The sequence below is a fragment of the Spermophilus citellus genome (genome assembly GCF_964194105.1).
Source record: "Spermophilus citellus genome assembly, chromosome: 12".
Classification (NCBI taxonomy): domain Eukaryota; kingdom Metazoa; phylum Chordata; class Mammalia; order Rodentia; family Sciuridae; genus Spermophilus; species Spermophilus citellus.
The window spans coordinates 107,565,580-107,709,758 of NC_138198.1; the positions used below are offsets into that span (position 1 = coordinate 107,565,580).

The window sequence follows — 144,179 nt, forward strand, 5'->3', positions numbered from 1 at the left end:
AGCCCTATTTTCCTGATTTTATAAAAAAAAAAAAAAAAAAAACAGAAGCTGGGGGTGGGGGGGTGCTGGGGTTGTGGCTCAGTGGTAGAGTGCTTGCCTCGCACATGTGAGGCACTGAGTTCCATCCTTAGTACCACATAAAAATAAATAAAAAAATAAATAAACAAACAAAATAAAGATATTGTGTCCATGTATAACTAAAAAAAATATATAAAACCCCCCCCAGAAACTCAAAAAGTTCAATGGCTACCTGATCAACCCAAAACAGAGGGATAAAATCAAGATTCCTGCTCTCTTTGACTCAAAAATTCATGTTGTTAAGCAATGAACAAAGACAAATGAAAAACTGGGAAACATATTTGCAAAGAGTTTTTATCCCTGACATGTAGAAAGTGAGAAACTAATGTGACTCCATTTTTGAGAAACCAGACTCTACCTCAGAGCAAAGCCTGTCCAAGGAAGGGGGCGTGACCCTTGTCCTTGGAAAAACCCACAGAGCACATACCCACTCAGCTGAGTTGTTTGTAAATAACAGGAGAGGTCTGAGGCTCCAGGTGTCCCTGACTCAGTTAGGCCAGGTGAGGACCCATAGCAACCCCTCTAGCAACCTCCAATCAGCATTAGACAGGGAAAATACCTGGGATGCCAGATGACCTCCCAGTAGTTTATGGTGGTTGATAACATGTTGGGAAACCATGTAGTTCAGCACGTACACCCCTCGTGGCCTAAACCAATCAGTTCAAAGGAACCCCCCCTCTTGTACTAGCCAATCACCCCTACCCAACTTGTTCCTGCCATTGAATGTGCTAATCGATGTTAAGAGTTGTTGTTTGACTTTCCCGCGGTATGGAATGATTTGCTGTGTGATGTTGTGACGCATAGAGTATCCCCCCAAAACCTATAAAATCTCACTGAACAAAGGACCTGGACTCACTCCCTGGGACCACTGCATTGGAACGGTTGTGAGTCCAGGCTCGAGCTTGCAATAAAGACTCTTGTGTGATTGCATTGCATTCGGCTCCTGGAGGTCTATTGGGGTCCTACATCTGACATAACAAAAGCACCTAAAAATTGAGAAGAACAAGCCCACAATGTAACAGAAAATTGACCAAAATATAAGCACAGCAGTTCACAGAACCGTTGATCCCTCTTATTCTGGAGCTTCAGCCTCTTGGACTGCACAGCTACTGGCTCTTCCAGCTCTTCAGCCTACAGGAGGCCATTGTGGATTATCCAGGTGCTGGTTGTATAAGCCAATCTAATAAATCCCCTTTTCATAATCATACTTCCTATTGATTCTGTTCCTCTAGAGAATCCTAATACAAAGCCCTATAAAACTTAAGAAAAGATTCTCAACATAGTTCATTTATCAAAAATAATTGCAAATTTATACTACACTAAGAGATTGTCAAAATCCAAAAGTTTGACCACATGACTGGTGATAAAGCATTGAGGGAAAAAGTGCTCTCATAAGTTGATAATAAAAGTCAAAGCCAAATTATAGTGCATGGCTATAACTCAGGAGGCTGAGGCAGGAAGATTGCAAATTTGAGGCCAGCCTCAGTAACTTAGGGAGGCCCCAAGCAACTTAGCAAGACTCTGTCTCAAAAAAATAAAATAAAAAGGGGTTTGGGGATGTAGCTCAGTGATAAATTGTCACTTGGTTCAATCTCCACTACCAAAAAAAAAAAAAATCAAAATTTTAGTAATGGCTAGCAGAATTGAGTGTGTGTGTGTGTGTGTGTGTGTGTGTGTGTGTGTGTTTACCTTCAGCCATCAATCCTACTTGTCCAGAATCAATGCCAAAGATATACTTGTAAAACATAATTTATGCACAAGGCCATTTGTCACCTCACTTTGACAAAAAAAAAAAAAAACTGGAACAACTCAAAGGACTGATTAAACTATGGTGTACAACCGCACAGAAAGTACTAGATAGCTATAAAAAGGAATGAGAAAGACCTTTGTATACTGATACTGCATTGCATCAGCCAAAGCTGTGTGTTATCTGGAACTTCCTTGCTGCAAGGAATGCACATTTATTGTTTTTTTTGTTTGTTTGTTTCTTTTATTGTGGGTTTTAATTACCATCTGGGGTTGCTCACTTTTAGGCTGAAGAGCTTTATTTAGTATTTCTTATAAAGCAGGTCTGCTAGCAGTAGATTTCCTCAGTTTTAACTTGGCTGCGAGAGTATTTTGCCTTCATTTTTGAAAGGTAGCTTTGCTTAATATAGGCTAATCATTGACAGATTTTTTTTCCTTTGGGCACTTGGAATGTGTCATCCCACCTGCCTCCTGGTTCCCATTGATGAGAAGTCAGTATGTTGATCTTCTGGTTCTCTTCTAAGTAGTGAGTGGTTTTCCACTTGCTGCTTTCAAGGTTTTCTCTTTGTCTTTTTACTGTGATATATCTGAGGGTCTCTTTGTGTTTATCCTGTTTGGAATTTGTGAGCTCCTGAAGAATGTAGAAAGTATTGCTTTTCAATAAACTGGGAAGTCTTTCACCCATTATTTCTTGGCTAGTGATCTCCCTTTTCCTTGTCTTTTGTTTTCGCGTGTGTGTTCCTACATGCTAGTGATGAGGGCTGAATCCAGAACCTCTCACATACTGGGCAAGTATTCTACCACTGAGTTACACCCAAGCCCATTCCCATATTCCGTCCCTCCCTCCCTTCCTTCTTTCTTTATTTCCTATACAGTGATTTAACCTTGGCTACATCCCCAGCCCTTTGTATTTTTTATTTTGAGACAGGGTCTCACTAAATTGCTGCAGGTGGCCTCTAATTTACTATCTTCCTGCCTCAGCCTCCCTAGTCTTTGGGTTTCCCACCCACATGCCACTTTCATATAAATTTAACCACTCCTTTGCTTTTTTATTTGTTCCTCATATTGTTATTGCTTGCCAAGGCATTTTAAAAATTCCCTCAGCACCAAAATTAATACAAACCACAGATTTGGAACTTCATTAATACATGAATAAATAAATCTTCCAAAAGTCCAAAAAGTAGACTGATCAATGTTTTGTTTGTTGGTATGGAAGATAGAATCCAGGGGCACTCAACCACAGAGCCACATCCCAGGTCCCCCTCCCCTCTTTTGTATGTTATTTAGAGACAGGATCTCACTGAGTTGCTGAAATTGGCTTTGAAATCCATCCTCTTGTCTCAGCCTCCCCAGCCACTGAGATTACAGGGGAGCTGGTTTCTGAATGAAGTGGGGATGGGGAAATGGGGGTTCTTGATGTCTCTCTTCTGGTAGTTTCCAAAAGCTCTACAATTTTTAAAAACCCCACTCCTATTACTTTTTTTTCTCTGTGGTTTGTAATCACTATGCAACCATTCTATACATTGCTGGACTCTGGCTTTTTACTCCCGCATGACGAAGAGAAATGTCTGCAAGGTGTGGGACAACTACACACAACCAGCTTCAGATTCTAAGCAAATGCTAAGGTTTAAAGTTGGAATAAAGGTACATGATCATTCCGATAATGAACTCTGGTTCAAAGGTCCCTGAGTTTTCTTGAGGTATTACAAGCTTAAACTTTCAGGTTTAGTGTTGAAAGATTTGTCCCAACCAAAGACAAAATTACACAAACACATGCTTGGGCAAAACATCAGGAAGCATATTCTTGTCTGAAAAACATGACACGGGAAACAAAAGAAAGCAAAAACCAGAATAAACATTTTCATTTTTGATTGCAGTCGTTTTGGCCTTCATGCGTCACGGCCACCATTTTATAGCGACCTAGACAGAAGGCGGGCACCTGCTGGCATTTGCCCGGCGACCCCGCCAGGAGCTAGGAAGCTCTAGGAGCTTGGCCCCGGGTGGGCGCCATCGAGTGCGGACCTCCCGCGCGCCCTAGAGCGGCCGCGTGGGACCCTGTCGGCGGCGCACTTCCGCCCGCACGCGTCGCTGCCCAGCGGACTGCTGGGCCTCGGAACGGGCCTGCACCTCCCTCGGCTCTTGCGCGGGCCTCGGGGAGAGGGTGAGTGTGGTAGGGTGCAATGGAGCAGGGCGGGCGCGCTTCCTCGGGACTCGCGGGCTCGGCTCGGCTCGGCCTGGCCCAGCCTGATGCGGAGGAGCCGGGCCCCGGTAGCGAGGACGCGCTTCGTCACTATCCCCGCCGGAGCCTCGGCTGCCTGGCGCTGCTACCTCCGCCCGGCCCGCCTTTTGCGAAACTGACGCGGTCTGGTAGGGGAGCCTGGGCTCGCTGGTGGCCGGAGGCCTGGCCTCTGCTTGGCTACTCACTCTCCCTCAGAGCCACCGTTCTCCAGCTTTAAGATGGAGGACGGCAGTATCTGCCCTACCTACACCACTCGGTGATTGCAGGGGTGACAGTGACTGTCTGGAAACTAGGGAGCGCTGGTTCTCCATTGGGCAGCCAGTAGAATCATTTGGGAAGCCTTCCCAGTCCGAGTGAGCCCCATCGTCTCCAGGGATTTTGATCTGCAGCCGGGACCGGGAAACGCGGGCCCAGAGTGACAACTGTGGTCACCACCAGAATGTACACTTCGTCGAAGGTGGATCACAGTCTTGACAAGGCCACATCTGTTTTTTGTTTTTGTTTTTGTTTTGTCCAAGAAGACGGGGACCTAATCTGGTTTGGCCGCTTTTAATACCTGGTACCTGGAATGGCGCATGTCGCAGAACATGCATCATTGATTACATGAATTTCTAATTGCTTTCTGACCTAGTGGGAGGGTTTTGATTATTTGGTTTGTTTTTAAACTTTTTGTTATGGAAACTTCCAAACATACATGAAAATAGAATAATATATTCAACTCCTAACTCATGATCAATCTTGTTTCATCTCTTACCTCCACTGTATTATTTAAAGCAAATCTGAAATGTATCATCCCATCGGTTAAATAATGAAACACAGTAACTCTGTTTTTAAACATAAAGCTATTATCAGTCATATTAGCATTTCATATTATCATCTATCCAGTGTTGACATTTCCCCAATTGTCTCTTCCCTGTCTCTCCCCTTACCAGTCTGTCCAAATTAGGATCCAGACAAACTACACACTTTACATTTGGTTGATGTCTCTAAGATCTCATTTAATCTTTTTTATTTTTTTCCTTGTTTTTCACTTGTTGAAAAAGACCAAGTCATTTGTCCTATAAAAAAAAAGCCTGCATGTTGCTTTTCCCATCTTGTGGTTTCCTTTAATAAACTGGTATTTAGACCTACAGGCTTTTTCAGGTTTTGATGCTATTTTTTGGCAAGAAAACCTCATGAAGGCTGCTGACAATATTTCATATTGCATCATCAGGGGTTAGATAATATCTTATTCTTTGTAGACCGTTTGTGTACAAATTACACTGCAGGATAACTAGTTAATTGACCAGGGATTTATAGAAGGATACCAGCTAATAACTGTAGAATGAATAAGAGAATAATAACACCTTTTGGCAACTCCTAATGAAATGATGGATCGGATGTTGATGTCAGAAAGACAGCCAAATGAAAGTACCTCATACCAATTATCAAGTGTTCTTGGAGCAGTGGGGGTAGGGTGGAGGAATAGATGAATCAAGATTGTCCATGAGTTGATAATCGCTGAGGCTCAGTGATGGAAATGTGGCAGTGCATTCATTATGCTGATATATTTCCATATGTGTTTGCATTTTTCTTTTCTCATTTTTAGTTCTGGGGATTGAATCCAGGGGCACTTTACCACTGAGCTACATCCATTTTATTTTATTTTTTTTATTTTAAGACAGGGTCTTGCTAAGTTGCTGAGGGTATTGCTAAGTTGTTGAGGTTGGCCTTGAGCTTGTGATTCTCCTGCCTCAGTCTTCCAAATTGCTGGGATAATTTTTCTTAATAAAATGTTTTTTTAAATTAAAGATTAACTAATGAGTTTAGGTCAGCATGATCAATTAATTATAGTTCTCCTTTGTCCTTATTTCTAAGTTTTAATAAATCTGATTCTGTTAGAATTACAGGGGAAGACTATCCCTGCCCCTTTTTAAAAATATCAAAACATATGTCTCACAGAATTTACTGTTAAATTGTTCTAAGATGGAGCCTAATCATTAATATGTTTTAAAAGCTCTCCAGGTGATTCTGATATGCTCTCAGTTTTACATACCACTGATCTAGGTGCATTGTTTGTTAGGGATTGCAAAGTGACTATATTCTGTTATTCCTTCTGCATTTTATTAACTGTAAAAAGTTTTAACTTTGTGTTTATTCTCACCTTTTACAATCTGCAGTTCAGTAGGGAAGCTGCTTAACTGTTAGATTGAGGCTTAATCTTGGAGGTGAAGACGTGGAACATACAGACAGCCACTAGCAAAAACCTCAAGGCTTTGGTCCAGGATAAAATGTGCTGCCTTGTGTGTAAAGGGTAAAGGGAGTAGAGAGCTGACTGTTTCCTAAAATGAAAGGAAAACGAGATGCTGTCTACTTAGAAAAGTATGTTTGGCTGTGTTACACATTTTAAAAATAGAATCACAATTAAATACAAAATAAAAATAAAATACTGTCAGTTGTAACTGAAAACAATCCAAAGATTTGAAAATTAATATCTCCTTTCTCTGCCCCAGCTTTCTAATCATCCTGGAGATAACCAGTATATGTGTATCCTTCCACACCAGACTTTCTGTCTTACATAAATATAAGGGTTTGGAGAATATATTACAAAAATGAGATTATACCATAACTTTAACTTTTATCATTCTTACCCTTCTAGGATGATAGTTACAGACCTGAGGTTTTATTATAAATAGTTAATCATATATTACTAGGAATATTAATAAAACCATTTCCATAATGGCATATATTTAGATTGCCTTCCTATTTTAGCCACCTAAAAGCACCACAGTAAATAAACATTTTTTTGTATGTAGATCCTTTATTTTTGTAGGGTAGAAATGAGATAACCAGGTTTGTTATCAACAGCAACATTATTATTGATAATATGTATTCTCCCATTGTTCTCCCAAGTCTTAATTGCAATTTACACCTCTACTGTCAGTAGCTTCTGAGAGCACCCATTTGTCCATCTCACTTCATCCTGGATAATGGATATCAAGGCCAGCATTGCTTCCTTGATATCTGCCAGCTTCTATGTGGAAAATGGTGTCTCTTTATTTCTTTAATTTGCATTCCTACTACCTACCTAGAGACTGAGCATTTTTCATGCTTATTGGCCATTTGAATTTCTTTTGGAATATGTCCTTTACCGTTTTTTCTTTTGTGTCAGTATTTTTTAAAAAAAATCCATTTGTATAAATTCTTTAAAGGGACATTAATCCCTTGTCATAAGATATGCAAACCAATTTTCCAGCCATTATTTTTCCTTTGACTTTTTGAGTCTTTTCGTATATATAAAGTTATAAAATGATATAAAAAGCAATGAAAGAGCTGGGGTTGTGGCTCAGTGGTAGAGCACTTGCCTAGCACATGTAAGGCCCTGGGTTAGATCCTCAGCACTACATAAAAATATATAGATAAAATAAAGATATTGTGTCCATCTACATCTAAAAAAATATTTTAAAAAATACAATGAAAATAACTTTCCTTAAATTTTTTGGCTTCTTGTGATAATAAAGGGCTTTCCCATCCCCAAAGTTATATATATATATATATATTCTCTTGTTTTGTTCTGGTTTTTTTTCTCCCCCAAGTGCTGGGGATCAAACCCAGGGCCTTATACACATGCTAGGCAAGTGCTCTACCATTGAGCTATACCCTCAGCCCTTTCCTAATTTAAAAAAATATATATTGCATTTTTAAAGGTTTGAATTGCTAACCCATGTGGAATGGAATTTTACATACAATGTAAAACAGGGACTTTGCTTTTTTCTGCAAGAACAGCCAATTTTGTTGTTGCCATTCAATAAGTAAACCACCCTTTTATGCCTTTGTTACATATTGATTCCTGTACATATTAATTTCTGGATTTCCATTTCCTTTTACCTGTGTTTTTATGCCAGTATTACTCTTATTATATCTGTTTAACATAATAAATGTCATTATCTGAAAAGGCAAGTCACTCCTCACTACTTTTTGCAATTTTGTTTCCCATCCTCAGACATTTATTCTTTTCCAAGTGATCTTTGGATTGTTTTTGTTCTAAGACAATCTCTTGGAAATCTGATAGAAATTACACTAAAGACATCCACATTAATTTTGAAAAAAATGAACATTTATGTAATATCAGGTCTTCCTATCAAGGCACATAGTGTGTTTCTCCATTTATTTGAATCATTTAGGTCCTGGTCCTGCTAACTATTTCTGGTGATTTATAAGGTTTGGGTTTTTTTATGCCCTTATGACTGGGATTTTCCCCCTCCCCTGTTTCTGATTTTGTCTGGTTATTCCTAGGAGCAAGAAAAGCTATCAATACTTTTGGTCATATTTTCTTACTGTAGTAGTTTTTCTTAAAATTATTTGTTTTCCTCTCCACCCAACAATGTGGATTAATGTGGATAATCTGTATTTGGTTATGTATAAGTGTCAATATTTATTCTATTTGACACACATCTTCCATAATAGAAATATATCAGAGATGGCAGTTATGCCCATAAATAGTGAAAGCAATAGTGCCAGGAGTTGGTAGAAATCTAAATATTCACAGGTTATTGATCACTTAAAAGATCAGAACCCCATAACCAATCACTTAGGGAAGTGAGACATTTGCTCAGCATTACAATGAAATATCAACATTACTATAGAGTAATATAGAACATTACTGTTCATAATAGTTCAGAGGAAGGGCTGATCACCATGGGCACCAGAAGCACTGCTTGTGAGTATATTAAATACCACCTCTTACCCAGAACCTCAACTAGATTATTATTGTTTAGTGTTTATTAGAACTTTAAAAAAATGAATGGAAATTACAGAATTCCTATAGGCCCTCTCGCTACTCACCCCTCAGTTTCTCTTGTATTAATATCTTGCATTACTATGACATGTTTGTTACCTTTGATAAATCAATATTGTCACACTATGATTAACTAAAGTTGGCTTTATTCTGTGTGGTACATTCTGTGTACAAGTGACCAATGTATAATGACATGTCTGTTCTTACTGCAGCATTCAGAATAGCTTTGTTGTCCTAAAAAAATCCCATGTGCTGTATTTATTGATCCTTCCCTCCTTATTCCATTGCTTTGGCAAGCACTGATCTTTTTACTGTGCCATAGTTTTTCTTTGGAAATGCTATGTAGTTGAAATTCAGCTGTGGTGTTTGATTGTTTTTCGTGCTAGGGATTGAACCCAGGGCCTCATACATGCTAGGCAAGCACTCTACTAGTAGGCTACACTTCCAGCCTCTTAGTTACAGTTTTGAATTGATTTACTTTAGCTAGGTTTAATTTTGTATATGTAAACAGTCAATATAAGGTTTGTTGACTTGTTTTAGTTCAATTAGGAGTTATAACCAGGGCTTGGGATGTAGCTTAGTGGTAGAGTGCTTACCAAACATGTATGAGGCTCTGAGTTCGATCCCCAGCACCACTCAGGGTAGGGAGGGCTCATAATCAAAAAACAAATAGGATTTGAGCATGTAGCTTAGAGAGCAGCTTTACCGATTGCAAGGCCCTGGGTTCAATCCCCAGCGCCCAAAATAAATAAATAATAGTAAATCACACGGAACAGTAATTTGAAATAATCAGGTGAACTTTCTGTTGCAGGGTGGAAGATGTCTATGGATGTGACGTTTCTTGGGACTGGTGCAGCATATCCATCCCCTACTCGGGGTGCTTCTGCTGTGGTCTTTCGGTGTGAAGGCGAATGCTGGCTCTTTGACTGTGGAGAGGGGACACAGACACAGCTTATGAAAAGCCAACTGAAGGCAGGTTAGTGTGCAGTCAGTATTTCATCAAGATTATTTTTTGTTCTCTGTCATTATCTTAGTTCTCATTGGGCCTGTTGTTCAGAAACAGCCCTACCAGTTGTGATCCTACTTCCTGCTAGAGCTCTGGCCAGACTTGGGAGGCCCCCAGGCACCCTGCCATTACCACTCCATGTACTTGTTTATTTGCTTTTCATTTAGTCTATAAATGTCAAGAGCAAGAATTTTATAGACTTGGGGGGTGCAAGATGGGAGAGCTACCTGAGACATATTAGATGGACACTGCCCTGGCAAGGAACAGTGGACATATTCAGTTCCATGAGGGGATAGTTGCCATGAGAAAATACAAAGGGCAGTAGGTGTTCAGAGGAGGAAGATGCTCTCAGAGGCTTTCTGGACCTTCTGGGTTAAGTATTCCCTCTCTTACCCCATTCTATTATTTCTTCCTCTTTTTATTAACTTCTTAGCATCATCATCAGTATCTGAAATTAAGTTATTGAGATAGTTTTTTTCTTTGTTCTTTATCTTCCTATATAATAAACTAAGTTCACTGATCACTTATGTACCTAGTAGATGCCCAATAAATATCTGTTGATTTTGTGAATGGATAAGACATTGAGCAACCTACATCTTATTTTTTAGGTCTTGATAAATAGTGCAGTAATTCCCACAACTCATCACAGGGTGTGGTAACTTGATGACAAAAGGAAAGATACTTCTAGTGTCCCAGGATCTCTTAGTGACAGAAGTGGAGTGGCAGAAATGGAGACGCAGATAGTCATCAACCTTGTAATTATAATAAGTAGAATAATGGAAGTATTTTTCAAGTACTAAATGTGGTAGAGCACATGCTTAGCATGCAGGAAGCCCTTTGTTCAATCCCTAGCACCACCAAAAAAACCCAACAGAATAAAATAAAATGATCATAAAATGATTATTCAAAAGTATTACAACTGGGCACACAGGTACATACCTGTAATTTCAGCAACTCGAGAAGCTGAGGCAAGAGTATCGCAAGTTTGAAGCCAGTCTTAGAAACTTAGCAAGACTGGGTCTCCAAAGAAAAAATAAAAAGAGCTGGGAATGTAGCTAAGCAGTAGAACACTCCTAATTTCATTCCTCAGTACTGGGGGAAAAAAGGATTACAAAAACATGCTTTTAACATGATCATAAAAATTTAAAAGGAGTTGTGGATATAGCTCAGAGGTGGAATACGTGTTTAGCATGTGTGAGGCCCTGGGTTCAATCCCCAGCACCAAAAAGTAAATAAATAAAATGATAATAATAAAACAATAATAAATGTATAAATATGCTTATTGTAGAAGTTTAAACAAAACAGTGTAAAGAAGAGAAACCCAAGTCCTCTTCCCATAGGTAAATTTTCTATACATACAGATATTGTAACAGTATGGGTATATTTGTATGTATGTATGTGTCGTTTTGCATAAATGGAATCACACTGTACTTTGCATAACCTGTTTTTTTTTTTAGCTGAGCAATAGATACATACAATCTGTTGCAGAACTTTTCCTGTGAAAATTAATGACTTTAATTGCTGTAAGAATAATTATTTCAGAGAGTGTTTATTATCATTATTTTCTGGGGATGTTTTGTATTCCACTACTGTTTTTGGCAGTATTTCTCCATCACTTCCTTGTTCTCAAATGAAAGGGAATGCATGTGTTCTTCATTTGATAGCTTCCTCATACCTCTGATAATTGTGGTTACTGTTACTTCTTCCTCTAAAATCAAGTTTCTTGAAAAATGAAATGTTTATCTTCCCTGAAATTGTGATAACCGTGGGAAGCAATTTTCCACTTACTTAATTTGTCTTGCTTGCTTTGGGTTCACAGGCTGTTTTGGTGTTCCACTCTGGCTTTGTTTTAGAGTAGATCAGGAGAGGACCCAGAAAGTCTGATGTTAACAGTTTTGAGGCCAGCGTGTGATCTGGGCTTAGCTGCTGCCATCCTTATGTCTGTGTAATCTTCGGGTCCCACTTGGAGGTGGCTTGGCAGCCTAGACAGGTAGTTGAAATGAAAGGATTCTCAAAGTCATAAACAGTGACAACAAGGACTAAAAAGAGAAAGGAGCATTTTGAGATTTCTAGTTAGAGAGTGCCTCCAGGGGGTTCTCAGGGTCCAAAATCAACTTCTGCCCAATCCATTGTTCTCTGCCACTGCAGCCTGGATTGGGCGGAGTCGTTCTAGGAAAACTCTAGAATGGAGAAACTGGAGACCATTTGCTGACGTAGCACAAATCACATTGCAATAAACAGTTCCTGTTCTTTTATGGTATCAATAAAGAGATCCTGTACTTTTATGGTATCAAATGTTTAAAATAGGTGGGTCTTGAAGTAGGCCCAAAAGCCTGTTATACTGGAAATGTGCTAGTTGTGATTATTACTTTCAAATGCCTGTGGTGCACCTCAGAAAATGGTGATGTGGCATCCTGCCACATACCAGCAGTAAATTCAGTTTACTATTGGCTAAATAAAGTTATAACCTAGCCAATAGTGCACTGAAAAAGCTATTGTATTAGTTCAGACTAAAAGCAAGAGATAGGTCCAAGATATAGGTCCAGAGGACCTCTCTCCAGTCTACATTGTGGCATCTATAGTTGCCCACCTTCTTCCCCTGTTTCTCACTCAGTTACTCTCTTCCTCCTTTTCTTCCCCTCCTGTACCCCCCACCTGCATCCTTTTTCTCCTTTTCCTACAAGCTCACCCGCATAGGCAGGCCCTGACTTGGTTGGCTAATCCCTGTCCAGAGTAGAGTCCTTAAAAGGCAGTTTTGGGTTCGGGCACTGGTCCAATCATTCAGAGTAGTTGGTGGAACATTTTGTTTTGTTGGAATACACATTCCCTGTTCCCAAAGGGGGCAGTAGGGGGCAATGTGACTGCCAAATGCTTTCAACACTTAGTCCCATCTAGTTAAGTGAATTATTTTGGTACACATTTATATTTCATTTCTTTCTTTCTTTCTTGTTTTTAAATGAGAGAACATATATAGGAAAATACTGTAAAACTTATGTAATTTGAAAATGTTTTGTGGAAAAAAAAGTTCATCTTATTTAAAACCATCCAGTGAAATAAAGACTGTCTTACTTCTGGAATCACGTTGCATAATGTAAAGGAATAAGTTTATGATGGTAAATAGAACTTGTAAATTCAACTTCCTGCTTTTATGTAAGTCGTTTGGTTTGTTTCGAATAGTTTTTATCTGAGGTTTTACTTCTAAAAATTTCCAAATATATTTCTTTGTCTTAATCAAAAGGGAGAATTACCAAGATTTTCATCACGCATCTTCATGGAGACCATTTCTTTGGCCTTCCCGGCCTCCTCTGCACAATCAGCCTGCAGAGTGGCTCTGTGGTCACCAAACAGCCAATTGAAATCTATGGCCCTGTAGGACTTCGAGACTTTATCTGGCGAACCATGGAGCTCTCTCACACAGAGTTGGTGTTCCCTTACGTGGTCCATGAGCTGGTGCCCACAGAAGATCAGTGTCCTACAGAAGTACTAAAAGAATCTTCACATGTTGATAAAGCAACAGAGAGCCCCCCCTCTCCCAAAGAGGGACAAGGAAGAACTATCCTATTAGATTCAGAAGAAAACTCATACCTTCTGGTTGATGATGAACAGTTTGTTGTAAAAGCATTTCGCCTCTTTCACAGAATTCCTTCCTTTGGGTTTTCAGTTGTAGAAAAGAAACGCCCAGGTAAACTCAATGCACAGAAGCTGAAAGACCTTGGTAAGTGGTTTGTTTTGCTTTGTTTTTTCTTTCCTTCTTTCTTTAGCTGTAGATGGACACAATCCCTTTTTTTTTCATATTTATTTTTTAGTTATTGGCGGACACAACATCTTTGTATGTGGTGCTGAGGATCGAACCTGGGCCGCACGCATGCCAGGCGAGCGCGCTACCGCTTGAGCCATATCCCCAGCCCTGGACACAATCCTTTATTTTGTTTATTTAGTTTTCTTATGTGGTGCTGGGGATCGAACCCAGTGCCTCACATGTGCTAGGCAAGCATTCTATTACTGAGCCACAACCCCAGCCCGTGTTTTTTCTTTTTTTATCAATTGAACTGTTTTTTACTGAAGCCATTAGAAGTATCATAGTAACTTCCTTTCCTGTGTTTCAGGCCTGAAACTTACATTTTCTGTACTCACTTCCTTTGCCCAAAGTTTATTTATTAAGGAAAATCCTTGGGGCCATAAGATTTTAGTCAGAATAAAAGTCATATATGTAGTATATTTGAATCCTTCTCTCTTTAACTTCCTGGATCCATACTCCTTTTTTTTTGTTTTGTTTTATTTTGATACTGAGGAATGAACCCAGAGTTGCTTTACCACTGAGCTACATTTCCAGTCCCTTTTATTTTTTATTTTGAGATGGAGTCTTTCTAAGTTGCCAAGGCTGGCCTTTAACTTGCGGTCCCCCTGCCTTAGCCTCCTGAGTTACTGGGATTATAGGGATCTGCTACCATACCTGGCTGGATCCACACTCTTAATCTGTCTTGTACTGTCTTGGTTGGTAAGATGGTTTAGGTGGTGATAATGGTGATGGTTTTAGGTCTCTTGTCTTCAGTTTTGCTTTTTTCTTTTCTTTCTTTTTTTTAGCACTGAGGGCCTCCCATATGGTAGGTAAATGCTGTACACTGTAGCACTAAGCTATTCCCTAACCCTCATGGCTTCCTTTTGAAGTATGTTTTCAGTGACATCTTTGATCTGAGAATTTTTTTCCTTGGTTCTTAACCTTACAACTTAAACTGCAACCAAGTACTTCCATGGTTTCCTGCTCAATCTACTTTGTCTACTCATTCAATCTTGATTAATTTGGTGTTTAGCACATTAACCTCAACCAGTTTTACATACCAGGGTTCATCACAGTGGGGAGGAAGTACACCAAGATGGTCTTAGGGCCATGGAAGGCTTCACACTTCCTCCACACTAGCCATCATGCATGAGGGGATCCTTAGTACCTCTTAGGGAGCAGAGGCCCAGTCCATTCTGCCTCCATCTCTACCTTCCTTAACATGGTGTGACTATGCCTATAAAAAGCATGATGATATTTTTTGTTTGTCTCTTTACATATGCAGTCTCTTCTCCACTCTAAACAAGATGCTAGATAATGAGGAAAAGTAACTTAGGTCAAAGGTATTTTTATTATCTAAAAGCCTATGGAAATACTGTTATATTTGGAAATTTTAAACATGATCAGTGTTGGAATTGGTTATCACTATCATTACACTTGTTTGTAAGCAGTTTTCCAGAATGATGATCAGATGTTATTCTAGACTGATGTGAGATTTAATTCCAAGTTGGTAAACATAGGACTTCATCAACTTATGAAGAAGATTGATTGTGTACAGTTGTCCAAATGCTCATTGATCTTGTGATCCAACAGTTCTAACACATTTTTATTATGTTAGTTTGTAGGTACCTGTCTTGACTAGCATTGATTATGTCATTATTTAGATGACTTTTCTAATTTTACCCAAAGATGACCTTATTATATTTAATATATAATATATTTAATTTATTTAATATCCTTAAAAGCTGTAATTCCTATGCACAGCAGAGAATCAAAACTTTTATCTTGACTATAACAAAATCTTAGAGGGACTTAGGAGTTTAAAAGTCATCTGGTACATGTGCATGAGAAATGTTTTAAATATAAAGACATTGTATTAGGAGTCAACACTGAACTTTTAAAATGTATAAATATTCGAGTTTCCACAGTAGTAAAACATTTATAATAATTATGAAAAGAATTTGATGCCTTTTCCATCTTCTATTTGCTATGCTATTAAAATAGACTCTTTTAAACAGTCATAAATTCCATATCCATGATGTAACATTGTCTGCCTTCATCATTAGGTGTTCCGCCAGGTCCTGCCTATGGGAAGCTGAAAAATGGAATCTCTGTTGTTCTGGAAAATGGGGTTACAATTTCTCCCCAGGATGTCTTAAAAAAGCCTATTGTTGGAAGAAAAATATGCATATTGGGTGATTGTTCTGGGGTTGTAGGAGATGGAGGAGTGAAACTATGCTTTGAAGCAGACCTGTTGATCCATGAGGCAACCCTGGATGACACCCAGATGGACAAAGCAAAGGAGCATGGCCATAGCACACCTCAGATGGCAGCAACGTTTGCAAAAATGTGCCAAGCAAAGAGGCTGGTTCTTACTCATTTCAGTCAGAGGTACAAACCAGTTGCCTTGGCCAGAGAAGGAGAAACAGATGGCATTGCGGAACTGAAAAAGCAAGCAGAATCAGTGTTAGATCTCCAAGAAGTGACTCTAGCAGAAGATTTTATGGTGATTGGCATTCCAATCAAGAAATGAAACAAGTGTTCTTATTGACATGTCTGTAAATGTTACTGAACCTACAGTCCAGATTTTTTTTTCTTTTGTTTTTGTTTTTGGTCTGAAATTATTTTGGCCCTGATAATCCTAAAAAGGATGGAGCTGCATTATTGATCTAACTCATTAGTGAGAGGGAGCAAGCTTTTTGATAATAACTCATTTTTAGAAGAAGAAAAAAAACCACCCAGCATCCTTCTTAAAGTGCATATTTGACAAAAAGATAGATTTTGCAGGTATTCTTCTCATTTTCTGACTACTGCCACAGATGTAAGCCATGCAGTCCTGGGCTTAGCTTCTGCCCAGCTTTATTGCAGTAATTGGCAAAGTACACTGGAATCGGCCTCTTGGCTAGAAATGGTATTTTGTCAGTTTGTGTTGAATCTGTTCATGTTATTAACAGAAGAAAAAGAGCGAGTCACAAGACTTTGTATATGTAATAGTAACAATAGCATGCAGTGGTTTTACTGGATTATTGAATTCAGGGCTGGGCTAAGTGATATGTTAGTGTTTTGCTGAAATTTTTGGTTTGCTCTTAGCCCACAATTCTCATCTGAGTACTGTCCAAGGAATTTGGAAATTGTGGGAATGTTTTCTTCTCACAATGACAAAGGGGTGTTAGTGATAATATTACTGGTTTTAATCTGCAGGGGTCAGGAATGCTAGATGCCCTGTAAAGTTTGGGTTAGTCCTGTAGAATAAAGAATAACCTCATCCCCAAATACATATTGCAGGCCTGTTGAGTTATACAGCAAAGTTAAAATTTATACTTCCAATGTGAATATGCTTTACCAAAATTAGTGACATAATTGAGTTGAATTACTAGGTAAGTTGATCCAACAACAGATCCTGAAGATTGAATATGTCAGAATTGGAATGCTCTATCTAATATTTTTTGAAAGAAATGAGTCATCAAGTGAAGCTTATGAATCTGGAGGTAAAAAGTGGTATTTATTACTGATATTTAATTTACATGTCCCCATTAATAATAGAAATATAGGATACCATAAAAATACCATATTTAAGAGTTATCAGGATAGAGGAAGGCATAGAGTTCCAAACCAAAGGAATGAACAATCTATTCAATGAAATAATATCATAAAATTTTCCAAACATGAAGAATGAATTGGAAAATCAAACTTAAGAGGCTTACAAGACACCAAATGTATAAAATCACAAGAGATCCACACCAAGGCACATTATAATGAAAATTCTTAACATACAGAATAAGGAGAGAATAATTCTTTGAGCACAAACTTAATAAATGTTCCTTGTAGAATAGCCTTTCCTTATGATCTTATGTTCTGTGGAAAATTAATATAGAATGCTGATTCATTCAAAAGGGCTCCCTAATTAAATCAGGTTGGGGAATGTTTTATGCTCTCTGTCCCCTCTGGGACTGGGCTTGTGCCCATCAATCTATTAAAAACAGTATTCTTTGGAATGATCACAAACCAGGTTGGGTGCAAGAAAGACCTGATTTTAGAGTCCCATTTTGTACTTTGTGTAGCACCTCTGTGTGGTCTAGAGCAGATTACTTATTCTCTCTTAACTTCTGGAGCTTGTTTATCTCCAAAATGGGGATGGAGAGACTTGCTTGACAGGATTGTTGTGACGATTACATGAGACAGTGCAGATAAGGAGCCCATTGGGTAAAGGCATTGAAGAGGCCTGCAGTAGAGGGCTGTCAGCTTTTTATGAACTCCTTTCTCAATGCTGTGTATTAACATCACAAGAACCTAAAGAGCTTTACACTACACAAATTTAGAAACATTGTCAGAGTGTGTTCTCTCAAAATTCTTTGGGTTCTGGGGTTTCTCTGGTCAAAAATTTTGACTCCTGGATGGTTATGGAGACGGCATACTAGTGATGATCAAGAAAGCTCTGCTTGGAACTGGGGATATAGCTCATTTGGGAGAGTGCTTGCCTCACATGCACAAGGGCCAAGTTCAATCCCAAGTACCAAAAAAAAAAAAAAAAACAAACAAAAAACTCTGCTTCAGTTTTCAGGCATCTCTCGAATGGTTGGATTCTGATTAGAATCCAAAGTGCCCAAATTTGATCAGCATAGTGTATCTTTGTTTCTAAACAAGCATTAATTAGATATCTACTATGATCCCAAACCTGTACATAGGGAAAGCCTAGGACTAGTATCTCCACTGCACGAAACCCTTACGGGTAGAGACTATGTCCTGGTCACCTCTATATTTTTAGAAATGCCTACCTACAGTGAGCACTCAGAAATGTTTTCTGAATGAATAAAGCCTTGATGTCATGAGAGTGCACAATATAGAACGTACTTATGTGCCAAGCTCATCTCATTACTGTACTTTTCAGGAACTTAAACCACCTGATAGGTGTGCCCGCTTCACTGAGTACCAAACAAGTGCTAAGATTTATTGTGTTGGGTGTACATAAAATGAGTAGACAAAAGGAGACACATTTCTAGCCCTGACCTCATAGTGTAAGGGTGGATAATAAACAAAAGTAAATATCTAGTAGCCTGGTGCTTAGTTTTGCTGCTTCTGGGCTTTATTTGGTAGCTAGCTTGAGCCATGCTCTTAGACTCAGGCTTTATAAATGTATGTGGGCTGAGCCCTCCAACACCAAGGAAAGGAATTGAGATGTTGGGGCAGTATCAGTCCATGGTGAGAATTCTTTCTAGACCCTCTTTTGGCCTTGAGTTTGTTTTTAATGCTAGGAGAATTCTAAGAATTTTTGGAGCTAGAATTAAGAATGAAGTGTATGTTCGACTTCTCAGAACCTGTAATTTACTCCTGGTGATATATTACTAGGAGGGAGGAGTGGTAATAATGTGCCATGTTCCTCCAAGCTTATTTGATCACTGAACCCTCTTTTTGCCAAGGAACATCTTGGGATATTGAGAAATACTATTCCTTATTACTTCTAAAATGATTATAGTTTTATGTTTTACCAGCTCAATTTATGGAGGTAATGATTTCCATATCTACACTTGGTATAGTGCTTTCTTTGTCCTACATTGACTTTCAGTTGCCAGGAATTCATAGATACCCTACTTATTTTAGGTTAAAAAAAATGCACTTTCTAGTTCTCAGAAGTTGTTTAGACTTGTCCAAATGGAACCTAAATCAACTGTTGCTAATACTCATGCCTCATTAATGTGCTTTGAATAAACTTTGAATCATAAAAGTGATGTTTGCTCAGTAAAGAATTATTTATTAAGATTCAAGAAAAGAAGGCAATTATTCATAATTCCACTGCTCAGAGAGAGCTAGTGTTTTGGGTCCAGGGGTCTCAAACTGAGGTGTGAGTTGGGTCTATAGGTAGACAGAGATCCTTAGGTTCTGCTTCCTAAGTCAATAGGGAATTTTCATTTTTAATAAGCCCCCCAGGTGATTCTGAAGTAAAAGGATGGTGGACCAGCCAGGAGAAAAAAGTTCTTTTTCCTATGAACTTAAGTTGGGGTGTGTATAGATATTTTATATATACTTATACATGTATTTGCATATGTGTATATATTATATATACATGCATATTTTTACATTTGGCTGACCTTCCTTAATTTTTTTTTCATGAGCATTTTCCCATAGCATTAAGTATTCTCTGAAAGCATGAATTTGGTGATTTCATATAATTGGATTCTACAGATCTAGTATCATTTAACAATTTTTCTGTTTTGGTACATAAAGATTGTTTTCCATGATTATAAATAATACTACTTGTGAATATTCTTGTCCATAAACCTTTGTATTTCTGAGTATTTCCTTCCTTGGAATTGATTTCTGTGAGGTTCAAAACATCTGGCTTAGGTTTTTAGGCCCTAAATAGAAATCACTTGCTTGTTTTCATGGTCATTCGCATTCCTAGAGACATATAGCTGAGGCCTGTTTTCCTTGCTCCATTGATAGATTACATGGATTATCGTTGACTCATAACTTCTCTGATACTTCCTTCCCAAGACATCAGTCCTACAAAGATTACTTTTGCCCTCAGAGCACAAATAACTTTGTTATGTCTTTTAACTAGGCACATATAATTCAATTGTGATTTCCTTAAATAGTCTTAAGCCAACTTAAGGTTTTGCTAGTTTTTACTCTACTGAAAGGATGAAAATCCTTTTATTGCTTCAGGTATATTGATGAAAAATGTACAATGATGGTACTTTTGTCCTCACAAAGGTATGAATTTTTAGTGAAATATACTAGGTCTATCTTTACTGATTGATGGATTTTTCAGGTAATGAACGAGTGAATGTTTTTATTAACGTGGACATACTAAAAAGGAAGAGCTGATCATGGCTTTATTGATAAGGTAAGAATAGATTTGGGGGGCTGGGGTAGTGGCTCAACAGTAGAGCGCTTGCCTCACATACGTGAGGCACTAGGTTCGATTCTCAGCACTGCATATAAAAATGAACAAAATAAAGAACCATCAACAACTAACTAACTAACTAAATAAATAAATAACCAAGAGTAGATTTGGGGATGGGAGTTGGATAATAGAGTGAAACTCTTTTCTTTTCTAATAGGAAGTAAATAGTGTCTGAAAAAAAAATAGCACTTTAAGCGTATTATGTTCTAAAAATCAAGGGGAGGGCTGGAAATGTAGCTTAGGATGCATAAGACCCTGGGTTTTGATTCCCAGCACTACCCCCTCCCCCCTCAAAAAATAAAAAATTTTAAAAAAGCAAGAGGAAGGGAAGAGAATACCAGTTTATCAGATAAATGGTTAAGAGTGGAGGGGGGCTTCCCCCCCCCCCCGGACTGAACTTAGGGGCTTGCAGGCAAAAATCCCCAACCCCTAAGAAAAAGGGCTTTTTAAAGGAAGGAGAGGCCATGCACAGTGACACATGCCTATATTCTTTGCAGCTCAGGAGACTGAGGCAAGAGGATTGCCAAGTTCAAGGTCAGCCTCAGCAACTTAGGCTCTAAGCAACTTAGCAAGACTTTGTCTCAAAATATAAAAAGTGCTGGAGATGTGATTCATTGGTAAGCACCCCTGGGTTCCATCCCTGGTACCAAAATAATAAATAAAAATGAGGGAGAAAGGGACTTGAGGAGGGCTGGACTGCTGTTTGGGGCAGGGGGAAGGGAGGATACTGGGGATTGAACTCAGAGGTACTTGACCACTGAACTATATCCCCAGCCCTATTTTGTATTTTATTTAGAGACAGGGTCTCACTGAGTTGCTTAGGGCCTTGCTATTGCTGAGGCTGGCTTCAAACTCACAATTCTCCTATCAGTCTCCCGAGCCGCTGGGATTACAGGTGTGCGCCACCATGCCCTGCTTGGACTGCTGTCTTTTATAAGGCTCACAGTACTAGTACTATTGGATAGTTTGAATTATTTGTATATATTCATTTACTGTAAAAATTACATTAAAACATATGTAAGATGCTGCTCTCAATAATCATCAATAATCATTCCTTTCTCCGTATGGGCGCTCTAGGCAGTTGACAGTTCCTCTCAAGTGTTTGTAACATTCCAATCCATTCATCCTGCAGCCAGAGGGATTTTGTGATTTTGTTTTTTTTTTTTTTTTTCAAAATGCAGATTTGAGCCACCTCACTTTCCCTGCTTGAAATTTGTTAATGGTCTTGCCTTACCCACCTTTCCAACTTACTCCACAGTGCTTCCCATGTTTGCAGCCCCAGCCACATGGGCCTTCTGTCAGTCTTTTGTCAGGGCTTGCTGTTGTCACAAAGCTTTGCATGGCCTGCTTCCTCAGCCTGGAATGCTCTTTCCCTTCTTCCTATGGTGACTTTCACTGGGTCTTCAGATCACCACTCTGCTGTCACAGTCTCACAGAAAGCTTGTCAGTTCCTTTACCAGGTAGCATATTACTCCCACAGCACCTGCACTTGACCTTCCTGGTGCTCATTGCACATAGCTTCATTTTGCTTCTGTGAGTATTTGACTGATGTTTTTCTTTCCCACCAGCTCTGTAATTCTCTCAAGAGCAGAACTATGTCTGTTTGTGTTTCCCTTGGTGCCTGGAACAAATTAGGCGATCAATAAATAGTGTTGACTGGCTCAAATTTCCTTGTCATTCTGTTATTCTATCAATATGCAACACCTAGGGATTTTTTTCCTGATTAATATTAAAAAAACAAAATCCACATCCCTAATCTATGAACTAAAACTGAGGAGAAGGAAAATGGTTGCCTGTGACTTTATGGGGCAGATCCTTATAGTTTTAAAACTCTAATTTAATGTCCTAAGATAAACAAGACAGAACTAGAGCTGGGGAGAGATTGGGAAAATGTTTTCCTGCCTAAAAAGTTGGATGTTGACTTTTGCTATGAATGGGAATATCAAAGCAAATGTAGGAAAGGAGTGGAAAGATTTGGGGCCTCAGTAGGAATTCGGAGCCCTAGGTGGGTAGGAGAATTGTGGGAGAGTCTTTATACAAATTAGATTTTATGCTGGTCCTATTGCCTGGAAGTAAGTCCCCATTCCTCATACTTTCTCCAAAGTCGGCTAGGCACATGATTTGGGGCGGGGGGGATACAACCCTGAACATCACCAAATGAGAATAACTTCTGAATTCCATGGCTGGGTTGATCTGAGGGCATGGACAGCAGGAGGGAAGAGTGGATAATTCCTAAAGGAATACAGTTCACAGAAGCTGAAGCCAGCGGTGACCAAGGAAACTCAAGACATTTTCAGGAAATTGATAGGAGGGCACTGAAATTTATATAGCCCATGGAATGAAGGGAAGTCGAGTTGAGCCAATTTTATGTACATCTTTTTTTTTTTTTTTTTTTTTGGTAATAGGGAGATTGACCCCAGGGGTGCTTTATTCTTTATCACTGAGCTACAACCCCAACCTTTTTTTTTTTTTTTTTAATTTTTGAGAGAGGTTCTCACTAAGTTGCTTAGGGCCTTGCTAAATTGCTAAAGCTGATCTTGAACTTGCAATCCTCCTATCCCTCCCAAGTGGCTGGGATTACAGACATGAGCCACCTTGCCCAGCTCATATTCATCCTAAAGGACAAAATAACTCCAATCAACACAGATCACAGATCTTCTGTTTCCTTGGCATATTCCAAGGGTTAAAATTCTGTCATATTCAGGACAATAAGGAAGTTGCAGGAGGGGTAACTAAGTTTATGCAAAGTAAAAAATATTTCCACCCCTAAATAAAGCTCACTGAGAAACATGCTGCTCAGATGTCAGCATGCTAATTATACACTCAGCAGACATGGCAGGTACAAAGATTAAATTCACCCATGAAAAAAGCAGAAAGGCGAGCGATTGAGTTTTTCAGCTATATAAATCCCCCCTTAATTGCCAGAAGCTTCAGGCAACCTCAGGCAGAGCTAAGCAACATTTAGTTCAATGTCACCAAATGAAAACGAGGTTATCTTGTCTAGGTTGTTTTCTACATTGTTGTGGCTTCCAGAGATGATAGGCTTGTCTGACCATATCTCTGTCACATGTTTTGAATTGAAGCTGACCTTGTAGAAATACCCAGGTCTGGGGATGCAACCTGAGTGCTGACGCTAAATGACTTGCCAAGCGGCAAACAGACTAGAACATGATCTGTTTCCTTCCCATACACCATCCTGATGGACAGTGCAGCCTAGTGCAGTGGGCTTCAAACTTGCATATGTGCTTCTAGCAATGTGCAAAGACTTTTTTCTAAGGATACACAGGAATACTGTCATATGGAAGATTTCCTAAAATTGATTTTCCTGAGAACTTGTGTAGTCAGTATCTTGCTGATACTATTGTGCAGCATTCTAGAGTAAAACACCTCCAGGATGTCAAAGAAAGGGATAATTGAAATACTGGTAATGAAGTTGAAAAAAAAACCGGAATGATTAGGTAACAAATTCTCATGCAAGTTAGACAGTTTTCAATTTGTTGTTGTTTTTTTAATAACTTTGTTTGTTTATTCTTTCTGTTTTGTGTGGTGCTGAGGATAGATCCCAGGTCCTCACACGTGCTAGGCAAGTGCTCCACCACTGAGTCATAATGCCAACACCAATTTGTTGTTTTGAACAAAACTGAGAGAGGAATGTATCCAACAATAGATGTTTTATTTTTTATTTTTATTTTTTTGTGGGGGGGAGAGGGTATTGGGAATTGAACCCATAATGATAGATTTTTAAAATAACTTTATTCAGCTACAATTCACATACCACAAAATTCACTGTTTTTTTTTCATATATTCACAGAGTTGTACAGCTATCACCACTACTAATTTTAGAATATTTTTATTATCCCCCACAGATATCCTCCATGCTCTTTGGCAGTCACTCCCATTCTCCACCTAGCCCTAGGCAACCACTAATCTGCTCTTTTGCCTCCATAGATCTATCTATTCTGGACATTTCATATTAATGGGATTGTACAACATACAAGCTTGTGGGAGGCCAACCTTATGGGTGACTGAGTTACACTCCCCAGCTGGGTGCTGAGGCGCTCAGTCACAGAAATGGGTGTGTCTTGCTACAGCCCCATGGGTGAAGCTAAGCTCACCTGTTCCTTTGTAATATAACCCCTTGCCCTGTTTAGGATAGAATCTTCCATGGAAGTACCTTGTGTGTGTCCCCTTCTCTTACTGTGCCCTTGGGTGTGGCCTACCCAGGTGTCAGTCAACCTGCTGACAGTGGACATCATGAAGATACTCAGCCCCCTGAAACCTGACCCCTTGCCTCATTTGAATAGCTTCTCCTCGATAAAAGGGGTCAGCGAGTGCTCTCACTCTCTCTCTTTCTGCAGACCCTTAAGGTCAGAGGAGCCGTCACAGCAACCCCAAAGAAAAAGGTATTTGTGTCTCTTGTGTGGTTATTTCCTGCAGCCCAGTTAGCCCAGTTTAACTAGAGTGACCCCTGAGCCTTTTAGTTGCGAGAACAGAAACCCGGCACAAGCTGCTCCTTTATAACTGATCTTTTTCATTTATTAGATTGTTTTCAAGATGTATCCATGTCGTATCAGTACTTTGTTTCCTTTTATGGCTAAATAATGTTTTATTGTGTGGATATACTATATCTATTCATCAGTTGGCATCAGTTGATCCATTGATAGATTATTAAAAATATTTTCTTTAAAATACCCATACTGGAGCTGGGCATGATGGCACACACCTGTAATCCCATCAACTCAGGATGCTGAGGCAGGAGGATCACAAATTCAAAGCCAGCCTCAGCAACTCAGCAAGGGCTAAGCAATTTAGCAAGACTCTGTCTTTAAATAAAATATAAAAAAGGGTTGGGGATGTGGTTAGCGGGTAAATAATCCCTAGGTTCAATCCCAGTACCCTAAACAAATAAAAAACCCCCAAAACAAAAAGCACAATTTAGCCAGGAACAGTAGTTTACAGCTATAATACAAGTAGCTTGGGAGGCTAAGGCAAGAGGATTTCTTGAGTCAGGAATTCAAAGCCAGCCTGGGTAACACAGTGAGACCCTATTTAAAAAAAAAGAAAACCAAAACACAGTTTGCCAGACTGTCACAAGAAGAAAAAATAGTATACAAATGTTCTACTTAATAATTGAATTTGTAATTAATAACTCTTTACACACAAAAAAAAGTCAGGAATGTTGCCACACACCTATAATACAAGCAACTCAGGAGGCTGAGGCAGGAGGATGGCAAATTCAAAGTTAGCGTCAGCAACTTAGTGAAACCTTGTCTCAAAATAAAAAACAAAAAGGTCTGGGAATTCAGCCCAGTCTTAAAGTTCCAAGTAGTGAATACATAAATAAATAAATTCTCCATCCCTTAATTAGTAAATCATTCTAAACAATTCAATTAAGGAAAAAAAGGATAGCATCTTCAACAAATGGTGCTGGGAAAACTGGAAATCCATATGCAACAAAATGAAACTGAATCCCTTTCTCTCGCCATGCACAAAAGTTAACTCAAAATGGATCAAGGAGCTTGATATCAAACCAGAGACAAGGCATCTGATACAAGAAAAAGTTGGCTATGAACTACACACTGTGGGGTGGGGTCGGGCTCCAAATTCCTCAATAGGACACCCATAGCACAAGAATTAATATCTAGAATCAACAAATGGGACTTGCTCAAACTAAAAAGTTTTTTCTCAGCAAAAGAAACAATAAGAGAGGTAAATAGGGAGCCTACATCATGGGAACAAATCTTTACTCCTCACACTTCAGATAGAGCCCTAATATCCAGAGTATATAAAGAACTCAAAAAATTAGACAATAAGATAACAAATAACCCAATCAACAAATGGGCCAAGGACCTAAACAGACACTTCTCAGAGGAGGACATACAATCAATCAACAAGTACATGAAAAAATGCTCACCATCGCTAGCAGTCAGAGAAATGCAAATCAAAACCACCCTAAGATATCATCTCACTCCAGTAAGATTGGCAGCCATTAGGAAGTCAAACAACAACAAGTGCTGGCGAGGATGTGGAGAAAAGGGTACACTTGTACATTGTTGGTGGGACTGCAAATTGGTGCAACCAATTTGGAAAGCAGTATGGAGATTTCTTGGAAAGCTGGGAATGGAACCACCATTTGATCCAGCTATTCCCCTTCTGGGTCTATTCCCTGAAGACCTAAAAAGAGCATGCTACAGGGACACTGCTACATCGATGTTCATAGCAGTACAATTCACAATAGCAAGACTGTGGAAGCAACCTAGATGCCCTTCAATAGACGAATGGATAAAAAAAATGTGGCATTTATACACAATGGAGTATTACTCTGCATTAAAAAATGACAAAATTATAGAATTTGGAGGGAAATGGATGGCATTAGAGCAGATTATGCTAAGTGAAGCTAGCCAATCCCTAAAAAACAAATGCCAAATGTCTTCTTTGATATAAGGAACGTAACTAAGAACAGAGTAGGGAAGAAGAGCATGAGAAGATGACTAACATTAAACAGGGATGAGAGGTGGGAGGGACATGGAGAGAGAAGGGAAATTGCTTGGAAATGGAAGGAGACCCTTAGGGTTATACAAAATTACATACAAGAGGAAGTGAGGGGAAAGGGAAAAATAATACAAGGGGGAGAAATGAATTACAGTAGAGGGGGTAGAGAGAGAAGAGGGGAGGGGAGGGGAGGGGAGGGGGGATAGTAGAGGATAGGAAAGGCAGCAAAATACAACAGACATGAGTATGTCAATATGTAAATCAGTGGAAGTGTAACTGATGTGACTCTGCAATCTGTATACGGGGTAAAAATGGGAGTTCATAACCCACTTGAATCAAAGTGTGAAATATGATATATCAAGAACTATGTAATGTTTTGAACAACCAATAATAAAAAAAAAAACACACACTCCTCCTACAGACACTTCTGGAAAGTAGAAAAAGAGGGAAAATGATCCAACTCATAAGGTCAGCATAACCTTAATGACAAAAGTTGAGGACATTAAAAGAAAGAAAAATTACATACAAATCTCTCATAAATCTCTAAAGAAAATAATTAGCTAACTGAATCCAGTGACATAAATATAAAAAGAAAATGTAAAACTTTTTATATTTTATAAATATAAAAGAATAAGACATTTTCATAAAATTTATTCCAGGAGTTTATTCCAAGAATGCAAAGTTAAATTTTAAAAATCAGTATTATTCACCACATTAATAAAAAAAGGGAAAAATGTGGTAGGATGATCTCCACAAATACAGAACATTTTTTGATAAATATGATACTCATTTATAATAAGAACTCTTACATTAAGAGTAAGGGGGATTCTTCAACTTATTCTGATATATATCTGCAAAAATAGAGTAAATGTTATACTTAGTAATATTGAAAGCTTTTCCTCTGAGCTAGGAAAGATAGGGATGCTCACTCAGCTCCACTTAGGTAGTATAGTCCTTTGAAGGTTTCAGTAAATGCAACAAAGCAAGAAAAATGAATGAAATATACAAGGATTGGAAGGGAAGAAATAAACTCACTATTAGCAGTAATATGACTATGTACATAGGAAATCCAAAAGAGCAATCATATCACCTGTCAGGATTTACAAAGGAATTTAGCAAGGCCACTCAATACATAGTCAATGTAAAGAAAATAAATGTTTTCAGACACCATGGCACATGCTTTTAATCCCAGCTACCTGGGAGACTGAGGCAGGAGGATTCCAAGTTTGAAACCAGCCTGCAACTTAGTGAGACCCTGTCTCAAAGTAGAATTAATGACTGGTGGTATAGCTCGGTGGTAGAGTCCTTTCTTTATATGCATAAGGTCCTGGGTTCAATCTCTGTACTTCAAAAATAAAATAAAATTTATTCCTATACCTCAATAATAAACATTCAAGAAATTGCATCTTTTGCAACAACTATGATTTATGATGAAAAGTATGGATCATCACCTTTAAGATGCCTGGGGGTGATCTATATTTAAAAAATTCCTTCTGAGGGCACATGCACAAAAAGTATAAGGGTCATTAGTGTAATAGATTAAAATACAGACCGAAATAAGACTGTAATGGGACCTTGGAAAAATCTCTGTTTTTTTTTTTGGGGGGGGGTGGGGGGGGTAACAGGGATTGAACTCAGGGGCACTCTACTGGGCCGAATCCCCAGCCCTATTTTTCATTTTATTTAGAGACACAGTCTAATTGAGTTGTTTAATGCCTTGATTTTGCTGAAGCTGGCTTTGAACTTGTGATCCTCCTACCTCAGCCTCCTCAGCCGCTGGGATCACAGGAGTGCACCACTGCACCCAGCTGCTTTCTCTCTTTTACTTTTGTGAGTGTGTGTGTGTGTGTGTGTGTGTGTTGCTGGGGATTGAATCCAGGGCCTTGTGCATGCAAGGCAAGCGCTCTACCAATTGAGCTATATCCCTAGCCCCTGCTTTCTCTCTCTTATGCTTCAATTTCTTCATCTGTAAATCTGGAGTAGTAATAGTATTTTATGAATAATTTATATGACAATCAAATGATATATATATAATGCACTTAGAACAGAAAGTGCTATATACAGATCGGACATTATCATTATTCAGTTTTGAATAGTTTTGGATAGCCTGGAGTATTCCTTCATCATTTAGATGAGTTTTAATTCATGGAGTTTTGGAAACTGCTCTTTTAATGTTCCACCAGCCCAAGTGTGGTAGGGAGTACCTATAACCCCCCAGCTCTGGGAGGCAGGACCAGGACACCTGCTTTCTATATGTGTTAAAGCCATTAACTACACCACATGTGGCTACTGAGCACTTAAAATAAGGCTGGTTCAAACCAAGATGTGCTATAAGTGTAAAATCGTCACTGGATTTCAAAGACAATATGAAAAAAATGAATGTAAGATAGTTTAATCATTTAAAAATATTTACTATGTATTAAAATGATAGCTTGGATACATTAAGTTAAATAAAAATACTTTATTAAAATTGATTTCACCTGTCAGTTTTTTTAAAATTTTTTTTGTTTTGTTTAAATTTTAACATTTTTTTTTTTTTTTTAGTTCTTGGGGGACACAACATCTTTGTTCGTATGTGGTGCTTAGGATCGAACCCGGGCCGCATGCATGCCAGGTGAGCGCGCTACCGCTTGAGCCACATCCCCAGCCCATCACCTGTCGGTTTTTAGGTTCTTCATATGATTACTAGAAAATTGACAATTACGTGCGTGGCTCACATTGTATTTCAACTGGACGGCGCTGCTTAAGATGGTCTGTCTCAATGCTAGCAGTCAGAGTGCTCCTCGAGAAATATAATTCAAATCATGTCACTACTCTGCTCAAAATCCTCTGCATCTTACTCACTGCATCTCACTAGTAAATCAAAATCCCCACCAAGTCTATTAGGTCCTACAGGATCAAACTTTGCCTCCCCTGCCTCATACCCCATCTGCCCACTCATGGTCAGATCCAGATTTTGGTGGACCTGAAGCTTATATCATGTGGGGAAAGAGGAGAATGATGTGGGTCCTTGCTAAGGAAAAGAGGGATTATGAATATAAAATTATAAATATAAAATTGGTGAATAATTGAATGTTAATTTAGGATGAGAAAATAAATCATGGTTTACTGGACTCTTTGAAGTTCAGGTCCCTTTCTTCTGATCACTCTACACAATTTACCAGACATGTTCACGGAGAAATGCTTCCAGGTTTCAACCTGATTCCCCAAACCCATCTAGAACCCTCCACAACCTCAGGAACCTTGGCCTGGACTGAGGGAGCTCCCAAAGCTCCTTTGGCTTTTATGTAAAATTCCTCCTTACTCCCCTACTCAGACCTCACTGCCTATTACTTCTCCCAAATCAGGGTGTTGTGCCTGGGTTCTACACAGAGCTGTACTCCCAGGCCCTCCCCAGTCTTTTCTTCCTCCTTGCTGTTCCACATAGCATCACATGGGTGCCCATCTTAGGGTGTTTCCATTTGCTCTTCTGGTCTTGACATATTCCATCCACACTTATCCAGAGAGCTCACTCTTTCATCTTCAGGTCTCTGTTCAAATGTTTCATCATCAGAGCAGCCTGGGCTGATATTCCTATAAAAAGCACTTATTCCTCCTGCACTTCCTGTTCTCTTTACTCTGTTTTAATTGTCTCCACAGCACTCACCATAATGAACTTATGTGTTGACACTTCTGTTTATTGATTGTTTGTCTCTCTTCTTTAGAATGGAAAATTCAGAAGGGACTTGTTTTGTTTCTGATAAATATACCTGGAACAAGGCCTGTCCCTTGATGGACACTCAAAATGTCCTGGTTGAATGAATGCGTGAATGAATATGTGTTGCATGAAAGCCTTATTATTTTTCAGTATGGAATAGATTCTTCAAGGAAATAATTCACATCCCTAGCCTGTATTCTCCAATTATCATTCTCAAGAACCCACTTGGTACATGGTAGTTATTGTTTTGGGCTGCTTGGTTGGCATTCTTCAGTGTCATCCTTTCACCTAATCCCACTTGGTAGGAGACTCTCCGCCCCCCAGGGGTGGGCACACACTCTAGGCAAGACCAACTGGAATTAGAATGCTTGGTCAGAGATGAGCTGTTGACCTACCCTTGGCCAATCCATGACTTCCTTTGGATCATTCTCATCGGAGCCCTGGTGGAGGGAAAGTAGTCCATTGACTTGTGAATTAAGGGTTCAGTGTGTGTGTGTGTGTGTGTGTGTGTGTGTGTGTGTGTGTTTATACACGCACTGCACACATGCACGCTGCCTACATACCTGTTTTTCCAGGCAGAGAAAATTATGGACTAATGGAAAGGCAGTTCCAGTAGCTTGGAACCCAATTTCCAGAGCACCACTGCTTCCCACAAGTCTTGCTCTTTCTTCAACCCACAAGCTCCACCAGCATTCTTCAACCCACTCCCTCTGCTTTACCAATTGCTAGCTGGGTTCCTGTCACAACGAAAACTCCTCACTAATAGGATGCATTAGTGCTGGGCTGGTGACTGAGGATGCAGTGATGACCTGGAAACTCCCCTTGTCCTCAAGAAGGGAAAATGACCATTCGGTACAGTATAAATACTTGTAACAAGTAGGGACTTGCCAGAATTCAGAGTTACGGTGCATCCCTCATGACTTTGGTCATCTTCCCTAAGTTTTTGTGGTGATTTTATATTCAAAGTAACCTAAGTATCCAAAATAATATCTCCATGATCAAATAGATATATACTGAGCATCTACCATGTGCAAGGCTCACCATAAGTGCTATGATACAGACCTGTAGAGCATTGTAACTGGAGTATGTTACACTTCTAAAAAATAATAAGGAATACATGATAAGTATAAAATGAAGTCATAAAACATTGCATTCCTTCCTAGCTCTGTTTCTTTTTAGAAGAGTAGCATTATGATTAGGAGGAGCATGGTCTTCAAAATCCCAACTCTGTTATGACCCATATGATTGGAGGGCAAAGACACTTAATATATGTACATGCACATTAAGAGAATTAATACTTTCTATATAAACTGGATAATATAACTATTTTACAGGGTTGTTGGGAAGCTTCAATGAATTGAGAAGTCCTTAATAAGTATTAGCAAGGACCTCAATAAGTATTAGTAAACACTATTATTTCTAAATTGTATACATTATAAATTCCTCAAAAGCAGGAATGCTTGCATTATTTGTAGCTGTGCTAACATGTACAGACCCCTTGAGGTTTTTCTACTTGCTTGGCTCAGCAGTATTAATTTATTAACAGATGCAAGCATTGTCTTGCTTGCTGGTTTCTCCATCTGCTCTAAATTTAGTACTAAGTAAAGACAGTTGTGGGGGTGGAGGGAATTTTAGAGATCTGTGGTCCAAATCTAATGTTTTTTTTTTCTGTTTTGTTCAAAAGCTGTAATTCAGAGAGATTTTTGAAGCATCTGCTGAAGAGCATTTTTAGTCATGTCTTGCAGAAATTTGTAGCATCTATTTAGATTGTTATGTGCTTCCCTACTTTGAATCTTCAACCGTTTGCATATAGTAGTATCCTAATGTTACAAATTTGCTGTTGCTGAATATGTAGGCTTGCACAATTCTTAACTTATAATGTATGGATATTGATTAACTGGTTTATAAGAAGCATTTCTTTCCTTCTTTCTTTTTGTGGGGATTGAATCCAGGGACATTCTATTACTGAGTCACATCCTCAGCCAGTTTTAAATTTTGTTTTGAGATAGGGTCTCACTAAGTTTGCCCAGGTTGGCCTTGAACTTGCCATCTTCCTGCTTCAGCCTCCCAAGTTGCTGGGATTACAGGTGTGAGTTTCCATGCCTGGCTCTACTTTTTCAATCTTGGTAAGTAGGAAAGACACAATACTATAGTCCCAGGCTTGAATAAAGATGTCTAGGACTAGGGCATTATAATTTTACCTTACATTCATATAGTATATAATAGCAATTTACATTTATGTACTTTGTTTAATTTTTACAACCACTCAGTCAGTTAAATAGGCAGGGGAATATCACAAATTCCATTTTAAAGATGAAGAAATTAGAAGCAATAGGTATTAACTGACCTGTGTACATTTACTAAATTGTGATAAATTGTAAATTGTGATAAATCATGATAAACCTGATATATTCATGTGTCCTGATTAGTCACCAAGTGTCCTTTCCATTTTATTTGCAGAGGGAAATAATAGGAATTTCCATTTACTTTTACCAAGTTTTACAGCCCAAATCAAGAAAGAACCTGATCGTACTTACAAATGGTGGTCTTAGCAAAGACCATCTTTAGTAAAGTCTATGGTAAATCCCACCTTGTATGTGCTGTAGGCCCATCTTCCTGGAAATGAGGATTTACACCAGGCAAATCTTTTAGATAATAGTGTATGATTACCTGCATCTTCTAGAGCTCAGAAACTTTAGAAATGAAAGACAGGCAAGAATCATCAATGAAGTAACTGGAAGTTACTAGAAGTAAGTGGGGGAGAATCTTCTAATTAATACTCAACCTTTTTAGTACTCACTTTAAGCTAAAGATGCCTATAACCCCCCACAAAATGTAAAACAGAAGGTATTTTGTAGAACAAAACCTTGAACAAAAGCAATCATATGGGTTTTGCAGCATTTGTTTTCACTGGAAGAGAATTTCAGAATTTCTTGTCATCAAATAGATGTAAAGGAGTAGAAATCAGAAGAAGAAAGAGGGGCTGGGAATGTAGCTCAGGGCTAGAGCATGAACCTAGCTGCACAAGGTCCCTGTTTTGATCCTCAGCAGCACAAAAGAAGGAGGAGTAGAAGGTAGTGAAGGAGGAAGGGAAGAAGTCAGCCTGAACATGCAGTTGCTGGAAAGTGTATGTGGTTGAGCCAGAAAGAGTTCTGTAAAGGCATTAGAATGAGTGGCAGACACCAAAGACTAAAATCTCCATGCAATTTGTATATAAATTCTGATAAGACTAGGGTACACTAGCACAGTCAAGGACGAAGTGGTTGATGTTGGACACAGAAGTAGGTGGAGAGAAAGGCAGACTAGGTGAAGTCTTTATATTTCAAGGAACTAAGAACCAGTTCAATGAACATGAATGATAGCAAGGTTTATTGATTTCTCATAGGTCAAAAGAATAGGGATAGTATTAGTAACACATGCATCTGGGTCCAGAGGCTCAAAGGACTAGGGTTTTTCCTCTCTCTCTCTCTCTCTCTCTAACATTCGACTCTGCTTTCCTCTGTTTATTATCTATCTTCTTTCCCACTGCAGATTTGCTTTCTCCATCTAGTCAGAGAAGATCACCGCCAGGCACAGCAGACAGTACTAGCATGGCATCTTTGAGTCTTCAACCAAATCCCAGCCCAAAGAAACAACACTCATCTCTTCTGACTTTCAGATATAAATTCTCAGAGAAGGCTTGTGATTGGCCAATGTGAGCCATAGGTTCATATGTTGACCAGGTTCAAGCTCCAGGGCAATGGAGTGCCAGGGTGGCCAATCACATCTCCACACTTGTAGCCAAAGCAGATGGAGGTCTGTTATCAGAAAAGCAGTGGTGCAGAATTTGGCTGGGGTTATAAAACAGATGACTGTACTCCCAACTCAGACCTATGGGTTCAGAATTTACAGGGGAGAGGGATGAAAATGCTTATATGCAATAATGAACCCCAGGTATATTAGTTTTCTATTGCTACCATCACAAATTACAACAAACTTAGTGACTTAAAACAACATGAAAGCCATGTATGGTAACACACGACTGTAATCCCAGTGGCTTGGGAGGTTGAGGCAAGAGGATCATGAGTTCAAAGCCAGCCTTAGCAGCTTAGTGAGGCCCTAAGCAACTCAGTGAGATCCTGTCTCCAATAAAATACAAAAAGGGGAAAAGGGGGGGGGGCGCTGGGAGCTAGGATTGTGGCTCAGTGGTAGAGTGCTTGCCTGTCACATGTGAGGCACTGGGTTCGATCCTTGGCACCATGTAAAAAATAAATAAATAGATAATAAAAAGGTACTGTGTTCATTAAAATTTTAAGGGGGGTGGACACTAGGCATGTGACTCAGTGGTTGAGTGCCCCTGTATTCAATTTCCAGTACCCCTCCAAATAAAACCCCAAACCCCCAAACCATGAATTTATTATCTTATTGTTCTGGAGGTCAGAAATCCAAAAGTAGTTTCACTCTCCTAAAGTCAACTTGCTAACAGGGCTGCTTTCCTCTTTAGAGGTACAATTTCTTTGTCTTTTTCAGCTTCCAGTGGCTGCCTGTATTCCTTGGCTTATGGTCCCTTCCTCCATCTTTGAAGTATATCAATCTCTGCTTTCATCACCATATCAAGTCCTTCTCTGACTCTGACTCATCCTGTGTCCTTTTTATAAGAAGTGTTTTAGAGCTACCCAGTTCCAGCATATAAGAACTGTTGCCAGGTACTGAGATCAAAGAAAGAGATAGATAGTTCCAGAATTGTACAGAGTGCAATATACTGGGGACTTACTGACAGAAGTGTGGTATCCAGTGGCAGCAAGATCAGTTAATTCCTATGCCTTGGGTCAAAAGGAGGGAGCTTCTAGAGACTGGGTATGGTAGCACACACCTCTAATCCTAGCAACTCAGGAGGCAGAGGTAGGAGGATAGTAAGTTTGAGGCCAGCCTGGGCAACTCATTGAGACCCTATTTAAAAAAAAGCTGGGAATGTAGTTCAGTAGTAGAGCATTCCTGGTTTCAGTACTGCATATAAATAAATAGATAGATAGATAGATAGATAGATAGATAGATAGATAGATAGATAAAAGGAGGGGGCTTCTAAAGTCATCAGGATAAAAGCACATTTAAGTCAGAATGTACTTGGTTTATTTCAAGCTAATATCAAAGATGTCAGGCACATTCCTGGCACTGATGGTGCCAGGGTACAAGTGTAAAGTTCCACTTGCCATTTTAGTGGTATGTTTTTTTTATAGTACTGGGGAACTGTGGGGAAATAGACTAAAGTTACACAGAGGCAATCATGGTGGTTAGGCATCAGGATGGCTGCAGTGGGTCAAGCTGAATCCCTATGTTCCATCCCTTGTATCTGACTCTTACAATCTCATGTGCTTCCTTTTCTGTGATGTGCCATGAGCCTGCAAGGGGTTTCAGCGTGAGGCCATTTGTCTAGCTTATAGGGTCCACATGGGAGTGAAAAGAGAGGACAGCTACACAAATGAAAATAGCAACCGGTTTTTCCCACCAGGAGATCCAGGAACTAAACAGGCCTCATATGTCCCCTATAGAAAGGACAGGATCAGATAAGGAGTTACTTTGAGTTTTTATATGTAACATAAATCAAATATATTAGCATTGGTCTCAAGTTTATGAATACAATATTCAGTTTTGATAAAAGCATAGGTTTCAGAGAAAATGGCAAAAACAGCAAAAAGGCTGCAGCTAGAGACGGAATAATAAATGTTTATTAGGGCCTTGTAAAGGTCCCTCTGCACCATCCAGCAAGATAAATCCTAATGTCATCGTCTCTGTTAGACCACATGGTGGCAGCAGCTGGGGGCTGATGTGGTGGAGCATATCTACATGTTGGTCAATGACATGGCCAGCATCCACAAGTGATTTCTAAAACTGTCAGCCAATGGCATGACAGACCAAGAGGCTGGCTGTAATGCCCTGAGGTATTTTCTTTAGCCCACAGGTGTGACCCTCCTACCGTGGTCCCCATTGATCCTGTTGGACCCTTGGTTAAGTTGTCCAGTCTGGACTCAAACTTGTGATCCTCTTGCCTTTCCTTTCTGAGTTGCTGGGATTACAGGCATATGCCATTATACCCATCTTTTCAAAAGCTTTGACAGTAGCAGTTTGGTTAGCGCTCTTGCTAGGAAAGGCTTGCATAAGGCCAGGAACTCCGCCTACATATGTCAAAGCATATTGATGTTCTTTACTGTTTGGCAAAGGGTCAATATAATCAATACAATCACTCTGGAGGAGTAAAAACACAGATGCCATCAACCAAGGCACTATGTTTTTGAGGCATTCCTGTCTCCTAAACTATGTTCCATCCTACTTTAGCGCTTTTATGTTTACTCTTTCCATATACCTATAGGGTTAGGTCCTCCGTCAGGGCATACAACTTAGTCAAAGCATCTGCCTCCATATTTCTAGGGGTGAGGTCTTAACATAAGCCAGTACATAATATTCTGTCAAATGTTCTTAATAAGGGATGGATCTGTAGCTCAGTGGTAGAGTGCTTGCCTAGCATGTGTGAGGCCCTGGGTTTGACACCTCAGCTCCACATAAAGATACATAAATAAAATAAAGGGGTTGTATTTATCTACAACTACAAATAAATATTTTTAAAAAATGTTCTCAGTAATGCCAATATAATTACTCATTGCTTTATTCTTTTCTACACACTAACACTCACTGAATAACAATATCAAAACTCTACCAATGATATTATAAAAAGTTTTATATACATATGTATATATATGTATACACACATATATATATATATATATATATATATGTATGTATACACACACATATATATATGAGACACATATATGTATATGTGTGTTACCATTCTTTTGTTCTTGGGCATGTCTCACTAGAATTGTAGAGTTGAATTATTTGTTTTAAAGTCATTTGGAATAGCACCTCTCTATGTACCGCCAATGTGATATGGAGTTTTCACTTATTTCATTTTGTTCTATTTATTTATTTAGTTAGTTGTTTTGATATTGGGTGTGGGAAGCCATTTCTGACACGTGATTGGGTGACTCCCGTTAAGGATCTGAGGCGCTTTGGCTGTGTCGGAGCTTTCCCGGCCCTTTCCTGATGAGAGAGCCCATCTGTGTGGGGGTGTGCCTGACCACTGACCCCGGGGGCCCAATCACTGACCCTGACCTTGGAGTGTGGTCCCCCTCAACCTTCATTGGATGGAATTCTCCCCTGAATCTCTTGTTCCCCAATAAAAGGCTACTCCCAGGCGTGTTCAAACTCTCTCTCTCCTGCTAGCCCTGTGTAATCCTTGGGGCCCTGCTGGGCGGTTAGTGGAGGGAACCAGAGAGGGGAGCCGTCTCGGACCTGGCAATATAAATAAGGTAACTGAGTCTGTGTGTTTTATTTCAATCTCTTCTAACTAACTTTATGCCTAGAACCTCATTAATGAAACCATTGCACAGGCCGCGTGGTGGAATTGGGGATTGAACTCAGGGCCTTTAGCATAATTTTCACTTTTTAGGGATTGCTTTTCAATTTCAGTTTAATTTTTGTGTGTGGGTGGGGTACTTAGGGGTACTCAACCACTCAGCCACATCCCCAGCTCTATTTTGTATTTTACTTAGAGACAGGGTCTCACTGAGTTGCTTAGCACCTTGCCATTGCTAAGGCTGGTTTTGAACTCACAATCCTCCTGTCTCAGCCTCCTGAGCCACTGGTATTACAGGTGTGAGCCACTGCGCCTAGCTCAATTTAATTTTAATTTATCATAATGTAAAATATTTATATAATGTAATACAAAATACATAATTACAAAATATTTACATAATGTAAAATCTATAAAACAAAGTATATTCAGAGAACTGTCCCTGTCCCATTCCTTTCCACAAGATTTTTTTTTTAATTTTATGGTTGAATCTCCCATTTTTGTTTAATGTTATGATTTTAAGTTACTTAATAGTTATTCTTCTCTTCAATATTTGTTTTTCCTTGTGCCATTTAGTTTTTTTTTAACTTTGTCAACTATGTATCCCTATTATCTAGTTTTTGAATACACAAGCATGCAGTAGTTTATAATTTTTTAAATGACAATTTTGTCTGTAAATTATTTCTTATTTTGCATTGTTTACTTGTATACATTTTCCTACTTTTTTTTTTTTTTTGGTTTGTTTTTGATCTGTCTTATCAGAGGCTGGTCTGATAGTAGTTTTAGTAGTCTTTGCAACAACCATCTTCTGTTTTTGTTTTTTTTTTAAACATGGTGTCATTTTTAAAAATACGTTTATTGTGTTTATTTATTTTTATGTGATGCTCGGGATCAAATCCAGTGTCTCATGCATGCTAGGCAAGCATTATACCACTGAGCCACAACCCCAGTACCCCATCTTCTGATTTTGTTTTTCCTTTTTATTTATTTATTTTTGAGATGGAGGTCTCACTATGTTGTTAGCTGGGCTCAAACTCAAGGTCCTCCTGCCTCAGTCTCCTGAGTAGCTGGGATTACAGGAGTGTGTTACCACTCTTGGCTGTACTTCTTTATTGCTTTTCTCTCCCCTGCCCTAGTACCTCATATCATTGATTTTTTTCCTTTTTTATTTTTTACTTCCCGTTTACTTCTTTGGGATGTTTGCACTGACTACTTGGCTCATTTGACTTGAGAGATTTTTATTTGATAAATAAACATATGCAATGCTATAAATCTCCTTTATATACAAACTTAAATACACTTTGACACATGAAGATTTCATTGTAAGAATGTATTTATTATAATTTCTTTATTTCAGTATTAAGTGGTAATTTTTTATATTTCCAAACGTTTTTGAATTTTAAGCTGTTCTTTTAAATTGTTTTTTACAGTTGCCTATTTGTTGTTTTTCAAAACAAAACAAAAGGAGAAAAACATTCAAAGTTTTTAATTTTTCTTTTTTTTCAAATTTATTGCATGTGGTCAGAAAATATGGGCTATATGATGCTAAGACTTTGGGATTTTTTGAGATAAATGACTAATATAAGACTGATCTTTGTGATTATTCCATGTGTTCTTAAAAAGGAGAAATATTCTTCATTTGAACCACCCTAGCAAACAGTATGGAAATTCCTCAGAAAACATGACCCATTTATCCCATTCCTCAGTTTATACCCAAAGGATTTAAAATCTGCACACTATAGTGACTAAGCCACATCCATGCTTATAGCAGTGCAATTTTCAACAGCTAAACTATGCAGCCAGCCTAGGTCCCCATCAACAGATAAATGGATAAAGAAAATGTGGTATATATACACAATGTAATATTACTCAGCCATAAAAAAGAATGAAATTATGGCATTTGCCGGTAAATGGGTGGAACTGGAGAATATCATGTTAAGTGAAATAACCCATCCCCTAAAACCAAAGACCAAAATGTTTTCTCTGATATATGGATACTAACTTTACAATAAGGGTGGGGTGGGGATGTTAGGAAAGAATAGAAGAACTTTGGATTAGACAAAAGAGAATGAAAGGAAGGGGAGGGAATGGAATAGAAAAGGTAGTAGAATGAAACAGACATTACTTTCCTATCTTCATGTATGAACACACAACCAAAATAATTCCACATCATGTACAACCAGAAGAATGAAAAGTTATACTCCATATATGTATAATATGTCAAAATACATTCTACTGTCATGTATAACTAATAAGAACAACAATAGCAACAAAACCAAAAGTCTTTTAAATTTAAAAATTACATTTTCTCAGAATGAAAAAAAAAAAAAAAAAACCTATTAGACTGAACTTACCAAAAGAGTCATTCAAAACCATTTTATCTTCACTTTTAAAAACTGATCTGTTAGTTTCTAATGGAGTTTATTAATTTCTCCAATTACACTTGTTGATTTTTCTATCGGTGCTTTATATGTTTTGAAGCTCTATTATTAGCTGGATATAATTCATAATCTGTAATGTATATAAAGTTTTCTTTGTCCCTTAGGATGTTTTCTACCTTAAGGTCTATTTTGCTCTCACCTCCTCCCCGGCTCCTTCTCTCTTGACCTGCCCTCACTGTGTTGTCCTTTTTCCTGGTTTGTGAATACACTGAGCTTATTTCTACTTCAGGATCTTTACATCTGCTCTTCCCAGATTTGTGCATAGCTCACTCCTTTACATCATCCAGGCTCTTGCTCAAATGTTACCTTAGAGAACCTCCCCTGATTGTCCTATATTAAATAGCACTCTACTCTTTCTCCAAATATAATAATCACTCTATGGTCTCAAAAGTGGCAATAGTAGATGATTATTTATATTTTTCATTTGGTTACATGCTTATCATATGTATCGCCCACTAGAATGGAAGCTCTTTATAGGTAGGGCATTTGCCTCATATGCACTGTCCCCATCTAGGGTAGTGTCTGGAAAACAGTAGACACTCAATACATTTTTGTTGGGAGTGTCATTTAACCCCTGGCAAAAATAAATTAACTCATGTTGCGATACCCACTTATACAGATGAAGTCACTGAATCTGAGCTAGGGTCAGTAACTTGCCCAGGAGTACACAGCAATGGAGCAAGGATTTGAGTGGCTTCGTCCATTCGACTTCAAAGCCTATGTGTAACCTTAGCCTCTGCACTACTGTCTTCTAATGAAGTAGAATACAAACAGATAAGACAGTGCAGAATCAAGGGCCTGAGGAGTGGTTATTTGGATGAGATCAGTGGAAGGAGTCATCGGTAGGAGGAGAGCTGGGCCTCAAGGATGAATGAGACTTGGACAGATGGAGGAGGGTGGAAAGGTAATTCTCCTCTCCTCCCAAGCTTGGGCCTGTGATTGTCCTCTGTGGCTTTGGCCTTAGCTGAAGATTCCCATCTGGATTTTCCCCTCAGGAGAGCAGTGAGGATGGAGAGTAGGCTGTAGGGGCAGGACTCCTAAACCCACATTCCCAGATCTTTGTGTCAAACCCTCCAACAAAGAATATTTTCCAAGGAGGCTGGACTGTGGTTCAGACTGGAGTCCAACCTTGCATTTTAACTGATATAGCCTCTGTTAAGTTCAGACCAATTTCACAACTCCTTGGTGATGTCAATTATCTGTGTGCTGGGAAAGGGGGCTTTTGACCAGGGCATTTCTCTTAAAGAGGTTCAGTGTTACTGTTAAACCAGGCTGGAGGTGACCTGGGAATCAGCCTCCCTGAAATGGAGAGGAAAATAGCCACAGTCAGTGGCCTTGGAGTGGAGGTGGGGACTGGGGGTATGTTGTTCTCATTTCTTCCCTAGGCCCCAGCTCTTCTCAGAACCTGGCTCCCTTGGATGGTGCAGGCGATGGCAGCACAGAGGGAAGGAAGTGTGGGGACAAGTTCAAAGGCAGCAGCTGGTGAAGCTGGTCAGAAGTGCCAGGGAAGTGAAAGTCAGCCACGGAGAGGAAAGGGGAAGAAGCAAAAGCAGATAGGCAGCAGCGGTGGAGAGAAAGGGACAGACGATTTCAGAGAGGTCAGTGTCCTGGGGGCTCAGGGAGGTGAGGGTTCTGCAAGCCACCTTTTCTTGAGGACTCTTAGAACCACCCATCACCCTTCCTGCAGTGCCTGCTGAGGAGGTGAGATGTAGAAGCCTGCTCGGATGCTCTCAGTATCCATCTCTCTTCAGTGCCTGTCTGCTGCGCCCAATTTCCACTGCTAAAGTGTGGCCCTGCATTATCCCTGGATCTTTAAAAAAATGTGATTGTGATTTTGGTCCTAAGTCAAGTTAATTATTTTCCTCAGGTTTATCTCCCAAGAATAACATTTTAAAAATATGAAAACAGCCTGGCAGGGTGACACACGCCTGTATTTCCAGCTACTTGGGAAGCTAAGGAAGGAGGGTCACAAGCTTCAGGCCAACCTCAGCAATTTAGCAAGAACCTACTTAAAATATAATTTAAGGGCTGGGGTTGTGGCTCAGTTGTACCGTGCTTGCCTAGCATGTGTGGAGGTACTGGGTTCGATTCTCAGCACTGCATATAAATAAATAAAAAATAAAGGTCCGTTGACAACTAAAAAAATATTTTAAAAGGAGCTGGGGGTGTAGCTCAGTGGTAGAGCTCCCCTGGGTTCAATACCCACTGCTGCCAAAAAAAAAAAAAAAAAAAGGAATTCAGCAGTGTTAGGATAGTTTCCCCCTGAAAGTTGAAAACAAAAGAGATGCAAGACAAATCCCCATTAGAAGAATCTTTTAATCACTAACATGATTCTGTTGCACAATTGCCAACTTTTAATTTTGTGTTGTTGTTCTTGATGAACTTGTCATTTCAGCACTCCCTGCGTGCAATGTTCTCTCTTGTGACTGCTAGTTGCCAGGTTCACTCATTGGGCTAAAAACTGCTTGGAGACTGATTTGGAGACTCCTGGGGGAAGGGAAAGACTGGCTGAATTATAACTGGTTCAATTAATGTTTGTCACCATCCGGTTCTGATTCTAAATTATGCACCTGGTGGGCTCACTCTGCATGTTTATAGAATGATAGAGCATATGAAAAAAGAAAGCTCAGGGCTGGGGTTGTAGCTTAATGGTAGAGCACTTGCCTAACACCTGTGAGGCCTTGGATTCAATTCTCAGCATCACATAATAGTAAATAAATAAAATAAACCATCTGTAACTAAAAAAAAAAAGAAAAAGAAAAAAGAAAGCTCAATTTATCATCAAAAAGCATCTTAAGTGGAGTGTCTCCTGTATCATTCAATTTCCTTTCCTTCATTTCCCTCCCCAATACATTTTGTATTTTAAGCCCTACAGGTGTAGGCCATAGTCTAGAACCTTGCCTCTGGAACCACACGGTCCAGGGACCAGCAACATTGTCCTCATTCAAGGAGCTTGTTAGGAATGTAGACTCTCCAGTCTTAATGACCTCCCATTCACTGCATCAGAACCCACCTTTCAACAAGATTCCCAAGCGATTTGTGTGCATGTTAAAGTTGGAGAAATGCTGCTCTGAGGCACCTGTCAGGAGGCCCTCTGAGGCCCTGGCTTCATGCTACAGTTATTTGGGGTACAGAGTAGAAGGCTGGAGCTGTGCAAAGTTCATTTCCAGCTCTGGGGCTGGGGATGTGGCTGAATGGAAGAGTGTGGGCTTTGTAGGAGTCCTTGGTTTGATTACCCCAAAAAGTGACCTAAATTTTTTTTTAAGTTGAAACTTAAAGTTTGCAAGAATAGTACAACTTCTGTATACCCTTAACCTTGATTCATCATTTATTAACATTTGCCACGTATGGTTTAACATTTTCTCTCTCCGCCTCCATCAATATTATTATTGGACTATTTGGAGAGCCAGTTGCTTACACTGGTATGACTTTACACTCAAAACCCCAGTGTGTACTAAGAACAGGACATTCTGTGACAACCACACCACCCAGTAAGAGCCAGAGGAGGCAAGGAAGGTCTCTATGGGGTGCTTGGATTCTGCACCTGAGGAGACTTTCTTGTCTCACTGCAGTCCTGGCACTGCCCACCACAGTTATCAAATTCATTCAATATTATAATTTAACCTATAGTCCATTTTCCAATTTTCTCAATTGTCCCAATAATGTCCTTTACAGCAAAAAAATGTTTTCCCTCAGACTTGCTGCAGAATTATACAGAGCATTTAATTGTCATATCTATTTAATCTTCCTCACTCTGGAACAGTTCCTTAGTCTGTCTTTATCTTTTATGGCACTGACATTTTTGAAAATTATAGACCAGTGATAGAATGTCCCCCAATGTGGAACAAGTTACTTTTTAATCTCTTCATCGTTCAGTTTCACCACCTGTCGATTGAGAATAGTCCCTGCTTCAGGCTGGATCAAATAAGACATGTGACAGGCCTGACATATGGCAGGTGTAGGTGGCTTAAGGAGTAGCTGCCACCGATTAGGCACTTGTCAGTACCATGTGGAGTTAGTTGCATGCATCCGTCCCATCATTCAGTCCTCACCACCCCCTGTGCGATGGGCTCTATTTTTACCATCATTTTTCCAGATGAAGAAATGGAGACTTAGAATTTTTGCCAGGTTCTCATGAAATACGGACCCCAACCATGTCAGTCTGCCTCCAAAGACTGTTTGCTCAGTAATCATGCTTGAATTTTTAAAAGATAAAGTCTATATCATAGAACCCACCCTTTTAGCCATTTCAAAAGTATATAATTCAGTGTCTGTTTATATATTCATAATGTTGCATAACCATCAGCACTAGCTAATTCCAGAACATTTTCATCAACCCAAAAAGAGACCATAGGGCTGGGGGTGTGGATCAGTGGTACAGCACTTGCCTAGCATATGTGAGGCACTGGGGTCAATCTCCAGCACCAGAGAAAGAAAGAAAGAGTGTCAGGGGGAGACTATATCTCCCATTTCCCTACTCCCATTCTCTGACAACAACCAAGCTGTGAATCTTTTTCTATGGTTTGTATACACATACAGTGGAACACTACTGAGCAATAAAAAGGAGCTGATAAACACAGCATTTTGGATCTCAGAACATGCTGAGTTAAAGAATCCAGATGCAAAAGACTGCATACTGTAAGACTGCATTTTTTTGTGGAATCCTAGAAAAACTCAAATCTTAGGAACAGGGAGCAAGATCAGATGATGGGGTTGGCACTGACTGCAAAGAGACATAAAAAGCTTTTTGGGGGTGATGAAGTGCTCTGAACTTGATTGTGGTGGTGGTTACATGGCATATTCATTTATTGAAATGCAATAAAATACTGAAAAAGTTTTAAATATGTAAACTATATCTCAATAAAACTCAAGATGCGCAAACATATCTGGCTCAAGTGGAGTTCAACTCATCATCATGTCTTCCCCCAAAGCTGTCTTCCTAGTCTCATCTCCCATTTCTCTGCTCCACACATTCATTCACTAAGCATTGTCTGACACTACTGCACACAAGCCTGGTGTTAGGACCTGGAGAAGGTGGAGAAGGAGGACCTGTCATTAGGGAGCCAGAGTCTGGAGCAGGAGGAAAGGTAGCCAACTCTCATAAACATCAGCCATTCCTGAGGCTCTCTGAGTCTTAACAAAGAGGAATAAGAATATGTGTTGCCCCAGGCCAGCCTCAGCAACTTACAGAGGCCCAAGCAACTTGTCTCCAAAATTAAAAAGGGCTGGAAGTGTGGCTCAGAGGTTAAGTCCTCCTGGGTTCAAGCATCAGTATCCCCCCTCCCCCAAGAAAGAATATGTATTGAAGACAGTCTGAAACTTTGAATTTCAAGTTTGAATCAAGTTTCCATCAATTGTTTAAAAAGGTAATGCACTTACATGGTTTAAAAAGAAATTATACAGTGAAAAAAATTTTCTCATCCCTTCCCCATCGGCCCAGTTCTTATTCCACTTTGTACAACTATAGTTGTTATAAATAAATATTATTTCTCCTCCTTTTAAATACAAAGATAGCATAATATCTGCATTATTCTTGGACTCTACTCTTTCAGTTGGTAGTAAAACCTTAAAGGTCCATCAACAACTAAAAAAAATATTTTTAAAAAAAGACTTTTCCATATGGTAACAGAGAACATCTTTATTTTATGTAGTTCTGTTTATAGATATGTCATATTCAAGTATAGTTCCCTTTTTTGATAAACAGTTGAGCTTTGTGTATCTGTTATGGCAAATAATACAATGTGTAACATTTTATAATTAGTTTTATTGTATATAAGGGCAAGTATATCCATGGCTACATATTAAAAATAATTTTTGTAACCATCCCTCAAACACACCAACCACGTCCATATCTCCAGGCTGTTTCTTTTGCCATGAAAGTTCCCACTCCATTCTCTTCTGCTGGTCAACTCCTATTTCACTTCAAGATCCAGCTGGAATGTTACTATCTCTGAAGACTTTTGAACCCCCTTAGGCCAGATTCCTTCTCTCTCTCCCCAGCCCCCTTTTTACTTCTGGAAATATTCCACTCCCACATCTTCAGAAATTTTTAATTTTTTTAAACATCCTTCTCTTCCCCAACTAGACTGGGAGCTGCCTAAGGACATATGCTGCAGGAGATTTTTCTCTGAATCCCTCAGAACTTGGCACTTGGTAGGCACTGATATTGCATGAATGGAGGGATTGGGGTCCACCCAGGGTGTGGAACTGCAGCATCCTTCACTGTCATTGGCTTCTCAGCCTCTGTGAACACTGAGGACTGATGCAGGACAAAGGTGGGCTGGGATTTTCCCTCCCCACCCACCTAATTCCTTCCTTCCTGGTCCACCCCTTTCCCCCCTTGGGATTCTGTCCACAGCTGCCTTGCAGCCTCTGCTGGATCTGGCATTGGACAGCGGCTCTTATAGCTTTTTTAAAAAAAGAATAAAAATAAAAATGGAGACCTAGCTCTACCCATGTTCTCTCTTCATCAGATCTGTGGCCTCTAAAGTTAAGAAGACAAATAGCTTTATGGTCAAATGTACATCAAAGTTATTCTCAGAGATCCAACATGGCAGCGGGCGCGGAGAGATCAAGTCTCTGACCTCTTCAGCTGTGCAGGCATAGGGAGTCGTAAACAACCTAAATCTGTTTGCTCAGGATCACTAGGCAATGCTGAGCTGACGTGGATCTGGGGCGAACAGTCTGGGCCTCTCAGAACACACACTGAGCCAGGATCGGCTGAATTCAAGCTCCCGTTCACCTGTTTCCCGCAGACAAACAGCTGTGACTCAGCACTAATCCATCCTGCTGAAACAACTGGTCAGCCCTTCTGATCCTACGGAGGTAAATGCCTACCGAGCCTTCATAGGTAGTGGCCACAGGTTTGAAACGGGGCTTGGGAGAGACAGTAAGGACCCACCCGTTGCATTGGTCGCCCGGCAAAGGGAAGCGAACTGTCGCCATTTGCAAGAGATAGCACCATGGCAGAGAACTGACGTCACCAGACTGCGGCGGAGGAGATAACTTCATTGAAACCTGCGGCTACAGGTGTGTAATTCCCTAGCCTTCCCTCTCCACACATCGGGGAAACCTTAAGGGCCCCTCCCAGCTCTCCCGTGAGCGCGATAGCCAGACCGAGGGAATCAGAGGTGGCGCGGGACCCTCGGCGCGGAACCCTCGGCGCGGAACTACCGCTCCCACCAGTGCTGACAGCTGAGGTCTCTTGCACCAGCTACCGGGGGCGTGGCTACCGGAGGGCAAGTAAAATTCGCTGAGGATTCTCAGCCCCAAGCTCTACCAACTTAGGGTCTCAGGGAATGGCAAACTGGGAGAGTGTGCCCAGTCGTTCATGAAAACAGGGCTCCCGGGAACAGCAGACCTGGCGTGTAGCCAGTATTGTGGTGAGCAGCACCCGTGAGAGGGGCCTGGCTAGAGGAAAAGTGGGAAGTGACTAGACACAAGAGGAGGCCCTAGGCACTCAGGATTGGAGACTCGCCCAGTCTGGGAGGAGCTGCTGCACAGTGATTGGTTCCCGCGTATTGACAGGAGAAACTTGGCCTGGTGGGCACAGCGCCACCTACTGGAAGAGAAATTAATCAAACTCTAAGACTGCATTTATTAGTTTTTTTTTTCTTTTTTCTTTTCTCTCTTTTTTTTTTTTTTGATTTGGGTTTTTCTTTCATTTTCATTTTTCTTTCTTGTTGTTTTTCCTGGGAATGCTGGGAATGGAACCACCATTTGACCCTGCTATTGCCCTTCTCGGACTATTCCCTGAAGACCTTAAAAGAGCATGCTACAGGGATACTGCCACATCGATGTTCATAGCAGCACAATTCACAATTGCTAGACTGTGGAACCAACCCAGATGCCCCTCAATAGATGAATGGATAAAAAAATGTGGCATCTATACACAATGGAGTACTATGCAGCAATAAAAAATGACAAAATCATAGAATTTGCAGGGAAATGGACGGCACTAGAGCAGATTATACTTAGTGAAGCTAGCCAATCCCTAAAAAACAAATACCAAATGTCTTCTTTGATATAATGAGAGCAACTATGAACAGAGCAGGGAGGAAGAGTAGGAAGAAAAGAGTAACATTAATCAGTGACATGAAATGGGAGGGAAAGGGAGAGAAGAGGAAAATTGCATGGAAATGAAGGGAGACCCTCATTGCTATACAAAATTACATATAAGAGGTTGTGAGGGGAATGGGAAAATAAACAAGGAGAGAAATGAATTACATTAGATGGGGTAGGGAGAGAAGAAGGGAGGGGAGGGGAGGGGGGATAGTAGGGGATAGGAAAGGTAGCAGAATACAACAATTACTAATAGGGCATTATGTAAAATTGTGGATGTGTAACCGACGTGATTCTGCAATCTGCATTTGGGGTAAAATTGGGGGTTCATAACCCACTTCAATCTAATGTATGAAATATGACATGTCAAGAGCTTTGTAATGTTGTGAACAATCAATAAAAAAAATTAAAAAAAAATTTTTTACAATTTTTTCTAAATTTTTTTTCTTCTAATTTTAATTTTAATTTTTTTATTATTTTTTAAATTTTTTTTTCTTTTTTATTTCCTATTTTTTTCTTCTTTTGTCTTTTCATTTCTTTTCAATTATCTAATCCCCCCTTCCTTGAATTCTACCTGCTTACTCTCATTCTCTTTAGTGACTTCTTCCCTTCCCTTCTAATACCTTTCCTCCCAACATCAAATAAATTTATAGGAGTAAACAGTAACTCAGCAGTCAAAGAGAACAAGAAGTAACATGAGCAGCTTCAAAAAGCAAGGAAGAAAAGGAGTACAAACAATGCAGGACAGCCTAAATATTCAGGAGGACCTAGAGTCAGCAGAAAAATGGTCATATAAAGAACTCAAGGAACACCATAGACAGATGGAATGGAACCTTAAAGAGGATATAAGACAGCAAATTCAAGCAGCGAAAGAACACATTGAGAATGAATTACATAAACAGATAAAAGAAGAAGTTAAGCATCTTTATCAGGAGATAGAGATTATAAAAAATAATCAATAATTCTAGAAATGAAGGAAATGATAAACTAAATTAAAAACTCAATTGAGAGTATCACTAACAGAGTGGAGCAAGTAGAAGCCAGAACGTCAGACAATGAAGACAAAATATATCATCTTGAAAAGAGTCTAGCCAACTCAGAAAGGCTGGTAAAAAATCACGAGAAAAACATCCAAGAGTTATGGGATAACATAAAAAAACCAAACTTACGAGTCATTGGGATAGAAGAAGGTACAGAGATTCAAACCAAGGGAATGAGTAACCTGCTGAATGAAATAATTACAGAAAACTTTCCAGAAATAAAAAAGGAAACAGATATACAAATTGAAGATGCATACAGGACACCGAGCACACAAAATCACAGTAGACCAACGCCAAGACACATTGTTATGAAGATATCCAATATACAGAACAAAGAGAAAATATTAAAAGCTACAAGAGAAAGGAGACAGATTACATTCAGGGGTAAACCAATAAGGTTAACAACGGATTTTTATCACAGACACTGAAAGCAAGAAAGTCAAGGAACAATGTATTTCAAACACTGAAAGACAATGGATGCCAACCAAGAATTCTGTATCCAGCAAAATTAAGCTTCAGGTATGACAACGAAATAAAAATCTTTCATGATAAACAAAAGTTAAAAGAATTTGCAGCCAGAAAACCAGCATTGCAAAGCATTTTGAGCAAAACACTACACGAGGAAGAAATGAAAAACAATAACCAAAACCATCAGTAGGAAGTGCCTTGGTAAAGACAGAGGGCGAGGGGAAAGATAATCATGGAGAAACAAACTAAATTTTTTTTTAAAAAAGGATAAATAATCAAACATGGATGGAAGTACAAACCATATATCAATAGTAACTCTGAATGTTAATGGCTTAAACTCTCCAATAAAGTGACATAGGCTGGTATCTTGGATTAAAAAAACAAATCCAACAATATGCTGCTTCCAGGAGACACATCTGAGTGGAAAAGACATACACAGGCTGAAGGTGAAAGGATGGGAAAAAATATACCATGCACACGGTCCTCGTAAGCAAGCAGGGGTGGCCATCCTCATATCGAATAAAATCGACTTCAAGACTAAGTTAATCAAAAGGGATAAAGAAGGACATTATATACTGTTAAAAGGAAACATTCACCAACAAGACATAACAATTATCAATATTTATGCACCAAACAATGGTGCTGCGACATTCATAAAACAAATTCTCCTCAAGTTCAAGAATCAAATAGACCACAACACAATAATTATGGGTGACTTCAACACACCTCTCTCACCATTGGACAGATCCTCCAAACAAAAGTTGAATAAAGAAACTATAGAACTCAATATCACAATCAATAACCTAGACTTAACTGACATATATAGAATATATCAACCATCATCAAATGGATATACTTTTTTCTCAGCAGCACATGGATCCTTCTCAAAAATAGACCATATATTATGCCATAGGGCAACCCTCAGTAAATATAAAGGGGTGGAGATAATACCATGCATTTTATCTGATCATAATGGAATGAAACTGGAAATCAATGATAAAAGAAGGAAGGAAAAATCCTACATCACATGGAAAATGAACAATATGCTACTGAATGATCAATGGGTTACAGAAGACATAAAGGAGGAAATCAAAAAATTCTTAGAGATAAATGAAAATACAGACACAACATATCGGAATCTATGGGACACAATGAAAGCAGTTTTAAGAGGAAAATTCATCGCCTGGGGGGTCATTCCTCAAAAAAAGAAAAAAACCAACAAATAAATGAGCTCACACTTCATCTCAAAGCCCTAGAAAAGGAAGAGCAAAACAACAGCAAATGTAGCAGAAGGCAAGAAATAATAAAAATCAGAGCGGAAATCAATGAAATTGAAACAAAAGAAACTATTGAAAAAATTAACAAAACTAAAAGTTGGTTCTTTGAAAAAATAAATAAGATCGACAGACCTTTAGCCATGCTAACGAAGAGAAGAGAGAGAACTCAAATTACTAACATAAGGGATGAAAAAGGCAATATCACAACAGATGCTACAGAAATACAGAAGACAATTAGAAATTATTTTGAAAACCTATATTCCAATAAAATAGAAGATAGTGAAGGCATCGATAAATTTCTTAAGTCATATGATTTTCCCAGACTGAGTCAGGAGGATACACACAATTTGAACAGACCAATATCAATGGATGAAATTGAAGAAGCCATCAAAAGACTACCAACCAAGAAAAGCCCAGGACCGGATGGGTATATAGCGGAGTTTTACAAAACCTTTAAAGAAGAATTAATACCAATACTTTTCAAGTTATTTCAGGAAATAGAAAAAGAGAGAGCTCTTCCAAATTCATTCTATGAGGCCAACATCACCCTGATTCTGAAACCAGACAAAGACACCTCAAAGAAAGAAAACTACAGACCAATATCTCTAATGAACCTAGATGCAAAAATCCTCAATAAAATTCTGGCGAATCGAATACAAAAACACATCAAAAAAATTGTACACCATGATCAAGTAGGATTCATCCCTGGGATGCAAGGATGGTTCAATATATGGAAATCAATAAATGTTATTCACCACATCAATAGACTTAAAGATAAGAACCATATGATCATCTCGATAGACGCAGAGAAAGCATTCGACAAAGTACAGCATCCCTTTATGTTCAAAACATTAGAAAAACTAGGGATAACAGGAACTTACCTTGACATTGTAAAAGCTATCTATGCTAAGCCTCAGGCTAGCATCATTCTGAATGGACAAAAGTTAAAGGCATTCCCTCTAAAATCTGGAACAAGACAGGGATGCCCTCTATCACCACTTCTATTCAATATAGTTCTCGAAACACTGGCCAGAGCAATTAGACGAAAGAAATTAAAGGCATAAAAATAGGAAAAGAAGAACTTAAATTATCACTATTTGCAGATGACATGATTCTATACCTAGAGGACCCAAAAGGGTCTACAAAGAAACTACTAGAACTAATAAATGAATTCAGCAAAGTGGCAGGATATAAAATCAACACGCATAAATCAAAGGCATTTCTGTATATCAGCAACAAAACTTCTGAAACGGAAATGAGGAAAAACACTCCATTCACAATATCCTCAAAAAAAATAAAATACTTGGGAATCAACCTAACAAAAGAGGTGAAAGACTTATACAATGAAAACTACAGAACCCTAAAGAGAGAAGTAGAAGAAGATCTTAGAAGATGGAAAAATATACCCCGTTCATGGATAGGCAGAACTAACATTATCAAAATGGCGATATTACCAAAAGTTCTCTATAGGTTTAATGCAATGCCAATCAAAATCCCAACGGCATTTCTTGTAGAAATAGATAAAGCAATCATGAAATTCATATGGAAAAATAAAAGACCCAGAATAGCAAAAGCAATTCTAAGCAGGAAGTGTGAATCAGGCGGTATAGCGATACCAGATTTCAAACTATATTACAGAGCAATAGTGACAAAAACAGCATGGTACTGGTACCAAAACAGGCGGGTGGACCAATGGTATAGAATAGAGGACAACACAGAGACTAATCCACAAAGTTACAACTATCTTATATTTGATAAAGGGGCTAAAAGCATGCAATGGAGGAAGGATAGCATCTTCAACAAATGGTGTTGGGAAAACTGGAAATCCATATGCAACAAAATGAAACTGAATCCCTTTCTCTCGCCATGCACAAAAGTTAATTCAAAATGGATCAAGGAGCTTGATATCAAATCAGAGACTCTGCGTCTGATAGAAGAAAAAGTTGGCTCCGATCTACATATTGTGGGGTCGGGCTCCAAATTCCTTAATAGGACACCCATAGCACAAGAGTTAATAACAAGAATCAACAAATGGGACTTCCTTAAACTGAAAATTTTTTTCTCAGCAAGAGAAACAATAAGAGAGGTAAATAGGGAGCCTACATCCTGGGAACAAATTTTTACTCCTCACACTTCAGATAGAGCCCTAATATCCAGAGTATACAAAGAACTCAAAAAATTAGACAATAAGATAACAAATAACCCAATCAACAAATGGGCCAAGGACCTGAACAGACACTTCTCAGAGGAGGATATACAATCAATCAACAAGTACATGAAAAAATGCTCACCATCTCTAGCAGTCAGAGAAATGCAAATCAAAACCACCCTAAGATACCATCTCACTCCAGTAAGATTGGCAGCCACTATGAAGTCAAACAACAACAAGTGCTGGCGAGGATGTGGAGAAAAGGGTACACCTGTACATTGCTGGTGGGACTGCAAATTGGTGCGGCCAATTTGGAAAGCAGTATGGAGATTCCTGGGAAAGCTGGCAATGGAACCACCATTTGACCCTGCTATTGCCCTTCTCGGACTATTCCCTGAAGACCTTAAAAGAGCATGCTACAGGGATACTGCCACATCGATGTTCATAGCAGCACAATTCACAATTGCTAGACTGTGGAACCAACCCAGATGCCCCTCAATAGATGAATGGATAAAAAAAAATGTGGCATCTATACACAATGGAGTACTATGCAGCAATAAAAAATGACAAAATCATAGAATTTGCAGGGAAATGGACGGCACTAGAGCAGATTATACTTAGTGAAGCTAGCCAATCCCTAAAAAACAAATACCAAATGTCTTCTTTGATATAATGAGAGCAACTATGAACAGAGCAGGGAGGAAGAGCAGGAAGAAATGATTAACATTAAACAGAGACATGAGATGGGAGGGAAAGGGAGAGAAAAGGGAAATTGCATGGAAATGAAGGGAGACCCTCATTGCTATACAAAATTACATATAAGAGGTTGTGAGGGGAATGGGAAAATAAACAAGGAGAGAAATGAATTATAGTAGATGGGGTAGAGAGAGAAGATGGGAGGGGAGGGGAGGGGGGATAGTAGGGGATAGGAAAGGTAGCAGAATACAACAATTACTAAGAGGGCATTATGTAAAATTGTGGATGTGTAACTGACGTGATTCTGCAATCTGCATTTGGGGTAAAATTGGGGGTTCATAACCCACTTCAATCTAATGTATGAAATATGATATGTCAAGAGCTTTGTAATGTTGTGAACAACCAATTAAAAAAAATAAAAAAAAATGAAATAAAATAAAATAAAACTACAAATGCCTAAAAAAAAAAAGTTATTCTCAAATATTACTTCTACATGTCAAGCCAAAGGTGATGATAGTTTATTACTTTGCTTTTAGGACTGTGGGAAAAACTCTGAAGCATTTAGTTAATCCGTGTTATGTGTTAACATTAAAATATCATGAGTGCCTGAAGCTGTCAATGGCTAGGTGGTTTCCACAGAATATTTCCTTTTTGTCCTGCCTAGATGGGCAGGGCTGGAGATGGGAACTCTTCAACCCTTGGGATGAAGAAGTTAATGCCAGGCATTCCCCTCACCCTGGGAAAGCAAGCTCCTACTCCTGGGAGGTGAAGCCTCTAAAGAAAACAAAGGAAATGAAAGCTTTTGAGCCTCTGCCTATCCAGGTCAGAGAGCATGTAGGAATCCAGATGTTCCATTTGGACAAGCCCCCGGACAGAAGGTAGTTTGAGGCTCACTTCCAGTGCTTTGGATTGTGGTCTGCAACGTTTCTTGCTTGCTTTCCTCCTAAAAGAAATCTGAAAAACTTTGTTTCTTCTTGGACCTTTAAAGGTTACATCTAAAATGTTTCATCATAGGTTTAAATAATGGCAAGCTATTGTTATTTCTGTCTTAATCTAAGTATTGGCATTTAAAAATAAGATTGTTACATCATTCTTTAAGTGTATCCAAGGGATTCTAAATATCCTAATGCATCTATCATCCACTTAAAAAAATACATGAACAAGCTGTTCTTTAAAAGAAATTTCATATCACTGTTTCATCCCTTATCTTGTATTTTCATTACACTTGTCCCTGAGTATGTTAGTATAATATTTTAGGCTGGAATGTCTTGTATTGATTAGCCTATTATATTTCTCCACAAAATTCTTTTTTAAAATGGAGTCTCTTAAGCTTAAGAAACCCATCTTAGTTGTATAATTAATATACAAATTCCTAACCGACCTAAATCATATAAAATATTAAAAATTTTGATATACTGTTAAAATTAAAAGTATAGAGTATCTTTGCCCAAGTGTAATAGTATCCAGTCAACTCTACTCCTAGTTTTAATTTTTATAGATAGAAGTATAAAAACAGTCTTCATTCATTCCACAGATATTTATTGAGGACCTCCTAGATGTCAATAGTTACTCTAGGCACTTGGGATACATTAGTAAATACTACAGATGAGTCCCTACCTTCCTGGAGCCTATATTCGAGCGTGCAGGGGTGGTAGGCAATAATAAACAAGTTCCATGGGAAAAGAGAGAGCTAGGTAAGGCAGATTTGTGGCACAGAGTGAGAGTTATGAGTTGTGATTTTCAGAAGGTCATGATGGATCGCATTGAAAGGTGCACTTTTTACCAAAGGAGGCAAGGAGTTAGCAGTGAAGGTTTCTGGGAGAAATGTGTATCAGAGGGCCATGGAAACATATGTGGCATCCTCCCATGTCAAAAAAGGAGGTCAGAAAGTCTGGAGCAGAGTGATTCAGGAAGAGGAGAATATAGGACTGGACAGGTAATGATCTGGGTAAGGTGGTGGTGCTGATCTTACAGAAACTTGAACTATAGTAAAGAAGTTGATTCCTACTCTGAATGAAATAAGCAGCATTTAATGCAGGGATGACTTGTATTTTCAGAGGGTCATTCAAGCTATTAGATTGAGAGGGGGCAAGCACAGAACAGGGAAAACTTTGAGAGGACTAATCCAGGTATGAGATGATAGTAGCTGAGACCAGGAGGTAGCAGGGAAGGGGTGAAGGATGCTCAGATTTGGAACAAAACGTGGAATGTAGGAGAAAGGGGGATGATTTTAGGGGTAAGATTTTAGGGGTCCTAGTTTGAGCCACATGAAGGATGGGGTTGTCATCAACTGAGATAGAAAAAAGCTGGTGGATTGAAAAGGTTTGAGAGAATATTATTCAGTTTGTGATATGTTAGGTAATGGAAACACAGTACACTGCTGGATATCAGAGTCTGGGGTGTGGGTAGGTTGGAGCTGGATATAAAAATTTGGGAGTTGTAATCATAATGATGATAATGTTACTGCTGTTGACCGGTGAGTCCTTACTTCCCCAGTGTTGAAGAATAACACCAGAGAAGCACGCCGAGGCAAGGTCAGAGTAGAAATTAGAAGTTTATTAAAGGACAGCAGAAAAGACTTCTCCCAGAGGAGGAAGAAGGGGACCCAAGAGGTGGAATCCGAGGAAGTGCGGTTGTCTCTCCATTTTATAATTTTCGGTGATGGAAGGTAGGTGGGAAGGCCAGAGGGGTGGGACACAGGTGGGCCAAAGAAGTAATCTGGGCAGGAAGGACTTCATTAACACTTCTTTGGGATTGGCTGTCTTCAAATCTGCTGGGGCTGTTTATTAACATTTCTTTGGGATGGTCTATCTTTAAATCTGTTGGGGGCTGTTTCCTGGACTTCATTAACATTCCAGGAGTTGCTCAACTTTTCCGGGAATTCATTCTCAGCATGGCCTCCATTTTAGATTTCACTCGATATTAGACCCGATTTACTACACTGACTACCTAATTTTAAATCTGGCTTCAATAACATATATCTTAGATGGCACTGGAAGTCAGGTGTCTAGAGGAGATCACTAAGGAAGTAAGTATAGATTAAAAAAGACAAGACCAAGGAATGAGTCTTGGGTCACTCACTATAAGACTAAGGGGTGTGAGAGAAGAGGAAAGGGAAGGATGTACCAGGGAGGAGGAAAACCAAGATGGTGGGGGAGGGGTGAATCAAGTGATTAGTTACTTCAACTGTTATCAGTTGAGATGAGAGTTGAGACCAGGTCATTGGATTTAGTCAATATGATTTTTGTTGTTGAGTAATATTCATAGAATAGTAAGGAGGAAACCATGATGGAATGGGTGAAGAGATAGTGGGAGACCTACCACTTCACCTGATAACTTATAATATGTTCCATATGTAACCTCATATGATTTTATTACATGTATGTGTGGTCTACATGTACAAATAGTGTATGACATGTTTTTGAACTTTATATAAACAGAATCATATTGTGTGTATGTTGCTTCAGAGTAGAAGAACTAGGACAAAATATTAGAATTCCTATAGAAATTTTGTTGCAAAGGAAGCAGAGAAATGGGTAGTAGCTGACAGTGGAAATGGGACAAAGAAATCTTTTAGGACTGGAGAAATAACATTTGCAAGGTTATGGGAATGACCCAGTAGATATGGAAACAGTGTGAAGGTGATGATCTGGATTAGACAAGAAGGATTTGAACATATTTTCTTAGTGGAGGGAATGACCTTAGGTAGCACCATGGAAATTCAACTATGTAATGGAGGGGGAGGCTGAGAAGAGGCTGACATCTGGGTATGGGTGGATGTGATTGTAGAATTGTGGTAGTTTTTGTATCATTGCTTCAATGCTGTCAATAAAACAGGAAGTAAGGTTATTCGTTGAGAATGAGATGGAGGGGAGGATGTGTAGGTTAGAGGAAAGAGAAAATATGAAATCTAGAAAGAATGGAGGATGGAAGTAAGATTGCTGGGTGGCACTAAGGTTTAAGGTTCATGGTGATGAAATTCAAGTGAAACAAGTTAGTATGATTGTCTTTCTCTAGCCATATTCAGATCCATGGGTGCTGGTGTGCAGTGAATCTGTGGAGAGCTGGCTTGAATCAGGATGGTGGTTCTGCCAAGCAATGAAGACACAGGGAGGAAGAAGGGGGGTTGAGGGTAGGTGTAAGAGTTTACAATGATTGGCCAGGGATTTGAGATGGATAAGAATGGCAGGCAGCAGAGGTGAAAGCTGAAGGATTATTGTACTACACAGAGTGACCCAGAAATAGGAGATGGTGATCAGAGTGTGTGATGTTTGGAACTATGGTTATGAAAAAGCTGCAGAGTTTGACAAGGCTCTCGTGGCTATGACCTAGGGAGTGAGTGGCTGAGTTAGGCTAGAGGGCAAGATCCTTGGAGAAGTCAAGGAATTGAGAGACCGAGGCATTAGGAATATCAATTAAGTATACTTTATTTTATTTATTTATTTAGAGTGAGTGTGTGTGTGTGTGTGTGTGTGTGTGTGTGTGTGAGAGAGAGAGAGAGAGAGAGAGAGAGAGAGAGAGAGAGAGAGAATTTTTTTTAAAATATTTATTTTCTAGTTTTCGGCAGACACAATATCTTTGTTTGTATGTGGTGCTGAGGATCGAACCCGGGCCGAACGCATGCCAGGCAAGCGCACCACTGCTTGAGCCACATCCCCAGCCCCTTAAGTATACTTTATAACTACCCTAGGATTAGGACAGAAGTGGCATCTAGTAACTGAAAGCAGCAGATGGTGAAAAAAGGAAGGGGAATGAGGGAGGGCACTGGTAGAGGTCTTGCATAACAAGATTGTTGAGGAGCAGAGACTTACCTGACCTCTAGGCATTGGCTAAGAGGCTTAGCTAATGGTTGAAAACATTTCAATGGCTGAAAACACAGTTGCCACTATATAAGCAGTGGAAGGGGCAGCAGCCATCTCAGGGGAAAATCCAGGTTCCCTTAAGTAAAAAGGTAAAGGGAACCTGAAACACAGTACACTGCTGGAGAAGAGGCTGAACTTCTAGGAAATATCATTTGCATAAATAAATAGATGATGTGGTAGACAGATTTTAACATAGACCCATATGATCCCTACTTTTAATGTTCATACCCTTGTGTGGTCCTGTCCCCTTGAGTGTAGATGAGACCCATGATTTGCTTTGGGCCTTGTGTGCTTATGTGTACATGATTATGTTACAAAAGACTGTAACCAACCCAGGCTTAGTGACACCTGTTTATAGTCCCAGTTCAGGGTTGAGGCAGAACTTCTTGAGTCAGGGCTGGCCTGGAGATACTGTCCCTTAAATTTTTTTTTTTTTTTTTTAAACAAGTAACCAGTGTCCTGATCAGACTATCCGGTTTACTGATTCTGAAGAAGCAAACTGCTATATTGTGAGCTTCCCTACAGAGAGGACAACATAGCAAGGAACTGAAGGGGCCTCCAAGTGACAGCTGTCAAGGAACTGAGGCCCTCAAACTTGCAACCTGCAAAGAACTAAATGCTGTCAACAACTACATGAGCTTCGGAACAGATTTTTTCCCCCAGTAGAGCCTTACTTTTCAGAGGGCCTACCTGAGCCTTGCCTGGACTCCACAGAAATTATGGGACAATAAATGTGTTCTTTCAAACTCTTCTATTCATGGTAATATTGTTATATGGCAGTAGATAATACAGATGGAACAGAAGACTTTCAGTGATAGCAATGTTATCCAATTTTAAAAACTCTTCTGAAGTATAATACTAAGGAATCACATACTGATGTCTTACCAAATCATTTTTAATGATCTGTCAGCTGACAGATCTTCCTTCAATTTTGTTGACAGCAAAGAATTGGAAACATTGGACTTGCAAAATAATTTAATGCCCATTCACTAAGGTGATTTGCTTTCTCAGCACAGACACCAATTTTTGAAATGTTCCTTTGGATTTCCCTGGAGGTTTTACAGTCTTGGGTCACTTTAGTAATTGGTGAGAATTTTGATTTTCTTTGCTAAGGTGTGAGGACAGTTTTGAAAGATGCAGTGTCCGCAGCTGCCTTCTCAAGTTGAGCAATTTTAGAAAATAGTACACATGATAGTGGACGATCCGGAAATGAATTCCCTTAGAGGGAACACTAGTTTGAAGATTATATGGTTTTCTGGTAAAAAAGGGAAAAGAATTCAGGCTGTGATGGAGAGGACAGAATGCGGCAGTGTGTGTGTATGTAGTTGTTTCTGGGCAACACAATCTAAGAAATGACTTAGAACTGTCTAAATTAATCTTGGAGGGACCCCGACAGAATTATTTATTGCCAGGTGAAAACAAAAGAAACAAATATCCTCCCACCCCCATATAATTCTCGTGTTTTCTGGAACTTTTAAAATATTTATTATTACTATTTTTTGCGTTGCTTAGGATGATCTCAGGCCCTTGAGCATGCTAGGCAAGCGCTCTACCACTGAGCGACACCCCCAATCCTGAAATACAAAAGAAATGCATTCATCTTATGAAATTGCCAATACAGAGAAGTGTAAGATCAAAAGTAGAGTTTATGGCCTTCCCCACCCAACAGCAACCTGATTAATAGGAAGTGTAGAGGTCCCCCAGGTCGCTCCCAACAACCATTTACATTTCGTGACACCTGGCAAGGTTTCTGAACGTGTAATTCCTTGACACTGTCCTGGGCACCTGTCGATTTTATATACCGTTGGAATTCGTGATTTGGGGCTGGTGGAAAGGGAAAGGGATGGAAGATACAGACGGTCGCCAATTTCTTCCCAAAATAAACCGCTACGACTACCCCGAGTTAGTGCTTGGCTGTTAACGTCTCTTAAGTCCTCGCAGGTCTTCGAAACAAAACCAAACCCCAAGAGGCCGTGCTGACCGCTCACCATAAGCAACTTACTGGACGCCGAGATCTCTCGAGCGGCTTGGGTACTCTTTTGCAAAGAGATGCCACGCTCTGATGACCAACCCCTAGAGCTGCCTCTCAGTCCACCCAAACAGCGCAGCGCGCTCGGCCAGGGCGGGTCCTGAACCGGACTCGCAACAGCTCGCGGACAGGCGCCGTCCCGCGGGCGCCTGCGCAGAGCAACTCTCCCCTCTCTCGGGGCGGGAGGCGGGGGCAGCCGGGAGAAAGGAGAGCTGCAGGGGAAAAGGGCCAAACCCTGAAATTACCCGGATGTGGTCTCCGCGCGCGCATGCTCAGTGTCTTCTCGACAAGTTGGCAGCAACAACACGGCCTTGATCGTCGTCGCCGCTGCGGTAACGGAGCGGCTCGGGTGACTGAGCCCGCGTCCACGCCCGCCCGCTCTCCTCAGGAGGGTCTTCCCACCCTCGGTTCGGCTTCGCTGCCTCCCAGGGGCAGGAGCGAGTGAGGGGAGTCGGGCGCCCCACGACAGAGAGGCCCCCCGCCGCGGGGCGGCTCGGGAGCTCGCGGCGGCCCGGCCCGCGCGGGCAGCGGCGCGGCGCCGAGGAGGGCGGCCTGCTCCGGACGCCTCGGGGCGGGGGTCGAGGAGCACTCCGGGCCGCCGGGGGAAGCGACGGGCGCGGCACGTCCGCTGACGAGCAGCGGCGGGAGAGTGAACTCTCCTCGCCAGCGCCCGAGCCCAGGTAACCGCGCCATGTCCCCTCCCCTTCCCCCGCCGGGCCCGCGCGCCCCGCCCGCGGCTTCCCCGCCCCGGGGCGGGCTCCGGGCGGCGGCGGGGAGCGCGCGGGCCCGGTGGGTCCACCGGGAGCGCGAGCGCTGCCACCGAGGTGGATCGCGGCGCCTCTAGTCCCTCGGGTTTCGAGGTGGGTCCTGCGGCCCCGAACTCCGCTCGCAGTTTGTCGGACTATCTATTTGCACTCGTACGGGGACTCCTGCAGCAGCCGCAGCTCCTCTTTGTTGTTCTTGAGTAGTTTCGCTGTCGCCCAGGCGCAGCACTTTAGGTCAGTTGGAGTGTTTGTTGCCCCAGGTCTAAATGAAAGTAGTAAATGGTTTATCTTTTAAATTTTCTTTTTCTCAAGCAGATTTTTGTTTTCTCTTTGTCCCTTACTTTCTCTTTCTGGTTGTGTCATTCCAGTTTACATTTCTAGCTTTGATTTGTTTACTTTTTGGGTATTGTGGGTGATGGCGGCTTGCAGGAAACATTCTTAGCACCTTAACCGAACCTCCTCCCGTCTCTAGTAAAACGTGTCTTCTAATAAATGACGCAGTTTATCTTATTGTTAGGACCACATGTACAGAGTGTAAAAGTGGTGTAGGATGGAGGGCGTTGGCTGTTAGGATTTCTCAGGCTAGATTTCAAAGATAGGAGTGTGTATAGTTAAGTTGAAAGGTTCCTTTGCAGGTGTAGAGAGGCTTCAAAAGCCCTGTCGTAGATTGATTACCCATCCACCCACCCACCCCACCTAGAAAACTTTTTTTTTTTAAAGACATTTAGTTTTAATTCATTTTGAAATCAGTTTCTTAGTGCCTTTAGTTTTTGACCATAGTTTAAGGTGGAATTGACAGGTTTTTTAAAAAAGCGACAATAACTATAATAAGATAAGAAAGGAATCATTTTAAGCATCCTGAATTCTACATGCTTGTAGTCTTGGCTAATTTTTAACAACCTTTGGCATTTGTCAGATTTAGCATCCTTTTGGTCTCAGTAGCAGCTTGATTATTCCTTGTTTTAAGAAGTAGGTTCAGTACTTTTTTCTGGCAGAAACGATGTAGTTATAATTGAAAAATGCAGGAATGCATAATTTCATAAAGTAATTGGAAGTTGAACACTGCTTTTGAATTATTTTTGTTGTAAATTTCACTAATTGTCTTTGCCATGCAGTACTAAGACTATATATTTCAGTTGATATGTAGTGTATGAAGTTCTAAAGTGTACCTTTTTCTTTTTTGCCCACCTGTAAGGACTTTATGGAAAGTTCTTTTTTTTTTTTTAAAGAGAGAGTGAGAGAGGGGAGAGAGAGAGAGAGAATTTTTAATATTTATTTATTTTTTTTAGTTATCGGCGGACACAACATCTTTGTTGGTATGTGGTGCTGAGGATTGAACCCGGCCGCACGCACGCCAAGCGAGCGCGCTACCGCTTGAGCCACATCCCCAGCCCCCTATGGAAAGTTCTGATACGATTAGTACATGATGCTACAAATTGTAATTAACATTTTAAAAATGTGGTTTCTACTTTTCTACTTACTGTTTCTTTCATAATGCTGTTATGATTTTGTTTCCTTGAATGTGTTTGTTACAGAACAAATGTAGTAGAGGCAGAAGATCAAGAATTTATGATTTGTTGTAGCATTAGGTGGTGATGAATTATGTAGGTTTAAGTTACTGGAATTAAAACTAAAAGCCTTTCTAGAAAAAATTGATGTAACATTTTGTGAATCTATTAATAAAGTGGCCTTTTTTTTTTTTTTTTTTTTTTTGCTTTCAAGGTTTTTGGGTTGAGTTTGCTTTAAAGAGGCATTACATCTTTCTAAAAAATTTTGCAGTCTACTTCTCTGTTTACCTAAGTACCCTCAATGTAAATCCTGAGGTTAGAAACAACTGCAAATCTGTTTTAGAATTAATGAAAATTTGTGCTGAGAAAGTCACCTTGAAATATTTTGCAATAAGTTTTATATGGACCATTGACCTTTTATGTTGCCTTTGCTACTTAAAGCAATTCTGGTTACACTAAAATGCATCAAGTCTTTTTGGAAGTCAGTGCTTCACTGAAGCTACATTTTAGTTGAGGTGTTTCTCTGTGTAATTTCTTTTTCTGCATTTCCCTTCAGACTCCCCCTGCACTCCCCCCCCCCAAAAAAAAAGTAAGTAGTAGACATTAAACTAATTTATGCACCTCAGCCACACTCCAGCTTTTCCATTTGAAAACCCCCCATCCCCCCATCCTCCCATCCCCCCATCCCCCCATTGAGCCAGTGTTAGTGACATTGTTAGACATTATTCTAATTGAACTGAATTTCTGGGCCCTGTAGTTGGGCTGTTAACTCTACAGAATTTTCAGGGTTCATTGTATTTAAAAGGCATATTTAGTTTTGCCAAAATATTTTGCCTAATTTGATGAGAACAAATGTTATTTTTCTGTTGTTTAAACTATCTATTTTTCACTTTTATTTTGTTCATGCCCCCCCCCCATTTTTAATGTAGTGATTTTAGACTTTTTTTTTTTTTTTTTGTATTGGAGATTGAACCTAGGGGTACTTTACCACTGAGCTTCATTACCTGTTTAGTTTTATTTTGAGAAAGTGTTTGCTAAATTGCTGAGGCTGGCCTTGAAGTTGTGGTCCTCCTGCTTCAGCCTCCTGAGTTGTGGGGATTATAGGCCTCTGGCAATACATCTGGCTCTTTAAGCATGTTGTAGTGGCCATTTCAGTACTTGTTGTACATATTTGGGTTTCTTTTTTCCTTAGAAGATTGTGTTGTTAGGTAGAGTTTTGTTTTTCTTAAAATGATGAGGAATGGTGACTGAAGTGACCCTTATCATGTATAAACTAGTTGGACAAAAATGGTTTTATTGATTTGTTTTCTATGCTAATGAAAGGTAAAGGAGCTAGGCCAGGATAGTGCAGCATTTTGTACAATTTTGTTAAATTACCAATTTTTAGGCTTTTTGCCCAACAGATATGTATAGATAGTTTATTTGAGCTACTTTGAGTATGATATTGTGTGTATCATGATAACGCAAACATGATAATTAGATTTAGAATTTTTGCATATTTTTTTTCTTATTTTAAAGATGTGTAATTTGATGATGACTGAATTCCAGTTTCTCAGGAACAAGATATTTTAGGTTGTGTCACCTTGATATTATTACATGGTGTAATTGGCATCTAGGAAATTTTATTTTAAACACAAAAGTTAAAATTAGGGTAGGCTTTCATATGTAAAACTAAGATGGTAGGTGGTCAGAGTCGTATAATTTAAGTCTTGGTGCAGCTTGGTAACTTGGTGCAACAAATTATAGGTTAGACAGGTAACTGGTTAAGATGGTCTATTATATCTTAATCAATTTAAAGTTGGTTATAACCCAATGTTAGAGATTGAACCCATGTCCTCATGATGCTATGCAAGTGCTCTACCACGGAGCTATAGCCCCAGCCCCCCCCCCCTTTTATTTAAAGAGGGAGAGAGAGAGAGAGAGAGAGAGAATTTTTAATATTTATTTTTTAGTTCTCGGCGGACACAACATCTTTGTTGGTATGTGGTGCTGAGGATCGAACCCGGGCCGCACGCATGCCAGGCGAGCGCACTGCCACTTGAGCCACATCCCCAGCCCCCCCCCCCTTTTTTAAACCCCAAGGCTTAGGGCAGTGGCTTTCAATCTTGGCTGCACTTTGAGATATTTTTGGAGAGCTTTACAAAACACTGGTATCTAAATTCATCTCTTAGAAATTTTGATTTGGTTGAACTTGGTTATTTTTGAGAAAGCTCCTGCTAAGTTGTTAGGGCCTTGCTGAGTTGCTGAGACTGACTTTGAATTTGGGGTCCTCCTGCCTTGGCCTCCCAAGCTGCTGACATTACAGGTGTGTGCCATCCTGCCTGGCCAATTCAGGTCTCTTTCAAGTAAAAATGTATTTTAAAATTTTAAATTGAATTAAGGATATTTAGCAGTGATATTTGCTAGTGAATTTTAAAGCATTTTATAACAATAGGTGGCTGGGTGATGTAACAATTGAGTCTTTTGACTGAAAGGATGACAGTAGTGCTTAATGAGCTAAACTAAGCAATGAATCATTGAACATAACCACACTAAATGCATCTGTGCCATAGATATCCCTTGCTAAAATTAGTTGATGGAATAATTATTTGTATATCGATGTTGAAATGAAGTGACTGACCAATTGTAAAGAAAAACGACACGATTTCTTTGTCATCATTTAAATTAGTTGTATATATTCATGATATTGTAATATGTTTCACTGTCTTTTTGGTAATTTGTAGAAGTGAAGTCTGTAGACCAGATAAGTGCCTTGTAAAACTATTAATATACTACTGTTGTTTCCAATTACATATCTGTGTGAGGCACATTTTCTTTATATACTTTAACCAAAATGCTATCACAGCGGATTGAATGCTGAAGCAGACAGGAGAATCCAGCTGTCTTCTCTTATGCTAGACACAAGAAATTTGAAAGATGTAAAACAGTGTCACTCTTATTACTAGTTTTTTATTTGTTTTGGAAATGATTTTTCATAAAATTTATTTGTATTAACATATAATGGGTTTATTATTTTAAGTAGACTATAAAATCAATACCTAAAATTTTGTTTTAATTTGTAATATGATAAATAGCAGTATAATTTACATAAACAATAACTAATTTGGATCCTTAATAATTATGAATGTAAACAAAGGGAACCTAGACTAGAGTTTGACAGGTGCTGTTTTAAAGTAACTTCTTTAAAAAAAAAGATAGTACTTCTGTGTTGTCAACTAAATTACTGATTAGGAATGTTAGTGATTCAAATTTTTTTGTTTAGTTATTGTGTATTAGGAAACATGTAGCAGTCAAACTTAAGTAAAAAGGGGACATTTGCTTGGCCTGGAAATAGAGCTAATTTCAGACTGCTAGATCCAGAGTCTGAATTAATATCAAGACTTGTCTGATGGCTTTGTTTTCCTCTCTGTAGTTTTAAATCTCAGGTAGTTCCCAGACTAACTACTCCCAGTTTCAAGTTCTGTATAAAGAGGTCTTCTTCCATCCCCTTCTGTAGTTCCATCAGAAGTTCTTGAGCTGTGTCATCTGACTTGGAGTTCTTTTCCATCTCTAGGACAACTGTGCCATCAAGGGTTGGCTCTGGAGAGTCAGATTGGGAATTGTCCCACCCGGCCAGATGGGGAGACTCTTGGAAAATTAGACTTTTGTTACAAAAGAGGAAATTATGCTGGCAGACAAAAATAGACACTAGCTTTAGAACTTTTAGCAACTTCTAATTTATTAATTTTTAAATAAGGTAAAGTGATAATTTTTAAATAAGGTTACTTAAAGTAAGCTTGTATAGTGACATTTAGATCTAAGACTCTTGGGTAAGGAAACGCATACCTCTCAATTTGTCCCTTGTAGTTTATCTTAAAAGTTACCACAGGGCATATAGCTCAGCTGGTAGAGTGCTTGCCTCACATGCACAAGGCCCTGGATTCAACCCCCAGCACCACCAAAAAAAAAGAAAAAAAAAAGTTACCACAGAAACATTCTTTTGATTGCTTTGCTTGTATTATTAATTTTTTGTGCCCTTGGAGGTTCTTGCCTGCCCTCCATTTGGTGAATCTCACTTGTCTAGAATCTACACTGTAACTTGTGCTTTTTTTTTTCCTCTGCTTGTAAAGCCTATGCTTAAAATTTTATCCTAGTGATATTTCACCAGGCAGCCTTTTTCCCCCTCCTTAAAAACTCTTTTAAGCACTTTTCTCAAATATTCCCATATTACATGGTTTCTTAATTACTGATTAAAATCCTTATGATTTCTAGAAAATAAAGTTTGACATAAATAATACAGTGAATTCAAGAGGAGACTAACATTTGAGAGATGTCATCATTCATTAACTAAAACTTAGGAATTTTCATGAGAGCCTCTCAGGCCTGTACTCTGCCTGTTTAATTTTATTGAGTGTCATAATGAGTTTGATTATCCAGCTTCATAGTCCATGAATTAGCTTTTATACCTGTGGTCAACAATTGACAGTTTACAATTAATACCACAGTGAGAGGAAGAACAAATGATAGGAAGATAAAAGAACAAACTTCTCTCTTTTGCTGTCTTGACTTTATTAATCCTTATCATGATTTTGTCTTTATTTTCTGTCTCATCTTTGTCAGTGGCTTTCAATTAGGCCTAACTTCTCTACTAAGCTCTTCAAAGTCAGCATATCTAAAACTGATTTTGTTATATACCTTCTTTAAAATTTATCTTTTCATTATCATTTATTTAGCCTATCTAGGAAATGGGTTGTCTTTTGAAAATCTCCCATTTTCACCTCATAGTCAATTTGTTAAAGAATCCAGTCTGTTCTACGTATAAGTGTATCACTTTGTTCCACTGCTCATGCCCTTGATCTAGGCCTTTATTACTTTTTTCATCATTGTCTCTTGTTTTTCTGATTCTTTTTCCAAAGCTATTTTCCATGTAGTCACTTGTTTCCTTTCTTCTATAAATCTGATGCTGTTATTCATCCTCTTTCCTAACATGAACCTACTCTTGACAAAATATTTGACTCTTTTTCCTCTATGCTTTTTTCTCTGTGATTTTCCTTTAGCGTGGCAAATTCTTATTCACATATGGTAGTCATTAGTACTCTTTGACCAATATTCTGATGGCTTTCTTCTGGCACGTGTTAGAATTGCACTTCTTTGTCTCCCTCACCAACCCTCCCACTTGAAATTAGTCATGGCCCCAAGTTTCTTATCTTGGCACTATTGACTTTGGGCTCCCAACTTTAGGCTGGATAATTTTTTTTTTTTTTTTTTTTTTTTTTTGGTGGGGAGCCGGGGGTGCCTGCTCTCTTGGTTATTCCCCATTAGGTGCCTAGTAGTACTCTTGCCTCTCACCTCTCCCTTCCAATTGTGATTCTCAGAGTGTCTACAGGTACTGCCAGATGTCCCTTGAGTGACTGAGTTGCCCCTAGTTGAGAATTACTGGCATGGCCATTTGACTAACCAGTCAAATTTGAGCATAACTAATAGTCTTTAAAAGATAGTGTATGAGCTGTCTTATTCCTTCCCTCCTATTTAAGGACATATGTAGAGTTGGAGCCTCTATCAGTGTAATCCCTAAAAGAGATGACAGTGAACAGTGCCACCAGGTGATCTGTGATGAACAAATAGCATAAGCAGAAAATAAAATCTTTGTTTTAAGCTATTGATGATTTTTTTTTCTCTTTTGCTATTGATGAATTGGGGGTTGGTTGTAACTAATAAAGCCTGCTCTATCCTGATATTATGACAAGACTTAGATTACCTATAACCCTTTCATGCTTTCTCATTTATAGTTGCAAATCACTTGAATTATACATCTCTTTTAGCTTTTTTTTTTTTTTTTTTGGTGATAATATGTTTAGATATTCTAGATAAGGTTTTCTTTCCTTTGGGTGTGAAGATTGAACACAAGTTCTTTGTTATTCAAAGGACACATTCTACCATTGATACCCCCATCCCCAATATCGGTAGCCTGCCTTTCTAAAAAAAAAAAAAAGGAATCTCATTGTGTTGTTCATACTGGCCTTAACTTCTGGGCTCCAGGAATGATTGTCCATCCTCAGCCTCTTGAGTCCCTGGGACTATATGCATACATCCATGCTGACCAGCATCAGTAATTCTTTTTTTTCTTTTTTAGTACTTGGGATTGAACTCGGGGGCGCTTAACTACTGAGCTACATCCACATTTCCTTTAAAATTTTTTTTAAATTTATTTTTTAAAAATTTGAGACAGGATCTTGCTGAGTTGCTGAGGCTGTCCTTGAACCTGTAATCTTCTGAGTTACTGGGATTACAGGTGTGAGCCATCATGCACAGCCAGGATCAGTAATTTTTAATGGAGTTGTAATTTGTCCTGAAGGGGCATTGTGGTCATTTGTGAGAGGAGCTTCATGGCTGGGGTCTGGGGGAGACAGTGAAGAATTATCTTGCATCCCACAAGCCTTTAAAATGTCCCAGAAATATGTGTAGGAGGAAATTAGTCTAGAACTCAATTCTGTCTTAATATATACCCAATTTTCTAGGAATTAAATTTTCTTAATTCATTTCCTTTTTTTATTTTTCATGGTGCTGGGGATTGAACCCAGGGCCTGTGCATGCAAGGCAAGCACTCTACCAACAGAGCTATATCCCCAGCCCTTTAACTCAGTTTCTTAATTAAAATTCTTTTCTTTGGAACTTTATCAGAAGTTCACTGTTTGGGACAGTCTGGGTCACCAACACATCATTATATATATAAGATAAATATATCTTAGAAGGTCTGAATTTGTAGCTGTCATATTTATGATTCTGTATTTAAATGCAAGCATTTAAACTTCCTGCTTTCTTTTTTCTTTTTTGGTGCTGGGGATTGAATCCAGGGCTTTGGGCATGCTAATCATGTACCCTACCACGGAGTTACATCACCAGTCTCTAATTTCTTTAGTATACATTGTAAGTTAGTTGATATGCCTGCATATTGAAATATACATTTTTATTGTATATTGATCTTTTCATCCTTGAACTTACAATCAGGACATTGCTAGATTTTTAAAAATAGGTGTAAGTTAGAATTTCTCATTTTTTGGGGGGATGGGGAAAGGTACCAGGGATTGAACTCAGGGGCACTAGACCACTGAGCCACATCTGTAGCCCTGTTTTGTATTTTATTTAATGACAGGGTCTCACTGAGTTGCTTAGCACTTTGCTTTTGCTGAGGCTGGCTTTGAACTTGTCATCCTCCTGCCTCAGCCTCCTGAGCTCTGGGATTATGGGCTACCACAAGAGAGCTACTGAGGTGGTATAAATAATTTGTTACAAAAATGGGATATGGTCTGATACAGTTAAGTACCACTCTCTGGTTTTGTTTGCCTATTTTTGTGGTGTTTTGCACATGATAGATACAGTGTTTGTTGAGTTGGTCAATTTATGGTTTCAAGATTGCTTTTATATTGTATTTGATTACAATATTAAGTCTTGTAAAGTGGGCAGGGCAGATTTTGTTCCCATTTTATAGAGGATATAATGACAATTGAGAGATAAGACATCTATTCATGGTGCTACAGCTTTAATTGGAACATATAATTTTGTTTATAACAGTATTGTGTTTATGTCTACCATAATTCAGAGCTATAATGGAGGGATACATCCTCACATCCCTGCTGGTATTATTTTTCTATATAAAGAAGTTTTAGGGCTGGGGATGTGGCTCAAGTGGTAGCGTGCTCGCCTGGCATGCGTGCGGCCCGGGTTCGATCCTCAGCACCACATACAAAGATGTTGTGTCCTCCAAAAACTAAAAAATAAATATTAAAATTCTCTCTCTCTTAAAAAAAAAAAGAAGTTTTAAAATATGTTTCAAGCACCAGAACTATAATGAAGTCACATGTGGAGACATCTGTATTTAAGAAAACAATGTCATTTTCATTAGTCTTGAAAGAAACTTGTAATTAAAGCACACCTTTGCAATATCATTAAGCCCCCAAATAGGATAAATTTTAGAGATGGTGACATTTGATGGTGAAGTGTTTATACTGAAACACTTTAATTGTGTTATAAATTGGTACAAATGTTTTGGGATATAATATGAATACAAAAAATAATATTTTAAATATTCAAAAATTATTTTCAGAAAATACCACAGAATAAAAATGATGTAGTCAATTTACAAACACTTGCCTTGTATATGTCAGGCAGGAACTATACCTGTGGCTAGGAATTTCTAAGATGAGAGAATGTTTTCTTGAGCTTCTAGATTTGTAGGATATAATCAAAAAATACATGTTAAACTGTAATAGGGTGTATTTAAAGTTGAGGATTAAATTACACAGCAAGAAACACATACATAATGAACATACTGGGGAAGCAAGTAATTTTGGGGGATTGAGAGGAAAGGAGACAACATGTAAGGAAAAACTTGGAGAAATTTAAACAAGCTGCACTTTGAAGGATGGCTAGGATTTTATTGAGTGGATAAAATGGGACTAGATATTTTAGGCAAAAGAAATAGCTGGCTGAGTGCGGTGTGGTGGTACATACTTTCCAGCTACTTGGAAGGCTGAGGCAGGGGAATCACGATTTTGAAGCCAGCCTGGGCAACTAATAAAGATCTTGTTTCAAAATAAAAAGGGTAGATCAGTAGTAGATGGTTTGCCTAGCTAGCATGTGGGAGGCCCTGGGTTCATTCACCAGTAACTTGTCAGTGCCCAAAAGCATGAGCAAGCATTTGAAAGCACATACAGAAATGGAATCATTTGACAACATAGAGCACTTACTTGTCCTAGGAATTGGGCATATAGTGGTGAAGACAAGTACAGTCCCTGTTCACTAGACTGCGATCTAGAAATAAAATTCTAGTGAGTTTGTCTTTCACATTTCAAACTGGTCATTCTGTTGGGTCAGATTTGAGTTGAAATTGTATTTTGTTTGGCATTCATGGCAGTTTCCTTGTGCTTCCTCCTCCTCCTTTTCCCTGTGATAAATTACTATTGCCTGAAAGTGAGATTTCATATACCTATGGGCAATTTTTTTTTTTTTTTTTTTGGTTTCTCTTTCAGTTGAAGATCTAGCAGCTGTGGGCTAACAGTATTAAATACTAATGTGTCACAATTGGCATACCCTTGTAATCCTCAATACTTTTTTTTGTTTTTTGGTACCAGGGATTGAATTCAGGGGCACTTGACCACTGAGCCATATCCCCAGCCCTATTTTTTGTAATTTATTTAGAGATAGGGTCTCACTGTGTTGCTTAGTGTCTCACAGTTGCTGAGGCTGGCTTTGAACTCGCAATTCTCCTGTCTGAGCCTCCCAAGCTGCTGGGTCAATACTTTTTCTTTACACCTGGCACATTTTGTTCATTTATATGATTTGCCTGGCTCCAATATGCCTTTGAGTTGTCTGGATCAGTGGTTTACTTCTGTCATTCCCATCCCACATTTTCTTTGACAAGTTTTAATAAGAAGAAAACATACTGTGTTTCAGGATAATCTTTTAAGACAATTAAATTATTGCTTATTAAATAAGCAATAGGTACTTTCTGCTGAGCACTATGTGCCGTACACTTTACATAGATTTTTTTTTTTTCCTCCTTGGAGCTTTGTATACTCCAGTTAAGAGAGTTTAAGTTGCTTCATCTGACTGACTGCTCTCAGTGTGAAAGCTGGGATTCTAATCCAGATCTCTGACTCCAAAACCCCCCATGCAAGTAATCTTTGATTAACTGGCAAGAGTGCCTTCAAAATTTATTTGTTGAATATGGTTAAGTGATAAGTATTCAAATACGGGGCTGGGGATGTGGCTCAAGCGGTAGCGCGCTCGCCTGGCATGCGTGCGGCCCGGGTTCAATCCTCAGCACCACATACCAACAAAGATGTTGTGTCCGCCTAGAACTAAAAAATAAATATTAAAAATTCTCTCTCTCTCTCTCTCTCTCCCCCCCCTCACTCTCTCTTTAAAAAATAAAAGTATTCAAATACATGAAAAGTTGCTTCTTATGAGTTGAAGAGGCAGGCATTTATTAAAAGAAGTAAGATTAGAGGGAAGCAAGTATTAAATACCAAGTGATAATAAAAATTCTAAGAAGACTTAAAACTAACAGTGACAGAATAGAAAGGAGACATAAATAAGTCACAATTTTACTTTAGGGGGTTGGGGGTGTAGTTCAGTGAAAGAGCATGTATCTAGCAGGTTCTGAAGACCTGAGTTTGATTCTCAGTACTCCCTCCCCCCCATAAAAAAGATTTTACAACTGACTAGTATGTGTGATAAGACTTGATTAAGCATGACTTTATACTAAGGAGAAGGCCTAACTTTAATATTTTGGAATGTCAAAAGCAGCAACATTGGGGCTGGGACTGTAGTTGGTAGAGCGCTTGCCTAGCATGGTGAGGCACTGGGTTCAATTCTCAGCACCACATATAAATAAATAAAATAAAGATCTATCAATAACTAAATAAAATAAAATAAAATAAAAAAGCAGCAACATTTTAATTAAGCTGTTTAAAACTCTTAGCATCAGTTTTTAATTATGTGCATTGTCTTTGACTTAACTACAGCAGTTTTGTCTTTTCCCAGATAACTGAATCTACCTTTGAGATGTGTTCTCATATCTCTCTATTTATTTTTTCAGGTTATCCTAAACACCAGATGTCTAACAATTTTCCTTGCAACGTTAGCCATTGTTTTTCACTGCCTCCAAAAGATCAAAATTGCTCCAGATATTGGAGAGAGATTTGATTTAAAAGAAAAACTTGAACAAATGGACAATATGTCTATTACAAATACACCAACAAGTAATGATGCCTGCCTGAGCATTGTACATAGTTTGATGTGCCATAGACAAGGTGGAGAAAGTGAAACATTTGCAAAAAGAGCAATTGAAAGTTTGGTAAAGAAGCTGAAGGAGAAGAAAGATGAGTTGGATTCTTTAATAACAGCTATAACTACAAATGGAGCTCATCCTAGTAAATGTGTTACAATACAGAGAACATTGGATGGAAGACTTCAGGTTAGTCTTAGAGTTTTTCTGTCTTCTGTGGTGGTGGATTAAAAACTTTCTTGTTTCCTCTTAGAGTTACTTAGGATATTTAATGTGAGGTCCATTTCTTTAGATACTTCACATTCTATACCAGTATGCATGCATTATGGGAATGTATGAAGGGTATATTTAAAAAGTTTTTAATTAATCTTACTCAAAAATAGTTCAGTGAAGGGCTGGGGATATAGCTCAGTTGGTAGAATGCTTGCCTCGCATGCACAAGGCCCTGGGTGTAATCCTCAGTACCACAAAACAAACAAACAAAAATAGTTCAATTTGGAATATACAAATAGAAGGCAGAGGAAGTCGCATACTCTGAGAGAACTGCCTTCAGCACTCTGATATTCATTCTTATAACCATTTTTGGTATTGTATACATATTTAAAATCTGAATTATACATTATCTTTTTACCATTTAGAGATCTCGTATCATGTTTTAGTGGTACCACATTATTTCATTGGACAGTTTTCATATGGAACTATATAATATATATTTTAAGATATTTACAGAAATCTTATTGTTAGATTTAAAAATTTTATTTGTAGATTTTGGTCATAGTTTCAATAACAAATTTTGTACTATTGTATTTCATTTTATTATTGGGGTACTGGGTATTGAACCCAGAGGTGCTCTACCAGTGAGCTACATCTCTAGCCCTTTTCATTTTTTTATTTTGGGACAGGGTCTTGCTAAGCTGCCAAGGCTGGCCTGAAACTTGTTATTCTCCTGTCTCAGCTTCCCAAATTGTTTGGATTTCAGGCATGTGCCATTGCACCCAGCATACTTTTTTTGCATTTTAAAAATCTGAATATAATTATATGTAGGATTAAATTCTAACTGATGTGTGACCATGACGGAGTTATTTTAAGCTGTGGTTTTCTCTTTTATGAAATGAGGGTTATGATATTCTGAATATAGGGGAAAAAACTGCTCAAACTCAGATTTTCTTGTTCTCTGCTCACAATACTTAATCACTTCTGTGACCCAAAATTGTGTAAAGGTTTCTTCACACCAGTAAGCAAACAAGCAATTAATTCTGCAGGGGACATCAGCTGGGTTTCCTTTAATTCAGTTTAATTCTTACATTCTCTTATCTGGAGATAGTGGCAGACCCACAGGTTGAGGATTCAGTTACCAAGACTTGCCACCCTTCTCTCCCGGCTTTAGATGCTATCACAAACCTCACGTTGTTTTACTTGTGCTTCTTACCCACCAGCTATAAATCAGGTTCCTATCCCCTTCCTGGGGTTTGATTAATTTGCTTTGAGTGGCTCACAGAACTTGGGGAAACACATTTACTGGTTTGTTGTGAAGGATGTGATGCATAAGGTGAGGTAAGCTTCTAAGCCCTCTCCAGGCCCACCACCTTTCAGGAACCTCCACATGTTCAGCTTTTCCAACCCTGTTCTTTTTTTTGTTTTAAATGGAGGCTCCATTACTAAGGTATGATTGATTAAAATCATTGGTCTATTGGTGATCAACTCTATTTATAGCTCTTTTCTCCTCTCAGAGGTTGGGGAATGGGGCTGAATTCCAACCCTCTTAGGCTGCCTTAGTCTTTCCAATAAACAGCCCCCATCCTGCAGCTACCTAGTCTTCCAGTCTTCAGCCAACTCATTAGCATATGAAACCCATCACTTTAAAGATTCTAAGATTTTAGGAATTGTCTGCCAGGAAATGGAACAAAACCAAATGTATATTTTACAGTGTTATAATGCTGACTTTGTTGGATTTTGAAAATTAAATGAAAACATCTGTAAAGTTCCTTGTATAACCTGGGGCATACAGCTGATTCTTAATATATAACCAATGCTTAATAAATGATTGTTTATTTTCCCCAGGTGGCTGGTCGGAAAGGATTTCCTCATGTAATCTATGCCCGTCTGTGGAGGTGGCCTGATCTTCACAAAAATGAATTAAAGCATGTTAAATATTGTCAGTATGCATTTGACTTAAAATGTGATAGTGTTTGTGTGAATCCATATCACTATGAACGAGTTGTATCACCTGGAATTGGTAAGTAGACTTTACTTCTATCCTTAAGTGCATAAAGGGAAAAGACCCCAAAAGGGTTTTAGTTCTTCTAATTTAAATTAAGTATTTAGGAGTTACCAAGAACTTTAAGGTTAAAGAATCAAATATATTTTAAAAAATATTTATTTATTAGTTTAGTTGTAGTTGGACTTTATTTATTTTTATGTGGTGTTGAGGATTGAACCCAGGCCCTCGAATGTCCTAGGCGAGCGCTCTACCGCTGAGCCACAACCCCAGCCCCAAGAATCAAATATTTTTAATGAAATATAAGTATTTAATTTTGAACTTTCAAATAGTTTATATATTATTAGATGTCACTTATGAAACTTCCTGAATTGAAATGTTTATGAAGGTTTGTAATCTCTGACTTAAATTTACATTCTATAATGGAACATATCTTCATGATAATGATTAATGTTTCATTTTTTTTCCCTTTAAAAAATAAAGATCTCTCAGGATTAACACTGCAGAGTAATGGTAGGTAATCTGTTTCTTGTAACTTTCTTTGTTTTCTTTTTGCCTGTCTGCTCTTTTTTTTTGGATTCATATGAAGTAGTTTGTATAGGTGTCAGTAATATTAACAAGAAAAAAAGGAACTACTTTGGAAATGTAGATTTTTTTCTGTATGTATCAGTGTTTAAAACTGGATTTAAATTGGCTATTGGCTCTTTGAATTTGAAGTGGCACCAAAACATTAATACATCAATTTAATATTTTTTGAATTTGATAAAACTGGCTCTATTTTGTTAGAAAATTTGTAGAGCCAGTTTAAATGGGTGTAAGTATACCTATAATATGTGATTATTGGAAGTTATGTGAAACATATCCTTTAAAAATACCAGTATCTTAGTTTTTCTGTATTTCAATATAACTTTCATGAGTGATCAAATGTGGAGAATGATTTAAAACTACATGTTAGAGTTTTTTTCAATCTTGTTATATTTCAAATATGTTATGTATCTTGAAATATCTTGTTTTATATTTCACTTGTAACTAAAACAAGGTTATTTGAAAGTATATGCTAATCACAGATGATCTAATCCTGTATTAAGAAAGAAAAATTCCCTCAAGGTGAGAAAAAAAAAATCCAGTTGGAGTGTGTTTTTGTATTTTAAGTGTGTTGATACATATGGATATATCTTTAGCTCTGTTACTTAGAACTTGTTAATGAAATAAAATCTTATAAGAGCCACCTTCATTTTAGAAGGTATGCTATTATGGAGGCATTTTAGTCACTTGGAACCTCTTTTGTTGTAAAATCTAATGATAGCTCAGAAATATCATGTGACATTAAAGTTTGGGAAGAGCATGTAAGCCTACTTGTTTTTAATTCTTTACTTTTCTTTCATGTCATTAATAATAGAGGAAGACTGTACAGTGTCCTGTGGTCTGCCATTGTTAACTGTTATACAGATTTCTGAGAAGTATGGGTTGGTAAAGGGAGCTGTGTGGCTTGGTCTGGCAATGGTTGCTTTAAGATTGCTCAATGCCCTGCCTTTTTGCCACATAGGTGTTATCATGTCAGTTCTCTTCTTTGAAAGTGAACATCTATCAGATCTTCACCATTCTCCCATCAGTGTTTTTGGAGAACTAAAGCATTTAGCTCAGTGCATGTGAGGAATTAGAAGACTGCAGTGAAAACTTTAGAATATCTCAGTGGGTGTGGTTGTGAGGGGGTTCAAATTTTGAAGCTTTCTCTGTCCTAATATTAATGTTCTGAGTTGCTTGCTATTGGTGGGGTTGTGTGGATTGATGCCTTTTTTTTAGTGACTCTAAGGTTTATTCAGCCTTGTGGAGCCCTCTAGTGGTATGTGAAGGCTGTCTTGTGGCTTATTTCCTCAGAAAATGGTATTTCTCAGAAAAAGATATTTCTCACAGTTCATTCTAGTTTTGGATAAAGAAATAATACATGGCCAGGTAACTAAAAGTTGAGAAAATGGAACAGTTCTTTCACTTGTGATTTGGGGGTCATGTGGTACTTGTTTCTAGCCTGTCTCATCTCTTTCATGAAGTTTTCCATGACCATATTGACCTGTGTATTCATTTTATAAATATTTAATGAGCATGTATTGCCTGGCACTTGTTAGGTTCCAGGAACACTAAGATAAATAAACCATGTTTTCTCCAGTTCATAGTCTGGTTGAAAAAAGAAATAGTAAGTAACAGAGTTGATAGTAACATCAGACATTATTGTGACCTGCCTGCTAAAGATAAAGATCGAAGACCTAGGGCAAGTCCACTGGCTTCAGCCTCTCTGTCATCTACAGAGAGTACATTCTTTACCCCTCATAGAACATTTTGTAGTCACTTTATATGTACAAATATTCTAAAAATATGATTGAATAATAATAATAGCAAATATTGAGTACTCGTTTATCAGGTACTGAGCAAAATAATTTGTGAATATTGTGTTATCATTCTCTCAGTGCTCCCACATTATAGATGGGATTATCTAACACTTTACTAGAAGAAGAGACTGGTGCCTGGAGAGGTCAAGGATGTGGCCCAGTATTAGAAAGGAGGAGGTGGAGTAATATGTGCTTGCTATTAGATATTTAAAAAACAGAAAAATATTACAAAAGATTGTTAGCTCTATAAAGTAAGGGATATTTGTTTTGTTTATGGCTATATCCTTAGTGCTAGAATAGTACCTGGAACATAGGTGCTCAATAAATATTTTTTTCAATTAATGAACTTATTGACTGCTAGCCCATAAGAGAAATACTTAACAGTTTGGTGTCTGTTTTTCTGGACTTTAAAAAATATATACTATATGTTTTTTTTAATTTTATTTTTTTGAATAGGCAATACATGGTCCATAAATCAAAATACTATAAAAAGGTATACAGTGAAAAGAAGTGCTCCCACCCCTGCCCCCATTCCCCCCTACCTCAGGTAATCACTTTTATTAGTTTCTGGTGTTTCCTTCTAGGATTTCTTTATGCAAAAAATACATGTATTATTTCCCTCCTTTCTTACACAAAAAGCATACTGTACTCACTGTTCTGGACCTTGATTTTTTACTTATAGTGTATGATTTTTAAAACATGTATATGACCACAGCATACAATAATGATTTGAAACTTTCTTTTTTTTCTCTTGGCAAAAATATATCGCAGATACATCTATCCTCGTTGATACTATCATTTTACCTACGATATATATATTTTAGGTTATTTGATTTAAAAAATCCATAGATCTGTAGAAGTTCCAAACTTACACTTAGGAGAGTTGAGCCACCATAGTAAGGCAAGAAGATTTTTTTAAGACCTAACTATCTAAGGGGATGTTATGATTGCCCATTAAGCCATTTCAGGGTCAACTGAAAAATGAGCAGTGAGTAGCCAGTTGACTGGTTATAGCCTCCAAACAGTAATGTTGTCCTTATATGGGGATCAGCAAAAAGATCTCAATCATGATAACAAGAAAAATGCTAAAGTGTCCAAGAATTTAAATAGAGATGTTAGGATCTGTATGAAGAAAATTGCAGAACTTTGTCGAAGGGTATAATAAAAGGCTGACTAAATGTGGACAATAGCCATTTTATGCCACATTTTTTCTTTGTCTTATTTTTATACTTTTGCCAACATTAATTATGAGTGGTTATGTCCAATTTTTTGCTGATGCATGATGATGTGTTAAGCATCATTTTGATTATCTTTTTATTTCCATAGACTTTTCTAAAGAGAAACTTTGGAGTGGAATTAATGGGTCTTAAAAATACCAACATCTTCCTTTTGATACATTAAAATGCTTTTTAAGAGGTTGTACATAGAAATTTGAACAATGGATTATTCTTACTGCTTTGAAGTAGTCTCAAGTAAAAAGAAAAATAGTCACATTATTAACTGAAAATTTATGTGTAATAGATTTTTTCCAAAGATTGAAAGATGGGGAAAGATAAGTGATATGCTGGTTCTTAGTGGAAAGGGCAATGTCTTTGTGGATTATAACTGATTGCTCTAAGAAGAGACGTAATACCAGAGTTCACTGGATTGTAACATTCTGGAGTAGTTCAGAGAGAGTAAGGGATGGTTTTGCTAGAGAGAAAGCAAACCCCAAAACAGTAGCCCAAAGCCAAATGGGGAGTTTCTAGGTAGAAAATTGACATTATGAATAAAATTCAGTTTTTCTTCTTTTTTTAATGCAACAAAGCATTCCTTAGTTTGTTAATGCATTTTTTTTTAAATGGACACAATACCTTTATTTTATTTAATTTTTTTTTATGTGGTGCTGAGAATCGAACCCAGTGCCTCATGCATGTGAGGCAAATGCTCTACCCCTGAGCCACAATCCCAGCCCGTTAATGCATTTTTTAAAATGCAAGTTTGTTAATGGAAAAGGATTATGCTTTTTCAACTAGAGTCTAGTTTACTTAAGTGAGTTTTTTCATACCACACGTTTATCAGATTTCCTTTTATGGATTGGATTTCTAGAGGGAAATTTTAAAGGATTTTTGTTTGTTTCTAAACTTACTGGGGATATTTATATATTTCAATTTTAAGAAATATGTCACTTAACAGTAATACTAGATCCTGAAATTGAATAAGCTATCAGATCCCACTCATATCTTTACAGTATGAAATTAAAAAAGAGCTAAGTAATTGGTCTTTTCAGTTGAATAAATATTTTGCCAGGCATTTGGTTTTTACTTTCTTAATGTTATCTGTTTAGATGATTATTACTTCTGGATTTACTAAGAAACTGAGGATTGCCTCTTTAGGACCATTGCTGTGGAGGCTGTTGGAATATAGTCTAGCTTCAAATGTCAGAGACAGATTGATAAAAGATAACTGATCCTAATATCCTTCTACCTCTAAATGGTTTTTGCTGATACAGTAGTATGCTTTTAAAATATGAAAAAGTAATAGTCATATAACTAATTGGTATTTATATGGGATAGATTTTTTTCAAAGATTGAAAGATAGAATATTTATAGAATAGTTGATTTTAGGGTTGTTATATTATTGCAAATATGTTTCTCCCCCTGGGAATAGAAGCTTGCAAAATTAAAAAATATTTAATTTTCTGCATAGCTCCACCAAGTATGTTGGTGAAGGATGAATATGTTCATGACTTTGAGGGACAGCCATCATTATCCACAGAAGGACATTCAATTCAAACCATCCAGCATCCACCAAGTAATCGTGCTTCGACGGAGACATACAGTACCCCAGCACTTTTAGCCCCATCTGAGTCAAATGCTACCAGCACCACCAACTTTCCCAACATTCCTGTGGCTTCCACAAGTAAGTTATATAATCTGATGTAGTCAGCAAGTTGACTTCCTAACCAATGAATATTTATACATTGTCACTTAGAGGAAAACCCCAAGAAAGTAAAAGTTAAAAGTACTGTGGTATCTCTCATAGGTGAACTTAGGGATCAAACCCATGGCCTGGTACGGCTAGGCAAGTATTATACACCACAGAGCCAGACATACTCTCCTGCCCCAAGATAAACAAATATTGGACAAGTGTTTTAGTCGGTCCTGGAAAAAACGGTGTTTATAATTTATTTAAAGGTTTTTATATGACATATATATATAATCATTTGGAAGTTGACTGATGGATTTGATTATGACACACATTTATATTAATGATCGAATTTGTCTTTTATTTACTAATATATGCAAGAGTAAGAAGTATCTTAAGTTTTCCAGATATTTTATTTATTATATATTATTTATTTTATATTTCTGTTTGTTTATTATATATATATTATTTATTATATATTTATTTTAGTACTGGGGATTGAACTCGGAGATACTCAACCACTGAGCCACATTCCCAGCCCTATTTTGTATTTTATTTGGAGACGGGGTCTCACTGTGTTGCTTAGTGCCTCGATGTGGCTGGCTTTGAACTTATGATTTTCCTGCCTCAGCCTCCCAGGCCTCTGGGATTATAGGTGTGCACCACTGCGCCCAGTTCTCCTGATGGATTTTAGAGAAATATTTAAGTAGTTAACAAGTAGTTTTGAACCAAGGTATTTATGAAGGTCTTATTAAGGAATTGCAATCTTTCTTTAGTCCAGTGTTTTTAGTTTGCTTTATCTGGGAGAATATTGCTTTAAAATAGTCCTCTCAATTTTCCATTGTACAAACTTAGAGAAAAAGGATTAAAAAAAATTTTTTTGTAGTTATAGATGGACAGCATGACTTAATATTTATTTATTTATTTTTATGGTGGGGGGTGGGGTGGGTGATGCTAAGGATTAAACCCAGTGCCTCACACATGTTGGCAAGTACTCTGCCACTGAGATACAGCCCCAGCCTGAAAAAGGGATCTTGACAAACTTTTTTATAACATATATGCCACTGGATAGACATTATTTTAGTCAATTTTTAAAAATTTTTTTTTTGTTGTTGTTGATAGACCTTTATTTTTACTTATTTATATGCAGTGCTGAGGATTGAACCCAGCGCCTCACACTTGCCAGGCAAGTGCATTACTGCTCTGCCCCAGCCCCAGCTTTAGTCAATTTCAATGTAAAGCTAAATTCTACACCTCTTTTTCCCTAATATCTTATAATTACTACTTCTTTTTTTAAAAAATAAGTCTTTTTCAAACGGAGTTTTCCCATGATAGCGTTGTTACCTTCTCTGCCATATTGTAGGAGGCAGAGGGGTATTCAGATTTTCCTTTTTCTTTTATCTTTTGAGGTGCTGGAGATTGAACCCAGGGCCTTTGAGAATTAGCAAGTGCTCTACTGTTGTGTTAAATCCCCAGCCAAGGCTCAGATTTTTTGGAGGCCTAAGATAATATGACCTTGTTCTTTTAGTATTGCTGTTTAGTTTCATATCACCAAAGGTTGAACGGTTTGCTGCTTAGAAAGTGAAACAGCTTTTTTAAAAATATTTTTTTTTAAATGAATTACAGAACATTGTCTTGGTATCTGTATGGTGTTAATTGTACCTGGATAGTATGGGGATTGTGTTTAAGCCTACATGAGCAGTAGATATTTGATAGATTTAGACTGGTAACTTTGTTAGTTGCTGTCAAAGGGACTTTATTCTGTTTACTTTAATATCAGGTCAGAGTCAACATTGAAATTTGATCTTTGGAATAAATGGGAGATTGGTATCTATGATTGGTATCTTTATCTTTTCAAGTAAAGTATACCAACATTTTTCTTTAGTCTATTTCATGATATCAAAGCAATATCTTTTGTATTGCTACACAAGATGTGAAAATCTCACTGTGGATATTTTTTTTGGGAGGGGGGTGGTACTAGGATACTGGGATTGAACTGAGGGGCACTCGACTACTGAGCTACGTCCTCAGCCCTATGTTGTATTTTATTTAGAGACAGGGTTTCACTGAGTTGCTTTGTGTAGTACGTTGCTTTTGCTGAGGCTGGCTTTGAACTTGTGATCTTCCTGCCTCAGCCTCCTAAACCACTGGGATTATAGGCATGCGCCACTGCACCTGGTTGGATAGTGTTTTTAAGTAGGCTATATGGATTCATTTTAAAACTTGGGCCTTTAATCACAGATAACTGTCTACTTTTTAGTTACCAATTTGTGAGTATGGTTGACAAACAAATGGAGACTAAAAAGAGATACATGACAGCTGCTTGAGCATAGATTAGTGTTAGAGCACAGCTGTCTATCTCTGTTTATATAACCTGGATATTAAATTTTGGTACCTTTGTTAATGCTTATTAAAGTGACTTCATTTCAACTGTTTTGCTCCTTGTGGTTTCGTCTTATTTGAAGACCAGAAAAAGTGTTATGAGTGAAATGCATCTAATTTTGTATTTTGGGAGTAAATTTTTGTTATTAAATAGTAACTACTATAGTCAGTGTTTCCTAACATCACAAAAAGTATATTGATAGAATTGCAGAAAAGAAACTGGCTAAAATAGAGGAATTTGAGGCTATTTTATATGAGCCAATTTCATTATATTCATTATGTTGTTTATCTGATGCACTTGGAACTATGTAATGTAAATATTCAATAGATGACTGTAGTTTGTCAATTTATAATTTGTTTAGTTTGGCACTTGAATCTTCAGAGTTTCTTTTTAGATACTTCTAATGAAAATAATTTCTCCAGTTTAGTGACAGTTTTTGTAAGTTAGCTAAGAGCACATAGTCTGTACAGGTGTTAAAACCAAGAGCAAAAACATAACTGACCTTTAAAGAATTTTTTGGGATGATTTAGGAACATCTTTAAAAATAAACAGGTTGAGGGTTATCAAAACATTTTCTTTAACATTTGATTTTATAGTTCTTAGCTTTATAAAAATGTGATATGTAGAGAGGAGGAAAATATGCCTTTTTTTCTGGATACTTTGAGTAATGTTGACATTTACTCTCTTCCATTTGATTACATTTCCATCTAAATGAGAAGAGTGAGGTGATCCAGTCACAAATAACATAGGGAATTTCAAAGCTTTCTAAATAGGATAAACAATTGCCTTAAAATTAATTTTGGTACCTTTGTTAATGCTTAAAATTAATACTTGCTTTAAGAAATAATCTTTTCCACCTAAGGTGGGGGAAAAAGCCTTAAAAATGCAAGACAGTAAACAATATCACAGAATGTTTTGAGTAGAATAAAAGCCAAGGGAAGCTTAATTTTTCCTGGTATGATGCATTGAGAGAGGGCATCTACTTTCATATAAATATAGGAATTATGATGGCATTTGTGAAAATGCATAATTCTTGGTTTTTAAAAGCACATGAAAAAATTTCAAAGTAGATGGATAGGGTTTTTGTTTTGTTTTGTAAACAAATACTATATTGACTTGATTGCACAGTAGAGTAAGGTATTTTTAACTTCTTCACTTTCCCCATTGCATCCCATTTAAAATATTTGTCTGCTCTGCTTTTCTTTTATCAAACTCTAGCCTTCTGCCATTACCAGTACTAGTGCTGATAATAATTAACTTTTAGATTTCAACATTTTCTTGAACCAGGGTTTTAGAGGTCCTAATTAAAAAATATCCAGAGAGAGTTGGGTGATGTGGCTAACTGATGTGTTTCTTAACTTATTATGGTAGTGTAGACAAGTAGTAGGATTTGGCTAGCATTTGAAGAATATTTGTGAAGAAATTGGCCATTAAAATTAGTCAGACATTATCAGATGAAATAATTTTGAACTTCTTAAAATTAAGGATTGCCTTTAAAGCTGACTTTAGCTTATTTATTTATTTATTTGATAGGCAATGGGTGAGTTCCACTTTTGGAACTCATCTTTATAGTTGTGGATTATCAGATACAATTGGTCCTTCATTAATTGTATAAAATCATAGGATTGCATCTGTACGTGTACCATGTTAATTTCTTCTTGTTTCTCTAGGTCAGCCTGCCAGTATTCTGGCAGGTAGTCATAGTGAAGGACTGTTGCAAATAGCTTCAGGGCCTCAGCCAGGACAGCAGCAGAATGGATTTACTGGTCAGCCAGCTACTTACCATCATAGTATGTACATGCTTTTTAAAATCTTTTAAATAGTTGAGAAAAATAGGCAGCCTTTATAAAAGCAAATTAATCCATGTGGGCCTTAATTTTTAGACAGCACTACCACCTGGACTGGAAGTAGGACTGCTCCATACACACCTAATTTGCCTCACCACCAAAACGGCCATCTTCAGCACCACCCGCCTATGCCGCCCCATCCCGGACATTACTGTAAGCTCTTGTTTTTGTTGTAAGGACTTTTTATTTTGTAGGACTTTGCTTTCAGTTTATTTTTTTTAACGTTATTACATATTTTATTTATCCTACAATTTAATTTCATTAAATAATTAGTGCTTTCATTACTTTTTTCAGCATTTTTATTAAGTAGGTTTTTTTGTAGTTACCATACTTTGTTTTAGAATGATATATACTAAATATGCATTTCTCTGTTGCTGATGTTTCATTAACACAACACCACATTGATTCCATTCATTTGTTTGCTTTCTGTTTCTCCTTAAACCTCATCTGTATCTTGTATATCCACCCATAGTGTATTGAAACATCTTGAGTGCTACATTCTCAACAGTCCCTTGCCATAGTATTCAGTGCCACAGATACTTAGATGTTTATAATCTGTCAATATTCTGTACAGGCATGATTGGGAGGGGTACCCTACAGATAGCCTATGGTTTCAGTCAGAATAGGAACATCTTACATGTGGCTTACTAAAACTAGGAGTATAAATCTTCCATATATATAAAATCTCTTTCCTCTTACTTAAAGATTAGTAGTACCAAAGAAAACCTCTAAAATACCAAAAGGTATAAGTAACAAAATTAAAATAACCCAAAATCCTACTACCTAGAGATCTCTGCTTCTGATATTTTGTTATTTTTCTTCCAGTCATATAAATGGGTATATGTAAATTGAAGGGTTGGTCACATTATATGTATATTGTTATAATTTGCTTTTTTTCCAATTATATTACTGTTTTTCCATGTCTTAAAATAATATAGTTTTAATGGCTGCCTGGATCAGCATAGTGTTTAAGAGTGCTGGGTTATGCTGTATGATCATTGGCAACTTATTTAACCTCATTAAGCCTATAAGGGTACTCAATAGTGTTGTAAGAAAATGTAATAATTCACCTGTGGTTTTTTGCAGTTGTTAGCTACTATTCCATTATATAAATATCCTTAATAAACATAGTCTTGTTTTTAGAATAGTTTTAATGATTTAAATTATTACTATATATTTTCTTATAAATTATTCTATATTACATGTTACATGAATAATTCATTTATAATCTGCATTAAATGCTGCATGAAAAATTATTTGCAAATTGCTTATAAAACTATTTGTAAATTGCTTAACAGCATTTGGCAGATAGCACTAAAGTGTTAGTTGTTATATATCCACAAAAGTAATTGAGAAGTATTTGCTTATAATTATAAAGTAATCTAAACTAAGCTTTTAAGTTTTAGAAATTGTTTAAGCTTGATTTTAACAAATCATAAGGTAATAGTAAGATTTATTAAAAGTTTTAGCATTGGGAAACTTTTAATAAATAAAAATGGGATTTTTATTGTCTTTTCTTTAGGGCCAGTTCACAATGAACTTGCATTCCAGCCTCCCATTTCCAATCATCCTGGTAAGTGTGTTTCAAAATTGATTCCCTATGTTTAGATTTCCATTGTGGTAATTGGAATACACATACAGGTGTTACCGTAATTACCAGGTAAGTTAGCTTTTCAGACAAGTGTAATACTCATTATGTGAGTTAAGTATTTATGAGTAGCTAATAAAATCATATATAGACTGTATTTGATAATTTTTTTTTTCTCCTCCTTGAGATGGGGTCTTGCTATTTTGCCCAGGCTGTCCTTGAACTCAAGATCTTCCTGTTATGCCTCAGCCTCCTGAATAGCTACATTACAGATGTGGACTATCATGCCCAGCTATATTTGATTCATTTTAACTGTCTTGGAAAGAAAAGACAACACCAGGTGCAGTGGCTCATGCCTCTAATCCCAGTGGCTCAGGAGGCTGGAACAGGAGGATTTCGAGTTCAAAGCCAGCCTCAGCAATGGCGAGGTGATAAACAACTCAGTGAGACCCCATCTCTAAATAAAATACAAAATAGGGCTGGGGATGTGGCTCAGTGGTTGAATGCCTGAGTTCAATCCCCAGTACCTCCCCCACCCCCACTACCAGAAAAAAAGGTAGGGAAAAGAAAAGACAAGAATTCTGTTTGCAACTAAAATATAAAGTACAGAAATGCTGGTTTCAGCATTGGATACATAAATATACAGTAGAATAAAACTAGGTTTTGAAATAGAACCACTGTAAAACTGTAGCTTTAAAAGGCAGGAAAGAATCTTAAATAGATGCTGAAAAGAAAAATAATTCATTGTATCTTGTCTTAGAAGAAAGATTTCAAGAATCTTTCCTTAACTGGAATTTAGAAACTATATGATTAAATTATGTTCAGAAGACTAAGTAGCTAAGTAGCTTTCTTTAATTGAGCTTGTACATGATTTTTTTCAATCATAGAAGTAATAAAACAAATAAAATAAATATTGAAGTTCCCCTATTGTGTAGCCCCTCCCCCTTCATCCCTTCATAATGATTTTTCTTAGTTTAAAAAGATGAGAATGCTGTTGTGTCTTTTTATTTGTAGGAGGTTGGTTCCAAAGTGCCCCTCAGATATCAAATCTGCAGATGTTCAAGTCCCTTATATAAAATGGCATAGTGTTTGCATATAACCTACACGTGATGACTTAAAGTATACAGGAAGATGATATATGGGACTTGAGCATTGCAGATTTTGATATCTACAAAGGGCCCTGAAAACAATCCCTCATGGATACTGGAGGACAACTGTATAGATTTCCAATAAAGATTCTAAAAATGTATAACCACAGTGACCAAAATGATTAATTTAAAGGATAACTTATAGTTCATGTAGTTCTACATACTTTTATTTGTGTAAATAGTGTGCTGTTGCTGATTATCTATGCTGATTCCATTTTTTCAGCTGTTTAAAAATAATTGAAGGGAAGATTTTTTTTGTTTATGACTATCCTTGTTTAAGAAATTAATAATTTCTGGACCAAAGGTCAAATTGCTTTATAGCGACAACATCAAGATTATGAGAATTAGTTTAACCATGCTCACTAGCAGTAAATTTAACTGGTTAAATCAACGCTTAATGATTAATGAGGTAAATAATATTTATTTTCTTTAGGAGATGGTGGTGGGACAGAAAGTTTTTTATTTATTTATTTTTTTTTGTGGCTTTTGGGATTGAATCCAGGTGTGCTCTTCTACTGAGCTATATCTTCAGACCTTTTTATTTTGAGACGGGGTCTCACCAAGTTGCCAAGGCTGGCCTTGAATTTGGCAGTCTTTCTGCTTCAGCCTCCTGAGTAGCTGGAATTACAAGTGTTAGCCACTGTGCCTGGCCAAAACAAGTTTTTAAACTTTATGTATATACTAGTTTAATTATCTTCTTTAATAGATATTCTCTGTATGTGTTATGGTATATTTGTTATGACTTTAAACATTTTTTGTGGATCAGGTGGCCTTGCCTTTTCTTTAGCAGTTTTTGGAGAAATGTAATATATAGAAAAGAACATAACATTAGCATATCATCTATTGAATGATATTAAAGCCAACACCTACATAACCGCTGCCCAGATTGAGAACTAAAATACTGCAGTACCCCAGAAACCCTCCTATCTACATTTTGAAAATTTTTCCTCTCTTCTCCCTAGAGGTAACCACTATTCTGCTTTTTATGCATATCATTTTTTTCTTTTTGCTCCCTTAAAGTAATAAATGTGTGCTTATTGGGCACAGTGGTATATGCCTGTAATTCAGGAGGCTGAGGCAGGAGGATTGGAAGTTCAAGGTCAGCCTCAGCAATTTAGAAAACTAAAAAAGACTGGAGCTATATACCTTGGTGCTCTTTTGTTCAATCTTCAGTACCCCCCCCCCCAAAAAAAAAAGAAGCATCCCTAAACAACCTAGTTTAGCAGTTTGGTTTTACTGGTTTTTGAAATTATATAAATTGGATCATTTTTGTCACAATCTTAATTTTTTTTTTTTTTTTTGTAAAGGAAGTATATAATGGTAAGGAGAAAATGTTGAGCCATAAGAATGAAAATTTTTGCTGGCATTGAGGTAGCATCATTAAAAATCAATAGTGGTTCTTACCACCTTTGGAGACTCAGTAGCTTAGTGGGAGATGGTCTCCGGGAACATGGATAGTCGGGGATCTAGAGAAGAACCTACCCTGGATGGAATAGTGGAGTGGGAGTAGTGGTAGTAGTATTTAGCTAGTGATATAGACTCCATTGCAGATTGATTTTTTTTTTAATATTTATTTTTTAGTTGTAGTTGGACACAATACCTTTATTTTGTTTACTTTTTGAACTCAGGGCCTCGCATGTGCTAGGTGAGCACGCTACCGCTGAGCCACAACCCCAGCCCCTTCCTTTGACCTTTTGATAGGTTGACTTTGTTCTTATAATGTTTAGGCCATACCATCTCTGGTATTTAGAGAATAGCATTTACTAGAGGAGGATATACATCCATAGCAATTTGCATTGGTGTTTGTTGCCTTTGTCTTTCAGTAGACTAAGGAAGTGACTTAAACCTGAGCCGATCTCTGTCCTGCTAGTTGTAGGAGGAGATTAGCTCTGCATATACTGACTATTTATTTATTTATTTATTGCAGTACTGAGGATTGAATGTATATACATTTTAATGAAGTCAGCAGGTTAGAACTGAGATAGATGGTCTTTGGCTATGGATACTAATGGGTCCCCAAGGAGTTTTACTTCATAACTGTGACTCTTGATGTCTCTTCTTATACTTTTAGAAAGAATATTCATGCTGGTCTCTCTGATAGGAGAGCTTTCAGTCTTGGTACCCTCCTCCTTACTAAGTAATGCTCAAGAGAAATAACTATATTCAAATTTTAAAAGTATTGAGTAGCAGTTTATTACCTATTCATTGCTTGGCCATAAGATTAAAGTCCACATTCCTTAGCAAAGCAGAGGAGAGTTTCTGGTCTGGCCCCTGCATACTTCTCTAGCTCTTTCTCTTCATATTTTAAACATCTTGCACTACTTACCTAATTTTGCAGGGTATATCATTCCTCTCTACCTTTTTAGTGTATATGTTATGTTTTGCATATGTATTATATGTTCTATAGTACTATATTTTGCAGTGCAACAAATTATACCAAATAATACCAAAACTTGAGAAGTTAAAACAGTAATAGCAATTTGTTACATTAGTTTGTTTAGCTGAGTACTTCTGGTTTGAAGTCTCATGAAGTTGCAATAAAGTTGTTGTCACCATCTGAAGGCTTTTTAGGGGCTGGAAGGTTCCTTTTTAGGGTGATTTACCACCACACCTGTCTAGTTTATGTTATCATTGGCAGGAAGCTCCAGTTTCTCTCCATATAGACTTCTCTGTAGAACTGCCCTCCTAAATGTAGCTCAAGCACACCACTGTTGAGAATACTAATCCTTTGTCCCCTGCTACCTAGTGCTTTCTAATAATGCTAAGTACTAGTTTACATGTCTTCTGTCCTCATTTAGTGAACAAACAGAAAAGAAATAAAAATTACATATTTGGAAAAGGTTAATCACTCCATTTCTTTTATTTTTCTTTTTTGGTACTGAGGATTGAACCTAGGGGTCTTAACCACTGAGCCACATTCCCAGCCCTTTTTTAATATTTTATTTAGAAACAGGGTCTGGCTGAGTTGCTAAGTGCCTTGATGAGTTGCTAAGTGCCTTGATGAGTTGCTAAGTGCCTCGATAAGTTGCTGAGGCTGGCTGTGAACTCACAATCCTCCTGCCTCAGTTGAGATATATTCATCATATTGATTGCAATTTAAAGTAAAATGTTTCTTCAGTGTCTTTCAGGTTGGATGTGTTCAAATTCACAAATGGATTTGAAACCCTTAACTTGACAAATTCAGATATGTTTTGGCACTTTAGAGCAGTCCACCATTCCAGAGAGCACCTTATATATTCATAAGATTCTCACAGGGCATCTCATTCAGATATGAATAATAAAAGGAATAATTCATAACGTGACTCTTAGGTATTCAGATTTTGAACTTTGTCTTGAATGACTTTATTTTTATTTATATATTAGAGATAATATCTTGGAAACATACTTTCCATTATAATTGAACAACATTTACTTGTTAAAACTGTGCTTTATAATACATTTCCCCCTTACAGAAATATTTAGTAATATATATTACATTCTTAGTTATAAAAAATTTATGTTAACTCAATATCTTTTTATCACAGTGCTGAGCATTGAACCCAGGATTTTGCAGATGCTAGGGAAGCTCCCTACCACTGACTTATATATCCTCAGCCCAACTCAGTCTTTCTTTCTTTTTTTTTTTTTTTTTAATATTTATTTCTTAGTTATCGGCAGACACAACATCTTTGTTTGTATGTGGTGCTGAGGATTGAACCCGGGCCTCACTCATGCCAGACAAGCGCGCTACCGCTTGAGCCACATCCCCAGCCCCCAACTCAGTCTTTCAAAACCTTTTTTTTTTTCCTGGCAGTGATGAGCACCCCACAGACTAAATGAGATTTTACTAATTTAAGGGGAAAAAATTAAAATACCAAAGTAAGCACATAAAATTCTCAGTCCCTTTCAAATGAATTGGAACATTAAGAATAACCTCTTTGAATTGAGTAATTCCAGCCTTCTATTCTTGCTGGTTTTGACAAGCTGCAGAGTTGATATTTATATGGCATTTATTCGTTGGGGTGAAAGAGTGGAAAGAGGCTGTTTTAGTCAGCTTTGCATCACTGTGACCAATACCTGACCAGAACAATTTAGAGGAGGAGAAGTTCATTTTGGCTTATTGTTTCCAAGGTTCACTCCTTGGTTGACTGATTCTATTGCCTTATATTTTTCAGTTGATCTGATCCTAATCAAACTCCAGATTTTAAAAATGACTTTAGGGTTTGAAGAACAGTACTGGGTACTGAGCTGGAAAATAGAAGACATGGAAATTGCTACTTTTTAATGCACTGTGTTATTTTAATCCAATTCTTTGGGGTGCTTTTCATTTCCCTCTCCCCTGTTTTACCCTTTCTTTTTGGAAAAGCTGTCTGTGGAGTGTAAGTAAAGGCCTAATATTCAAATGGATGGATGTTCTTTTTTATTTATTTCCTATAGCTCCTGAGTATTGGTGTTCCATTGCTTACTTTGAGATGGACGTTCAGGTAGGAGAGACATTTAAAGTTCCTTCAAGCTGCCCTATTGTAACTGTTGATGGATATGTGGATCCTTCTGGAGGAGATCGCTTTTGCTTGGGTCAACTCTCCAATGTCCACAGGACAGAAGCCATTGAAAGAGCGAGGTATTGATTGTATAGTTCCATAGTTATTTTAAAAAATTGAGCATAGTACATTTGTCTTTTGAAAATTGTTTATTTTATTTATTTACTTATTTATTTTTATGTGGTGTTAAGAATTGAACCCAGTGCCTCTACCTTCTAGGTGCTCTACCACTGAGCTATAACTCCAGCCCCATACATTATCTTTTTGAGATAATGTTTATTTCTTCATTTATATTTAATGAAGATGGAAAAATATTATCTTGAAAATTCTGAATTTTTAAGCATTCCATTTTAATTTTAGATGTTTGTTTAATATGTAAGGATAAAAGATAGGTTTCTATTAAATGCTAGACCTTTGAAAACTAGATTCCAAATTTCAATTTCTTTGATAATGTATTATTTTCTCCAAATCTATTGAGAGGAAATAATATATCATGAGAATAGATATTTCTGAAGGTTATGAAAAATCAAAAAATTGGTAATAAAAGGGAAATGGTTAAGTGGCTTATGATAAACCTATTTTTATGTAATCATTACAATTTTTTTAATCATTAAAATGTTTATATAATGAAACAGAAAAGATGATGTGAAAATGCATAATTTGGGCTATTTGATCTCACCTGTTAAAGGATATGTGTGTGTATGCACATGATCTTGGTTTTATATTTGCTATCTAACTTTGGCAAGTTACTCTCTACACTAATACTGGCTGATATAATTTTCTGAGATGTAGGAAATGATTTATATCTGCATTGTCCAATTCACTTGCCAGTAGCCACATGTAGCTTTTGAGTGCTTAAAATATGGCTTATACAAAGGTGGCACACACCTGTAATATTAGTGGCTTGGGAGGGTGAGGCAGGAGGATCTCAAGTTCAAGGCCAGCCTCAGCAACTTTGTGAGGCCCTATCAACTTAGTGAGGCCTGTCTCAAAAAATAAAAAGGGCTGGGGATGTGACTCAGTGGTTAAATGCCTCTGAGTTCAGTTCCTGGTGCAAAAAAAAAAAAGGTCATGTGATTAACTGAATTTTTAATTATAGCCATATATTGCTGGACAGTGTAACTCATAAAATATAGAAATTATAGTATGTACCTTATTTAGTTGTGAAGGTTAAATTATAATTCATATTAAGTGTTCCTGACACATAGCAAGCACTATGTATATTTTTATTATATATAAATAGGAAAAGAAAGAAATATAAAAAAGTTAACCATGGTTATCTTTTGATAATGGTGTTGTATTATGTCCTTTCTTTATTCTTTTTAATTTTTCAATATTGAATATGCAGTATAATCTGAACTAAAATTTATTTGTGAATACTTAAGATATAATGTTTGTCTTTCTAGGTTGCACATAGGCAAAGGTGTGCAGTTGGAATGTAAAGGTGAAGGTGACGTTTGGGTCAGGTGCCTTAGTGACCATGCAGTCTTTGTACAGAGTTACTACTTAGACAGAGAAGCTGGACGTGCACCTGGAGATGCTGTTCATAAGATCTACCCAAGTGCGTATATAAAGGTTAGTTGCAATTTAATATGAATATTTTAGGCTACAAACCTCTTTGTTGCTTCAAGAACTGAAGTGGAGGTGAGAGGAATAGAAAAATGTTTTACATCAATACATAATAAAAACTTGTGCCAGGTGCAGTGGCGTATACCTGTAAAGCCAGCTGCCTGTAATCCTAGAAGCTCTGGAGGTTGAGGTAGGAGGATCGTGAGTTCAAAGACAGCCTTAGCAAATTAGCAAGGCTCTAACAACTCAATGAGTCAAATATAAAAAAGGAGTGGTGATGTGGCTCAGTGGTTAAGCACCCCTGGGTTCAATCCCTGGTACCAAAAAAAAAAAAAAAAAAAAAAAAATGTGGGTTTTGTGGGTGTATATGTGAAAACACCTTTCATGGAGGTGTTTGTTGATATATCAGTTATATCTGGTTTCATGGCTTGCCTTTGTGTCTTTCTCTTTTTTAACAGATTTGTTAAAATTTTTTGGAGTAACATAGACTTGAAAATATTGAATGAAACCTCCAAACTTATATTCCTTTGACATGGAAATTGGCAAAAATCTAGACTGCAATTTCAGGGTTTTTTTTTTTTTTTTTTTTTTTTTTTTTTAGTGGGGATTTAACCCAGGGGTGCTTTACCACTAAGTCAAATTCACAGTCCTTTTATTTTTTATTTTGAGACATGGTCTCACTAAGTTGCTGAGGCTAGTCTTGAATTTGTGATCCTCCAGCCTCAGTCTCTCAAGTCACTGGGATTATAGGTGTGCACCACAACACCTGGCATTTAAAAAAAAAGAAATGTTTATTTTTAGTTGTAGTTGGATGCAATACCTTTATTTTATTTATTTTTATGTAGTGCTGAGGATCAAACCCAGGGCCTTCGCACCTGCTAGGCAAGTTCTCTACTGCTGCCACAACCCCAGCCCCTGGTATTTTTTTTTTTTTTTTTAAATGGGACTGGGGTTGAACACAGGATCTTGTGCAAACTAGGCAAGTTTTCTTCCACTAGGCTACACTACCAGCCTAGACTTTCTTCTTGGCCAATATTTGGGATTTTATGGAAGGGAATTCTAAAATCAAATGCTTTTCAAATCAAGACCCTGATAAACCTGAGATATTTTTCACTGCTCATTACAAATTACATATTCAACTCAGTTTTGTTTATAACATACATTGTTCTTAGATGAGAAAAATGGTTGTGATTATGCCAAATACGTTTTTAATTTCAGACTTTTCAGTCATCCTGAACATCTTTGTTATCAGCTGTTGTACATTAGTGGAATTAACTGTATCTTATGACTTATTCCTAGGAGGTTGCATAAGATACAAATACTATAATTAGATAGAAATTATGAAAATGGAAGTGCTTAATTACCTTACAGTGGTGAACCTAATATACCATTTTTGGTTATGGTTCAGTTAAAGGATATTGTCTTTTTTTTTTTTTTTTTTTTAATGTGAAACTTTCAAACATAGCAAATACAGAGAAAATAACAAACCTCATGTACCTATCATCTGCTTTCAACAATTACTAACATTTTACCAATCTTTGTTTACCCATGTAATTTCCCCACCCTTATCCTCCTGGAGTAATTTAAAACCAATTCCAGATTATACTAATTGGCTTAAAGAGTAATTCCATATGAATTTCTAATTCATGAAGACTTCTAAAAACATAATCACAATGTTGTTTTTAATGAACAAAATTCACTGTGATTCCCTGTTAAAATTTTTGACAATAGAGAATCAGTTATAGTTTTGGTATATTAAAACAATAGAATAGAATAATAAAATATTGTTATATCTATTGATAGGATATTCAGGGCATATAAAAGTTGGTTCTTAACATATAAATAGTGTATGATCACATTTTTGTTAAAATGTCTGTGCAAAATGTTCTACCAGGAACTATCTCTGGGAGTTACTTTGTTTTTTTTCTAATTTTTCTACAAGGAATTTTTATATTTGATTATATGTCCCTTGTTAGTATTTTTAATGCTTTGTGTTTCCTTATATACTTTGTAGCCCATTTTGTATTTGTTGGCAAGTTTGTTTTGAAAGAAATAATTCAATTTTTATTTTTTCCTGTGTAATTGCTTTTACTCATAGGGCAATTTTGCCTGGCATCTGGCATCCGCATTTCAGAATCAAATCTTATAATCACAAGGTAGGGGGATTTTGAAGAAATTGCATTCCAATCCCCAGATATGCTCAGGGCCTAATTCTCATTGTGTAGGTTTCTCTGCTACTTAACCTCTGCTATGGGCAATTTTTTTTTTCCTATGTGCATTTCTACCAGCACTTGGTTGATGGGCAGGTGGCTAGTTGTAGCCCTCAGAGTGCTTGGCTAGTGTCCCTTTCCATATTACTCCAAGAAGGTGAATTCCTGGCTTTTACCTCTACTTATGGTCTTGTTATCCCTAGTGCCTTTGTCTTTAGTCTCTGATCTTCACTGTGGGGTTTTATCTGTGGGTTGTTTCTACTTTATGTCTATTCCAAATATTACTGCTATATGAACATTTGTTTCTAAGTTTTTGGGTAAATTATATTTTCATTTTGTTGAACATGTACCTAGAAGTAGAATTGCTTTATTGTAAGGTAACTGTGTATTTACCAAACTCTTTTCTAAAGTGATTGTCATTTAACATTTTCACTAACAATATATGAGGGTGTCAGTTTCTCCACATTCTCATTAACACTTGTATATGTTTTTTGATTTAGCCTTCCAAAGGATGTGAAGCAGTGTCTCAGTGTAATTTTGATTTACATTTCCCCAGTGGGTAATAATGTTAAGCATCTCTGAGTACTGTTGGCCATTTGTATATCTTTGGAGAAATGTCTGTTCAAATCTTTTGACCATTTTTCAACTGGGTTCTTTTTATTGAGTTCTAAGAGTTCTTTTTATATTCTGAGTACTAGTCCCTATCAATACATGATTTGCAAGTATTTTCTTCCATCCTTTGGGTTGTCTTTTCATTTTCTTTCCCTTCCTCTCTTCTTTCCTCTCTTTCTTTTTTTATTTGTATGCGGTACTGAGAATCAAACCCAGTACTTCACACATGCTAGACAAGTGCTCTACTACTGAGCCACAACCCCAGCCCTCCTTTCTTTCTTAACAGTAAACTTGTGTTATCTCATATATTTCTCTGGGTCACAGGTGGAGGTAACTTAGCTGGGTATCTCTGGGTCAGGATCTCTCATAAGACTGCAATCAAGGTATCAGCCAGAATTAGAGTAGTTTTAAGACCTGATATAAGCCATAGAAATTAATACTTTGCCTTATAGGCCTCTCTGTAGTGCTGCTGAGCACATGGCAGCTGACTTTCCCTGGACCAAGGCTCCGAGTGAATGAGAGAGACAGGGTGAACAAGAAAGATGCCACATTTTTATTTTTTTAAGTAATCAAATCTCATTAACATTCCATCAGAATTTTTATCAGAATCAAGTCACCAGGTTCAGCCCACATTTAGGGAGAGACTTGTATTATGCAAGCATGTGAATGCCAAGAGATGAGAATCTTTGGGATTCATCTACCACATGTCCTCTGGCTCTTAGTGGTTCATGTTCCTCTCACATGCAAAATGGGCTCACCTTCTCCCATAGTTCTCCAAGTTTCATCCCATTACAATCAGAATATGCGAGGTTGTAAGGCAGTATTATCAGTTCTAAAATTTTGATGACTTCAAATAGCATAGTTCTATTTCTCAATCATACTGCCTATCATGTATTGGGTAAGGATTCTTCCCATGTTGTCCTCATTCTGGGAGTCTCCAGCATTACTGAGCCTGGAGGAAAGAGAGAGCAAATTAATCACTGGCTAGTAAAGGCTTCTACATGGGCATGACGTATCTTACTTCTCATATCATATGCCTGCATAATTTCAAAGACACAAGGAAGTTCAAAGCTTTAAATGAAATAAATGTTTGACTTTTGTTTTCTCTTTATTGGCATTAAAATATTTTATATTCTGAGTACTAGTCCCTATCAATACATGATTTGCAAGTATTTAAACCCCTTGGAGGTTTAAAGGACATTAATAGCTGCAGTGGGGAGCTTTTGAGCCTATTACTTCTGATTAAGGTTGTTCAATGCCCTCCTTCTCTTACCAAAAAACTGCCAGTGAAAGCCGAATTATGGGAAAAGATCTGGAAAGCTGACTGAGGGACCAGGCTGTCTTACAAAGATTGTCCCTTTTCTAGTTCCTTAGGAATTCAACAAGTCAGTCTGTGGTTTAGTGTGGTTTTGATATACCAGGTTTAACATTAGGTTTAGGTGTTTTGGTCTGAAGGAGCAGCTGCTACCAGTATCTTGCTGATTTCTTTGTTAATGTCAAAAGTGCAAATAGAGAAATCCTTTCACTTTCTTAATAATCTGATTTGTAGCACCAAAATTTTTTTAATTTTTAGTTTTGTTATAGTTCAGTTCTATTTTGGTTGCTTTTAATGTCATATTTAAGAAAGTATTATCTAAATGAGGTTTGATGAAAAATCAGTTCATAATTATTAGCCCATAAATGTAAAAGTGTATTTCTGGACTCTCATCTTTGTTTCATTGTTCTGTATGTCTAGCCTTATGCCAGGAGTGCTGTATCTTATTACTTAGATTTGTAATAACTTTTGAAATTGGGAAATATGAATTTTTTCTTCAGATTGTTTGGTTACTCCCAGTACATTGTACTTCTATCTATATTATATGATTGGCCTAGAAAGGATATCTATTTTTTTTTTTAAAGAGAGAGTGAGAGAGGAGAGAGAGAGAGAGAGAGAGAATTTTTTTTTAATATTTATTTTTTAGTTCTCGGCGGACACATCTTTGTTGGTATGTGGTGCTGAGGATCGAACCCGGGCTGCACGCATGCCAGGCGAGCGCGCTACCGCTTGAGCCACATCCCCAGCCCAAGGATATCTATTTTTAATAGTTTTTCTGTTCTAAAGTTTTTGGAGCAGAAAGAGAAGGGGCTTTTATATTCCTACGCATCCATCTTGATTGGAAGTCTCTGGATTATGCATGTAATTTAAAGTAAGTGGCAGGGAACTACAATATTGAGCATCTACTGTGTGCCAAACAGTATTTATGAACTTACCAGATATGGAGTAGTATTTAAAATAATTGAGCTTAAGTAATGCAGAGTCTTGCATAATTAATTTATTTGTCAAAAAGACTTTGAATGAAATAAATATTTGACTTTTCTTTTAGGTGGCCTTGTTCTTTTACTTTCAAAAATAAAGTCTGTTTGTATTCCTTTAGCACTGGGAAATCTGGTTTTCATGAGCTGTATTAAGATGTGAGCCATAATTTACATGCCATATACATCATCTATTTGAAGTTTATGATTTGATCATTTTTAGCATATTCACAGAATTTTGCAACCATCACCACAAAGTTACATTTCCTCATCCCAGAAAGAGACTCCATGTTCTTTAGCTGTCACCCCGAGGCCTCATTCCCCATCATTCTAGACAATCACTAATCTTTCTTTTCATTCTTTCTTTCTTTCTTTTTTTTTTTTTTTTTAGTTGTAGATTAACACAATACCTTTACTTTATTTATATATGGTACAGAGGATTGAACCCAGTGTCTCACATGTGTGAGGCAAGTGCTCTACCACTGAACTACAACCTCAGCCCCAATCACTAGTCTTTCTATATTCTATCCAGGACATTACATATAAATGGATTAATAAAATGTCTTTTTTGGCTTTCATCTTTCACTAGGCATAATGTCTCAAGCTTCATATATATATATATATATATATATATATATATATATATATATCATATATATGATATGTGTGTATATATATTATTTATTTTTATAGTTGAATAATTCCATTTTGTTTATCTACCATTTGATGGACGTGTATTTCTACTTTCTGGCTATATTATAACTGAAACTGCTTATGGGCTTTTTTGTGCAAATATATGCATGATCATGTGTTCTTCCTTGTCTTGGGAATATACCTAATAGCGGCACTACTAGATCATAAGGTATGTGTGATTTTTTGAGGATCTGCTAGACTGTTTTCCAAAATGGCTACACCATTTTAAATTCCCACAAGCAGTGTGAAGTTTCCAGTTTTTTAATATTTTTTTATTTTCTCATTTTTTATTGGTGCATTATAGTTGTACATATTAAGGAATTTATTATTACATATTCATATATACATGCAATATAACAGTTAATTTGGCTGATATCACTTCCTGCTTTCTTTATATTAGCCATCCTAGTGGCTCTGAAGTGGAGACTCATGGGTGATTATGATTTGCATTCTTGGATGATATTGAGTCCAGTTATGTTAGGGGAAGGAGGGAGAAGATGCTTCTAAACCATAGGTGAGCTTGGTTGAAGGGTATTTTGAACCCCACTTAACTTTATTCCCAGTTACTACATACTGTGATTTTTTTTTTTTTTTTTTTTTTTTTTTACTTCTAAGTCAGTTTACTTAGCAAGTCTTTAATGCATTCTTACATTCAGGTGCCCCAGATACCAATACCACTATCTCTTTCTCCTTTCAGATTACTAGTTCCTCGTGTTAATTATATAGGATTGCAATTAAGCCTTGTGAAAGAAAAATGCCAAAATTTGACTCTTCATTGAAAGACAATATCCTGAAAATGTTGGCAGTGACATTTGTAAGACATTCACCTGTTATATAATAAGTTTGTAGTAAACTCATGAGAGTCACTAACTGGAAACATGATTAATTAAATGAAAGCAGAGTCAAGTTGTTGATTAGCTTAGGGTGGTGATTGGAAGTATTTTTTGGATCTGAGCCAAAAGATCATTTAAAGCCTTTGATTACTTTGAGTTACCATTATCAACAGCTTAGTTAAATTCGTGAAAGGAAGAAGGTACCATTTCAATGATAGCCTGAATTTTACTATCCAGCATAACAGATTTCTCTTGTGTAGTGTATCAATTATGGTGTAAAATCAGGAGACCACTCAGGTCTCAGTAGTGTAGTGCTGTTTAACTGAATAATTTTAAGTCTCTGGTTTGAACATAGTAATTATATAAATAGTCCATTATGGAAGGAAGGTTTGCTAAGGTGCCTAGTGAATCATTCTTACTACATCTTCATGGAGAAGATGTACAATTACTTTACTACATACATGGAGAAAACCCATTCCAATTGGGATCTCATTCTTGTGTTTGTATATATTGTGGACTTAACAGTAGTCATGTATTCATTTATGAGCAAAGGAAAGTTATGTGTGACTCATTCTACTGTCCTTCTTATTACTCAGAATATACAAACTCTTAAAATTCAACCATAGGGAAACAAAAAAACTTGATTAAAACATGAGCAAAATACTTGAATAGATGCCTCACATAACAGATAAAAGTCCTCAGGTTTCTTCTTTGCTTGTAGTATATGCTGCAGGTGTTAGCATAGATCTGGCTAAAACAATCCTAGATGTGATTATTTATAATATAATTGTAGCATTCCTGTCTGTGGTGATTTCTTTGTATTTTTAATGATTTCATGGTAGGGAGTGTTGAGAACACATTTGAACCAAAAAGATTTATAGGAAAGTTTTATTCTCTACTCCCAAATAATATTACATGTGTACAGTATTTGATTAGTGATGTTTATAAAAAAGAAAAAGTGGTTATAGAGACTTACATTTAAAATACAAACTCTAAAACTCCTATAAGGTAATAAGAGAAAACCTAAATGACCTTGGTGGTGACTTTTTAGATATAACTTCAGTGATATGATTCAAGAAAAGCATTTGATAGCCTGTACTTCATTAACATTAACTTCTGCTCTGTGTGAGGCAATGTCAAAAGAATGAGAAGACAAGCCACAGTTAGGAAGAAAATATTTCCCAAAGGCATTGCTGATCTACTGATAAAGGACTATTTTTAAAAATTTGTTGTTTTTAGATATACATGACGGGGGGGGGGGCTAGGGTTGTGGCTCAGCGATAGATTAGTTTTTTTGCTTCGCACGTGCGAGGCACTGGGTTTGATCCTCATCACCATATTAAATAAAATAAAGTTAGATATGTATGACAGTTTGAGTATATATGGAGATTGAACTTGGGCACTTGACCGCTGAGCCACATCCCCAGCCCTAGTTTGTATTTTATTTAGAGACAGGGTCTCAATGAGTTGCTTAGTGCCTCACTTTTGCTGAGGCTGGCCTTGAACTCACGATCCTCCTGACTCAGGCTCCCAAGCCACCGGGATACGCCACTGCACCTGGCATATTTTGACATACATACATGGAGAAAACCCATTCCAATTGGGATCTCGTTCTTGTGTCTTTACATAATGTGGACTTAATACTAGTCATGTATTCATTTATAAGCAAAGGAAATTTATGTGTGACACATTCTACTGTCTTCCCTGTAACTCAAAATATACAAATTCTTAAAATTCAACAATAGGGAAACAAAAAAACTTGATTAAAACATGAGCAAAATACCTGAACAGATGTCTCACTGAAGAAGTTACACTGATGGCAAGCAAGCATCTGAAGAGATGTTTAACATCATATGTCATTATGAAATTGAAAGTCATATGGGGCTGGGGATGTGGCTCAAGCAGTAGCGCACTTGTCTGGCACGCGCTGGGTGCTGGGATCGATCCTCAGCACCACATACAAATAGAATAAAGATGTTGTGTCCACCGATAACTGAAAATTTAAAAATTAAAAAATTATCTCTCTCAAAAAAAAAGTTATGAAATACCACTGCATGCTTATTAGAATGGCCAACATATAAAATCAAATGCTGGTGAGATCATGGGACTCTTGATTTGTTGGTAGTAAGAATGCAAAACGATGTAGTCATTTTGGTAAATGGTGTAGCAGTTTCTTATAAAACTAAACATATTCCTACTATACAATCTGGCAGTCACATTTCTTTGCATTTACTCAAATCAAAAACTTAAGTCCACACAAAAACCATAACCTTTTTCATAGTTGACAAAACTTGAAAGCAACCAGGATGTTCTTCAGAAAGTGAATATATAAACTGTAGTACATCAGACAATGAGCTATTAATCAATGTTAAAAAGAAGTGAGCTATCAGGCACTGAAAAGACACGGAGGAATTACATACTATATGATTCCAACCAGATGATATTCTGGAAAAGACAAACTATTGAGATAGTAAGAAGATCAGTTACTAGAGGATAGTGGGGAGGCAGGAATGAATATAGACAGAACATAGAGGATTTTTAGTACTGTGAAAGTGTGTGATAAACTATGATAATGGATACACATCATTGTAAGTTGGTGCAAACCCATAGAATGTACAATACCAAGAGTGAGCCCTTATGTTGTGACTGTGGACTTTGGGCGAATAATGTGTCACTCTAGATTGATTTATTCTAACAAGTGTGCCACTGTGGTGGGGATGTCATTAGTTGGGGAGGTTTATGTGTGTGATGGCAGGGACTCTGTAGATAAACTAGTGAATAAGGTAGTTTAATGAAATCCAGAACACAAAACCCAGATGAAGTAGTTAAGATTTTATATTTCCTTTACTTGATCTTTTTTTTTTCTTTGAAAGAAGAATTTGAAAACAAGCCTTAGTTATCATGTTATTCTACTCCTACATACTAGAATAGGCATTTTAAAAATATATATGGGCATTTTCTCTTTTATTTTCCCCCAGGTTGAGGACTGAATTCAGGGTCTTGCACTTGAAATCCCCAACCCTGCCAGGCGTGGTGGCACCCGCCTGTAATCCCACCTGTAATCCCAGCAATTTGGGAGGCTGAGGCAGGAGGATTGAAAGTTCAAAGCCAGTCTCAGCAATTTAGCGAGGCACTAAGCAACTTAGTTGAGACCCTGTCTCCAAATAAAATATAATAAAAAGGGCTGGGGATGTGGCTCAGTGGTAAAGCATCCCTGGGTTCAATCCCTGGTTCAGGGGTGGGGGTGGGGGAAATAAAACCCCAACCCTGATGTTTCTTATGTAGTGACAATGCTGTTTGTTAAACTCCTTCAAATAGCAAGAATGTTAAGTGCTCAGTTTTGTTCTGAATCTAAAACTACTCTAAAAAGTAGTTTATTAATTTTCTTCTTTCTTAAGGTGTTTATGTATCTATTCAGCTCTTAAGATGTTTATGCCTGCTTTGTGCCATGCTAGATAACATGCCTTCTAATGGTCATAGCCCAGTAGAAAAGTTCACAATCTAATGAAATTTTGAGAGAGTCCTGCTTTTTATTGGGGGCATTGTGAGATTTCTGATTTCTAGAACCCAACTTTATCATGATCTCTGTTTTGAAGTTTTTTTTAGGACTTTGTAGGTTTGTCAGGTAATACATGTATATTTGAAAAATTTATCTCTCTTTAAAGAATAGGATAGTCCTAAGTTTTGTATTTCATTGATACTAATCAAGAAAGACTTTTTGATAAGATAGATATTGAGTAGAAAAGTAGGAATATGATTGCTACTTGGAGGGATTTACTATTGTATATTGTTATGGTTTATGTAAATACTGTGGTTGAAGACCATCAGAACTTGTTCAAGCATTTGAAAATTTATGGTTTGGGTTCTAAAGCTGTTGTCTATCACCAAATAGTAAGTTATGCATTCTGTTTCTTTTATTTTAATCGTAATTAAGTTTGCTTCTATGCAGCTCATTTAGCTGCATACCAGATTTTTTTTTTAATATTTAGTTTTTAGTTCTAGTTGGACACAATACCTTTATTTTATCTATTTATTTTTTATGTGGTGCTGAGGATCCAACCCAGGGTCTTGCACGAGCGCTCTACCGCTGAGTCACAACCCCAGCCCACCAGAGAATTTTTAAACAACTGGTTGACTTTTGAATAGGGAATGTGACTACATGGTTTCAGAGATTAAAATGATTTAAAAAATGGTTGACATTGAGCAGCCTTGCTTCTACCCTCCACCTCATCTTCTTTTCCTAGATGACAGCTTTTGTGTAATCTTCTAGTGCTTTTTTAAACTTGCAAATAAATGTATTATTTTAGGATGTTGGCTTTTTCCCAGAAAGAGTGATATGAACTATTATCCATAATTTGTTGTGTATTGAAAGGACATGTCAATATTTTCATGATAAAAGTGACATCAGTCCCTTTCTTACTATACCAGTCCTTGGCTTCCTTGAAAGAGAACACTGGAATTACTGGTCAGCCAGCTCCTCCTTAACACATACCAAAAGATGGCTACTGGTGAGGCCAAGAACAAAATAATAAGTAACATTTATTGACAGTTTACTCTGCCAAGTTTACAGTAACCCTATGAAAGTATGTACACTTAGTACTCATTTTACAGATAAGAAAATTGAGGAGGCTCCAGAGAGGTTAAAAAACTTAACACATATAATAAGCAGATATCAGGGATGGGATTCAAAGTTGGTTTTTTTTTCTTTTAAAATCATAAATATTTTCAAACATATAAACTAGTTCAATGAACTCCAGAAATGATAAAGAATGGGAACAAAAGATGTTGACCAGGAGACTATAGCCATCAACTCCAACCTAGAGACAACTCATCAATTTGGTTATGAAAAGGGGGTAATTTCACAGATAGGTGGCTTTTCACAAGGACAGTACAGCGGACCCACACTTAACTAGGTAAAGAATGCTGAAGTTTGTGGCAGCCAGATTCCTAATAGTAAAATGTTCCTCTTGGTGAGTTCTAAGCCAACCTTCCTAACTAGTGTTATTCTAGTTATAATCTATATAGAAATTAAAATTTTTAGTTAAATCTCATCTAGTGGGAGGTAAAATGAAGCTGTGAATTTTCAATGAATTTTACTCATTGGATTTTGATGTATTAAATCTTTTCCAATAGGTTCATAACATTAAACAGATTTTTTTTTTTGAAAGGTCTTTGATTTGCGTCAGTGTCATCGACAGATGCAGCAGCAGGCGGCCACTGCACAAGCTGCAGCAGCTGCCCAGGCAGCAGCCGTGGCAGGAAACATCCCTGGTCCTGGATCAGTAGGTGGCATAGCTCCAGCTATCAGTAAGTATGCTCTTGATTTTTTTTTTAATATAATAGTGGCATTTTATCTTGATTCACTCAGTTGATCAGTTCCCTTAAGCAGTAATAGAAATATTTTTTTTTCCCCTGGGATGATAATAGTTGCCCTTGTCTAGGATAGAGCCATTTGTGTTCTTTTTGTATCAAAAGGGAATTTGGGATAAAGGGGGCTATTATTATATTGTTCTGTCTCCCCCTTTTTATTGATTTTTTTTAATGATTTCTGCCTCACCAGTCAGGGTGGGTTATAATCATTGAAATGCTTGGCATTATTCTACTAAGAAAAGCATATTTCATTTTCAGAATTGGACACCTCTCTGATTTTTTTTTTTTAAGTATGCTAAGCATGGAGAGAGAACTGAGTGAGGGTGGTATTTTGATAACTTGTAGACTTTTTTTTAATTTTAGGGTAAAATTGAACTGTGTGCCAGGTTTCACACTGATGGGGAATTTTTTACTGCAGAGTTAAACTCCTGACTATAGACTTTTATGATGGAAACACGTGGCACCCATCTTCCACGTCTGAAGGCATAACTAGTGATTCATTCAACCCCTGTTCTTAACCTCTTCAGTGTGGTAAGCAAATCACACTGGCTAAGAAAACTGCAGTGGCCCTGCAGGTTTCTCTACAGTACATGCAAATTCTTCCCATTAGTTTCATGGTAATATTGATATATGCAGATGACTATATGACTGTGTGTTTTGACTGAAAAATTAGATGCAGAGTCTCCATTGTGTTCAGGAGTTTACAGTTTAGACATAGATAAGACATTCATTGAGAGTTTCATCTTTAAAAAAGAAATCGAGCACCTGAACGATTAATTTGCTAGCTTTGATGTTATAAACATGTTTTTTCCTAAAGAATTCAGAACTAGTATTCACTTTCTTATTCTCATCTAACTGCCCCCATTGCATATTTTATACTGTGAAATTGCAAGATAAACATCATCTGGGTCATCTAAGGTGTATCAGTGGAGCTAGGCATATTAACTCTCATTATTAGTCATGTCTTACTGTAAAATAGGCTGCTTAGATAAACAGTAAGGTTCCTAGAATCAACCTGTTTATGTATACTACCTCTTAAAAGCAAGTTTCTTATCCTTTCACCTCCATTTCTAATGAGAAAAATAGCTGGGGTGTTATTGGATTATAGTAATTTACTTTATAATTGGAAATACGTAGAAGACACTTGTGGAATGTAAACTGCCTTAACCAAAAGTTTTCAGTTCCTATTGATAAGGTTTAGCTCTACTGTTACCTTTTGCCACTTTGACAGAGAAATTTTATACTGAGGAAAATAAAGTAGAATGTAGGGAGGATGGGAAGAGATCACTATGTTCCTCTAACGTCTTCCAAACTTTTTCTGTTAGGTCTCTCAGCTGCTGCTGGCATTGGTGTTGATGATCTTCGTCGCTTATGCATACTCAGGATGAGCTTTGTGAAAGGCTGGGGACCGGATTATCCAAGACAGAGTATCAAAGAAACGCCTTGCTGGATTGAGATCCACTTACACCGGGCCCTCCAGCTCCTAGATGAAGTACTTCACACCATGCCTATTGCAGACCCACAGCCTTTAGACTGAGGTCTCTCACTGTGGGGGCCCTTAACATTATCAGGATGGTGGACTATAAGATACAATCCTGTTTGTAACCTGAAGATCTATTTCATTTTTGTTCTGCTTTATCTTTTCATAAAGGGTTGAAATGTGTTTGCTGCCTTGCTCCTAGCAGACAGAAACTGGATTAAAACAATTTTTTTCCTATTTAGAACTTTTCAGGCATGGGGCAGACTTTGAAGATCAGGAAGAACTCATTCTTACTAAGTCTTTATCAGTCATGTATGAAGGAGTCATTCCAGTGCTGGAAAATTTAGCCCTTTAAAATGTCTTGGAACCTTTTATGTGCAGAACATTGGTATGTGTGTTATTCTACAGAATAAATTCAATATTATTGATTTTAAAGGCAGAGAAGTTCTCAAAGTTAATTCACCTATGTTATTTTTTGTGCAAATTGTTATTGTTGAACATACTTTACTCCAAAATATTGTGCCATGCAGGTGAGTTAATTTTACCGAGAGCAACTTTACTCTGTATTTTAAAAAATAAGATAGTAATGTATTATAACCTTTTATCCAAAATATTTTTTTGCAAGTTAAACTAGTGAAGATGATTTTAATTCAGATTGTCTTGCAACTTCAGTTTTATTTTTGCCAAGGCAAAACACTAATCTGTGTGTATATTGAGAATTCCTTAAAATTACCAGACAAAGAAATGTAACAGATACTGAATTTGTTATCCCTATTGGGTGACTATTTATCAAGAAGTACACTTTTGCCCTGTTAAACAGTAGTCGTATTCTTCTGTATATCTAGGCACAAGGGTGGTTTCTAAGAAGCCTAGAAGAGGAATTTCTTTTCCTTCATTAATTCATAGGGAAAGGTTTTGTATTTAAAAAAAAAAAAACACTAAAAGCAGTGTCACTCTACCTAATATCTCACTGTTCTACAAAGGTGCAGTGCTTAGACTAAATAATGAGTGTGTTGGAAACTGCTAAATTCTCTGTTAAATACTGTGCAGAATAATGGAAACATTGCAGTTCATAATAGGTAGTTTGGATATTTTTGTACTTGATTTGATGTGTGACTTTTTTTGGTATACCGTTTAAATCATGTATGTTATGATATTGTTTAAAATTCAGTTTTTGTATCTTGGGGCAAGACTGCAAACTTTTTTATATCTTTTGGTTATTCTAAGTCCTTTGCCATCATTGATCATAACAATCGGCAGTGACTTTGTATAGAGAATTTAAGTAGAAAAGTTGCAGATGTATTGACTGTACCACAGACATAATATGTATGCTTTTTACCTAGTTAGTAGCATAAATAAAACTGAATCTCAACATACAAAGTTGAACTCTAGGTTTGATTTTTAAAATTTTGTTCTTTTGCACTTTGAGTCCAATCTCAGTGGCAAGACACCTTCTACTAAGTGACAGGCAACAGCCAATTGTATTGGGCAGCTTTGGTTTTTCCTTCACCCTCTACCAGGACTTTCCCATGGGTGTTGTTATCGTGTGTAGAGTATTTTTTTGTTTTGTTTTGTTTGCTTTTTTTTAAACTTTTACTGTGGCACACACACACACAAAAAGCCTGTTTGTCTATAGAAAATAGATTGTCTACAAGATAAAGTAGTATGAAATAAAATCAAGGATTATCTTTCAGATGTTTTTAGTTTTTGCTTAGAGGACTTCTGTAAGCTTTTAAAGATTCTTTAAGGTGTGTTATACATTTGAACTCTAGAAACACTTAGGCATAGTGGCCCTCCTGTATCAGCTGAAATGAACAAGTCTTTGGCCTTGCTCAGAAGGTCTTAATAAGACAGTTCTAGAAACCACTGTTTATTGCTGTGATGAAATATAGCTCTTGATCAAAATTACATGTCCTATTTTTAAAACAACTTCTCTTGAGTATTCACAGGTACTTTTGGTAAAGACCCAATTTTCAACTGTGTAAATTTGGTGATTTTTCAGGGTTTCTTTTTGGGCAGAATTATAAAAGAATATCTTCTCTATAAATTTTATCTGTAGGTCCATTTTCCTATGAATGAGGAATAGGAGTGAAAGGAGAGAGTTTTAGAATTAACAGATTTTTTAAAAATCCAGATTATTTAATTAGAATCTTAACCATGCAGTGGTATAACCTGTGGCTTCCTTTTCTACTTTAAGGAAGGTTTTCATGTTTAATCATCTTCATAAAATATGTGGAAAATATTTGCTGAGAAATATCTCTTCAAAGCCAAGCTACCATTCTTGGTTTCTTTCTACTAAGAGCCATAAAATATAGAAATACTTTTAGTTATTAATTGCTTGTATTTGTACCTAGATTGTCACATGCTTTTGAGAAAATATTTAATATGTTATCAATTATTCCCGACAATGTGGCTGTTAAACTGTATTTCAATTTCTTAGAGGTGGTCATCTCTGAGTAAGACTAAAGACTCTCACTAGGCTTAAAACTTTACGTCTAATTTAGGATAAAATAGTTTCTGCAGTTCTTAGAGTTTGATTATAATGTGGGTATGGTTCTAGGTGGGTTTCTGTAGCTAATTCATATCTCAAAATCTTTCAGAATGTTGAATTTCAGTGAAAGCTGAAAGAGATGAACCAGGTACATCCAGGGAAACCCATTCTACTTTTGTCTTGTGCCTTTATGTGCATTATCAAAGGGAATTCTTAAGGGGATTGCCTTTTTTGCCAGGGAGCAGATGTTTTTGTGGGTTGTCTTTTTTTTTTTTTTTTAAATAATTTACTGCCCCTGGTATACAAAGATAATGATGATAAATCACTGCCATATAACCTTGTTTTTCTAGAAACATGGCTTGTTTGGATTGCTGTAACCACTAACTAGTTGCCAATCCTATTCTTCCTGTAAATGGTACAGGGTTATAGATTGAAGGTTCTTGCTTAAGTTAACTATACCCGAACATCCAGATAAACAACACATTATTATCTGTGTTGTAAAAATAATACTTGGAATTTTAAGCAAACACCACATTATTGGCTATGTCTTATTTCAAAGTTAAAAAAACCATTTTTATGGGGGAGGATGGTATGGTTTGTAATAGTAATTTTGCAATTTTGGAGGAAAAGTAAAATATCCTGTCTTATGATAAATTCTTATTTTAAAAGTTTATTGTTAATTGTAGGAAGGTGAATTGCAGGTATCTTTTTGATTATGGCCATCTGGGAAACGAAAATTTACATTTCCCCCCTAATACTCCCTAAATATCTCTGGAGGCAAAATATTTTTGCTCCTGATCTGGTGGTAATTGGTTAAGAGTCACTAGCTGTTTTATGCAAAGTCAATTAAGTTCAAACCCTTTTTGAAGGAGCAGTTTTATTCTCTGAATAGGGAAGAATTCTTTTTAACTGATTCTATAGTTTGCTTCCTTCATCAGTCATTTTATTAGCATTTGATTTAATGACAGTAAATTGGTAAAATGGTGAATTTAGGTTACTGAGGTAAATGACTACGTGAGAGCAATTACATGTGAAGTTGGCTAACAACTTTTGTAGGTGGGACCTGGCAGAGATTAGCAGCTAACACTGCATGAAGAAATGCCTTTAAAAATTTAAAAAAAAAAAAAAATTAAGGCAAAACTCATCTTGTTGCAGGTAGCAGTCTGTAAATAATCTTCTAAATCCTGCTTTGCAAGATTATTGAGAATAGGCTGGGAGGATCTTAGGCAAATCTTTCCATTCTTTTCCTTCTGAAAACTACGTAATTTCTTCTCTTAATTAATATACTAAGAAGGATGTAAAAAGTCAGTGGCCTTATTCTTATTAGCATCCGTGGCCCAGCCTTATTCCTAGCACTTGTCCCAGTGTTGCTAGGTTGTTTATCTAGTATCACTATGGGATGAAATTTTCCACAAACTTGCCTTACTAAGCAGTAAAACTTTTTAAGCTATTTTTTTGATGGAGTTATTCAATCTGTATATCAGAGAATATACTGAATATAACATTTCTTTTGTACTTAGCTGTCTTTGTAGACTTCAGGAGCTTCTAAGATTAGACAAAACTGTTTTCTCTTTACTAACCAGACTGCTCTGGTTTTGAATTTTCAGTCATTTTAACCCTCCTTTTTCTCTTCTGGACTTTTTCCTTTCTGATAGCTGCCGTTTCCTGTGTGCCTCTCCTTAGTATTTTCTTCTTTCCTTTCTATTATTTCTAACTGCTTGAGCAAGGAAACCAGATAACCAGAATTTTTAGATCTTTCTTTAAAATGGAAGTACAAATTCTGGGACAGGACTCAAAAGACGTTCTTCTGTCAGGTGTTGAAAAGGACTTCAGTGCATTGGCGTTTGACATCAGTTTGACTACTTCCAGTCTTCTCTGATTCTTGCTGAGTTTCAGGTGGTTGAGGTAGAGAGAAATGAGTCATATTCATATTTTCCCCCTTATGTTTTGAAAGGTTTTATTGTTTCCAGTTAAGTGATGCTCATACAAAAAAAAAAAAAAAAAACGGGGTTACAAAGGTTCCAAAATTAGCATCAACAGCCAGAGGCAGTACTGTTGCTTAGAGGACACCAGCAAACTAGACACACAACACAAACCTCAGAAATTAAGAGGGTCTTTTTTGTTTTGTTTTGGTGTTCTCTCAGCTCTACCTTCCTCCTCTATACTTTTGACCTACAGGTGCCTTTATGAAAATTGAGTGACTGATAACCTGCCCCAAGGAGTAACTAAAGTAATGGCTGATGTTTTCAGGGATTTTAACATCAGACTTGAATGAATGAAAGGACCCCCCCCCCACACACACACACACCCCTTAATGTGGGAAGACTAAGGAGAAAACTTAGGTGAAGACAATCATTTCTCTCTGTGGATATGGGTACTTTTCACATAGTTTATTTAAGAAGCATTTTCAGTAAGGCCAGAGTTCATGTTCATGTTCAGTCTGAAACTAATGGCTCCTGGTTAGGCCAGACATTTGCACTCTTTAGTTTGTGCTCTGCCACTAATTTGATGTGTGACCTTGGGTAAGTCATTTACCTTCTCTGGGCCTCAGTTGCCTCATCTGTAAAATGAGGGAGTTGGACTAGATTAGTTCTTCCAGCTCTGAATTCTAAGTGACCTTGCCTACCTTACAGCAGTTTTGTATTTCTTTCTTACCTACTCTGCTGTTTGAGGTGTGTATCGTTCCCCCACCCCCCGCCCCAGTTATTCAAGTAAGATTAGGCTTGCTATGTTATTACTGTTCTCCTGTGGACTAGAAGTTACATAATATGTTCTTAAGACTTAATTTTAACCAAAGGCCTAGCACCACCTTAGGGGCTGCAATAAATACTTTATAAGAACAAAAACCTGAGAAGGGGGAAAGCCTTCATTTTTCCATCATCTCTGTTCAAAGTTTATAAAGGCTTTTTTTGGGGTCATGACATTCTAGCTTCTAAGAGAGTATGTGCATGATACCATCCTTATAAGTGTTCTGTACTGGTAGTTTTTTTTTCAGCTAAAATGGATCGAAAACCTATTGTTAATGCCTAATGATATGAGAGGCCATTACTTTGGGTCTTTGGTTCCTTAACTCTTCTGTGCTCAAAGTGGTAATTCCTCTGAACTGCATTTGTTAAAATGGTTTATATGATTCAAAACATTACCAGTGGGTGATAATTCACTTTTATTTTGGTTCTTTCTAGGTCCATTTTGACAACTTTTGGCTGGGTCATTCCTTTCTGAGTTCTCTTCCAGTTTACTCCTGGATGAGGATAGCTTATGAACTTGGCATTTTCAAGGACCTGGGAAGAATTCTTTGAGGGTGGGTTGAAGGTGGGGGGTTGGGGAGTCCTGGTAGAGACCAGCTCTGGTAGCTGGAGAGGTTGGGATGAAACCAGCTGCTATTGCTAAGGCTGCTTGCCATTGATAGAAGGACTCATGGGCTTGGATTAGTTAAATGGCTAACCATGGAGTTAGCAAACTTCCTCCAATTTGGGGTTTTGTGTAATGCATTGAATATGTGATTTAAGGAAAAAGTGTGAATGCTTATGGATGACGAAAACCTGGTGGACTTCAGAGCCCATTTTGGAAGAAGTGACTAGGGGGTTAGGGACAGATTTGGTGATGGTATTTCCCAACTCTGTCTCCTCCCGCAAAGCCCAAGGAATACAGCTATGCCAAAACCCAGAGAAGAGCCACTCTTAGCTTCTGCTTTTGGGAAAACTGGTCAGCTGAAGCTCCAGTTAGTTCCTTTGTGGCTTTCTGTATACTTTTGCCGGGTTGAAGTCTGTGGCTAAAAAAAATAGTTGAATCTTCTTGAGAACTCTGTAACAAAGTATGTTTTTGATTAAAAGAGAAAGCCAACCAAAATCATTATGTGCTCATTCTTTTTTTTTTTTTTTTTTTTTTTTTTTTAAAGCTTGTGAATGTCTTGGATCTGGAAAGAGTTCCTAATCACTTTAAAAATTTTCAAACTTGAGGTGAATGTTTTCCTTTATTGCTCTGTGGCTACCAGAATGGGAAATACGACATTCCAATTATGACCTTGGAATAACAGTCCCCATTCTTTTCTTATTTCTCTCTAAAGGAGGAGGTAGAATTAGTGATTGGAGAAGATATAGGTGCTGGGAGATTATGAGAACCTGGTTGCTTAAAGAAGCAGAAATTGGAGACCCTGTCATTGCCTATCTGAGGATTAAGAAAAGCTGTTTCCCTCCCAGCTTGCCTCCTCTATGAGATGGGAATCACTGAGAGAGGTGTGTCAGGTAAGGTTCTATGGCAGTGGCTTATAAATATCATGACCACATCAATATTTCTGATCTCGCTGACATAGAGTCTCAGAGATGTTTATCAGGCCGAGAAACTCCTCACCTAAAAAGTTTGTAGTTGTTTTAGGGGAGTACTTGAAGAGAGTAATAGACTGGCATTCAATCACTATTTTTGAGGAAGAAAAAAATCCTTTGTGGAGTACTGCAGGAGAAAGGGAAGTTTGTATAGTCTTCATTTCTCTTTGCCTTTTGTTCTTGATCCTTAAATTGTTTTTTCCATCTCCCCTATCATTATAATTATCACAAACGACAGTCCCAGAAGTTGAAATGTTCTCAACCCCCCTTCAAGCCTTTTTAATTCCCATTGTCTCACTGATAAATTGCAGCGCCCTCTTCCTTCAGCTCTAAAAGAGTAATTCCATTACTTTTGACCTTACTTTTGGAGTGTCTTCTAAATCTGTATTTTGATATAGTTCTGTAGGGCACTATTTATTGTCGATAGATGGATAGGATGGGTTCAGGGAGACCACAGAGTAATTGCTAGAAGATCTACCCTAAAAGAATGGTTAAAGGAAATTTTTTCTTTCTAGGCATAAAGGAAATTATAAAAGAAGGAAAGTGGAATATCAATATGAAAGAAAAAAAAAGGGTCAGTAAAAATGTGGGTAAATAGCTTTGTGTGGTGGTGCACACCTGTAATCCCAGCAGCTTGGGAGACTGAGGCAAGAGAGTCGTGAGTTCAAAGCCAGCCTCAGCAAAAGCAAGGCACTGAGCAACTCAGTGATACCTTGTCTTTAAATAAAATAAAATATAGGGGATGTGGCTCAGTGGTTGAGTGAATCTGAGTTCAATCCTTGGTACCCTGCCCTCCAAAATCACATACAAAAAGACATTAAAAAGACAGTGCACCACGATCCAGGGGATTTCATCCCAGGGATACAAGGTTGGCTCAACATATGGAAAGCAATAATTATAATTCACCACATAAATAGACTTAAAGACAGTAATCACATGATTATCTCAATAGACACAGAAAAAGCATTTGAAAAAAGAAAAAGCATCCATTCGTGTTTAAAACGTGAGAAAAATTATGGATAGTAGGAATACACATCAACATCGTAGGAGCAATATACAACAAACCTAAGGCCAACATTTTTCTAAATGAAGAAAAACAGCATTTCCTCTAACAACTGGAACAAGACAGGGATGTCCTCTTTCACTACCTCTGTTCACTGTGATCCCTGAAACTCCAGCCAGAGAATTTAGGCAAAAGAAAGAAATAAAAGGGATATGAATAGAAAAAGAAGAGCTCAAATTCTCTCTGTTTGCCCATGACACGATCCTGTATTTAGAAGACCCCCAAATTATTCCACCAGAAAACTTATAGAACTTATAATTGAATTCAGCAAAATAGCAGGATACAAAATTAACACCCATAAATCAATTGCATTCCTATATACCAGTGATGAATTAGCCAAAAGAGAAATTAGGAAAACTATCCCATTCACAATAGTTAAAAAAAAAAAAAAATACTTGGGGATCAATCTAACAAGAGGTGAAATGCCTCTACAATGAAAACTACAGAACACTAAAGAAAGAAATTGAAGAAAACCTTAGAAGAGAGAAAGATCTCCCATTTTCTTGGATAGGCAGAATGAATATTGTCAAAACGGCCATAATATTAAAAGTACTATACAGATTTAATACAATTCCTATTGAAATTCCAATGACATTTTTCATAGAAATAGAAAAAGCAGTCATGAAATTCATTTGGAAAAATAAGAGGCCCAGAATACCCAAAGCAATCCTTAGCAAGAAAAGTGAAGAAGACAGTAGAATGAATTGGACATAACTTTCCTATGTTCCTATAGGAATACATGACCAGTGTAATTCCACATCATGTACAACCACAAGAATGGGAATTTATACTCCATGTATGTATAATATGTCAAAGTACATTCTACTGTTTTGTATAACTAAAAATAATGAAGAAGAAGAAGAAAAAAAAAAGGCCATGAAACAGGAGAAATCACAATATCAGACCTTAGATTATACTACAGAGCCAGACCTTAGATTATACTACAGAGCTGTAATAACAAAACCAGCATGGTATTGGCACCAAAACACACATGAAGATCAATGGAATAGAAGACACAGAGAAAAACCCACATAAATACAGTTATCTTCAACTAGACAAAGGCACCAAAAACATATATCGGAGAAAAGATAGCCTCTTCAGCAAATGGTGCTGGGAAAACTGGAAATCTATATGTAATGGAATGAAGTTTAACGTCTCTCATCATGCACAAAACTCAAAGTGGGCCAAAGAGCTAGTCATTAGACCAGAGGCCCTGCACCTACTAGGAGAAAATGTAGGCCTGCCACTTCAACATGTTGGCTTATGAACTGATTTCCTCAACATGATTCCTAAAATGCAAGAAGTAAATTAAAAAATCAGTAAATGGGGTGGCATCAAATTAACAAGTTTCTTCACAGCAAAGGAAATGAGTGCGAAAAGAGAGCCTACGTAATGGGAGACAATCTTTGCCACCTGCATTAATTTCCAGGGTATACAAAGAACTCAAAAAGCTTAACATAAATAACACAAATAATCCAATCAAAAATGGGCAAAGGAGGGCTGGGGATGTGGCTCAAGCGGTAGCTCACTCACCTGGCATGCGCAGGGCGCTGGGTTCGATCCTCAGCACATAAAAATAAAATAAAGATATTGTGTCCACCGAAAACTAAAAAAATAAATATTAAAAAACTCTCTCTTTTTAAAAAAAAATGGGCAAAGGAACTAAACAGACACTTCTCAAAAGAAAAAAATATGATTGGTCAGCATCTCTAGCTATTAGAGAAATGTAAATTAAAAGTACATTGAGATTTTGTCTCACTCCAATCAGAATAGCAATTACCTCTTGGTAATTACAAGTAAAAATGTTGGCAAGGACTTCTGGAAAAGGGTACACTTATACTTTGCTGGTGGGACTGCAAATTGATGCAACCACTATGGAAAACAGTATGGAGATTCCTCAAAACACTAGACTGGAACCATTTGACCCAATTATCCTACTCTACAGTATGTATTCAGAGGAGGTAAAATCAGCATAATATAGTGACACAGCCACATTAATGTTTATAGCAGCACAAGTCAAAATAACTAAGCTATGTAACCAGCCTAGATGTCCATCAACAGATGAATGAATAAAGATTTCATGGTATATATACACAATGGATTATTATTCAGCCATAAAGAAGAATGATTTTATGACATTCATCAGTAAATGGGTGAACCTGGATACCATCATGGTAAGTGAAATAAACCAATAATCCAAAACCAAAGGGCGAATGTTCTTTCTAATAAACATTTCTTGTACAATTATAATGCACAGATAAAAATATGGAAAATATAGTCTTACAGTAAAAAGTGTGTACAATTATCCCATAAAAAGTATTACAATTATGTAAAAGAAAAACTAATAAAATTTTTTGCTCTGTGAAAGACTGTTAAGATGATGAAGTTTGGGCTGGGGATGTGGCTCAAGCGGTAGTTCGCTCGCCTGGCATGCACGGGGCGCTGGGTTCAATCCTCAGCACCACATAAAAAAAAAAAATAAAGATGTTGTGTCCACCGAAAACTAAAAAATAAATATTAAAAATTTCTCTCTCTTTCACACACAAAAAAAAGATGATGAAGTTTCATACAGAGAGAAAATATTTGCAAGCTACGGATCCAATTAAGGACTAGTATCTAGAATATAAAAAGTAGTCTCAAAACTCACCAACAAACTAATTAAAATAGGCAAAAGGCATGAAGAGGCATTTCACCAAAGTACACAAAAAGACGGTCAACATCATCAGCCATTAGAGAAATACAAGTTAAAAACCACCATGAGGTATCATCACACACCTTTTGGAATGGCTAAAATGAAAAAGTAACATCATCAAACATTAGTGGGGATGCAGAGAAATTGGATCACTATACATTGCTTGTGAGGATGGAAAATTGTGCAGCCACTCTGGAAAACACTTTGGCAGTTCTTTTAAAATTACCAAACATGCACCTACCATGCAACCCACTAACTCCTGGGTAATAAAATGCAAAGACATAAAAACATGTCTGAAATGTTATAGCAATTTAACTTGTAGTAGCTAAAAATTGGAAACCATTCAGATGTCATTCAACAGATGACTGCTTCAATAAACTGATATATCTGTGAAACATTATTCAGCAATAAAAAGCAAACTTTTGCTTTATGTTTTGTGTGTGTGTGTGTGTGTGTGTGTGTGTGTGTGCCGGAATCATATCCAGGGTCTCGTGTGTGCTAAGCACATACTCTTCCACTGAGCTGCATCCTCAACCCAGCATGTGTTTGAGTGTGTTTCTGGATTTTCATTGTCTGTATATTCATGTACAGGTACCACACTGTGTTAATGGTTGATACAGTTAATTCTCTCATTGTGCTTTTTTCAGAATGGTACTGTAGCACAGAATTGGCATCTCAACCAACAACCTGGTCACACTCCTAAAATTCCCACTTGCGGCTCTTTCTGAGTTTTCTATTCAGTTCCATTGATCTGTTTGCATATTCTTATAAAATTACCTTACTATTTAAATTTTCATAGTGTTATAATTTAATATTATAAAGTATTTATAATATACATATATTTTAATATATATATTTAATATGTGTAATATATAGCAATAATATATGTAATAAAATATTAAATCTCATAGGATCATTGCATTTTTTGGTAAAAATTCAGAGACATAGAATACAATGTTAAAGCTTTCTTTTTTTTTTTTTTTTTAAAGAGAGAGTGAGAGAGGAGAGAGAGAATTTTTTTTTTAATATTTATTTTTTAGTTCTCGGCGGACACAACATCTTTGTTGGTATGTGGTGCTGAGGATTGAACCCGGGCTGCACGCATGCCAGGTGAGCGCACTAGCGCTTGAGCCACATCCCAAGCCTCTTAAAGCTTTCTTTACTGATCACATCTCACCCCATTTTGCTCCCCCAAGATAATTCTTCACAGAAGATTTATATCCTTAAGACTTAATTTTTTATTCATGCATTTAATATCAATACACTTATATATGAGTATCAGACACATATATAAGTGTATTGAGTTCATTTTCTGATAACACTAATGACATCATAATACAAACATTTTTTAAAATACAAGATACCATCAATAATAATATGTACCACATGCTGCCAAGAGAATATACTGCCTGTTAAATATGACCCAATGCTATCTTTTCACTAAATTTTTATTTTACACTTATTGAAAGAGTTTTAGACTCTTTTACATGTAGTTTTTTCTTTTTTTGTGTGTGTGTGTTTGTGTGTGTCCTATCTCATATTCCTATGAAATGGAAAATATAAATGAAATCAGTTAATTGTTAATTAATAATAAATTTGCTAATGTTCAAAATGGTACTCTCCTGAGTGACTTCTAGCCGGAGTTGCTAAGATCCATATTTTCATACACTGTATTTTTCGGAGAACCAGGAATTTTGGGATGCAGCATTTCTTACAAGACTGCTTCATTACTATCTCCACATTGCTAATATTCATTCTGCAATTTTCTTTTTTTTTGTTGTTGTTGTTGTTGTGCTGGGGACTGAACCCAGGCCCTTGTGCATGCCAGGCAAGCACTTTGCCATTGAGCTGTATCTCCAGTCCTTCATTCTGCCATTTTTGATTCAGGCATTTTCTTGGTCTTACAATATATTAACAAAGTTTTCAGACAACAGATGGACCCATGTTCCTTCTTCACATTATCTTTAAATGGTTTGTTAACTAAAATTTTAAGGGATCACATATTCATTTTTGACTGGCAGTGGGCCAATAGGACTTAAAAGATGCCATTGATTGTAAGCTGCCTTCTGATTTTCAAGAGATGATGAAAAAGTAACAAAGTGTGTGTCTTAGAATCCATTGATAAAATATGGATTTGCTATAAATATTGTTCTGCAACTTCTTTTTCTTACCTAATGATGATACCCAATGATATGTACAGGAGATGTAAAATTGCTGTAATAAATATCTTTCACAGCCTTTTTGAGTTATATAGGACAGATATTTAGAAGTGAAATGTGCATGAAGGGATGTGCCCACTTAAGACTTGTCAATGTTCCCCCAAAAGGCCTTATTTTGCAGCCCTACCACTGTGTATTAGCATGCTTATATGTTGCCTTACCATTGCCCATATTGGATATTATTAACTTAGGAGTTGGTATCAATCACATTGTGTTAAGAGTGATGTCATACTGTTATTTTAGTTTGCATTTCCCCGAAACACTTCACATACAGAGCAGACTAAAATAATCCCCACTTACTAGCTCACCATTTCCATGTCAGGAGTCTAAACCATGGCATCTGGGTTCGCAGGGCCTTACAGGCTGAAACCCAGGTGACTTCCAGCTGCACCTCATCTGAGGGCTTGACTAGGAAGAGAATCTGCAGAATTCACTCCTTATGGTTGTAGAACTGAGTCTTGATAGCTGTCAGGTGGGAACTGCTCCTAGCTTCCACGGGTCACTCTCAAGTCCTTACCATGTGGCTCTCTCCTCAGCCTCTGTACCCTCCTACATCAAATTCCTCTCTCACTTTGAAGCTCTCAGTCTTCCCCTTCTGTGACCAGCTGCTTTCAGAGGACTTGTGGGATAGGTCTGGCCCATCCATATCATCTCCCTGTTTTTGGAGCATTGTGCTATACAAGGTGGCTCAGTCACAGCCATAAAAATCCATCATTTTCATGGACCTGGGGTTATTTCAGGGCATGTACATGTGGGGTGCAGGAAATCCTGGGCTATTACAGAATTTTGCTCCTCATAGTCCCTGAAAGGAAGGCAAAACAGAAGCCTTTTATATTGGACAGGAGGTTGTTTGAGGACTGCATGTGCTAGGCACGGGTGTGTGTGTATGTGTGTATGGAAAGAACCGTCAAATCAAAAAGCCATGTATAATTTCCATAAGGAACTCACAGTCTGATAGCATCTTAGCAGTTGAAGGAAGCCTGGGGCATGTGACTCTGAAAGGTGTCACTTTTCCATGGAAATACCCCCTGCACCCTCAGCTATTTCGTCTATGAGTGGGTATCAGACTTCCTTCCATTCCTGCTTAGTAGTGGGAAGGGGAGAAGAGAAAGATAAAAATTTGAAGCATGGGCAGTGCTTAACTGAAAGTCAACTAAGGCCGCTAGTATTCTGAGGGGTGAAGCAGGAGGATCAGGGATGTTTCCCTGGAGGAATTGGCCTTTGAACTTAGCCTTAAGGAGGGGTGAGAATTTCAATAGGAGATACTGGATATGAAAAGGCCTTCCAGAAAGGACATAGCAAAGGCTATTTCAGGGAAGGACAAGCTGCAAGTACCTGGAACCCCAGGAGTTCAAGAATGGAGGAACAGCAGGAAAAACACGTGTTGGCTAGACGGTGATGGCGCTAAAGGAACAGGCAGAGGAGGGTGGCTTCTATAAAATGCAAGGTCAGCTTGACTTATTTTGACATTAGAATGTTCTCACCACTCCCCAAGAGGGAGAGGCTATATTCTGAGTTAATGTCCCATTTTAACACCTAATATGAAAAAGAGAAACATGGGCATTTAAGCCTGGGGTAAACACAGTCATTATGGTGACCATAAAGAATCCCTGATGGACCAATAAAAAGGGAAAGGAGTCATAGGAGAACCAAGTACATCTCCACAGTGTGTAAAGAACCACCACCCCAGAAACGCAGTTGATCTTTCCTGTGACAAATGAAGCCTTTAAACTTTGTTTTAATTGAAATTTGACCCACAGGCAAATTGTTCTTCATACTAGTTAAGGATTGAATTGTGTCTCCCCCAAAGATGTGTTGATGTTCTAACCCCAGTCAGGTACCTGAGTGTGACTTTATTTGGGAATAGAATGTAATCAAGCAGTGGTCATCGGGGTGGGCCTTAATCCTATATGGCTGGTACCCTTAGAAGAAGAGACACGGAAGACCCTGTGCTGGGCATGGTGACCTATACCTATAATCCCCGCTACTCAGTAGGTGAGGCAGGGGGATCACAAGTTCAAGGCCAGTGTCAGCAACTCAGTGAGGCCCTAAGCAATTTAGCAAGACCCTGTCTCAAAAAAGGGCTGAGGATTGGTTCAATGGGTAAAGTACCCTTGGGTTCAATCCCAGGTTTAAAAAACAGGGGTGGGGAAGAAGACCCGTGATGATGGAGGCAGAGATAAGAGTGCTGCAAAAAAGTTGTGCTGTATATGTGTAATAGAATTGTAATGCATTCCACTGTCATTTATTTTAAAAAAAATCAATATAAAAAAACCAAACAAAACAAAAAAGAAATTTTTTTTTAAATCCTGAAAAAGATGAAAAAAATAAAAAAGAGCTGCAATTATAAGCCAAGGAACACCAAGGACTGACTACACCACCAGTCGGGGGAAAGGTAAGGAAGGATTCTCCCTTGCAGGTGCCAACACCTTAAACTTGGATGTCTGGCTTCTAAAACAGAATAAATTTCCGTCTATTTATATCTATTGTGGAATCTATCCAGTCTGTGGCACTTTCTTATGGCTCCCCTAGACAATTAATACAACATTCATTCATTTTTCAAAAGTATAGCATATGCCCTCTCTGAGAAAGCCCTATATGGGGGCTTCAGGTGACTCTCTGCTAAGGGGGATGCTGGTGGCACATAAGGACCTGAATGTGGCAGATTTGGCAGGCAGCTCTCCTCTAAGGAATTAGTATCTGGCCAGGACAAGCATCATGTCTTGGGGAGACCGACTGAGAATGTAGAGCCTCAGGCTAGGAAATTCAATGCTGAGGGGGACATGGGGCTGGGTCAGAGTAAGCCTTTAAATACTCAGGGCAGGGTTACACAGGAGGACTTCGCTTGTCACCTCCTTGGTTCCTGGAGCTGCCTTATTGCATTGACTGCTCAGACAGGAGAGGGAGTAAAGGTGCTAAGTGTCCTACTCCTCAATGAAAACACTATTGCTGCAGGAATCTTTCCGCACATTCACCTAAATCAGGAACTGTCACCTGGACAAGGTGTACAAGACACCTGGAGGTTAGAGGGTCTTGGCACTGGGTCAGCTAGAGGACGGAATGTGGCCCTGTGAATCTGTGTGGGACTTTTGGCGAATTCTTTTTTTTTTTTTTTAAACATAGAGATAGAACTTTTTTTTTTTTTTTTTTTAAAGAGAGAGGAGAGAGAGTGAGAGAATTTTTAATATTTTTATTTTTTAGTTCTCGGCGGACACAACATCTTTGTTGGTATGTGGTGCTGAGAATCGAACCCGGGTCGCATGCACTCCAGGCGAGCGCGCTACCGCTTGAGCCACATCCCCAGCCCTTTTGGCAAATTCTTGAAACTTTGGTTTCTTTTTCTTTTGGAAACCAAAAGGAATACTTACCATCTTCGGTTTGGTGTTAAGAAAAATGTATGTAAAATTCTTAAGGAAGGGCCTCGGGAAAGCCCAATGAAACACAGCTACCATCATTAGGACACCCTTCATGGGAAACCAGAATTTTGTTGGGATGATCCTGGCCTTTGAAAGAGATGGGCCTGATTATGCACTTGGCAGAAAGGGGTCGTTTTTGTGTCCTGTTTGGGGATTGGTGGCCTCTTTCAGTCTCAGATCTGGTTTAGCTGTCCTGATCCCCCCTAGCACCATAGACACTCAGAGCTTGGGCGCAGGTAAACCCTTCACCAGGCAGAGGTCACCTCAGTTCCTGGAAGGCTCTAATCCACGGAGCCAATGGGACCCTGGACAGGAGCCGGGTAGGCCCACTCTGAACAGAGTTTGCTTCTCAGGAGGACGAGGGATCGGGGTGGGCAGCACTGAGGGTGACTGGGAAAAAGAGGCTGAAGCGCGGTTCCACGGGAAAGAGAAGCTGAAAGCCAGGGAGAAGAGTTGTGGCTTGGGAGGGGGACAGGCACCCACTGGGGTCTGAAAGCCCTTTTCCTATGTTCCTGCGGCCACCATGGGGTGTCGCTGTTGCTCCGCGAAGGGCGCGGGCGAGCGAGTACTCGGAGGCTCCTTTTTCTTTTCCTTCTGCGGCTGAGACGCGGTTCCGGGATTTGGGTACCCGGAGAAAGCGCGGCCGGCAGCGGCTGGAGTCGCTCACCTCAGTGCCCCTGCGCAGGCCCAGGCAGAGACAGGACCCGCGTCCTGCAAACCCCCGGTCGCAACCAGGTGTTGCAGGGCTGCGGGGAGAAAGCCCCCGACGACTGTCCTGTGAGATCCACGGGAGTCCTGGTCCTGGAGAGTGGCCAAGCCAGGCTTCCGTGTGCCCAGATTCTGGCCGGCGGCAGAGCAAGCCTCCCTGGGGCGCAGGCCTGCTCTCTGGGCCTTGCCCCCTGCCAAGTCTCTGGTCCCCCGGACCCCGCCCCTTCCAGGGTCCCAAGGCGGGGCACGGCCTCCCCCACAGCTAGTGGAAAGCCACATCCCTGTCCCATCCTAAGTCTCCTGGGACGATTAGGCCTTTTCAGCTCTTCTACGCAGGAGGTGAGGGGCGCCTCTGCCTAGTCCAGTCAGTGGGCGAGGGCGACCCTAAAGGTTGGCCTGCTCTGAAGGCGGGTAGCCTCGGGGTATGGAGACTGGACTGGGAACAGAGAGCTGCCTGACAGTTGGAAAAACAGGAGAAATGCCAAGCAGAACATTTAGCCCGCGGGACTGCTCTGTGGGATGCTTCCTGTCCTCAGTTTCACTTAAACTGTGTCATTTCGGCGCCGGAATAAGCGTTGGGGTGGCTGACTGTACCGGTTTGTCCCCTAGAGGGGCATCATCTGTCCTGGGGCAGAAGCACTAAAAGCCCCGTCTCCACGAATCCTGATGGCTTGTCCGGGGATGTTAGAAAGTGGGAAGGGAGCGTCCTGTCCCTGGACCCCCTTGCTCCGGGTACCTACTCAAACCCGCTGCCACCCAGACCGCTCCTTGATCCAGTGGGCGGCCACTTCTCAGCACCTTGGTTTCCTCCTGGAGAGAGGGCAACAGGGCTGCCTTCCCTTCTGTCAGCCCGAGAAAAGTTCCATCAGGAGGGCAACTGGTGCCTGCAGTGAGCCAATGGGAGAAGCAGCTGGGTGAAAACAATCAAACAAGAAACAAAACAAAAGGAAAACCCCCAAAGCTTGCTTCCTTAAAAGGAAGTGCTTTGGCTGAAGAACAAACGATGGTGTCCTAGCCTTTCCCCAGAGACATAGGTATGAAACATCTACCATTCAGCTCTAGGGACAGCTAGAGACCAAGTGTGTACAGCTGTGCACTGCTGGGGTGGGCCACGAGGGGAGAGGAGCCAGGGAAATGCGGGTGACATGCCAGCAGCTGCAGAGCCTCACGGGCTGCTGCCAGGCAGGATGACAAGCCTTGTGCCACCAGATCTAATATTTCAAGGAAAGGCAGAAACCTGTAATTTTTATTGATGTTTCCCAATGTTGAAATATTGGCGAATGTTTTAAAAAGCTGTCAGACATTGTGTGCCAATCCAAACAGGTCTGAGGGCCAAGATGAAACCTCGGGCTGCCAGTTGGTTGACCCCAGACCCAGACCTCTTTGGGGTGTGTGCAGTCTGCTGGCTCCTGACCAGCCGTGTCTGCAGGAGGTGGGAAAACCTCTCGACACTGCGCTGGCTGCTCTCCAGGTATCACACAGCTAGAGGATGCTGAAATAGTTCATTTGGAGGCATAGATGTAGGAAGAATTTTCTGGAGAGTTGGCACCTATCTTTTCCAGTGTCTCCCAGGAACAACTTGAAATAGCTTAAGTGCCCTGCGGTGGCACAAGGGTGACTGTAAACTGGTGGCCGTTTCTCTCAAAGCCTGTTTCATAATCTAATATGAAAGGGTCCAACCGGACATTCCCAATGAACCCTCATTGGCTCTAGGGATTTTTTTTCTTCTGGCTAGGGAGTGGAAGGGAGCTTTTGCAACATGATATTAAACTGTAACAATTTCACTACTGGTTTTCACTGAATCTCTAGGGTTTCACAGTCTGAGGTGGTGCAAGCCTCAGTTGTAATTTAAAATTTTCTAGTAGTCACAGTAAAAAATTAAAGAGAAATGGGTGAAATAGATTTTAATGATGTTTTATTTAATGCAATATATTAACATTATCAGTTCAATATGTAACTATTAAAAAGATATTTTACATTATCTTTATTTATTTACTTATTTATTTATTTTTTTTAAGTTTCATTATCTTTTATACCAAGTTTTGGAAATCCATTGTATGTTTTACACTTACATAACTTATCTTAAGTGCTCAATTGCCATGTGTTTACCATACTGGACAGTGAAACTCCAAAGCAGGAAATGCCAACAATTGTCACATTCCCAAGTGATACCTAAGCAGTAAAAGAATTCTGCATTCCTCCAGTGAGTGAAAGCAGTGTATATTCTCCCCACTCCCCCAACTTCTGAATTTTTCTTTCCAAGGAAAAAATGTCTTCATCGGGAAGGATGGGCATACTGTGTTCAGTTTATCCAGCATGCACTGCACCTCTGTCCACCTCAGGCCATCAGATAGCATCTGTATCCGCCATGTGTCCGGCAGCTCTGGAGACAGCTTGGAAAAGGCAAGACCTGCAGGGGAGAGATGAAGAGCCTGCTCTGGGATTTTCAGCTGGCTCTGCAGAAGCATGTCCTCCAGCCTCGGCCACCCCCGTCAGCCCTGAGGGGACCAAGGGCAGTTGTGAGTAGGAGAAGAGGGCACTGAAGGAGAGGAATAGGGGAGTCACCCACCCAGGCCCTTTTTCACAAGGCAGGCCTCCAACTGCAGCAGCCTGAGTGGGAGAGTAAACTTGAATTTGATAAGAGTTTAGAGTCCTAGATTATTCTGCTGAGTTGGACTTATTTATTAATAAAGTAAGATCATTTTTCTTTTGTTTCTGAAAATAATCAAAATTTGCTTTAAAATATCCCAGTAAAAATGAAGTGTATGTGTTTGGGGGATATGGGAATTGCTAAAATGAACATCACTGATTCATTACATGGGGTTCGATTTCTGAAATAAATGTTTATAAACAGAGGACTTTTTAAAATTGGGAGTGGGCAGGAGAGGTACACAACCTGCTGGAGATTTCTGGCTGGAATCAGGGCCAGCCCTGCAGAGCAGGTTTCAATGGGCAAATTATGCTGAGAAATTACGAAATAATCCCATTGTGTTCTGAGTAAACCCTATGAGCTCCAGTTGTCCAATGTGCTAATGACATTTTTGTGGGTGCTTGGACTCACATGTTCTCATCTCGAGGACATACCTTGTGGCTGAGACTCCCTGGCGCTCCCCCCAGCAGGGCGTGGAAAGATCAGTTGCTCCCTAACTTTTTTGGAGCCCCTTGCCAAGGCCACCGTGATGGATGTTCCCGGAGTGCAGAGCCCTTGAGGCATGGAAGTACAGCCTCTGTGAAGATATTGAGCATAGCAGGGGCCATCAGTCACCGAGGATCATTTGACACTTTGAAATGAGCTCCTGGTCTCTCGTAAATAGCTGGAACACTGACTCACACTAAGGTTTGGGGGCTGAGGGCCCCACCGTTTGTGAGGTGCTGTGGGAGGTCTTGGAAGAATGTCTTAGTGTGTGGACTGCAACTGCGAGCAGCAGGACCATGAAGAGGAACCTCTCTGGTCAACTTGAGGTTCTTCCGTTGGAGCCACAGCCTCCCAGCAGCTGGACACAATCAAATATTGTGAGGTGAGTGATTTCAGCTACTGTTGACCTTTGGGACAAGACTTGCTGGCTCCTCTGTATGAACTTAACACTGAACGCCAGCCAAAGTCTGAGTCCTCTCCAGCCTGAGGCCTGGGCCAAAGGCCCCACAGCTGTCCTTTCTCAGTGGAGACTTACCAGTTATGGCACCAAGCTCACAAGGAGGCTTCCGTGGGCTTTTCGGCTGCCCTGAGGAAAGTTCCACTCCCCCCACCAATGAGTGTGATAGCTAATACTTTATGAAGACTTTCCTAATGCTAGTCATGATTTGTTGCTTTGTGTGAATTAGTTAATCCTCACAGCAACTGTGTGAGGAGGGGATTATCGTATCTCTGTTGTACAGATGAGAGATGGAGAGGCTTGTGGAGGTTGCTAAGAGACTTGCCCAAGGACACTCAGCAAGTGATTTGTGACCTGGACTCAGTCTACTAGCCACAAAAGCCTGGCTGTCAACCACAGTCTGACCCTGCCCCCCAGGTAGCTTGAGGAAACCAGGCTCATTATGAGAATCAACTGAGGACGCGTGGCTGGTTCTGTGGTGGGCTTCAGCTGAGGTCCCAGAAAAGCTCAGCAGCTTGCATTTTAGAGCCTCTCGGCCATGGGACATTCCAGTCCATGTGTGGACAAGGGTGGTCCTTGTCAATCAGGGGTTCTTTGGGACTTGGGTGGAGAATGGATTAAGGGCTGGGGATGTAGCTCAATTGGTAGAGTGCTTGCCTTGCATGCACAAGGCCCTGGGGTTCAATCCCCAGCACCACAAAAAAGAAAAGGGGAAAAATGGATTAAGAATAATTTGTGATTGTGTCCAATGTTTCCTTTGAAATGCCAGAGAATCATTTTCCAGGCTAAAAGCTTCCTTCTGCCCAGGTAGCTGTGCCCTTCATTTGTTGGATCAAATTTTCTGGGGGTCCTTCAGAGCCTACCTGAAGAAGCATGCCCCAAACCTTTGAGTTCACAAAGCACTTTTTCTATCTGACTCTCTTCCCTCTCTCCATAACTAGCAGGGGGCAATTCAGGCCCTCCACAGAGATTAGGAAGCAGAGGCCCGCAGAAGGCAGAGCTTGTGCTTGGCAGCTCAGCTGGGACTCAAACCACGCATTCTAAATTGGATTTCCCACTGGAAAGGGAAAAGACGCCAAATGGTGAGAATTTGGTAAAACCAGCTGGTGCATCCCAAGGATGTGAGGGGATGTTTCTCAAATAGATTTCTCTTGAGCCCAGTTCCATGGTGCTTTCTTTTTCTGCAACATAACCTTCTTCTCCTGGGCCTGGTCACTCACTGGGACACCAGGACAGCATTACATCTGGGTATATCAGTTTGTGATATGACATGTAGGGCCTGATGACATGTAGGCACTTCTAGGCTGGACAAAGATATGGGGCCAATTGAGCTTGAATTTTTTTCATTGAGGTACTTATATCTGTCACAGAGACATAAAATTCATGGCTGCCTTCTAACTTAAAGATTACAAGATCATCTCAGAACTTCTGGAGCCCAGGGTGGCTAGAGGTCCCTCTGAGAGGCAGAAACCCCTACCTGGGCCTGTTCCACTTCTTCCGTGGGTTCTCCTGCCTGGTTCCTCCTCTGCTTTACCACCTGGGCATTTGCCCCGCCCACCTCCAGTCTGCAGGAAAGGCAGATGCTAATTGGCCTATGGACTTGAGAGGTGACAAAGCTTTGGGCCAAGCCTTTGAGGTACAGAGGAGAGGAAAACTATCAGGTCTCTTTGCCCACGAGGACACGGAGCCATGGAAAGGTGAAACCCACTTCTCCAGGGTCCTACAGAACCAAGGTGTAAACCCGGCTTTTTGGCGATGAGCCCCGGGTCTGTCCAGCCCAGGAGTCTGTCCAGACACAGGAGCCGCTCTCCTTCAGTGCCAGGCCCACAAAGTCTAAAACTCATTGGTCAGTAAGCCCAAGTTTGTTTACCAGGAATTCTGAGACTTCTGTTTACAAACACACCTCCCTAATTGGACCTGAAGACTTTTTAATCAATATATTTATTATAAAACAAACCAAAAATGGATTAACTCTCTCCCACCCCTCCAAAACAAAACCAAAACAACCAAAATGAAACAAAAAGAAAAAAAGTGCCGCCTTCTCCTCCTGTGGGAACTGATCCTTAAATCTCCTGACCCCATGATGCCACCCCACTCCTGTACAGTGGCAGGGGCTCTGGGCTAGGGTTTCTATTTATGAAAGCTTTTCACTGGGGCCTAATAAGGATTTCCTTAGTTAACACTCCCAAAATTAGCTCCCCCAATCTGAGAAATGCTCATTTGTGTGAAAAATGCATATTTTAAACAATATGCATATCTATCTATCTATCTATCAATCATGTTAATTATATACAAAGAACAAAATCTGAAGAAATAAATACCAAATCATTAATAGTTGTAAATTGGGGTAGGGTAAAAATGTCATTATAGGCTATTTCCAGTTTTTTGCATGCTTGCAGCTTTTTTTAAAAAATACATATTTATTTATTTATTTATTTTTATGTGGTGCCAGGGATCAAACCCACTGCCTCACATGTGCTAGGCAAGTGCTCTACTGCTGAGCCACAACCCCAGCCCTGCTTGCAGATATTTTGGGGGAAAAGAAAGCTAAAAAAAATTCTAAGTATATGTAAAAGCGTATTAATAAAATATAAGTAAGGCATGAAGAGTTCTAACAGACAGCCACATACCTACAACCTGAGCAAAGAAATGGAACATAGTGCCGTTCCCTACACCCCTCCCCAATGCACCCCTGCCCCTGCATTCAGAGGTAACAACTTCTTTAATTCTGTATTTATTGTTCTCCTACTTTAGTTTTAGTTTTATCAGATATATCAGCATCCCAAAAGAACATTTTGTTTTGTTTTGCATTTTACACTTTATATAAAGTGAATTGTACTGTAGGCACTTTTCTGTGACTTTGGAGATTAATCCATGCTGTCACAGGTAGCTCATTCCTTTTCAATGCTACGTAGTATTCTACTGTATGAAGGTATCATGATTTATTTAAGATCATCTTGTCTATTCCAACAAAAATGGGATTTTGATTGAGCTTGCATTGAATCTGCAGATTGGATATAGGAGAATTTGTATCTTTCCAATATTGAGTGTTTCATTTTCTGAACATGATATAGTTATTTATTTATATGTCTCTGGTCTCTGTCTCTCGATCTCCCTCTCCCTTTCTCCCCTCTCTCTCCTCCCCACTCTCTTTCCTCCCCTCTTTCTTTCTCTCTCTCTCTCTTTCTCTCTCATATCAGGCGAGTACTCTACCACTGAGCTGCATTCCCTTAGATCTTCACTTTTTTAAAAAAAAAATTTTAGCATCGATGGACTTTTATTTTATTCATATATTTGTAGGTGGTGCTGAGAATCGAACCCAGTGCCTCTCACATGCTAGGCAAATGCTCTACCAGTGAGCCACCACCCCAGCCCCATAGATCTTCACTTTTAAAAAGCATATCGTATGGGTTTTAAATAGAGGCCTTGAGCATCTTTTGTGGGAATTTTCCAATGTAATGCCAAAGTTCACAGTTCCCCTAATTGTCTTTGCATGTGTTTGGATCTAGACTGCCAGCTGCTTCTTCATCCGTGACATTGGCGGCTTGCACTTCACTCTTATTTACTTATTGTACCAGGGATTGACCCCAGGGGCACGTCCCCACTGACTCACATCTCCAGACACCCCCCCCCTTTAAAAAATGTGTGTGTGTGTAACTGTGTGTTTGTGTCTATATATTTGGACACAATACCTTTATTTTGTTCATTTATTTTTATGTGTTTCTGAGGATCGAACCCGGGGCCTCACACGTGCAAGGCAAGTGCTCTACCCTGAGCTACAGCCCCAGCCCCTCTCTGGCCCCTGCCCCCCCCCCTTTTTTTTTAAGAGACAGAGTCTCAACTTTTTTATTTAGAGAGAGAATCTTTTTTATATTTAGAGATTTTTGTCTCTAAACATAAAAAAAATTAAAAAAAAGGCTGGAGACGCGGGTCTGTGGAGAAGCGCCCCTGAGGTCAATCCCTGATACAAGAAATAAATAAATATTTTTTAAAAAAGTATAAATGTCTCTCTAGACATATAGATATATCTATCTCCATCCATCCCACTGGTTTAGAGATTTATATTATATATTATTATTTGGTGCAAAATATTTTTAAGTTCTTTTGAGATTTTTGTCTTTGAAGTATTATTTAGAAGTGTAAGAGTTTTCAAACATAAAGGGCTATATTTTTTTGTTTTTGATTAGAATCTTATTTCTACTGTGGTCAGGGAAAATACTCTGATTTTAATTTTTGTGAGTATGTTGTCACAACCCTTCAAATAATAATTTTGTAAGTGGTTTGTTTGCCCTTAAAACAAATGTGTATTCTGCAGTTGTTTGGTGCAGTATTTTATGTTTATCAATTAGGTCAAATTTGTTAATCATGTTGTTTAAAACTTTGATTTTTAAAAACTTTTTACCTTCAGAAAATCTCATTAAATAATGTACCACCTAATGAATTTTTATAACATGAACACTTCTGTAACTGCTGTGGACTAGAACAGTGCCATCAAGTGCCCTTGGCTAATCAAGTCACCCCACCCTGCCGGAATAGAGTCCTCTTAATGGAATCCTGATTTTAGTGGTAATTACTTTCTTGTCTTTATAATTTTATCATTCAAGTGTAAATACCTACATACTATAGTTTAATTTTGACTTTTCTTGTTTGACCATTTTGATATATCTTTTAAATCTCATTTAATCTACGATTTTCCTCTTCTTCTCTCTCACAGTGTTTTAAACACTCTGTCCTGTAACGTTTCTCATATTCTGGATTTTGCTGATTGTATTTCCAAGGCATGGGTATAATACATTCCTCTATCCTCTGTGTTCCCTGCTAATTGGTAATTGGATCTAGAGGATGGATTGGAACCAGGTTGGGTTTTTGGTGGGGGTGGTGTTGGGCAAGACTTCATAGTTACTCATTTTATTTATCTTCAGGAAGCACATCATGTCTGGAAGGCCCTGAGATTCAGCAGTTACTGGTGTTCCAGGTCTAGGCACACTGAGTCATTCAGGTTGCGAAACAGCTATACAATGCAGTTCTAACAATCCTTCTTCATTCATTTGCTGGAAATAATTTCAGCAAGAGAAATTTCACCCCATTGACTATTTAGTTTCCAGTTGTCCAGTTTGATAGAAAAAACTTTGATACTTAATAATTATTTCCCTTTACTTACCAGTTTTTAAAATAGAGTTATTTCTCAGCAGCATCCCAGGAAGACCAATTAATACATTTTTGTGTGTGTCATGAACCAATGGATGTGTGTGTGTGTGTGTGTGTGTGTGTGGCACTGGGGATCAAACCAGGGCCTGGCATGTGCTAAGCAGGTGCTGTACCAAGCTACATCCCCAGCCCCTGACTGAAACATATTTGCTGTGCTTCATTCATTGCAGCAATTGTCCTCCATCCTCGGATGGCCCCACATTTGGGCAGTTGAAGTGCTGCTTGACTCCTGTGCTCTTGCGGCTTCTTTTCCATCTGATGTGACAGGGTACTCTGGGCTTATCCTGCATGATCCTTGTCTCAGACATTTATCCTTGAAGCACTGGTTTCTTTTATTGGAAATGATATACTGCTGTCCAAATCTGGTTGCTGGAAAGAGTTAAACAGATTATTTTGCATGTTCTCTCCCTGATCTTCCTCCCCCTTCTCTGGCTCCTCCTCTATGGGGCATTCAGTTAAGACTCCTCATACTCCTTCTGTGGTACCCCTCAAGCAGCCTTACTTTAAAAAAAATTGTTCTTTTTAGGGATGCATGATAGTAGAGTGTATTTTGACATATTATACAAACATGGAGGAGAACTTATACTAATTAGTATCCCATTCTTGTGGCTGAATATGATGTGGAGTTTCACTGGGTGGTTTATAGGAACATGACAGTAATGTCTGATTCATTCTACTGTCTTTCTTATTCCCATCCCCCCTCCCTCCCTTCATTCCCCTTTGTGTAATCCAATGACTTCTATTCTCCCCCCACCACACACACAAGGGTTATGGAGTTTCTATTCCCTAATTTTTTATATGTTCCAGATACAGTATTTCTGCAATACTTATATTTAAAAGTTGATTTGGGGCTGAGGACATAGTGCTTGCCTCTAATGCAGAAAACCCTGGTTTTAATTCTCTGCATTGAAAAAAAAAGTTTGTTTGGCTAGATAAAACAACAACAACAACAACAACAACAAAGTCCTTAGCTTTCATTTTCTTTCCTTGAGTATTTAAAATATTTTACTCATTTTCCTCTGATATAAAATGTCAAAAATGTTCCTGTTAAAATGATTTCTGATAATCTAACTTTTCTCCACTTCTGGCCTTACTTGATCTTTTTGTGTGGACATCCAGAGGATTTTCTTTCTTAAAAGTCTAATATTTTAGTGGATTATGGCTTGGTGTTGGCTATTTTGGGTGAATTTCTTTGGTTAAATGGTATGCCCCTGTGATTCCTTTTAGGTTGTTTTTGTTTTTTCCCTAAGTTTCTGGGAGAAATGCGTTTATCACCTCCCATCACTATGGATTTGTGTTTTTTAGTTACTGTCAAATTTTACATGCTGCATTTTTGAGGCTGTTATTATGCACAGGTAAATTTAGATTTGCTAGATATTCTGGTGAATAAAACCTTGTATTATAAAATAATGCTTTACGTCTAGTAATGCATCTTGCCATTTAATTTATTTTTCTGATATTATGAACCTCCTCCGACTTCCTTTAGGTTTTCAGTTGCTATATCTTTTTCATATTTTAACTTTACTTTTAATAGTCTATATTTAAGTGTGTTTCCTATATAAAGCTTGTAATTAGATTTTATTTTTATCAAGTCAATCTTTATATTTTAATTGGAGCATTTAAACCATTTATATTTAATATAATTATTGGTTCACCTGAGCTTAAATGTTTATTAGTTACTCTCTTTTTGTCCCAATTAGTCTATATTCTCTTGTCTTTTTTCCTTGCCTTAATTTATTTCGAATTATATAACTTTCTCCTTTCTTAATTTCATAGTTATTATTATTTGTGGTCCTGGGGATTGAACCAAACCTTTTAATTTTTTTTTTTAATTTTGAGACAGGTTCTCACTAAATTTATCAAGTCCTCACTAAGTTGCTGAGTCTGGCCTCAAACTTGTGATGTCCTGCCTCAGCCTCCTGAATCACTGGGATTACACATGCACCACTGCTCCTAGCCTGTCATACTTTTTAGAAACACGATTTTTAGTGGTCAGACTTAAGGCTTACAACATACTTCTTTGAGTTATAATATTCTAAAATTAGTACCTCTATATCTTAGACAATATAAATGCCTTAGAAAAAATGAGTTCCATTTACTCCACTTCAGAGTTATGAGCGATTGTGTCGCTGTCCAGAGCCTGCGATGCTTTCCACAGCCATGCTGGTCTCCGGTCTGCCCTCTGTGGGTTCTCGCAGGCTCTAGAAGCTTACCTTATCTACCTGAATTTCTGCTCTCCAGACATCTTGGCCCAGTAATTTGTCACTGTAATGTTAACTCTGATGCCTTTGATGATCGTTGTACCTGCTCCAGCTTCTCTAGTTATCCTGGTGGAACAGTTGTTCTCACTTAGTTATCCTGTCTGTCATTAACGGCAGTGGATGTTCAGTACTATTAACTATACTTGACGAAGTGCCCTTTGAACAGGCATGGAGTATTGCTGTTAACACAGGAGTCTAACTCCCACAGCTCTGTAACATCTGTGCAAGGTGACTCTCGGACCCAGGGTGTGAGTTTGCATCCGGGGTCAGGTGTGTGTGTTAACCAGGCCCAGGGGCTGCACATATGCTTAGCTGTCTCAATAAACAATCCAAAAAAGCACCCGAGGTGGCCTGCATTGTCTTGAGCCGATTTTGGATCAGTGTTCAAAGTTGTTGAGACCTACCTAGATTCTACGGGTCAATGAAAAAATAGTCTCTTCGTTTCACTTTGAGCAAGATGATGTAGTGAGTGTTTGGTCCTGGTTCAGCAGTCTGTGATTCAAAGGGGTCTGGGCGAAAGGTCAGAGTCAGCTCTTCCATGTCCAGGGCTGAGGAAAGTGAGATTTCACCATTCCTGGAAACACTGGAGTCTGTTCACGAACATGAGAGAAGCTGCGGGTGCAGGTGGGGGCTCAGCCCAACTCTTGATGCAAGGATATAGCTTGGGCCTGGGACTTCAGTACCTGGCATAATGCTATTTGATTATTTTTCCTTGAAATTTGTATATTGAAGTCCTATCCTCAGGATTCAACTGTATTTGGAAATAGCACCTTTAAGGAGGCGATTAAGGTTATATTATATGGGCATAATGTTTTGGTCCTAAGGACTTGGGGTATGGCTCAGTGGTCGAGTGCTTGTCTAGCACACACAGGGGCCTGGGTTCTCCACAGTACCATCAAAAAGAAAAAAATATCTGACTCCTATAGGACTGATGTTCTTATAAGAAAAGGAAGAGACACCAGGGATGCACATGCATGGAGAAAAGCCCATGTGGAGACACGCCCGAAGTTGGCCATCTGCAGGCCAAGGAAAGAAGGTTCAGGAAAAACCCTAAGAATGAACGCCATGGGCTGGACTTCAGAGCTGTGAGGAGGTCAGTCCTGTCATTCCCCTGTGGGATCTGCTATGGCTGCCTGAGCACAAGAATACACTTGGGGTGGGTCAAACAGTTGACAGGAAGCTGACAGTGAGCAGTCCGTCCTCCCTGGAAATAGCCCCCGGCTCATGTGGTCTGGAGGTGTCTTGCTTTTGGTAAGTGACTCCTGGGTGCTTCGCTTGCTGTTTCTAAGTGTGTCTAAAGAGTTTGTCTCTTATTTTGTCGTCCTTTACCTTTCTTTACATTTCCCTGCCTTCCAAATGAGGAGATCCTAGCAGGTGCCTGTCTCAGAAGGCAGAGAGCCCAGATCTCTAGGGTTTCTGAGGGGACCTGGCAGCTGACATCCTGGCTCAGTTGCTGGAGGTCCCAGGAGGGGACCGTGGTCTAGATTTGTTCCTGTGCCAGGTCCCCACACCATAGTTGTCAGGGGTGGGCCTTGTAGCCTTACGGACTTGTTCACTGGCTTGCGTGAACTTGACCATTGCCAAATGGTGAAGCTAAGTCTTAGACTGCGCTTTCTCTTGTTTTCCCCCTTTAGACACTGTGGCTCCTGGAAAGTGTAAAGAACAGCCCAAACAACACTGTGACCTCTGCCCTCCTGGCTGTGACAGCCCAGACCTAACCCCTGGGATCCTCCAGTCCACTTGCAAGAGAGGCCATGGCGCAGGAAGCTTTGCGTTTGCCTGAGCCAGGAAAGGAGCCACTTCCTTACTCCCAGGGCGATGACCTCACCTGCCCATGGCGCCTCCGGGTTGTCTGCAACTGCTCCCCGGGGAAACCTGCGAATGTTGTGCTCATCCAAGTTTATCTCAACTTGTTCATAAGCCAAGGCACAAACATGAAATTCACTTTGTCTTTATTGACCACAAAGTGTCAGAAACTACAGTAGCGAGCAGCCTCTCCTGTGCCTTGGCAGGTGGCCTGGTTCTTGCCTTGGCCCCTTTCTACCCTCCTCTGTGAGATGCAGCTCCTGGTAAACACCCAAATGACAACATATGTCCCTAGTGCCCCTTCCTTCCCTAGTCCTTGGCCCTGAAAGACTTTTTAAAAATTCTTTCACCATTGACCTTCATTGATGAAAATTCTGGATATTGGCTTCAAACATATGAGTAAGGATTTTAAAATCTGAGTTACATACAAACCTCTGTTAACAAAGGAAACCCAAAGTCTTAAACTCCTTCAGGGTTGACTTAAATTACTTTATCATATCACTTAAACATCAAAATCACATAAATTCTGTACATTTCAGTAGCTCTTACATAACTATAAAATCAAAATCAGTGTACAAATGAAATAGCGAAAGTCCCCACAAAACCACCCAGACTTAGGTCAGAACACTTTAATGTGACCAGCATGAGATTCAAAGAAAAATGATGTGACATCCTATCTTTTGTAAGAGTTGGGGTCTCACTGTGTTGCCCAAGCTGGCCTTGAACTTTCGATCCTCCTGCCTCAGTCTCCTGAGTAGCTGGGACTACAGGCGCGCACCAGCATGCCTGGTTCCATTCTTTTTAAAAATCAGTACCATCTGGTTGTGCAATCTCTAGAAACACTTAACCGTGAGATGATTATTCATATGATGTGGAATAAGTTTATGTTAATTTTTAAGATTTTCATTCAAATGAAAATCGAAATTCTCATGAGGGGGTCTTGGGCCTCCTGAATGTATCTGGTGGGTTTCAGGGCATTTAAAACCCGGTTCTACAGTGCTTGGATTCGAGGTTCTAACTTTCCATGGGAGAAGCTCTTTGCTTCCTTCTGGGCTTGTCCCCAGCCACTCCTAGTGCCCTGTGGGGCCAAGGTCCCCCAAGAAGGAGCAAGGACCTGGCTTGTTTTCGTTTTTTGCTTTTCCCGGGTGAGGCCAGGCGCACACTTCACGCATGATTGGAACCAAAACACAAGGCTGGGTAACTGCTCAGGGGACAGCTCCCTGCTCTGCTGGGGCTCACTGGGTTCCATCAATGTGTCCTCACGTGTCTGGGGCGGAGGCTGGCTGAGGGAGGGGCCTCTGCTACCCATCTGATCCTGGCTGACGGGTGGACCTCTTGCAGTGCCTCCACTGGAGGAAAAAAAAAATAGCAGCTCAGTCCTTGGAAAAAACTAGCAACTCACAGAGACCAGAATAGCAACTGAAGATGTACTTAAAAACAGAAGCACCTGCTTTGGAATTGGGACAGGAAATGAGATTTCAGAAATGCCACAAGAAGCCCGTGGAGCAGCAGACCCTCCCTCCAACTTCCCCTGCCTTTGCTCTGTGGCCCAGTGTGGCCGGCCCCATGCCTCGGCGTGTGGAGTCTGGGCCTGAACCTCTCAGGTAGAGAACCAGTCACAGAGAAGAGAGGGACCCCTGGCCTGGGGGTTGCTGCTGTGGACTGTACAGCCACGGGCAAGTGCTATCGGTGCATCTCTTGAGGGGCCTCCTCAGGGTTTTCAGGAGAAGCAGAGAGTAGGGGGCAGGCATCTCTCAAGGTGGGGGACCCACATCCCAGGGAGTGTCAAGGAGAGGAGATGGTAACAGTCTATCTGTTTAGTGTTTCATTTCAAAACAGAAAGAGAAAGCCCACTGACAACATTAATGCTGGAGGATGTGGGAGCCCGGGAGGGAGGAGGGCCCTGAGTGCCTGTGTGTGTGGGGAAGTGTGTGGGGGAGGGTGGGGTGCAAGTTGCAACTTACATGTCCCCACTGAAGGAACTTAGAGATTCTATTATCTATTTTTAAGTAAATGAACTCACACAAAGGACAAGTGACTCTAAAACCAGGTCGAAAAGAGACTTTGGACTGAAGATAACACTAATAGAGCAGCCCCAGGATGGCAGCCAGGCCCTCTTCCCACCCTCAGCATGAGCTCCTCTCAGCCACATACAATAAAAGCGACTGCACTTTAACCAGCTCTGCAAACAGCCAAGACTGAAATTAAACAAAAGACGATTGAAATGTGGTTTTACCCTGCTAAAAGAAATGTGAAAGCTGACAGAATCAAAACGGAGTCCCTCAAGTTGACCCCAACAATAAATAAATAAATAAAGCAAGCTATGAGGTCATGAGGGAAGAGTATTTCTGTTGTTTGTGGCACTGGGGACGAACCAGGACCTTGCTTGTGCTAGGCATTGCTGTCCCTCTCAGACACATGCCCAGCCTCAGGGAAGGGTTCTTAACACATCTGAAACTGTCACAAGACACTGCCAGAACACAAGCTTGCACAGACGCCCTCACAACCTTCCACAGAAAGTACTTCAAGAGGACATCTGTCCAGCAACTGTCTGTGCAGCCTCGGAGTGACGCCACTCTTGTTGTTCATCTTCATGGTCCAGGATTATTGTTTCAAAATATCTGATGTAAGCCTTCTCATCTTTGTTTTTAAAAACGCCCCCTTGCCTCATCCTCTTTGAATGCTCCCAGAGTGGACCATGGCATGCCTAGAGCTCCACTGCTCCCCATAAGTCTCTGTATCTCTTTGGAATTTGTCCTTTAGGTTGACACACCTGATCCCTCACGGGGAATGTTGCCTGGAGAGCCCAGGGTGCTGCGAGGGACTCACAGGACATTGTTAATTTCATCTTGTCTTCCCCTCTTAACTCTTCTTTTTTGAAAAGAAAAGCTATATTTGAAAAAAAAAAAGCTATACTTGGAAAGAGTTTTGTTTTTAAAAAATAATACATAGATATGATGTAAACTAATGAGATAAATATTCAGAATCTTTGGATGGTTTTCATCTCTGGGAGGGGCAAGCAATACAACATTCGAGGACCTGATCCAGGGCAGTGGGTCTCAGGTTTTAGGCACGAGAGAGTCCTCAGGAAGCTTGTCAAACCTCCTGGCTGCTGGTTGCCCCTCGAGTTTCTAATTCAGTGTGAGAATGTGCACCTCTAACGATCTCCCAGGTGATGCAGGGCTGGGGACCACTGGCCTATGGAAATGACCACAGCTGAAACAGAAGCAACTTTAAGTTTAAGAGCCACTGCTGCCCCTGTCAACCTTGGGTGGGAGCCCACCTAGTGGCCTCACTGCCAAGGGCCTGGTTAGGAGCCTCAGGCTCTGATGCCAGAAAGATCTAAGTGGGATTCCTGTGTAGCACCCATGAGCATGAGACTTCATATCCTAAGATGGTGGATGTGCAACAGAAAAAAAAAAAAAAAAGCTATATTATTTTAAAATTATCTTGCTGCCTTCTAAGAAGGAGGATCTTGGTAACTGAAGGCTTGATGAGGGCCATGTGTGTGTGTGTGTGTGTGTGTGTGTGTGTGTGTGTGTGTAGGAGCTGGGAACAGGAGTGGACAGAGCTGGACCCGTCTGTGCTGGGGAGACCCACAAGAAGGCTGTTGTGGGCTGGGGCTGTGGCTATACTGCTCTTTAGGCCCCCAAACCATCGTCTTTCTCCAAGAGCAGACCCGGGAGGCTGTGCCCCTCAATGATGGGTGCAAGCCAAGGGCTGGAGCAGAGGACACCTGCCAGCAGGTAGAGTTGCCAGTGGGACCCTCCTCATTCTCTCCCCCATAGACTTTCCATCCATTTCTCTCTTCTTTTTTCACATATGCTTTTCTATAGGGCATTCTTGACATTCAGAAGCAGTTACCAACCCACAGGATATTGCCTTCCTGGCAGGATTTCTAGCCCAGGCTAGGCAGTGAGAGGGTCGGTGTCCTTAAATTGGGCCAGAGCACACCACATACACCTGGGATGCTCACTTCAGACGGAAGGCCTCCTTTGAAGTCAGTTTTTTGCACCTCTTGGATTGATTGCCAATGAAAAACATTAGAATTGCAGCCTCTTGTGAGTAGCCTGCAGGGAGTAGGGACAATCATAAACAGCTCCTGCTCATTTCAGTGAAGCCGTGCCTAGTGCCACTGCTGGGCAGAATGGGGGACTGGGCCGCCTCCTTTCTCAGCACTGCATCACATGGGGCCCAAGCTTTGTCTTTAGGGTTAATTATGGAGCTCTTTACTAGCATGACTTGGTGCCTATGAAGGCCCCAGGGAGAACTGTGTGTGGACAACAGGCCACAGAGGGGCCAACCCCTCACCTCACCACTAACCACGAGCGGGTTCCTGGATATCACTGAACTCAGTCCCTGGCTCTGCAAAGTGGGCTGATGAGGGTGCCGACCACAGATGGGCACAAGGATGCAGGAAATGTGTGTGAAGAGCCAGGCCCAACAGATGCTCTCCAGCATCCTTATTACATGCTGATCCACACTGAAACATTCTGGAGAACCCGTGTGGGTTGCTCCACGAAAGCTAAACTCAGGGAATCATACCCAGGGATTACTGGGCATCTGAAGGCTAGAGAAATTAACTCTTTCATTTATCCATATAATGAACATATCTTAAACTTTGCCTGCAGGTGTGACAATAAGCTAATAGACACATAGGAACAAAAGCCTCTTGGGGATGTATTTGTGCAAAAGGTGGTGGCTCTGATGGGCCTCCCTGGAGACTCTGTTGATGGGCAGGTTGGGGGTGAGGGCAGGTGACAGGGACTGTCAACAGATGGAAGCCTTCTCCAACCAGGCAAAATGGCAGAAGAACCACAGAGAGGTTGCTAGACCTGTGGGCTTGGGCAAGACAAAGCAGGAGGCTAAGGCTGGAGGCTTGGGGCAGAAGCCTCCTTGATGGAAGGGTGAAATGAGGCTGCTTCCCTGTGGAAGCCTCCTGCAGACTGACCCCCTGTCCCCCAAGCACTCCATATGCACTGTGAGCTTGGAGTCAGGCCCCAATGCAAACCCGGCTCGCCTGCTCTACCTTGGGCAGGTCACTTTAGTACTGAGTCTTAGTCTCATCTGTAAAATGGTGATAGTTACTGGGGCTGGGGATACAGCTCAGTTGGTAGAGTGCTTGCCTCATATGCACAAGGCCCTGGCTGGGTTCAATCCCCAGCACCACACACACACACACAGAACTGAGACTAAAATGGTGATAATAACATCTGCCCAAGAAAAGTGAATGAGATATAAGTTGAGTACCCCTTATCTGAAATGCTTAAAACAAAAAGTGTGTCAAGATTTCCATGCTTTTCAGATTTTAGAATATTTGCATAGACTTAACTAGTTCTATGCCCCTAATATGAAAATCCAAAATCTGAAATATTCCAAATCCCCAAACTTTCTGAATGTTGTGCCTCAAATCCCTCAAACATAACAGGAACATGGCGTTATCTGACCCTTCAGCCTCCTTCTGGTGAGGCAAGGATTCTCACAAAAGCTGGGGTGGGGAGGTGGGATAGAAATGGAAGTGAATACTGATACAGCTGTGGTCCAGGGTGAGGCAATGTTTGGTTCCCTTTCAGCCAGCTCACACCAGCCTTGAATCTCAGCTCTGGTGAGGTCTGACTGGCTCCATGGCTGCCCTAAATGCAGTATCTGCACAGACAGCCCAATGCACAGCTGACCCTTCTAGACGGGGCTCAGGGACTGCAAAGGGCCCATTCCCTGCTTCCCTGCTGGGGGCAACTGGTGGTCGCCCACTCACTCAGTTTCTCCACCCAATACTTTCATCTGAACTTTACCCACTTTTAAAAAGGTCAATGTCATTTACACAGAGCTTTTATTTACAAAGAGTGCTTTTAGTAACTAGTAGGTCCTACGCCTGTTATAACCAGGGAAAATGGCTAGCTATCCTGGGACACAGATGCCAGATATCACTGGCACAGATATCACTTAGAGTTCATATGTTGGTGTCCATAAATGAATTGTTCATTTGTTATGTAGTCCATGGTTGCAAAGGCAGAATTAGCTAAGTAGTTGCCACAGAATCTTTTATGACCAGCACAACCAAAAATAAGCTTTACTTTGCCCTTTGCTGATCTGAATTAGAGAAACCTTCATTTCATTAGTATCTGCCATTAATTCAGACTCATATTTCAAGCAGAAGAGATGAAGCTCTAGTGGTG

At 38.8% G+C, this 144,179-nt stretch overlaps 3 protein-coding genes across 6 annotated transcripts; 2 read left to right on the top strand and 1 right to left on the bottom strand.

The window, feature by feature from the left end:
* Nucleotides 1-3,771: 3,771 nt before the first annotated feature.
* On the top strand, nucleotides 3,772-22,177 carry ELAC1 (elaC ribonuclease Z 1). 2 transcript variants are annotated; one of them, XM_081262593.1, is made up of 4 exons: nucleotides 3,772-3,985; nucleotides 9,652-9,816; nucleotides 13,085-13,561; nucleotides 15,691-22,177. In XM_081262593.1, the coding sequence occupies exons 2-4, from the start codon at nucleotides 9,660-9,662 to the stop codon at nucleotides 16,155-16,157; spliced, it is 1,101 nt and encodes a 366-aa protein (XP_081118719.1). In that variant the 5' UTR covers nucleotides 3,772-3,985; nucleotides 9,652-9,659; the 3' UTR covers nucleotides 16,158-22,177. The 2 variants fall into 2 exon arrangements, with proteins under 2 accessions (XP_081118719.1, XP_081118720.1); XM_081262594.1 differs by lacking the exon at nucleotides 3,772-3,985 and adding an exon at nucleotides 3,992-4,520.
* Nucleotides 22,178-60,247: 38,070 nt separating this feature from the next.
* On the bottom strand, nucleotides 60,248-66,949 carry LOC308631666 (uncharacterized protein; the record flags this gene model as incomplete). The annotated part of the gene is made up of 4 exons (XM_081263034.1): nucleotides 60,248-60,675; nucleotides 60,775-60,886; nucleotides 61,376-62,031; nucleotides 66,845-66,949. 4 exons carry the CDS (start codon nucleotides 66,947-66,949, stop codon nucleotides 60,610-60,612), a joined length of 939 nt encoding a protein of 312 aa, XP_081119160.1. The 3' UTR covers nucleotides 60,248-60,609.
* SMAD4 (SMAD family member 4) lies at nucleotides 61,685-112,745 on the top strand. 3 transcript variants are annotated; one of them, XR_014018183.1, is made up of 13 exons: nucleotides 61,685-61,810; nucleotides 73,982-74,359; nucleotides 76,232-76,406; nucleotides 76,872-76,901; nucleotides 81,461-81,673; nucleotides 85,733-85,852; nucleotides 85,946-86,062; nucleotides 87,432-87,482; nucleotides 93,062-93,245; nucleotides 94,572-94,740; nucleotides 106,543-106,681; nucleotides 107,163-107,275; nucleotides 108,070-108,206. XR_014018183.1 is itself a non-coding variant. In XM_081262591.1 (12 exons), the coding sequence occupies exons 2-12, from the start codon at nucleotides 74,111-74,113 to the stop codon at nucleotides 108,279-108,281; spliced, it is 1,659 nt and encodes a 552-aa protein (XP_081118717.1). In that variant the 5' UTR covers nucleotides 61,685-61,810; nucleotides 73,982-74,110; the 3' UTR covers nucleotides 108,282-112,745. The 3 variants fall into 3 exon arrangements, 2 of the variants coding, with proteins under 2 accessions (XP_081118717.1, XP_081118718.1); XM_081262591.1 differs by lacking the exon at nucleotides 107,163-107,275 and having other exon boundaries at nucleotides 108,070-112,745; XM_081262592.1 differs by lacking the exons at nucleotides 94,572-94,740; nucleotides 107,163-107,275 and having other exon boundaries at nucleotides 93,062-93,108; nucleotides 108,070-112,745.
* The last annotated feature ends 31,434 nt before the right edge of the window (nucleotides 112,746-144,179 follow it).

What these genes read in the sequence shown, in the direction of transcription:
- ELAC1 (XM_081262593.1), top strand. Translation starts at nt 9,660, where the DNA reads ATGTCTATGGATGTGACGTTTCTTGGGACTGGTGCAGCATATCCATCC. An exon ending in GAAAAGCCAACTGAAGGCAG is followed by an intron (nt 9,817 to 13,084) that starts GTTAGTGTGCAG and finishes CTTAATCAAAAG; the next exon opens with GGAGAATTACCAAGATTTTC. An exon ending in ACAGAAGCTGAAAGACCTTG is followed by an intron (nt 13,562 to 15,690) that starts GTAAGTGGTTTG and finishes CTTCATCATTAG; the next exon opens with GTGTTCCGCCAGGTCCTGCC.
- SMAD4 (XM_081262591.1), top strand. Translation starts at nt 74,111, where the DNA reads ATGGACAATATGTCTATTACAAATACACCAACAAGTAATGATGCCTGC. An exon ending in CATTCCTGTGGCTTCCACAA is followed by an intron (nt 81,674 to 85,732) that starts GTAAGTTATATA and finishes TTGTTTCTCTAG; the next exon opens with GTCAGCCTGCCAGTATTCTG. An exon ending in GAAGCCATTGAAAGAGCGAG is followed by an intron (nt 93,246 to 94,571) that starts GTATTGATTGTA and finishes TTGTCTTTCTAG; the next exon opens with GTTGCACATAGGCAAAGGTG.